This window comes from Caretta caretta, chromosome 20 (genome assembly GCF_965140235.1).
Source record: "Caretta caretta isolate rCarCar2 chromosome 20, rCarCar1.hap1, whole genome shotgun sequence".
NCBI lineage: Eukaryota > Metazoa > Chordata > Testudines > Cheloniidae > Caretta > Caretta caretta.
The window spans coordinates 23623144-23763811 of record NC_134225.1 but is presented as its reverse complement, the minus strand read 5'-3'; the positions used below and the strand labels follow the sequence as shown (position 1 = coordinate 23763811).

General features: G+C 59.8%; 1 protein-coding gene across 6 annotated transcripts; it reads right to left on the bottom strand.

Annotated features, from left to right (window-relative positions):
• Positions 1 to 33163: 33163 nt before the first annotated feature.
• Positions 33164 to 132414, bottom strand: OLFM2 (olfactomedin 2). Of its 6 annotated transcripts, none has more exons than XM_048831466.2 (6): positions 132258 to 132414; positions 82361 to 82510; positions 65499 to 65654; positions 42860 to 43079; positions 37479 to 37585; positions 33164 to 34062 (listed from the first exon to the last, which is right to left on the bottom strand). In XM_048831466.2, the coding sequence occupies exons 1-6, from the start codon at positions 132312 to 132314 to the stop codon at positions 33385 to 33387; spliced, it is 1368 nt and encodes a 455-aa protein (XP_048687423.1). In that variant the 5' UTR covers positions 132315 to 132414; the 3' UTR covers positions 33164 to 33384. The 6 variants fall into 6 exon arrangements, with proteins under 6 accessions (XP_048687423.1, XP_048687420.1, XP_074977841.1 ...); XM_048831463.2 differs by lacking the exon at positions 132258 to 132414 and adding an exon at positions 121680 to 121900; XM_075121740.1 differs by lacking the exons at positions 82361 to 82510; positions 132258 to 132414 and adding exons at positions 73017 to 73093; positions 78278 to 78389.
• Between the last annotated feature and the right edge of the window lie 8254 nt (positions 132415 to 140668).

Genomic DNA, 140668 nt, shown 5'->3' with positions numbered 1-140668 from the left:
CCACCGACCCCCTATGAAACACCCTGTGCATGGCCCGTGTAAGGCCCCGCCTGCTGCTGGGGTGAGAGGTGGCCATGAGGTCTCCCCGTCTGGCTCTGCCCTGTGTCCCGAGGCGAGAGCCGAGGCTGGCAGAGCTGCGGGGCTGGAGTTTTCACCGCAAGAGAAGGGGTGAAAAGGCTGCAGCTTGGGGAAGCGGCTCCTCTTGCAGGCAGCTCCCGGCAGAGGTGTAGGGCTGCGAGGGTGGGCGTGTTATGGCTTGTATGGCGGGGACCACAGGCTGTGGCCCAGGGTTCTGTCTCTGTCCCTCGCTCTCCATCGGGGCCTCTAGGTGTGTCTGTGATCCAGACATGAGCCCTCAGCCCTGGTATGGCTCATGCCTGGTGCAGATTCAGCTGCAGCTCTGCAGCTTTGCTCAGCCCCATCCTGCTAATGTGATATATTTAGATCCTGGTCCCGGCTCCCCAAACGTTCCCTGCATGAGGGGCCTCACACTCTCAGCATCCCCCTTCCTCTCACCGCCAGCTGCTGCGAATCACAGACTTCTTCGGCAGCCCATAACGCCGGCGCAGCCAGGAGAGACCCGGCAGCGGGGGTGGGTGGCGTGATCGCGGACGCTCTGCCGCAGATGGCTGGTTAAACACTGTCCATCAGCGCTAGGGAGGGGGAGACGTGCTCAGAGACAACAGCTCTGCTCCACGGAGCAGGCAGCAGAGATTACAGAGAGGGATGGGCTGGCTGCATTCAAAGCCACTTAAATGTGGGAAAACCCTCTGTGTCCCCGGCTTATGCACACGCTGCAGCAGCTCCTCAGCGTCACGCCTCTCCGAGGGGCGAGGGACCCTGCCCTGACCCACGCCAGGAGCCGAGCGTAGGAGCTGCGATGACATAGACTCGCTTGGGCAATAAGGGTCATTTGCAGCCCAGGTGTCCTGGGAAAGACACGTCCTTCCCCATGCTACCTCCTGGCAGTGGGTGCAGGCAGAGGATGCCAGGGCTAGGTACGTGCTGGCGAGGAGGCCCAGAGGTCAGTGTTCCTGTGTAACAAGGCCCACGGTGGGTATCGAACCCAGGACCACTGGCTCCTGTTTGCGCGAAGCACGCAGCTCAGCCACAGCAGCTGCGAGGGGGCAAGAGTAGGTCCCTGCGCCAGCCAGGGGGATGGGTGCACTGTGCCGTGGGGAAGGCAGGGCGTCAGGAGATGAGCGAGTCCACGGGGGCCCTGGTTTCCAAAGTGCTCAGCTCCCTGCATGCTCCTTCCAGGACACGCTTTGGAAATCCAGCCCTGCTGTGGGTGCTGAGACAGGCTGGGACTCCAGCCTGAGTGCGGGAGCCCACACCCAACGGGGCCTGTGACCAATTAACCCTGGGGGTTCCAGGCCAAACCAGCGAGCCGCCCACACCCCGACACTCGCAGGTGACAGAGCTGTGCCTGGCTGGGGGGGCTGCTGCCCCTTTGCTAGCACAGCCCCAGGGGTGGAAATCCAGGAACACACTTTGTCCCAGATGCAGTGAGATGAGGCGTGTGCAGTACGCGGCTTGCACTGGGCCTGGGCTGTGGGAAATCTCCTGGCTGATGCATCCTCTGCGTCTCTGTCCTTCACGCTGGCCTGGCGCTGCGCTCTATCCACCCCGCCTGCCCTGCACAACACAGACAAACCAACAGAGCTAACGAACCCCTCGCTCGCCCTCCCGCCTTCCCGGCGGAGCCTTTCCAAAGTCTCAGCCCAATCAATCCTCATGACATAAGCTCAGGATCTCAGCACGGCCCAGAACAAACGTGGCATTTGGCGCCGGCTTGCAGAGGGCTCCGTCCTTGGGCTGAAGGTCGGGAGTGACCCCGCAGTCAGAGGATGCCGGCCGCGGGAAGGGCAGAGCGGCACTTGCAGGCAGACTGGGGCTGGGTGCTAGGTCGATGGCCAGACAGCAGAGGCCTGAGCGAGGCTGGGGGTCACTTTGATCGGCAGGGTGTGTGGGCTGCTCTCCTGCAGTGCAGGGGCTAGCTGGAGCACACGGACCTTTTCTGTCCACTCAGCAGCTGCTGGAGGCCAAGCCAGAAGGGCCCATTAGCTCCAGCCTGACCTGCCTAACACAGGCCACGACGTGGCTCCCAGGGACTCCTGCCCTGTGTGAGAGACACGCTCACCCCCATCACCTGTGGCCAAGGACTTGACACTCGCCGCTGGGGCTGGCTTTTGCTGCCAGCTCAGTGTCACGGAGTTCCTGGGCGATGCTCTGGAACTGCTCCCCATGAAGTCAGTCAGGACTCTGGGGTAGTCGCCTTTCTGTGAGCAGCCTGTCTTCAGGACACACAGCTCACACAGCTTCCACCTTCCTGGGTCTGACCTCGGAGCATTCAGCATCCTCTGCCTCTCCGTGCGCTTCCCACAGCGAGTCCGCTCAGGCGGTGCTCCTGGGGAAGCCAGAGGGTCCTGCACCCCAACTTCGCAGTCAGACGTGACTCTCAGCCAGCCAGTAAAACAGAAGGTTTATTAGACGACAGGAACATGGTCTAAAACAGAGCTTGCAGGTGCAGAGAACGGGACCCCTCAGCTGGGTCCATTCTGGGGGGCAGTGAGCCAGACAACCACGTCTGCACTTCACTCCATGTCCCAGCCAGCCCCAAACTGAAAAACCCTCCAGCCCCTCCTCCTCTGGGCTTTGTTCCTTTCCCGGGCCAGTAGGTCACCTGATTCCTTTGTTCTCCAACCCTTCAGCTCTCACCTTGCAGGGGGGGAAGGGCCCAGGCCATCAGTTGCCAGGAAACAGGGTGTCGGCCATTCTCTGTGTCCAGACCCCTGCACACACCTGCCCTCTAGGGCACTGCAATGATCATACACCCTTACCCCACCACCTAGATACTTAAGAACTGCCTAGGGGAAACTGAGGCACCCCCACACTATTCAGAGGAAACATTAAGAACAGTCCCACTTCGTCACATCTCTCCCCCCTTCGAGATCGAACTGAGCGGGGTCACTTTAGCCGGTGACCTGGGGAAGTTCGAAGCCACCAACGTTCCCATGGATGCCCCAGCATCTCTCCCATTGCTTGGTAGGAGTTACACCAGGCCCTTCCAGTTTCACGCCCTCCCTTAGATCAGGGGTGGTCGATAGCACTCGCAGGCCGCATGTGGGAAGGTTTATGCAGCCCATGCCCTTTGGCCACCCCAAGAATGTCTCCCCATTGACCATCACCTTCTACTCCCACTGGAGGTCCGGGGGGCCTGGCCCCAGGAAACTCCACACAGACATATAGGTTGGGGTCAGGAGTGGGAGCCTGTCCACATCCCCAACCACCTGGCTGACGGAGTCTATGGCCTTGGGACTCAGCAAGGGAGCTAGACACCGGGGCTTTTCCGCAGGGTCCCCTTGGTTCAAATCGCCAGCCTGCTCAAAGGCAGTGAGGTGGGCATCCACACCCCCCCCCTCCTTAACCAGGGGCAGCAATTTAGTCTCGAGGTTCCCTGCGGAACTGGCCCCCCGGGATCTATCCCCACTCACCCCGGGGAGGTCCCCTAGGCCTCTCCGCTCCCCCACCGCCAGTTCATGCTGCTGCTGCTTCTGCAGCTCTTTCTCGGGCTCTCGCTGTCTCCCACGGTCCTCTTGCTCTCTCAGACTCAGCTGCAATCCCGTCCGTCTTGATCCCCCGATGGGGAACCCGATCATGAAGACCCTCGTCTGGTCGGGGACAGGAGTCTTGGCGATGCCTGGCTCCCGCTTCAGCTGCTCCCAGATCCTGCTATAGCCCCAGTTGGGGTCAGGAATCTGTTCCTTAGAGCGGTCATCCTCCTCCAGCTGCACGATTAACTCTGCTTTGGTGAACTTTCCAATGCTCAACCCTCTCTTTCTGCACAGGGTTACAATGTCCTTCTTAAGGAGACGGTGACAGGCCATCACTCCGCTCCTCCCAAGTTGTTGTGGACTCACAGGCCCGTGTGTTCTCAGCTCCCCACGGTTTCCAGGGAGAACCCCTAGTGTGCCAGCCCTTCTCAAGGTCACCACCTCTTTGCCAGGGTCGAGCTGCAGACTCCTCCGCCCCTGAGACTGCTCACTGCAGTCCCCAGGGGGACCCCATTACTGCACAGTACTTCTCGCTGGTCACACACTCCCAGGGGTTAACCGCCCCCCGAAACCGCTCCTCTCTGAGCCTTCAGCAGGCCTGGTCCTCGGCAATCCCCCTTCGTGTTACTGCTCCCCAGTCACTTACTGCAGGAAGCGCCATCCACGGGGTGCAGTAGATCCCACCACTGCCACCAGTTGTCACGGAGTTCCTGGGCGATGCTCTGGAACTGCTCCCCATGAAGTCAGTCAGGACTCTGGGGTAGTCGCCTTTCTGTGAGCAGCCTGTCTTCAGGACACACAGCTCACACAGCTTCCACCTTCCTGGGTCTGACCTCGGAGCATTCAGCATCCTCTGCCTCTCCGTGCGCTTCCCACAGCGAGTCCGCTCAGGCGGTGCTCCTGGGGAAGCCAGAGGGTCCTGCACCCCAACTTCGCAGTCAGACGTGACTCTCAGCCAGCCAGTAAAACAGAAGGTTTATTAGACGACAGGAACATGGTCTAAAACAGAGCTTGCAGGTGCAGAGAACGGGACCCCTCAGCTGGGTCCATTCTGGGGGGCAGTGAGCCAGACAACCACGTCTGCACTTCACTCCATGTCCCAGCCAGCCCCAAACTGAAAAACCCTCCAGCCCCTCCTCCTCTGGGCTTTGTTCCTTTCCCGGGCCAGTAGGTCACCTGATTCCTTTGTTCTCCAACCCTTCAGCTCTCACCTTGCAGGGGGGGAAGGGCCCAGGCCATCAGTTGCCAGGAAACAGGGTGTCGGCCATTCTCTGTGTCCAGACTCCTGCACACACATGCCCTCTAGGGCACTGCAATGATCATACACCCTTACCCCACCACCTAGATACTTAAGAACTGCCTAGGGGAAACTGAGGCACCCCCACACTATTCAGAGGAAACATTAAGAACAGTCCCACTTCGTCACACTCAGCACCCCCCACCCAGGGCTGTTCGGGAACTCAGGTGCGCATGTTCAAACCTGGCTCCCGGTGCGGGTGCTCAGCCCCTCTGGAGAGCTGGGCCCCGGGTGTTTCTGCGCCTTGGGCCAGTGCGGCCCGGTTTGCTGCAAGACACCATCTTTTGTGGCACTGCTAGCATGGGGCTGTTCTGGGAGCAGGGGGCTGGATTGGGGCACAGGACACCTGGGTTCTCTTCCCAGTGCTGACCTGGTGTGTGAGCTGGGCAGGTCCCTGTCCCTCTCTGTGCGTCTGCCCCCCCCCAGCGTCGGGGGTGCCGGGTGCCACGGGGGCCTCACCATGCTGCTGCGATGCCGAGACCAAACAAAAACTGAATTTGCATTTAAATCACCAAAGCCCAGCGAGATGCCTCAGCAGAGGGCTGAATCAGCACCGGCGGGCTGCCAGCGTCCTTAGGGCTTTTATCACCTGCAGACGCGACAGCGGGAGAGTTAGAGAAAGCCAGCTGAGGGCTGCCAGCCCCAGCAGCCGGGGCCCGGCCCAGCCCGGCGCCCACCAAAGGGGCTTTATGGCTGCTCCGGCAGAGGAGTAAGTCAGCTTGGAAGGACACGTTGGACTTTTAGGGCCTCTTCCCACAGGCAGGATGCCAGATATGACCCCGAGCCAGGAGTGCTTCTTCCGGGGCCCATCTGCCACATGCGATCTGCTCAGGGCTGGGGCTGGGGCTGGGGCTGAGGGAGCGCACCACCCCGCACCTGAGCCCAGCAGGCCGGACTGGAACAGGAGCCTTGCAGCTGCATGAGGTGCGGGGTAGCGGATACAAGGCGTCCTGGCAGCGTTGGCTATTTGGGTCCTTCTCTGGAGCATTCACCTGTCCCCCACGACCAGCCTTCGGTGGCCCCTGAGCCCCACTCCTTCAGCTGCCCCGGTGGCATCGCAAAGGCCCAGGCCATGGGCAGAGCCGCTGGCCCTCGCTCCACGGCGTGTTTATTCAGGGCCCCGCCGGCACACGTGCCGCTGATGCGCTGGGTTCACACCGGAAGCCGCTCCACAGGCCAGAGTTGATAGCGGCTGAAATATGGCCCCATTGCTCCAGCTGGTGAAATACCCGGCAGAACCCGGCTCTGGCGCTGCTCTCCCCTCGCCCGGCACAAGGCTCCTGCACCGCGGCTTGGCAGGACCAGTCCCTTTGGGTGGCTCCAATTCATTCCGCTGTGGGGCTGGGGCCGCAGGACGCCATCTCTGAGCGGGGGCGGCCTGAGAGCTCGCGGGTTGCACATGTCACTGCGCCCACTTGGGGGCTGGCACAGCTGCTTAAACTGGTGAGACTTGCAATACAGAGCAGGCCCTAGACGCCAACCAAGTGTTTCCCTTTGGGGTGCCCGGGGGCTCTGGCCACATCCCAGCCCCACTTGGAGAGACTCTGGGGAAAGCCGAATTCGGGACACAACCCTCCGGAGCGGCCAGCTTGGTGCTCATGTCTCCGGTTCCTGCCCTGCGGGTTTATCCCTGCGAGGCAGCCGTGGAAGCGCCTTGCTCCGCCTGAGCTGGGTCCCTGGGCGATTCACGTGTCCTGCTCAGAGACTGGCTCTCTTCGTTAGCTCCTATCACTCCAGGGCTATAAATAACTGTAATTGCTACAGACTGGAGCCCGCTTGGTCTCCAGCTCACGCCTCCTCTCCTGGGCTTTGGGGAGTCCTTCAGCGCCTTGGGCGTGGAGCCGAGTTGGCGGGGCAGGGCAGCGTGCCTGGAGATCTCCTGTAGGACTGGAGGCATGGTTTGCCGCGATGTTTCGATCCAGATCCAGCCTTTGGATCAAGGGCAGAGTCCCAGACTCGCTCCATGTCACTGGGTGTGACGGTGCCCTGAGCGGGCAGCAAACCTGTCACTTTAGCAATGACAGTGCTGTTGATTACAGTTGTTGTGTGTCTGGGCAGCACCCAACATGACGGGGCCCCCATCTCGGTCACTGTGCGTCTGGGCAGCACCCAACATGACGGGGCCCCCATCTCGGTCACTGTGCGTCTGGGCAGCATCCAACATGACGGGGCCCCCATCTCGGTCGCTGTGCGTCTAGGCAGCACCCAACATGATGGGGCCCCCATCTCGGTCACTGTGTGTCTGGGCAGCACCCAACATGACGGGGCCCCCATCTCGGTCACTGTGCGTCTGGGCAGGGCCCTGCGCAACGGGGCCCCCATTCCGGTCGCTGTGTGTCTGGGCAGTGCTGACAGATGGTCACCCGATCACCACCCAGCCCCTGCTTAGAGCTCACAGGCCGAACACTCAGAGGCGGATCAATGGGGGCGGGGAAGGCTGTTTTACTGATGATCTGGCGAGGAACAGGCTGATGGATGCGATCATTGCCCTGTCCACGTGTCATGGCTGGAGCCCAGAGCAGGCTCCTGGCTCTGCTAGGTGGGGATGCTGTGCCCCCACACCCAGGTGCTGGTCATCGGCCGCCACGGCACTGCCAGGAGCTGGGAACCTGCTGCTATCTGTACCACTGAGGCACCTAGAGACCAAGGGCCTGTCATGCCAGGCGCTGCCCAGACCCCGGCCGAGATCAGGGCCCAGTCGTGCCAGGCACTGCCCAGACTCTGATCGAGATCAGGGCTCTGTCGTGCCGGGCGCTGCCCAGACCCCGACCGAGATCAGGGCCCCCTCGTGCCGGGCACTGCTCAGAACCTGACTGAGATCAGGGCCTCATCGCACCGGGCACTGCTCAGACCCCAGCCGAGACCAGGGCCCCGTCGTGCCGGGAGCTGCCCAGTCCCCGACCGAGATCAGGGCCCCGTCGTGCCGGGCGCTGCCCAGTCCCCGACCGAGATCAGGGCTCTGTCGTGCCGGGCGCTGCCCAGTCCCCGACCGAGATCAGGGCCCCCTCGTGCCGGGCACTGCTCAGAACCTGACTGAGATCAGGGCCTCATCGCACCGGGCACTGCTCAGACCCCAGCCGAGATCAGGGCCCCGTCGTGCCGGGAGCTGCCCAGACCCCGACCGAGATCAGGGCTCTGTCGTGCCGGGCGCTGCCCAGACCCCGACCGAGATCAGGGCCCCCTCGTGCCGGGCACTGCTCAGAACCTGACTGAGATCAGGGCCTCATCGCACCGGGCACTGCTCAGACCCCAGCCGAGATCAGGGCCCCGTCGTGCCGGGAGCTGCCCAGACCCCGACCGAGATCAGGGCTCTGTCGTGCCGGGCGCTGCCCAGTCCCCGACCGAGATCAGGGCCCCGTCGTGCCGGGCGCTGCCCAGACCCCGACCGAGATCAGGGCCCCGTCGTGCCAGGCCCTGCACAGACCCCGACCCATAAAGGATGGAAATATACAAACTTCTCCTAGATGATGTTAGATTGCGATTCCTCCAGAGGGCAGCTCGCTTACTTACCAGATCAGCAGTCGGGGTCACCGATGTGGTCCGACGTTGGCTGCGTGCGTTCGTTCAGTGTGGTGTCCCAGCTCTGTGCAGGTCACGGAGACAGCAGGCCTCAATTAAACTGCCCAATAAATTCCCAGACTCTGTTTTCCGCAAAGATGCCAGGCCAGGTTTATTGTCGATGGAGCACGGTAATAGCCCCTGGCAGACTCTACGAGGAGACTAGGACACGTCTGCCTGTGACAATGGACCAGCTCAGTCAGTGGTGGGACTTTCCATCCCGCCTCGGGTGGCCAAAGAAAGCTGCGTATCTGATGTCACCATGAGTTGGGGCCCCGCTCACGGGCCTGTGGGGTACCTGGATTCAGGGGAGGGAGCCTTTTTAGGTACCTAGAGAGACAGAAGCAGAAACATCTCCCCTCCCCCCCGCCCCACACACTCACTGTCTGTAGTGCTGCACTTTCCCAGCTATCCTCTGTCAGGCCCCCATCCTTGCACTACCTGAGCCTCAGACTCTGCCGTGCATTCGTCCCCCGGGGGGCAGGGAAGCGTCCCCCGCATGTTACAGCTGGGCTCGGAGACTGGGCAGACGCAGTGACTCCCCCAAGGTCACACGAACAGTCAGCAGCAGCGTATTGAACCCAGGTGTCCTGGGCCCCAGGATTGATGTTGCTCCCCCTTCAGCAATGATTGGTTAATAAAACTGGTGGAGCCAGGCCACTCTAATCCGCGGGCTGCCTTCCCTGCCCCTTTTCCCACCCCCAAGGGCAGAGGGAGGGGGCCGGGGCAGTGTTTCCTCGGTACCCTGCCACACGCTGCCTGGAGCATGTTCTCCAAATCGATACCTGCGAAGAGCAGCTTTAGCCCTTCTCATGCCGCTGTTGCTATAGTGATGCGAAGATCCCTCCGTGCAGACGGGTCTCCAGCCGCAAGACGGAGAACAAACTTTATAGCAAACGTGGAGCCTGGGAGAGCCCCCCAGTCCCGCAGTGACTGAGCAGGGACATGACCCCTGGGCTCCCTCGGCTGGGGGTGCTCTGGGCTCTCCAGCACCAGCACCTTGCACCAGCACCTTGCAGCACTGAGCCAGCATCATGCTGGTGCCAAGGGCGGCACGACAGTCTGTCTGGGTCTCTTGCAAAGCCCCAGCCCCCTGCGCCCGGCCCACATTCGCAGCTGAGCTTGGGAGTGAAAAACAAACTGGGCAGGAAGTTTCTGCCCCTGGGGGCTGCAGAGGAAAGTGCGGGAACGTGGCCCCGGCAGGCTCAGGAACCGGACAGTGAGTGGAAGGAACCCGCCACTGCTGATCCGTTTTACGATTTCACGATGTGGGGGCCTGGCTCCTGCCTGTTGCATGCCTGGGGCTGGTGATGTGGGCTCCAGGCACAGGGCAATATAGAACCGGGCCCCGCCTGCAATCTTACCCCAGAGCTCCCAGTCCTTTATCTCCCCCCGGCCCCCCACCCTCCCTGCTAATCTGGGAACACCGGCCCCCGGCATGACCCCGCCACGCTGCGAGGAGCTCACCGGCTCTGCAGCGCTTGGTGATAGAGCGAGTGATGGCTGGGAAGCCGGCGGGGTCGTTCAGCGCCATGGCCAGCACCTGTGTGTAGCCAGCCAGCGCTTGCGTCTTTCGCCAGCAGCACCGAGCCGGCTTGGGAACCCCTGGACTCACGGAGCCCGATTCCCGCCCACCCAGTACCACCCACAGCCATTGCACTAGGACAGGGTGGTCTCGCAGTGCCACTGGTCGCCCCCTCTGGCTGGGTCCAGGGCAGCAGTCAGCCCGTTGCACGTCCAGGGCAGAGCCCAGCCCAGGCAGCCAACGCGGGGCCGGGGGCTTGGAGAACCAGCCCCCCACCAGAGCCGGCTGTAGCCACCAACCTTCTGCAGAGACGTGCCGCCCAGGAGCCCTGCCCCTTGGGCCCTTGGCAAAGTGTGAGCGTGTGCACACGTAACGGTGTGCACGCATGCTGGCAGCGTGGACGTGAGCGTGTGCACATTGTGTTAGTGACTGCACAGGGGTGTGCGAGGGCTGTGCATTGTGTCCGGGGGGGAGGGGCCCGGGCAGATGCGAGGCACGCTGGTGAGGGGTTTGTGGGCGTTATGCCTGCACCCGCCCTCATTCCCCCCGGGGAGGCTCCTGCGAGTTTAACGTGCTCGTTTGTCATGGGGAAACATAACCAGGCAGCCGCGCTGTGCCAGGCCCCCGGGAATTGCAGAGGGGGAGCAGCCGAAGGCAGGAGCCATTCAAAAGCCGAGCCTGATGGGGATACCGTCGGCCAGGCTCCCCGGAGACGCGGGGCTCCGGGGCAGCAGCAGCCAGGGGGGATTCACTCCCGCGCAAAGGCCCCAGTGCAGTCCCCAGGCAGCCCTGGCCCGTTTTGCACAGGGAAGGGAGCGGCAGGGCTGAGACGCCAGCAGCCGGGGCGTTGTGCATACCCAGTGCGTCCGGGCTTGGAGGTCGGGCTGTCGATCGATAGCGCTGCCAGCGTCCTCATTTGGAAAACAAGGGCCCTGCAGCAGGAGCCTGCGGGGGAATCGATTGGCGGGGGCTGCAGTGACAGGGTGGTCGGTCAGGGCAGCGTGGGAGTGTCACCCCCATTGACCGGCACCGGCTGGAAGGAGCCGCGGGGCCCAAGCCCCTGCAGCCGTCTGGCACCGCTCGGCTGCCTTGCTGCTCCAGAAGGCTGGGCTCTGAGCCCCCCGGGCGCCTGGGGCCGCGTGCCGGGCTGGGCTCTAGGACACACAGGCAGAGAAATGCAGCCGCACCTCCCCATGCTCAGACCCTGCCATGGGTCCCAACTCAGTTCCAAACGGCCACCCTGGGCAGCCTCAGCTGACCCTGCTGCATGGGCCCGCTCCAGCCCCTCCCACGCACACGCCCTGGCACCCAGGTCTGTAGCCAGCCCAAAGCGAGCATGAAGCGCGGCTCTGCTGGCTTTGGTGCAGCATCCCCAGCGGTGCTGGGAGAACCGGTGCCCTCGGCCCCTGGCCAATGCCGCTCGCCCTGCAATGCCACCACCGATAGGGCACAGCCTGCCCCTCCCCCTCCATCATCCCCCCCGCCTCTCTCCCGCGCCTTCGGGGTGGGGGGGATGCTGTAAACTAGCCCCTGGGCGCTCAGGCTGGGGGCATTGCTCCAAGCGCTCCTAGCAGAGCCGGCTGCACAGAGCTCAGCAGCTGGCAATTGGGAACCCCCATCTGTCTGGGCCCCGTCCATGGGGTGGGGGGAAGAGGTGTTAGAGCCCCTGGGGCCCAGATGGGATGCTCCACAGCACCCCAGCTAATGGCCAGTTTGCCTGGCCTAGCAGCTGCTTTGCCCCTTGGAAGAGAAGTTCATGAACTCAACTTACCTGCAAACGCTCCCTGGCTCATTCCCTCCCCAGCCCAGCCCCCCACTAATAATGCTGGGCACACACACATGCATGGGTGCATGCACTGTGCACACCCCCCCCACCTGTGCACACACAGGCCACAGCCCCCCCCACACACACACGGGGGGGGCACACACGGGGTGCACACACAGGACACACACTGTGCACACAGAGGGCATGCACACACATACACACACACACGACACACGCAGGACACACGGGGCATGCACACACACACAAACGACACACACTTCGCACACAACGACACACACGCACACACATTCCTGCATGGTGCTTTGCAATCACCATTTAATCTTTCCCAGCAGCCAAAAGATAACAAATTAAAGCTCGTTGCAGGGCGGTGGCTCCCTGGAACTCAAGAGCAGCAGCTGCTGCTTCAGCCCAGAGCCAGATTAATATTCATGCCCACAGCTTGTTTAGCTCCCGCAATTACCGAGCCAGGGAGTTTCTGCTGGGCCCTAATTGCTAAACAACTGTCTGGGGGCGTCTTGTTTACTGTGCGCTGCCCGGGAGCAGGAGCGGATTGCCGCGCCGCTGATTACATTTTGAATTTGCCCTTTTACCAGAATGCTGTCCCGGCTCGCAGGGAGCGAGGGGGAGCTGGGAACGGTGCTGTACAGCACAGAGCGGGGATTGCCCTGCATATGCCACAACCTGTCAATGCTCAAAGAGCCTTCCCTTGCAGGAACAGAAGTCATTATGGGAAAGCAGCCTTCGCGGCTACAGGGCACTTGCCCCGTTGTTCTGAACTCCCTGGTGAGTGTCCCATGCCCTGGTCTCTTGCCTACCCCCGGTGTTCCTCCCTCAGGTGCTCAGCCCACCCCCTAGGTCCTCTGTCCATAGAGAGCCACTTCCGCTTCCTTATGTCCTGGCTGGATAACCAGCCACCTGCCCCTCTCCCAGCAGGAGTGATGCCTGCTGACAGGCACTGAGGGGTCTTGGGGAAACGCAGCCAGTTTGGTACCGCACACAGCAGGGACACTGACAATTGCCCAGACCGTCTAGTACTGGCATGACTGTGATGCCCAGACACCCCGCTGTGCTGGGTACTGCCTCAAAGAGCTCCCAGCCACGCCAGACCCATTTCACACATGGAGACGGAGGCCCGGAGAGATCCAGGCTGGATTTTCAAAGGCACCTGGGCCATTCTCTGACCCTCAGTGACCTCTCCAAGGTCACCGCCGGGGTGTGTGGCACCATCAGGAATCAAACCCAGAAGACCCAAGAATCCGTCCAGTCTTATAGCCGCACGACTGTTCTTCCCCAAGGCCGTCAAGAAGCCAGCCCGGGCCATTTTCCCGCTGTAGATTTCTCTGCAGGAGGCTGAGTGGGGCTGGGCAGGTGTTTCATGGCCTTGCCCCATCCCGGTGAGATTCCAGGCAAGGCGGGCGATTCAACTGACCAAGATTTCATGGGATTCAGAGGGCAAAGCAGCAGCAGAAAGGCCAGTGACCGGCAGCGCCCCATGACTGCAGCCGTCCCTGGGGGCAGCGCGGCTACGCAGAGTTTGCTCCGGCCTTTCCCGACTGGGTGGGAAGTTTCACAGGCAAAAAGAGCAATAAAGAAGTGACAGACACACTGGCTGGCTCTGGGCAAAGTGCTCCCCGCCTCCGCCCGGCTGTGTTTAATAACGGTTTCCCCAAGACGTGAGGAGCTGGCTGGTGTTTCTCTCGCTCACTGTCTCCAGCAGCCCACGCATTCCTGGCAGCAAATTAAACTCCCTGCCTGCCCTGGGAGCCGCAGCCCCAGCGGGAATCGGAGCCTGCCCGCGGGGAGCCCAGCTTCCCTGCTAACAGGCGGGGGGTGCGCAGAGAGCCGCAGGGGCTGGGCTGAGCTGCAGAGCGGGAAAGGCATCGCTCCAGGGCAGAGTGAGTAGGGTGACCAGATGTCCCGATTTTATAGCGTCAGTCCTGATTTTGGGATCTTTTTCTTATATAGGCTCCTATTACCCCCCACCCCTGTCCCGATTTTTCACACTTGCTGTCTGGTGACCCTAAGGGCAAAGTCAGGAAGGGCCCCAGCTCTGCCGGGCCCAGCTCACTGCTGGGTCCTGTGCACAGGGGGCGACTTCCACCCTCTGGGACCAAGTGCCAGCAGCGGGGGACACGCAGCCGGTTTGCACTCTGCTCCCACTGCAGCTGCCAGGCAGGAGCCAGCCCCTGGAAATGGAGTCGATGGGACAGGCCCTGGGTGGCTGGGGAGGGAGGGGGGAAGCCAGGTGCCTGGGGGATTTTCTGGTCCCCGCGGGCTCCCGGTCCCCTGCCCGGAGAGGAAGGGTAACGCGGGGGACACACGCTGTGGTGGGACTGAGCTGAGAGTCTGGGATTCCCTTCCAGCAAGTGCACTTTAACCCTATCCTGTCCTGGCTGCATGACGCAGCATCACCGGTGCTCACGGCCCACGGGAACCTGCCTTTCCAGGCCTTCCCAAGTGCTCAGTGCCTGCCGGGGAGGGCGGTTGCTGGAGGGAGAAGCAGTTTTAAGAGCCCACACGGATTCTGCAGGGTGCTCCCTGCCCTGCAGCTGCGGTTCCGGCATACACCTTGGCCCAGCTCTCTGCACAGGGACCAAGGCCGCTGTCCTGCTGGAATTAGGCAGGCTTCATGGGCCAGATCCTGAGCTGCCGGACATCAGTGCTGCTGACTTCCAAGAAGGGCTGGACATTGGCTGGTGCACGCCCCCGTGCGTGGCACCTGGGCAGGAATTCTGTGCTGAAAGCCCCACTCCAGGCTGGTGCCTAGCAGCTGCCAACAGGGATACATGCAAAGTAATGCACTTTGGAAAACATCATCCCAACTGTACATGTAAAATGATGGGGTCTAAATTAGCTGTTACCACTCACGAGAAAGATCTCGGAGTCATTGTGGAGAGTTCTCTGAAAACATCCACTCAATGTGCAGCGGCCGTCAAAAAAGCGAACAGAATGTTGGGGATAATTAGCAAAGGGAGAGATAATAAGACAAAAAATATCATATTGCCTCTATATAAATCCATGGTACACTCACATCTTGAATATTGCGTGCAGATGTGGTTGCCCCATCTCACAAAATATATATTGGAATTGGAAAAGGTTCAGAAAAGGGCAACAAAAATTATTAGAGGTATGGAACAGCTGCCGAATGAGGAGAGATTAATAAGACTGGGACTTTTCACCTTGGAAAAGAGATGACCAAGCGGGGATATGATTGAGGTCTATAAAATCATGACTGGTGTGGAGAAAGTAAATAAGGAAGTGTTATTTACTCCTTCTCATAACACATGAACTAGGGGTCACCAAATGAAGTTAACAGGCAGGAGGTTTAAAACAAACAAAAGGAAGTATTTCTTCACACAACGCACAGTCAACCTGTGGAACTCCTTGCCAGAGGATGTTGCGAAGACCAAGACTATAAAAGGGCTCAAAAAGAACTCGATAAATTCATGGGGGATAGTGTTATACCAATAAATAAAAACCAGCAGGATCTTATTAAAGGGGAAAAGGCGAAATGCCACATTTATTGTGAATACAGAAAGAATCATAGTAAGCAGTTAGTTATAGCTATAACATTCCATTCAATCTCATATTTATTCACACATTCATTCACAGGTTCTGCAAGGTTGTTATCATCATTACCAGCCTTAGAGTTGCTCATGCCAAGCCACTGGCCAGGTGGCCTGGACATGAGGAGGGAGCAGGGCCTTGTCAGATGCTCATCTGATGCTCCTGGAAGTTGGTTTGCAGAATCAGACCCCAAAGTTCTCACTTTCTAGAGTCCATTTTTATAGGAATTTATTCCTATGCCAGTCTATGGGAATGGCTTCATCATGCTGTTGCTGAATCAGTCAGCAGATGGCACATTCCTGACGGCTCCGTGCTGCCAGGTGTTCTCTTGTTCTTTGGTTCTCCCATCCTTGAGGCTGTTGGGTGGATTCCAGTCTGCCCTTCGGGGGTCCTCTGGTTATTTCCACTTGACGCCTTCTTCAGCCAATGGACACTGGATTCTTAGGCTGGCACCTCCCTGATCACTCAGTTATTATCCACACCAACCATCCATCCACATACATCCTCTATCTCTATTTTAATCACAATTGTTAACAAAGTGAGATGAATACAACAAAAGGGCGGGGAGTCTCTGGGTGCTGTTTCTGCTGTTACAGAGTATTGCTTTGAGTCTCTCTCTGTGTGAGTAGTTGTTGTTACAAAGAATTGCTTTGAGAACAGACTCTGCCTTAGAATGTACTAACGCAATTAGCAGCTTGCAAGTTTCACACATAGAGGGAGAGAAACAGAACCAAAAGCCAAGAGACCTCTGAATTAGTAATACCCTGGAATTTAAACTATGGAGAATCAAACTCATTTGTGATTTTAATACAGAACTTCTTTAATATGATCCAACAATAGATCCATCAATGGCTATTAGCCAGGATGCGCAGGGATGGTGTCCCTAGCCTCTGTTTGCCAGAGGCTGGGAATGGGCAACAGGGGGTGGATCACTGGATGATTCCCTGTTCTGTGGCCCGCGTTGTGCAGGAGGTCAGACTAGATGATCATAATGGTCCCTTCTAATGTCTGTGAGTCTATGTTCATTCTCTCTGGGGCACCTGGATTGGCCACTGTCAGAGGACAGGACACAGGGTGAGATGGGCCTTTGGTCTGACCCAGTCTGGCTGTTCTTATGTTCTTATGGGAATTCTGCAGTGCTCTATGCTCCAGAACTGCCCCCATTCTGTGGGGTGGTCACGTCCCCCCCGCCCATGGCCTCCTCAGTGGGTCTGGAGGAGGTGGCAAACAAGCAGCGAGAAAGGAAGGTTTGAAAGGTCCTGCAGGATGGGCGTTGCCGCGAGGCCCAGCCAGACATTGGAGTTGCAGAGAGACTCATGGGAGAGAAGGCTGCTCCTCTGAGTGCCGAGCGATAGCAGTCAAGCGCCTTGCTACTTTACCTGTCGCAGGCGGAGAAGGAAATAACGAAGAGGCTGGTGGGGGCGCGAGTGCGCCCTAGGGAGGCGCAGACCCAGCAGCTGTCTGCCAGGTGACCGCCAGGTGCTGGACTGCAAGGCTGATTCAGGCTCAGGCCACCTCGTCTCCCCCTCTGGCGGCGTAGTGGGGCCAGAAGGGAGTTCTGCCCGTGCTGGCCACACCCTGGCTGGCACCGAAGTGGTGTGGCTGGCTCTGTGCCAGCCATGCCCAGGGTAGGGGGCATGAACGCACTGGCCTGTCGTGCTGGTCCCCAGCACTGGTCCCCTGGGGGGCGCACGGGGAGCAGCCACAACTTAGAGCAGCGAGAGGCAGCGGGCATAGGGGCGCCGGACCTAGGACTCCTGGGTTCTGTTCCTAGCTCCAAGCTGCTCCCCATCTCAGCGTCTCGGTTTCCCCTCCTGCCTTTTGCCTGTTGAGACCGTCAGTTCATTGGGCCAGGCATGTCTGCGTCTCATTCAGCACAGTGGGCCCCTGATCTCAGCGGGGTTCTGTGCCCTGACGCTCTCGTCCCCGAGCCTGCAGTGCAGGGAGACTGCCCCGGCACGGATGCTGCTGCGACATGTCATCGCCGCAGTTAGCACGGTTAGCCTGTGAAAGTGCAACGATCTACAGTCGCACTTGGAAGCAATTTACGCTCCTCTCCTGGCACATTAGGCTGGTGGGAAGCAGAGGGCTCGTTAAAAGGAAATTGATTAATCCTCTAGCCTGCAGTGTCTTTGCTCCAGAGAGCAGCCGAGCAGGTGACACCAAGCTCACAGGGGTCACGTCCACTTTATGTCTTATATTTCAGCAGCACCTACCTAGCACCCCCCATTCAAGACAAGGCTGAACCATGCGGGGAGCTTGCCCAGAGAGAGGATGGGACGGGCCCTGCCCAGAAGAGGCTGCAGTCTAAGCAGCCAGAGGAAGGATTAGCCCCGGAGAACTGAGCCCCAGAGAGTCACTCGAGAAGCCTAGAACTGAACCCAGCTCTCTGGAATCTCAGCCCAGTTCCTGAGCCGCCAGCAGGCCAGTCTTCCTCTCTTCACAGCCACAGCTCAGCCTCCCCTTCCGTGAGCTGTGCAGTGGGGCACACAGACCAGCGGGACACTGAAGCCCTTCCACCACCTTAAATGCAAACTTTGCAAACAGTCTCTCTCTGGCTGGTTTCAGAGGAGCAGCCGTGTTAGTCTGTATTCGCAAAAAGAACAGGAGGACTTGTGGCCCCTTAGAGACTAACTGGCTACAGTTATCTGCTGCCCCTGCAGCCCCAGCAGGCTGCTGCGTCTCACCCAGTCAGGGCTCAGCAGGGCTCAGTTGTTTCCTTCCTTGTGCATGAAGCTGGAAGATCAATAACCAGAGACGAAGCGAGGCCCTGGTGTAACGCTGGGCGATAATGATTAGTGGGACCACCTGGGGAGCCCGTGATGAAAACCCAGAGCGGCTGTGGAGGCGTGCCAGAGTCATGGGCTGAGCTGTGGCCGGGATCCAAACATCAGGAGAAACTCAGTGCCACAAGAGAAATTTCAGCAGTAGCAGGGGTCTGAAAGCAGCCACCTCACTGCCCAGGGAAAGGACAGTGCCCACCAAGAGCCAGCGAACCAAACTGTAAGCCCTGGAGACGATGGAAACCGCTGCAAGCCAAGGGATGCAGCCACCCCCCCCAGCCCCAGCACCAAGGCACTGGACAGGATCGGCTGTGAGGGGGCAGAAGTCTCTGGCCAGACTGGACGGACAGCAGGGGCAACAGCATTGAGCCGGTGGGCACCCACAGCCGGGGCTTTGCCACGGTGACAGGCCCTCCCTGGCATGAGATTAATGGCTTTCCACAGTCACAGCCCTGTTGGGCGGAGAGAACACCACCCCCGCCCCCCAGGCAGTACAACCAGAAGCTGGCTCCAGCAGCTGCCCCCCGAAACGAGAACCAGGCCAATTCTGGGTACAGCCTTGTGCCCCGAGCGCTATGGCTGGGACTCACCCTGGCATGAGGCCAAGTCACCCCCCTTGGGCGCTGATACTTCCTCCCTGGGCACCTCCAGCATGGCCTGGCCGTCTGCAATAAGTGGCTGGAAGGGACAGGAGTGGCCCCTGGGGGGTTCTCCCCCTCCCAGTCTGGAACTATGGGGAACATGACCAGGGTGCTTTGCTGTTCTCAGCCTGGAAGTTGGGGTGATTAATTCTGCCCCCCCCCGCCCTCCAGCCTGCACCTCGGCCCCGCACTAACCACGCTCGCTGCGCCCTGCCGCTATAAAAGGCTTCTGTGGAGGAAGGCAGGAGTCCCAGCCCGCTGGCCCCTCTCCTCCGTTCCTCTGCGCCCGGCATCGATGGCCAGTACCTCGCCTGCTCTAACAACGCAGGGTCACACCCTTTGCACATGCGCCCCTGACTGATTCCTGCCCTCCTGCCTGCACTTAATGGCACCTCCAGTACAATCCCCAGGGCTGCTCTCCTGGGCTTGCACGGGTGGGATTCCTAAGAGAGGCAGACACCCAGTTCAGGGACCACACTTGGTGTGTATGCGTGTGCATTTCTTGCTCACACGTCTTGAGGTTAGCCGCACCCTCTTTCTTGCACACGCATGCACACTTCCCTCTGCATTTCTCCCCACTGCCCCTCCCCGCGCCAGCCCTCGCGGCTCACGCTACGGTGGAATTAGCAGCCGGGTGGAGCCACGCTCCCGATCGAAATGCCTCCTCCAGTTTGGGAGTGAGTCCCAATGCCCAGCTGGGCTCTGTGTGCAGACGGCCACTGGGGCAAGCCCAAATCTCGGTCCCTACAACCATCAGGCTGTTGGAAAATGGCATCCTAGTGCCAAGGCATGTGCCCACCACCAGAGTTGCCACCCTGGGCAAAGGAGACAGAGGGGGTTTCACCCATTCCCCCAGTGGCCCCCTGGCTGGGAGGAGCAACAACAAACACCAAGTACCTGGTTTCCATCAGCAGCACCCCCACGATACAAATTGTTCCTGCCTCCCTGCACTCAGCCCTGCCGAGGCCAGACCCGCCCCCTGCTTCAGCAAGTGCTGCTGGCCTCACACATTGCACTGTGACTGAAGCCAGGGCTGGGAGCGGGACAAGGAGCGCTTGGCAGGACTCGCTCACAGATTGCGCGGCCACAAGGGACCACTGTGATCAGCTGGTCGGTTCTCCTGCATCGCACCGGCCAAAGACCTGCCCAGAATCGTTCCCCCCCAGCCCTGGGTAAGTTGTTCCAATGGTTAATTTCTCTCACCATTAAAAATGAACACCCGATTTCCCGTCAGAATTCGTCTGGCTTCCACTTCCAGCCGTTGGCTCATGTTAGCCCTTCCCTGGCTAGACTGACCCATTGACATAGTTAGCTATTTATAGAATGGCATCAAGTCACCCCCGAACCTTCTCACTGGATGAAGCATCTTGAGACTGTCACTACTAATAATTTAATCCTTCTCGTGGCTCTTCAGCCTCTCAGCCTCTGTCACCCCAGAAGTGGACACGCTATTCCAGCAGGGATCGCACAGCGCTGCAGCCCCGTCTGCCCTTGCTTGCCTGGCTTTCTGCCAACCCCGGCCTCTGGGCTCCACCTCCAATCAGTGCTTTCTTCATCAGCCCTAGGGCTCCCCCCAGGTGCAGCCTAGCAGGTTACTTTGCCCCTTCTGAGCCACCGTAAATTACCCCTTTGGGGGTGGGGTGAGCATGCCGTCACACAGCCAGAAGTGGGAGTGGATGACAGGGGAGGATCGCTTGATAATTGCCCTGGTCTGTTCGTTCCCTCTGTGGCACTGGGCATTGGCCGCTGTCAGCCACAGGAGACTGGGCTAGATGGACCCTTGGTCTGACCCAGTCTGGCCCTTTAATAGAACTGGCCCAGGCTGGAACCGCACGTGAGGATTCCCTGTGCGATGCTACACTCCATAATGTTTTACGGAAATATGCTTATGAGTGTGAATATGAGGTGACTGGAATATGCTTCCTGCAAAAGGTCTCCTGTAAGGCACCATTACAAAGCGTGTGATCTACCGAGTGTGGTCACCCCAGTTGTCTGCGTGTGTCATTTCTGTGTCTGGCGTCAGGAGAATAAGAGATGAACGTGTATCACTGATGCAAATATATTAAGTGGAGGCCATTAAGGGCGCTTCAGAAACCGTGACCTGTGAGTGGCTGTTTACTTCCAAACCTGCCTGGGTACACGCAGGCCAGCCCAGGAAGAACGGAAGCTGGGGTCTCACAGTGACATGCGACCATGTCACCTGAACTGGAATCCATCTTAAACCTGGTGCTTTTCCATTGAGAAGGAGGGGTGGGAACCCAGAGAGAGACAAAGGGTTCCCGCCTTTTGCGAAAGATATAAAAGGGGGTGGAACAGAACAAAGGGAGGTCCCAGTCATGAGAAAGCCCCAAGTTACCACCTGAGATGTCTGCTGGAACTAACAAGGACTGTACCGGGGAAAGGATTGGGCCCAGACTAGGAAGGAGTCTAGTCTGTGAAAGAAGCTTATTGGAACATCTCTGAGGGTGAGATATTATCTGTAATCAGTTTCTTAATGTATCAGGCTTAGACTTGCGTTTTTTGTTTTATTTCGCTTGGTAACTTACTTTGTTCTGTCTGTTATTACTTGGAACCACTTAAATCCTACCTTTTACACTTAATAAAATCACTTTTGTTTATTAATAAACCCAGAGTAAGTGATTAATACCTGGCGGAGCAAGCAGCTGTGCATCTCTCTCTATCAGTGTTATAGAGAATGGACAATTTATGAGTTTACCCTGTATAAGCTTTATACAGAGTAAAACGGATTGACCTGGGGGTTGAATCCCACTGGGAGCTGGGTGTCTGGGTGCTGAAGACAGGTGACCTGCTGAGCAGGTTTTGGTTAAAGTCTGCAGCTTTGGGGGCGTGGACCAGAGCTGGGTGTGGGTTGTGGCAGGCTGGCTGTCTGGCTCAACAAGGCAGGGTTCTGGAGTCCCAAGCTGGCAGGGAAAATGGGCTCAGAGGTAAATTCAGCACGTCAGGTGACAGTCCAAAGGGGGTCTCTGTGACCAAACCCGTCACACCCTGTGGCCAGTTACTTTAGGCCACCGGTCAGTTAGCTGAGCCGGCTTTTAACCATTCAACATCTGCCATGTGTCTGGCGGGTTTTTTTAATCAAAATATTGTGCGTCCTGAGACAAATGCCCTATGGAAACCTAAGTGTATTGTGTCAACGCTGTTACCTTTAACAAACAAACTTGAGATCTCATCCAAGGAAGCCAGCCAGTCAGCCTGACAGGCACGATTGTCCACAGACCCACAACGATCCGCTTAATTCTATTCACCTCCTTTACTTCTCCAGGAAGGCTGAGCAAAAGGCCCAGCTCCTGGCAACTCCTCCTCTGCTTTGGCCAGTACGGGTACTGCCCACTCCAGAGCCAGAGGATGAAGAACAAACAAAGCCAAGCCTCTCTATGGCTGCTAAAAAATCCCCAGCTTGACCAGACTCGAAATACAGACGCTGAAATTTCCCTGCCTTCTAATGGGGCTGTGAGCGGAGGCATTTCCTGCCCGGGGATGCTAGGCTGGCCACAGGGCGGAGCGCTGCGCTCCCTGCTCTGGCACATCCCAGCCTCTGTGAGAACTGCCGGGAGTCCCCCAGGTGCTGAGAGACAAGGGCAGCCGTAGCCCTGATGGACGGTCCCCGGTCAGGCTGGAGCAAGCCAGACTGGAGGAAGAGGAAGCTGTCCTCTTGCTGCCGAGTAGGGAAAGCCCTGGCCCCAGTGTAGCGCTTTGGTTTGAGGGAGGAGAAGGGTGTGCTGGACTGCTTCCTTCAACACCCGCCTAGACCGTGTTCCTGCTCCTGGGCCTTGCCTGCATCCGCACCCTTTCACCCGCCACTGCAGAATTCTCTCCAGGGAACCCCCCGGGGCCCGAGCCCCAGGGCAGCTGGGCGGGTCATTCCCAGACACACCTGCACTAGCCCTGCTGATACGGGCACCGAAAATTACAGCACGGCTGCAGCAGCTCAGACCCCTGCGTGCAAACCCAGCTATCTTTAGGTGCTAGCGGAGGTCTTTGCAGGCTGGAATTGTGCCTCCCAGCTGCGGGGCAGACACGTCCTCAGAGACATGAATTTAGCTTCGCTTGTGGAAGGAGCATGGTCCCCATTTTGGGGACCAGGCCCAGAGAAAGAGTCTCCCGCTGCGGCAGAGCCAGGAATTGAACCGAAATCTCCGGAGTGCCAGCCCACAGCTTTGCACACAGCATCCGCGAGCTCACGCGTGCTTTAACCTATGGCTTTTGGTGCGTGTTACAAATGCTTGTTAGCAGAGCCACCAACGCCCAGGAAAGGAGTCCCTAGTTCTCATGGGTGGAAACTGAGCGGCAGATGGGTAGGTGACGTAGCCAAGGTCACAGAGAGAGTCAGTGGCAGAGATAAAAATCTCTCTGGCTGCAGCTCAAGTAGCTGGATTTCTGTCCCTGGACACGGCCCTGCAGCACGTGGACAGCTGGGCATTGCTCAGGCATCCCAAGGATTCCTTCCTCTGTCCCAGCTTGCCGATTCCTTGTCAATTGGATTAAATTTTGCATTTAAAGGAGGCTGCGGCAAATACAAGCCAGCACAGCACAGAGGCAGGAAGAGCCGATCTCTCACCAGGGTGGAAACATGCATCTGAGCAGAGTGCCCAGGTCTCCAGTCTCCAAAACCCTCTCAGTTGCTTCTCCAGCACATAAGCACATAATGGGATTAGCAGGGGATTAGCCGCTTGCTCCCCACTCAAATGGGGATAAACAGGCCATGGACCAGCCAGCCTCTCCTTGCTTCAATCCAAATGCAGTAAACTTTGCTCCGGTCTCCTGTGGCCAGGCAGCAGGATAAGGGAGGGGTCCAGAACTGAGCCCACAAGCAGCTGGCGGTACCAGGAGCCCGCGGCATTCTAGGAAAGCCAGGGAAAAGCGTTCCCAATAAATACAAGGGCCGGATGCAGGCCACTGCCCTGCACCTCATTGTGCCACCATTTTCACCAGTGCAAAGTGCGTGCCAAGCACACCCAGCGCAGAACAGCAGGGCCTGACGTGCCCCTGGCCCCGCGGCAAACGGGGGCACACGTTGCAGGGAAGTGACAAATTAGGCTCTAAAAGGGGGGGGGGCAGCCCTGGAGCATTGACTGTAGGGACCCCCCAGCCCTGGGGCCGGGAGGCACGAGAAGAGGCCAGGAGGTGAACTGGGGGTGCTCTCCTCGGCCCACCAAAGGATAAGTTCCGCCTGCCCGGCTGTGGTGCTGCTCACCGTCGACTGTGCAGACATTTCAGTGCTGTTCTGCAGTGTCAGTGGGGCCATCGGGCTTTGATCCAGAGCCTGTCACAGGCAGACCTGTGCCTCGCAGGCTCCTGCAGGCTCTGAAAGGAGCCTTCCAGCCCCTTTCGGTCGCAAAGCTGCCGCCCAAAGCAACAGGCTGCATGGCTGCTCAGAGATAAGCCAGGTGGACTGAGGGGTTTTCCCTCCTTGCAAACAAAGGGGTTAGGAGATCGGTGGCAACCACTGCGTGGTGGCGAGAGAAAGCCGGAGGAATGGTGAGCAGGCATCTGGAGGAGCCGATCCAGGGAGAGGGGGACTTGGGGTTGGTTCTGCTGCAGGACGTCTCCCCGCTGATGACGTAGGAGGCAGGTGAAACTGGGCTGAGATTCCAGGCCCCGGAAGCAGGTTTCCCTCAGCTTGGAGGAATCTCTCCAGCCTCACAGCCCTGAGCACACTCCACCTGGCGGAAATCAGTCACAGGCCTCATTCCTCCCACCTCTGCAGCGGTGCTGGGGGGCAGCCGCACCCCCTGGCTTGCAGCGGTTCCCATCACCTCCAAGGGTTACAGTTTGGTTCAGTGGCTCTCGGCACCCTCCCTGCACAAACTGTTCCACGTCCCTGCCTCTCGGGGTATCAGTGCGCTGCAAGCAGCCAGTGCAGGCTCCGCAGCTGGGAAGGGAACCCGACCTCCCCCACCTCTCACCCCATGCCTGGCACCCACCCCAGCGCCCCGCAGTCTGGGCCAGGCCGGCTATTCCCCGGCTGCTCCTCCACTGCTAATTGTTCTGTAAATAATTAAACTTTTATCGTGAATTATTCACAGCCTCCTGAATATCAGTGCCCCTCTCTGTGGGAAGAATCCATCATCTCTGCCAAGCCGGCCGCTGCTGCTGACTCCCTGTGCTGGTTGAGGGGGCTCCGTTCCCCTCCCCACGGACCCCCCCAGTTGGCACTAGCGAAAGGTTCTGGATTCTCAGCCCTAGAGGCTGGATCCTGCTGGTCACATCGACTGGGCAAGCTCCCCCTGGCTCCCCCTGCAACAAGAGCCCCACAACCGGGGGCAGCCACCCTGGCCTATTCACCCTTTGCCTTTGCTGCAAAGGCCAAGTGCATCTGGGTGCTGGGGCCCACCCAGCCCCATTCACGTGGGGGCCATCTCTGTGACTGGCCTTCGCAGTGCCAGAGAGGTGAAGGGCGACCCCTGCTGTCAGTGACCCCCAGAACCGCCTGCCCACCTGTGCGGCTGCCGCACAAGCCAGTCACTGTCTGAAGGTGCCCCGAATCTCCCTTTAAGCAATTCTGAGGCCAGAGGGACAGCTGTGACCTGCGGCCTGACGTGGCCCCTCCAAGTCCCCAGACTAAACCCAGCTGGTGCCAGAGCAGATCTGGCAGGAGTCCAGCGTCCACTCCCCGGCTCCAGCTCCGACGGGAGCCTTGAACGAACTCTAACCCACCCCCTCGGCCCAGTGCGACACCCCTCAGTGTGTGGCTGCTGTGTTGTCCTCGATAACCGGCCTGGCGCTGGATGCCGTGCAAGAGCTGGTGTTGGAAGAATTACCTTCTGCAGACCCCCCCCTCCGGCCCACGTGAGCTGCCACTTGGCCCCAGCCTGTTCCTGGCACAGTGCTGCTGGGCCAGCGCTTTCGTTGGGGCCCCGGCCAGCCGCCCAGAATGGCAGCGACCCCATTTGGTGACAAGCAGCTGCAGTCGTTGCCGTATCAAAACCAGCTGAACCCAAAGCTGAATCTTGCACGAAATAGCAACAAAAGCCACCAACGGATTTGAAAGGACCCATTTACGTTTTGTTCAGCCCAACAGGAACCCCGGAGCCGAGACCCGCCAGAGCTTTGATCATGGGAGACTGAACCCCCAGAGATGACGGCAGCTGGTTATTCCCTCAGCCGCTGGGCAGCGGTCGCAGGCACCTGAGGAGGACGGTACTTAGTGCGTGTCTGCTCCAGCGGGAAGGGAACTGGGCTGGAAGCCAGGACACCTGGGTTCCAGTCCCAGGGCTGCTGCATGTGCCTCTGGCCTCTGTCCCGTCGAGTTAGGGCGTACGATCTCTGAGGCAGGGGCTGTCTCTTGCCAGGTGTGCGTGCAGCACCTGGCGTAATGGGGGGCTGATTTTGGTTGTACTGCCATAGTGTGAATGACAACAATTTGCATGGTCAAAGCACTGTGTGGGCATTAGTTAGCTGATCTCCACCAGCCCACTCCTGTGAGATGTCACTATCGCAGTTGCTCCTAAAGGATACTGGGGACCCACTGCACCGTCCCGTGGGGCAGGGACTGTTTGTTCATTCTCTGCACGTACAGCACCTGGCAGAGTGGAGCCCGAGTCTTTGATTAGGGCCCCTAGGTGCTATTGCACTGTTAATATCCCCACAGTACAGACTAGGAAACTGAGTCACGGAACAGAGGCAGGTTAGGAACTCAAAGCCACCTGCCTCCTGACCCTGTGCCCATTCCTCCACAGCATGCTGCCTGAGACAGGGCAGCCTCCCGGGGAGAAACAGCTGCCTCTTTGGACGGGGTGTGGAGAGAGTTTCTGCCTCCCATGTCAGATCTCTCCCACTGCAGACTTTTCTCTCGCTGTGTGAGCAGGAAACAATCCTCAGGGCGGACTTCCTACCAAGAACCCCACTGCGATATCCCCCCGAGAGCTGAGTATCGCAGCCACTGGAAACTCGACCCCGTGGTGCCCTAAAGCCAGTGGGCATCAGGTCTCTCGGAGCAGAGCCGCTCTCAGCTCAGTCACGGCTGGCGAGTTCCAGCCTCCTCAGAAAACCCTTCTGCCAAGGGGCCTGGCAGCCATGAGGGGCCCTTTAACAAGGCTGGCTGGAGCCGCTAGCCAGAGTCTCCCTGGTGTTCCTGCTCTGAGAATGAAATAAACACAACCAAGCGCTCTGGTCGCCTGCCCCATTCTGCCCAGAGAACAGAGGGGAAAGGAAACACCAGAGGAGAATGTGGGAAACTCGGAATGATTATGCCCTTGGGCTAAGGAAACCCAGGCTGATTTGTCAGGAGTCCCTTGAACTCTCAGCCCACCTCCTCCACCTGGTACCTGGCTTGCAGAAGCAGTTGATCAGAGCTTTCTGGCTCCTCCTGCCCGGTCTCGCCCTGCGGTGTGGCTGCAGGCTCAGCTCACCCCCACTTCCGTCATCGCTGCCATGTCACCTCCTCGAGGAGTTGGCTTGGCAGGTCCGCCCAGGGCCTCTCAGCCACGCAGCTCAGCTCAGCATGGCTCCTGCCACCTGCAAGATCTCTGCATTGCACCCATCACCACAGCACCCACACACCTTGCAACATTCGTTCAACGTCACTGCTCTGCGTGAGCCAGGCCCAGGCTGCTATCCCTGCCATATAAGCAGGAACTAAGCTACAGAGGGGTTGAACTCAGAGCTTTAAGCAAGATCATGCAAAGTCTACAACACAGAGAAGGGGACACCAATTTCTAAGTCCTAAACTAGTATCTCTACCCACTCCACCAGCCTCCCTCTGACCCCAGCTAACTCATTCAGACAAGTCAACTCAATAAGCCCCTTGTCACCAGGAATGAGCACTCACATCATAGCCCTTTTCTCTTTTACTGCTAGCCACACACCATGGCTCAGCTGTGCGTGACTGGAGTTACGGTTAGGGCGACCCCTCACTCAGGGCATATTTCATACTGGTCTTTGGCCCTTTTGCTGCACAATCAGGAGAACTGAATTCCATTACCTCACCACTCCAAACTTAAATGAATTTTTACCAAAATGACCAAAAATTTCACAGTGGAATGGTGCGTAACAAAAATGCAAATGAAGCCCGGGCCCACACCGCTTTTTCCCTTGGACGCCAGCAAGGGGGTGGGATAGAGACAGCTGAGGCCCAGATCCTCCCATTGGTTTTCCTGAGAGCTGAGCAACCTCAGAGCCCTCAGAGCCCCAGCTATGGGGCTTGCATTTGTCTTTGGCTAATGGCCATGCTCCCACGCCAGGGGTGCGCATGGGTCAGGACAGTCTCACTGTGCGTCCCTGATATAAGAGGGGGGTGTTGCCTCCGCACAGAGAGATTCTCTGGTACCAGCGGAAATCCACTAGCAACATCAGGGCTGGCAGCCCGAGCAAATGTCTCCTTCACGGTTCAACACCAAGGAGAGAGGCCCACGCACGGCGAGGGGGCGGGGGAGGACAGGGTCGCTGAGGCGTAGCAGCAGCAAGGTCTGGCTGGGCATTTATCACCAGGTAATAACACTGTCTCCGGCCCATGCAGTCCAGTCAGCCCTCACTCCTCACCCCACAACAGGACGACTGGCTGGGAAGCAGCGGCGGTCTCAGACTTGACTCCTGGGAAAGTGTGTAAATGTGCATGTGTGCACTGAGCATAGGTGGGCACGTGCATGCATGAGTGTGTGCACGTGTGTGTGAATGCGAGTGTGTCTGCATGTGCACGCAGACGCGTGTGTGTGAGAGGGCGAGAGCCTGCGTGCATTTGCAGGTGTGACAGCATGTGTGCACACAGACAGCCACGGGTGTGTCTATGGGAACAGGTGTGGATGTGGATGTGTGACGGTGAGTGTCTGTTGTCGTGAGGATCCCCCTTGACTGTCACTCGGCTGGGGAGGCAGCAAGTCAGAAATGAGCCACCCGCCCACAGAGATGGGCCCTGAAATCCCCCTTATTCATTGGCTGTCCCTGAGTCCCTGACAGCCTGGGTAACTGTTTCCTGCAGACCTCACCCTTCACCAAAATCAATTAAAAAGAAAAAATAATCCTGCTCCAACAGTGCCCAGTACCCCACAGCGTCCTCCTTAACAGAGCTGGACTCAATTTTACTACCAGGGAGCCTTGAGGCCCCAGCTGAGACGAGAGCCCCGTCGCGCCAGGCGCTGCCCAGACGCACAGCAACCGAGATGGGGGCCCCGTCACGCCAGGCCCTGCCCAGACACACAGCGACCGAGATGGGGGCCACGTCACGCCGGGCCCCGCCCAGACACACAGCGACCGAGATGGGGGCCCCGTCGCGCCAGGCCCTGCCCAGACACACAGCGACCGAGATGGGGGCCCCATCGCACCGGGCCCTGCCCAGACACACAGCGACCAAGATGGGGGGCCCGTCGCGCCAGGCCCTGCCCAGACACACAGCGACCGAGATGGGGGCCCCATCGCACCGGGCCCTGCCCAGACACACAGCGACCGAGATGGGGGGCCCGTCGCGCCAGGCCCTGCCCAGACACACAGCGACCGAGATGGGGGGCCCGTCGCGCCAGGCCCTGCCCAGACGCACAGCGACCGAGATGGGGGCCCCATCGCGCAGGGCCCTGCCCAGACACACAGCGACCGAGATGGGAGCCCCGTCGCGCCAGGCCCTGCCCAGACGCACAGCGACCGAGATGGGGGCCCCATCACACCGGGTCCTGCCCAGACACACAGCGACCGAGATGGGGGCCCCGTCGCGCCGGGCCCTGCCCAGACACACAGCGACCGGGATGGGGGCCCCATTGCGCCGGGCCCTGCCCAGACACACAGCGACCGGGATGGGGGCCCCGTCGCGCCAGGCCCTGCCCAGACGCACAGCGACCGAGATGGGGGCCACGTCGCGCCAGGCGCTGCCCAGATGCACAGCGACCGGGATGGGGGCCCCATCGCGCCGGGCCCTGCCCAGACACACAGCGACCGGGATGGGGGCCCCGTCGCGCCAGGCCCTGCCCAGACGCACAGCGACCGAGATGGGGGCCACGTCGCGCCAGGCGCTGCCCAGATGCACAGCGACCGAGATGGGGGTCCCCTCGCGCAGGGCCCTGCCCAGACACACAGCGACCGGGATGGGGGCCCCGTCGCGCAGGGCCCTGCCCAGACGCACAGCGACCGGGATGGGGGCCCCGTCGCGCCAGGCCCTGCCCAGACGCACAGCGACCGAGATGGGGGCCACGTCGCGCCAGGCGCTGCCCAGATGCACAGCGACCGAGATGGGGGTCCCCTCGCGCAGAGCCCTGCCCAGACACACAGCGACCGGGATGGGGGTCCCCTCACACAGGGCCCTGCCCAGACAGACAGCGACCGAGATGGGGGCCCCATCGCGCCGGGCCCTGCCCAGACACACAGCGACCGGGATGGGGGCCCCATCGCGCCGGGCCCTGCCCAGACGCACAGCGACCGAGATGGGGGCCCCATCGCGCAGGGCCCTGCCCAGACACACAGCGACCGAGATGGGGGCCCCGTCGCGCCGGGTGCTGCCCAGATGCACAGCGACCGAGATGGGGGTCCCCTCGCGCAGGGCCCTGCCCAGACACACAGCGACCGGGATGGGGGTCCCCTCGCACAGGGCCCTGCCCAGACGCACAGCGACCGAGATGGGGGCCCCGTCGCGCAGGGCCCTGCCCAGACACACAGCGACCGAGATGGGGGCCCCCTCGCGCCAGGCCCTGCCCAGACGCACAGCGACCGAGATGGGGGCCCCCTCGCGCAGGGCCCTGCCCAGACATACAGGAACCGGGATCAGGGCTCTGTCGCACCGGGAGCTGCCCAGGACCCCGACCTCCTACACACAGCACCAGAGCATTTCTCTGCGCACTTCTCCCAGCAGCCCTGCCTTCCCCTGGTCACTGGGGAAATTTCCTGTTTCACGGGGTACAAGACCAGCCGCTGAGCTGGTCTGAGCTCCTGCACAGGGCAGGCCAGAGTCGGGCACCCAGTCCCCATGCATAGCGCCCTGTGTTTGGCTGCACAGCGGCAGGGTTAACACGTTTCGGTTAGCTGGTGCGGAGCAGCCCCTGGCTCCCCCCGAGGCGGAACGTGGAACAACTGGCCCGCTTGGCTGACACTTCGGCGAGCCCCTGCTTTTTGCCTTGGCATGCCTTGTTTGTCAGCGCAGCCTTTTGCCAGCAGGGCATGTGCGCCGAGCACCGGGAAGGGGTGCGGGGCTCATCCCTGAGTCAGCATCTGCACCGAGCCGGGACCGTGTCAGCAGGCGACATCTGACCCCCTGGGCCCAGGCTGAGCCCACAGGGGCTTTTGCAGGGGCTGGGCCGTTCTCAGCCAGTGCCAGGGGCAGTGCCCAGGCTAACAAGGGAGGTGAGACGAGGCTGATACAGAGCTTAGCCCTGGAGCCTCTGGAACGCTGCAGGCACTGGGATGCCGGGAGAACCAGCCCCGTCCCCGAGCGCAGATGTGACCCAAATCCCCTTGACAACAGGGTGCTTACAGACTCCAGGGCAGGCAGGGCAACCCAAGCGAGCAGCTTGAGCCTGTGCCCTGCCAGCAGCCTCAGCGACTCCTTGTGTGGGACCCAGGAGGCTCCACCCTCCTGCAGGGAGGCTTTGGCTGAGGCCCATAGCGAGAGGCTGGGTCCTAGAACAGCACGCAGCCTCACGCCTGACAAGACGTGGTGCAGGTGAGGTGCCGGGCCGGGCAGTCCTGTAATGCCAGGCCTCAGCTGAGAGTGCCATGGCCCCAGCTCCATGGCTCAGCAGGGGAGGGCGCAGGGCTGCAGCCATTCCCCCATTGCACTCCAGCAGCCCAGCTCCCTTCTGCCAGCTGCCCAGGGCTCGTGCAGACGCCAGTGTGACGAAGTGGGACTGTTCTTAATGTTTCCTCTGAATAGTGTGGGGGTGCCTCAGTTTCCCCTAGGCAGTTCTTAAGTATCTAGGGGGGTGGGGTAAGGGTGTATGATCCTTGCAGAGCCCTAGAGGGCAGGTGTGTGCAGGGGTCTGGACACAGAGAATGGCCGACACCCTCTTTCCTGGCCACTGATGGCCTGGGCCCTTCCCCCCTGCGAGGTGAGAGCTAAAGGATTGGAGAACAAAGGAATCAGGTGACCTCCTGGCTCGGGGAAAGGGACAAAGCCCAGAGGAGCGGGGGCTGGAGGGAGTTTCAGTTTGGGGCTGGCTGGGACATGGAGTGAAGGGCAGACGGGGTTGTCTGGCTCACTGCCCCCCAAAATGGACCCAGCTGAGGGGTCCTGTTCTCTGCACCTACAAGCTCTGTGTTAGACCATGTCCTTGTTGTCTAATAAACCTTCTGTTTTACTGGCTGGCTGAGAGTCACGTCTGACTGCGGAGTTGCGGGGCAGGACCCTCTGGCCCCCCCAGAACCCCGCCCGGGCGGACTCGCTGGGGGAAGCGCAGGGGGGGCAGAGGAGGCTGAATGCTCCGAGGTCAGACCCAGGAAGGTGGAAGCCGGGTGAGCTGTGTCCCCTGCAGACAGGCTGCTCCCAGAGAGGAGACTTCCCCAGAGTCCTGCCTGGCTTCGTGGGGAGCAGGTCCAGAGCATCGCCCGGGGACTCCGTGACAGCCGGTGCCCGCTCAGAGGGCGCAAGAGGCAATGAAAGCAGCCTGGCAGCAGCTCACACCTGCTGGGCGTGGGGGTAAATGTCTGCACCAGCATCTGGCACAGCGTGGGAGGGCAGCCGGGAGGGCAGGGCATTGGCCAGCACCTGCTGGAACTGGGCCAGGTGTACTCTCACGTGGGGCAGGACGAGAGAATCCACCTGCAGGCAGACACGTTACATGCATGGGGGGCAGCCGGAGACCCAGACATCTCGTATGCCCTGGGTGTGTTATGAGCTGTACAGGGTTACCACCGAGGAGCCCCAGTCCTGGAGCAGGACCCCACTGGGCTAGACGCAGTACGGCATCTATCAGGCGTATTACTGAAGTGCCTGGAAGCCCCAGGCATGGGCCAGACCCCATTGTGCTGGTTCCTCTGCACCGAACGACCACAAAAGAAGAGACATGTTACAATCTCTACCACAGCAAGGGCTCTGGGTGACACTGGACTAAGTCAATACCAACAAGGCGCTCGTTCTGTTCGCGCACGTCTAGGGTTTCACACTGACCAGCAGTGTACCCGTATTGCATTTTAAAACCCGTCCTTTCGAACACTTGCCAGTATTTTACTTGCACGTATCGTTTTGAACATTTGTCATTTTAGCTGTATACATTTGATCTCTGTCATTTTGAACATTCACCATTATTCTAGCTGGGTGCTTCGGAGCTCAGCTGTGATGACGGCTGTTATTTCAACATTTAACTCTGGCTCTCGAATCTTTACATTTCTCACCCCTCTGCTTCTACGCGCTGGATGTATAATGCACTTTTTGATGTTTGCCATTGTTCTGTGTGCGACTCTCACCTATTTCTGTATTTACAGGGGTGAATTCCCCACAGGAATTAGAAACCCGTGTCCCCTGCACAGGGGCAGAGAGACATGGCCAAAATCGGAAAGAAAAGGCACAAGCTCCATCAAATGTCAAAGAGATCATTTTTATTTGCCACCCAAAAGAAAAGAAAAGAAAAGAATTGACCTTGCCTCCAACGAAAGCAGACGAGATCCATGCGTCATGTGAACCACAGGAAGAAAGAGAAAAACAGCAAAGAAGAACCTCTTGGCTTTGCTTCACGAAAAGAACGGTCGATCCCGAGGTGTAAAAAACGAAAGAGCGAAGAACCGAGTCCGGCAGCGGTTTCACAACTCGCCCGAAGTCTTTATGACGTGGAAGAGCGTGACGTTGTACACGACCTGGTGGCCATTGTTCCATGTGTACAGCACCCTCTCCCGCGGGTTGTAGTCCAGCATGGAGATGTGGGAGTACTGGTTGTGGAACGGGATGTCCGTGTACTCGTAGCTAGAGGTGTTTGTGTAGTAGGCAAAATAGACCTTGGCCCCGGCCAGGTGGGAGTTTGTGACGTAGAGGGTGCCGCAGATCATGAAGGACTCGCCGGCGCTGCGCTTGGGGTAGCCGGTGTCCCAGCTGCGCAGGATCTCCAGCGTCTGCGGGTCCACCTTGCTCACCACGATGTTGCCGGCGTTCTGGTTGGTGGTGTAGACCGCCCACAGCCCGTTCTCGTCCACCATGAAGTCGATGTCGGAGAAGCCCCCCCAGGAGTAGGGGAAGGTGTTATTGTAGCCGGCGCCGTTGAGGCTGCGTTGCACCAGGACGCTGCGCGAGCGGAAGTGGTACTTCACCACGATGTTGCTCTGGTACTTGTTGTAGTAGAGGGAGCCGTTGAAGACCACGTGGCCCGTCCCGGCCCAGGGGTGCGGCAGCAGGTGCTGCACGAAGTTCTGGCCCGTGATGAAGTCGTTCAGGGTGCGGAACTCCAGCACGCGGCGCCCCTTGTAGTAACCGTCCATGTACCAGACCTGGGCGGGAGGGAACAGCCGCGCGGTTAGACGGGGCGGCGGATCCTGGGGAAATTCACCCCTGTTTGGGGCCCAGGCCCCTCCAGCCCCCAACCCCTGAGCAGGGCCCAGCACGAAAGCAAGTGCCCCCCCCTCCCAGCAGGGTACTGACTGGCGACACGAGGCGGCCAGGGCAGGAGAGAACAGAGCCCCGTGCGCTCATGCCCCCAGTCTTAGCACAGTTCTACATTGTGGCTGGAAATGCCACTTACCCCCCGCTGGCCCAGCCAGCCCGGCTCCCCCAGGGCCAGCGCTGGGCTGAGCCCTATTCTTAGGGCAGAGGAGTCCAGGCACAGAGGATGCCCATCCCCACTGGATGCTGGGGATAGGCACGGGGGCTTGGGGGCTGGTTTGGTCCTTTGGGACGCCCCCAGGCTGCTGCCCATCTGGTTTGAAAACACAAACCCCACCATCAAAAAGGCCGATTTCTGAATCAATGGCTCCTTCCTCGTCGCATGTTAGAAATCCAATTTATCCCAGTGGCCATCCATCAGCCCCCGCCGCTCACCCGAGCCATACACAAAATGTGCCATTTGCAGTGACACGCAGCTCTCCCATCCATCCTGAGCCCTTGTTAATGAGCCAGGCTGCTCAGAGCCGCCAGCACTGGCCAAGCTCCCACGCAGCGCCAGAGCTATGGAGGGCCTGAGCTCTGGCCTCATGGAAGCCTCTCTTCCTTCCTTAATTCAAACCATCAGCAGCATCGGTTACATCTCCACTTGTTACAGCCACGCCCGGTGTGCCTTCGCGCTGCTTTGTGTGGGTGCTGTCTGCGACTCACCCACTGCGCAATTCTTGGGGTCACCCCGTCGTAACGCCAGCACTGGGCTCTGACGTGCCGGGCGCTGCCGACACAGGGCAACAAAGGAACGATGCTTGTCCTGAGGCCCAGAGAAAAGTGACTTGCCCAAGTGCTGGGAACAGAATCCAAGAGTTTCTTGCTCTAAACCCGCTCCCCAAGTCAGGGCCGGAGCCCAGGAGTCCTGGCTTCCTTCCCCCCCTCCCTCGATACAGGAATAGAACCCAGGAGTCCTGGCTCCCCGTTTCACTTCCTGAAGCAGTAGGTTCAGTCCCTCTCTTTGACAGCTTATGGCCTTTGGAGCTGGTGGGGGTCACCGAGGACTCCTCCAAGCCCGGAGGCTCTGGGCTCCAAGGCTCACTGATTAACACTAAAAATGTGATGAGCAGGGGCGGGGAGCAGCGCCCACGCGTGGGCAGCAATGTAACACTGCACCAGCTCGGCAAGAATCCGCCACTGACTTGAGTCCGGAGGGCCTGGTCTAGTGCAGTCCCGCAGCTGCCTGGACACAGCCTCTGCTCTGCTCTGCTCTGGGGCACAGGGTGGGGCTGTGCGTAGCAGGGGGCGGGCGTGCAGGGCTGGCCTTCTGCCCCAGCTGGCACAATCCCTACACAAACAGCCCGGGCTGAGAGTGTCTCGCCTGGAGGGGCCAGGGCAGTGAAGCACCGTCGCATGGAACGGAGGGCAAACACCCTCTGCAAAACGCCAGCTCCCCAGGACATGGGGCCGGGTGCACCACCTCCGGCACAGAGGACTCTGGGACACGCACAGAACCTTGCGCCCCTCTTGGGTAACTTCCCCCCGCATCCTGCATCCGTGGCAGGTTCCATCACAAGCGGATGCGTGACACAAAGCACAGCCCCATAGAACCCCGCCCCCCGCAGCCGGCTCTAGGTCAGCCGGCTCCAGCTTGGCTCTGGCTGCGTTCACAAGGCCCTGGCTACGGGCCTGCACGGCCAGCAGGGGCTTCCCCAGCTTCATACAACCAAGGTCCAGTTTGTGTATTGACGGACACACAGAGAAATAAGGCCCCAATTCCCCCTGCACACGGCCACGCGTGCGCCTGCACGGAAGTAACCCACAGCATGAGCTGCAGCCATTGGCATTAGTCTGGCTCCACTTTCCAAGTCGACAAGGCCTAGGATATCTTTAGGCTTCAAGACACCATCTCCGTGGTGCGTGCAGCATGCTTCCCTGCCCCCATCCCCTTCCTAGTCCGCTTTATCCCAACTCCCAAGACCTGCTCCCGGTTGTTCCCAGCCCCGAAGCCAGGGCAAGGTGAAGCCAGGGGAGTCATGCCAGGTTATGCCAGCTGAGGGTCTAACCCCCTTTGTACCAACGTGTGGCCAGAGGTTACTCCAGGCACCAGGCTCACTCTCCGGCTACGCACGTGTGACATGCTGCTAGGGGGCACCCGACACTGGTTACAGGATGTGCAACAGAAAGACAATTAATGAGAGAGCTGTGGAATTAGAAACAGGATCCTCTGCTTCTGCTCCAAATTGTTAATATCCTCCAGCGTGCGGCCCTAGCACGCCTGGCAGAAAAGCTGGAGTGCATGGTTGCAGAAACGGGCTGCTGTCTCTCACGGGGACCGGGACTTCTCTGCAATAGTAATTGCCTCTCCCGAGCTCTGCTGGGCTCGCTGTGCCGAGAAGCTGAGCTCTGCGGAATGAAGACGCTGCACCTTTGCGGGTGTTTCACTGCGTTTTCTTAGCTCTCCCCACCCCCCATTACTCTGCTACATCACACATGGTTTTGCTCTTTCTGCAGAGCGAGCGCATGACGCCGTTTTAAGAGCTAAAGCGGCATCGTGAGAGAAATGCCTGATTTCAGAGCTGTCTGAGCATCACTCCCACCCCGCCGGGCTCCGTCTCCTCTGCCCACGGTTACAGGCGTTTTGTAAGGGGTGCGTGTTTCCCGATGCCTGGATTAAATGCTGGACTGGCCCTGGGCACGTAAATACACAGAGGGGGGCTGGAATTTTCACAAGGGCTCCTTGTCCAGGATTGGGGCCAACAATCCTTTAGGCCAGGGTTTTCAAACTGGGGGTTGTGACCCCTCAGGGGGTCACGAGCTGTCAGCCTCCACCTCCAGCATTTATAATAGAGTTAAATTAAAAAAAAGGTGCTTTTAATTCATAAGCGGGGTCGCACACACAGGCTGGCTGTGTGAAAGGGTTCACCGTACAGGAGTTTGAGAACCGCTGCTTTAGGCACCTGAGTAAGTGGCCAGATTGTCGGAAGCACCCAGCACAGCAGAGCCACGCTGGATGCTGAGCTCCGGGGAAAACCCTGCCTTGAGTGACACATCCGGAGCTGCTGGGAGTGGAGAGATCCGGTCCCGACTGCGGGTGCTGCGGCCTTCTTGGGGGCTGGAGATCAGACCCCTTCCTCCACTTGTGCACCCAAAACAACCCTGGAAGCCTTGGCCTGCAGCCATCTGAGGCTTTGCAGAGTGATGCAAGCTAGGTGGCTGGATTGCAAGAGGAGAGGAGCCATGGGAAGGCGAGGCAGCCCCCGGACTCCTCCCGCCCCAGCCCAGCACTCACACGCCAGCACAAGCCCTCGGCACTCACCCTGCTGTCAGCGCTGGGAGCCATGGTGTCGGTCATCCACGAGCCGAACCGGGATCCCGACGCCCGGATGGTGATGGGGTTACTGACACCCGTCAGCTTCCCACAGCCTGCGGCAGGGCAGAGAGAATGGTTACAGGAGAGAAACCTGCCCAACCGCTGCAATGCAGGGACGGAGGAAAGGGGGGCAGGGATCAGTGGGGGGCAGAGCAGGGTGCATGGGAGGGGGCTCGGACTGCAGTGACAGAGACCCCTCCACACTCGGCAGCCTCCTGTCCGGGCTGTGCAGTGCTTTGAGAACGTCCCCTACCGACAGCCAGCCGGTAGGTGCCTCCCTGAGCCAGGCAGATGCTGCTCCTGTCCCTGTCTTCATCCCTCACCAGACACCGGCAGCAAAGAACTGCGTGTGTCTCTAGCACTGAATCCCTTTAAACCCCGATTTCTGCTAAAGCAGTGTGACTTTGGGGGGAAAGGCACCCCCGCATCTCCACGAGGACCCCCAATCCCAGGCCAGAGCTAGACAGGAACGGGCTCGAGTCAGCCCCCCGCTTCAGCGGGTGTAAATTACTGCAGCCCCGGTGCCTTCGAGGGGGCAGTGTCGATTCTGGCCAGCGAAGTCTGACGTCTTTACAAGGCTCCTCGCCCTCCCACAGTTGATCTGGACCCCTGGGATTCACATCCAAGCAAAGCAGTGACCTTCTGGGGGGTTGTAGCCCCAAGCCTGATCTCAGTTAATCCAGTGTAGATCTGGAGTAACTGGGTTCACACGGGCGTAATTCCAGTCCGGGTCCCTCTCCATCGTCACTGACCCGGCTGAGAGCTGGGTCCCAGATTTTGTTCTGCCTGGCGAAATCAAACCCTAAAAGCGCAGCTCAGAAGGGAGCAGGCCCAGGAGCCTCAACAGGCAATGCACGAAGCCTCCAAAAAACACCAGCAAGCTTGGGCTGAAAATCCGACATGCAAATATCACTTTGCTTCGCGAGAATTCATCCACCCCTGGAGCCTTGTGCCCGACTTCCACTGCCTTGGGCACAGCTCCTCACCGCCTGCCCCGGTGAGGGAGTGGCAGGGTCTGAGCCGAGAGGACAGGGTGCAATGGTCAGGGCATGCCCCCAGGCCTTGGGGGCCCTGGCTTTAAGCCCCTGCTCTGCCACAGGCTCCCTGTGTGACCTGGGGCAAGTCAGTTAGCCCCTCTGTGCCTCAGTCCCTGTCTGTGCAATGGAGACACCAGCTCTGCCCTGCCTCACAAGGGAGCAGAACCGCCCCCAAGCCCCCATCTATCACCCGCTCATATTGCCAGGGGTCAGCGCAGCCCACAACCAGGCCGCCTTGTATACAACAGCCTTCATTTGACACTCCCCCCCACCCACTGTCCCTGTGCAACGCCGGTAGCCAGCGAGCCCGAGCAGGGCTGGGGGAAAGCGGCTGAGTCCTGCCTACCCTGGTTATTACACTATTACGCAGAGACTGGAGCCCCGCTGTGCCGGGCGCTGCCCAGACCCCGACCGAGATCAGGGCCCCGTCGCGCCGGGCGCTGCCCAGACCCCAGCTGAGATCAGGGCCCCGTCGCGCCGGGCGCTGCCCAGACCCCAACCGAGATCAGGGCCCCGTCGCGCCGGGCGCTGCCCAGACCCCGACCGAGATCAGGGCCCCGTCGCGCCGGGCGCTGCCCAGACCCCGACCGAGATCAGGGCCCCGTCGCGCCGGGCGCTGCCCAGACCCCGACCGAGATCAGGGCCCCGTCACGCCGGGCGCTGCCCAGACCCCAGCTGAGATCAGGGCCCCGTCACATCAGGTGCTGCCCAGACCCCAGCTGAGATCAGGACCCCGTCGCGCCAGGCGCTGCCCAGACCCCAGCTGAGATCAGGGCCCCGTCACATCAGGTGCTGCCCAGACCCCAGCTGAGATCAGGGCCCCGTCGCGCCAGGCGCTGCCCAGACCCCAGCTGAGATCAGGGCCCCGTCACATCAGGTGCTGCCCAGACCCCAGCTGAGATCAGGGCCCCGTCGCGCCAGGCGCTGCCCAGACCCCAGCTGAGATCAGGGCCCTGTCACATCAGGTGCTGCCCAGACCCCGACCGAGATCAGGGTCCCGTCATGCCAGGCGCTGCCCAGACTCCGACTGAGATCAGGGCCCCGTCGCGCCGGGCACTGCCCAGACCCCAGCTGAGATCAGGGCCCCGTCGCGCCGGGTGCTGCCCAGACCCCGGCCGAGACCAGGGCCCCGTCGCGCCGGGCGCTGCCCAGACCCCGACCGAGATCAGGGCCCCATTATGCCGGGCGCTGCCCAGACCCCAGCTGAGATCAGGGCCCCAACTGTGCCAAGTGCTGCATGGGCCCAGCCACGACTGGGTCCCCCATTGCACGAGGTGCTGCATGGATGGAGAGCGAGGGACAGCCCCAGCCCCACAGGGCTCACAGCCTAAGCAGGCATCAGGTGGGAGGGGAAAGAGGCCCAGAGAGTGAAGTGTCAGGCCTAGAACCCAGCTCTCCCACTTTCCAGCCCAGCACCACGCTGGCTCATCACACACACAGGTTAACTGGGGGACGCGCAGCCTGGGAGACGCCAGGGGACTGGGGGAGTTTTAAGGAAAACGGCCTGATTCCCTCTGGCTCTGCACGGGGGCAGCGCTTCCTGCCAGCACAGAGTGGGCACAGAACAATCCCGTTCCACTCCTGCTCTGCACGGGTGCGGGGGAATCGGGCCCCAGGGTCTAAGCATTGGCACTCGAAAGGGATCAGCAGAGCGGCAAACCAGCCACGTGGACGCCGGGTTGCACTGGGACAGCTCCCAGCGCCTGCTGCCTGCATACAGACAAGGGGTTGGCACCGGACAGCAAGCACAGCAGCGGCCCGGAGAGGTGGCGGAGTCCTACCCGCAAACTGCCTCTGTCTCGAGAACCAGGCCTCAGGGCGGCATCCCAAGGCCAGCCCAGCCCAACCGAAGCACCTGCAGCCCTTGGCTACTGATGTATTTGGATTTCTAGCTTGTAGCAGCAAAGCCCGTGGGCTGGGGTCCAGGACAACGAGACACGGGTGAAAAGCAGCCGTTCCCAGCCCGCATCGGAGGGCAAGCAGGGACCCAAGCTGAGAGGGGAAAGCCAGGCAGCCCGGCAGAGCTGGGGAGTCATATGCTCATCAGAGCTCCATGCAAGGGCTGCCCCTGCTTCATGGGGAACATGGCGCCCCCTTCTCCCCCCCCACTCCTCCTGGCTCTCATCCCAGGCTGGTCTTGCCCAGGGAAAGCACTCAGGGGACAGGAGACCTGGGTTTCTTGTCTGCTGGGTGACCTGGGGCCCATCACTTCCACTCTCTGTGCCTGCCCCCTGCCACGCCCATTGAATGCTCAGACGGGAAGGGATGGTCTCGCGCTGCGCCTAGCATGGTGGACCGCTGAAGGCTGCTGTAATGGTGATGCAAATAAACGCTGTAGGAATAAACGCTGGGCTGCTCTCAGCATGGGCCAACCCCGTACAATAGAGTCGTCTTCCAGGGCAAGGCTCAGCTGGATCTTCTGGTCTCCCTATTTCATAGCAAAGGGACGCTCAGTGAAACAAGGAAGTGGCAAGTTCAACGGTAGTGAGAAGGAAACACATTTTCTGTTGGCCAGTGGAACTCTCTGCCACAAGGTGTCACTGACACAGAGCTCAGCAGCGTTCACAAAAGGGTTGGACATTCATACGATACAGAGACTATCCACTAAACAAGCAGGTGTTCTGGAAGGCTAGAAATCTTCCTGCTTCAGGGTATAACTACTGGGGGTCAGGAGGGGTTTTCCCTGAGGGCAGATTATCCCATCGCTGCCTCCTGCAGAGCTCCATACAACTTCTGACACTGATGGAGACGGGACTGTGACGAAGTGGGAATGTTCATAATGTTTTCTCTGACTACTTTGTGGGTGCCTCAGTTTCCCCTAGGCATTTCTTAAGTATCCAGGTGGTGGGATAAGGGGGTGTGATTGTCCCAGAGCCCTAGAGGGCCAGTGTGATGCTGTCTGCAAAGAGAATGGCCGACACCCTGTCTCCTGATGGCCTGGGCCCCCCCTGCCAAGGTGCCAGCTGAAGGGGCTGGAGAACAAAGGGATCAGGTGGCCTCCTGGGCCGGGAAAGAGACAAAGGCCAGAGGAGCGGGGGCTGGAGAGTTTCAGTTTGGAGCTGGCTGGGGAAATGGAGGGAGGCCCAGTTGGGGCTCTGGCCTCCTGGCCCCCAAGAGGGACCCAGCTGAGGGGTCCTGTTCTCTGCACCTACAAGCTCTGTGTTAGACCATGTCCCTGTCGTCTAATAAACCTTCTGTTTTCCTGGCTGGCTGAGAGTCACGTCTGACTGCGGAGTCGGGGGGCAGGACCCTCTGGCTTCCCCAGGACCCCACCTGGGCGGACTGGCTGTGGGAAGCGCACGGAGGGGCAGAGGAGGCTGAAGGCTCCGAGGTCAGACCCAGGAAGGTGGAAGCCGGGTGAGCTGTGTGTCCTGCAGACAGGCTGCTCCCAGAGAGGAGACTCCCCAGAGTCCTGCCTGGCTTCGTAGGGAGCAGTTCCAGAGCATCGCCCGGGGACCCCGTGACAGGGACACTGGGCTGGTGCTTCCTGCTCCTCGCTCTGCATGTGCCCGCTGCGGAGTCTAACCCGGCTGTCTGGCATCAGTCCCTCGGCTGGGGCTGAGCCTGGGAGCATGTGGGAATGAATCAGCCACAATGGAGATGGCATGAGGGTGACACCGTCCCAGGTGCTTTGCAATGGGAGCTGGTACTCCCGGCGCCCTTTGCTGTGGGAGCCCAGGGGAATTCCCGTCACCCTCCTGGTCTGGCCCAGGCGTCCAAAAGTGAGAGAGGACCGGGAGCGTCCCCAGACTCAGCCCACTGGCGTTGAGCTCCTGGAACCAGACTCAGAAACCTGCATCACCTTCCCCAGCAGCAGGCGACACCTCTGCCTACTGTAACACCTCAGCCCCTGCTTCCCTCCCACAGCTGGGATAGAACCCAGGAGTCCTGGCTCCACCCCCTGCTCTAACCTCCCAGAGCTAGGCAGAGAACCCAGGAGTCCTGGCTCCCAGCCTCCCTGTGCTAACCCACCAGACACTGCTTCCCTCCCAGAGCCAGGGATGGAACCCAGGAGTCCGGGCTCCCAGCTGTGCTAACCCCTAGACCCCATTCCCCTCTGTGCAGAAACAACACAGGGAGTGAGATTAGCGAGACCCTGGCAGGGAACCCTGTGCTCACTCAGCAAGCGGAAACCACACCCAATGGACGTGAAAGAGGCACTTTCATGCCACCCCCCCGAGCTCTCCCTCTTGGCCCTTTGCGAAGCAGAGAGGGGAGCCCCTGGGTGCTGTCCCAGGCATGCGAGAGGGAGAGGAAGGAAAGGGGAGGGAAAGGCGGCTGGTTCCATACCCAGTTTCTGCATACAGGCATGTAACCGGGCCTCCAGGACCAGCACCCTCCGCTGCAGCTCCTCATAGTCATACGCGCCCATCTCCTCCTGGATTGCCAGCAAGCTCCCTGAGACGTTCCTCACCTCGTCCTTCAGCTGCACGATCATTTTCGTGTCCGCTTTGTATTGATCCAGGACGGGGATCAGAGGCAGCAGCTCCGTCATTTTGTCCTTCAGCTCCTGTCAACATGGCCAGAGGAATCGGTGAAGGGAAAAATGCAACTTCCTGACAGCAGCCAGGTACCTCTCCCTGTGCCCCCTTTGGACAGGCAAGCATCAGTCATCCCCCGCTCCCCCCCAGACACTCCCCCTACCTACCTACCGCCCGCCCGGGTGCCTCTGCTTCCCGGCCAACGCCAGCACCAAGGGCTTCCAACATCCCATACTAGCCTTCATGCTTTAGCTTCCAGACTAGACTTAAATTATGTGTATGTCACTAGTGCCTGGTCACCCCACATCCCAGCTCCACGGTGCCGGGCGCTGCCCAGACACACAGCGACCGAGATGGGGGCCCCATCGCGCCGGGTCCTGTCCAGACACACAGCGACCGAGATGGGGGCCCCATCACACCGGGTCCTGTCCAGACGCACAGCGACCGAGATGGGGGCCCCATCGCGCCGGGTCCTGTCCAGACACACAGCGACCGAGATGGGGGCCCCATCACACCGGGTCCTGTCCAGACACACAGCGACCGAGATGGGGGCCCCATCACACCGGGTCCTGTCCAGACACACAGCGACCGAGATGGGGGCCCCATCACACCGGGTCCTGCCCAGACACACAGTGACCGGGATGGGGGCCCCGTCGCGCCGGGCCCTGCCCAGACACACAGCAACCGAGATGGGGGCCCCATCACGCCGGGTCCTGTACAGACGCACAGCGACCGAGATGGGGGCCCCATCGCGCCGGGTCCTGTCCAGACACACAGCGACCGAGATGGGGGCCCCATCACACCGGGTCCTGTCCAGACACACAGCGACCGAGATGGGGGCCCCATCACACCGGGTCCTGTCCAGACACACAGCGACCGAGATGGGGGCCCCATCACACCGGGTCCTGCCCAGACACACAGTGACCGGGATGGGGGCCCCGTCGCGCCGGGCCCTGCCCAGACACACAGCAACCGAGATGGGGGCCCCATCACGCCGGGTCCTGTCCAGACGCACAGCGACCGAGATGGGGGCCCCATCGCGCCGGGTCCTGTCCAGACACACAGCGACCGAGATGGGGGCCCCATCACACCGGGTCCTGTCCAGACACACAGCGACCGAGATGGGGGCCCCATCACACCGGGTCCTGTCCAGACACACAGCGACCGAGATGGGGGCCCCATCACACCGGGTCCTGCCCAGACACACAGTGACCGGGATGGGGGCCCCGTCGCGCCGGGCCCTGCCCAGACACACAGCAACCGAGATGGGGGCCCCATCACGCCGGGTCCTGTCCAGACGCACAGCGACCGAGATGGGGGCCCCATCGCGCCGGGTCCTGTCCAGACACACAGCGACCGAGATGGGGGCCCCATCACACCGGGTCCTGTCCAGACACACAGCGACCGAGATGGGGGCCCCATCACACCGGGTCCTGTCCAGACACACAGCGACCGAGATGGGGGCCCCATCACACCGGGTCCTGCCCAGACACACAGTGACCGGGATGGGGGCCCCGTCGCGCCGGGCCCTGCCCAGACACACAGCAACCGAGATGGGGGCCCCATCACGCCGGGTCCTGTCCAGACGCACAGCGACCGAGATGGGGGCCCCATCGCGCCGGGTCCTGTCCAGACGCACAGCGACCGAGATGGGGGCCCCATCATGCCGGGTCCTGTCCAGACGCACAGCGACCGAGATGGGGGCCCCATCGCGCTGGGTCCTGTCCAGACGCACAGCGACCGAGATGGGGGCCCCATCACACCGGGTCCTGTCCAGACGCACAGCGACCGAGATGGGGGCCACGTCGCGCCGAGCGGATGGGATCAGGACAAGGCTGGATGCCCCCTGCTAGGCCATGGCGCATCTTAAGACTCCTCAGGGCTGAAGTGGGATTTAAGTGGTGCTCAGACCTCCCATGGGGCCTCTGCCCAGGGCCAACGTCCGGCTCAGCACAGAGGGAGGGTTCCCACGGCCTCAAGTCCCCCCAACCCCTCCCCTCTCTGGCCGACTCCCTCTTTGAACCCCCCAGCCTCCCTGGGTGGCTGCCCTTCACTCCTGGCTCACAGGAAGGCAACTCCTGTAACACAGAACCCCTGCAGCTCTCCCACGCTCCGGGAGACGACGGCAGTCCCTCTCTCATCTCCCCCTAATGAAGATCAAGAGGCTTGTGCGCTGTTTACCTCAGACACGATAATGATGACAGAACTCTGGCACCATCGTTAAGGGCTCATTAATATGCCAGAGGCAGGTTCCGGCCCCTGGGTTAGAAATTAATAATAATTACAAAACTTAGCACTTTGCATCTTCCAAGGAGTCGGTGAATATGAGCTAATTAATATTTTGCGATCTGTGTTGTTGTCTCTGTGTTACAGGGGAGAAGGGGCTCACCCAAGGTCACAAAGGGAGTCAGAGTCAGCGTCGGGACCCACTCAGCCTGGATGGCTCTTTCGGAAAAATCCACGCGAGCTCCATCACAAGATATGGGCTGGGTACATAAATCACAGAGTGAAATTCTGCATCCTGCATTCCACAGGAGCTCTGACTAGGTGATCTGAATGGTCCTTTCTGGTCCCAAAAAGCGATGAAACTCAGCACCTCCCAGAGCACATGGCTGGTGAACAGCAAAGCACCGGCAGCGTTGGCCAAGGTTTGGAAGACAGCTTACAACGAGACACAAGCTGCTCACTTTGGGTGGTTTCTCAAAGAGAGATGGTGAAGAGCTGACTTGTCCCCATCTGGAGAAGATTCCCTGTAGCACAGGGCTCTGGAACCCAGCAGACAAAGACAGACCGGGATCCTGGAGCTGGACGCTGAGGCCCGACACAGCGGGGAGGAATTAACCCGGCAGAGTTTTACTAACGGGTGTGGTAAATCCATGGACGCTTTTCTTGGCTCACTTGCACCTGTATTTCCAGTGACACCGCTCTCAGGGGACATCTGCCTGGCAGCTAGAGGGGAGCAATGGCCGGCTCGGGGAGACCCCCGGACACTAGTTTTGATCGAGCTAGAGCCCTAAAAACAGCAGGGCTGGCTGCCCGAGCGCGACCGCACCCGCGACCCTCACTGCGTTCGCCGGGGGGAGCCCCGGCTGCCGCCTGCACCACTGTCACGGCACGGCGGCTTTCGTGCACGCCAAGCTGAGCGGGCGCGGGAAACGCTGCATCTCCAGCGGCAGAACCGGCTGCGGCGTCGCACGGGCCAGGCTTTCACCTCAGACTGGGGGGGCCGAGCAGGTTGCTGCCCTTCCCCGTTTACACCAGTGCAAAGCAGATCAGAGCAGCAATGATCTGCACTCACTTGGCGCTCGTATAAGGTGCCAGGCACCGGAGAATCTGGCCTTTGGTGGCTGGCTACAGGATCTGTGCTAGCCCCTGGGAGGGGAGCTCTGGCCTGCGCTATGCAGCCAGCCAAGGTGCTCCCATGGGCCCGTCTGCACTCGGGGGCCGGTCCTCCCCTCCCGACGACCCCAGGAGGATGGTGGTGTTCCCAGGGGTGAGCAGAGGGAGGGGAATCGGGCCCCAGGGCCACGGGCTTGCTAGTCCCCACTGCTTCTCTGAGTCCAGATGCTGCTGCGTGTGCTGCTTTGTGCTCTCCCCCACTGCCCACGCCGGCGGCGAGACACGGTGCAGGTCCTGCCTGCTGTTGGCCTCCATTATTCCCCTGGCATTTCCTCTGCCCTCCCCAGCTCCCTGCACCTTGCAGACCTGCACTGAGTTCTGGGCAAGGTTGGCTGCACAGAGAGACGCACGCCAGGCCCTGGAAAGCCGGCACAGTAATTGCTGCTGCGTTTTTTATGACCGCTGCTGGAGTGCCGAGTGTGAAAGAGAAGGCCCTGGAATGAGCTGAGCTGCCAAGATCCAGCCTCAGGGACAGGCGGGGGGCGGGCAGTGCCAGCAGGGCGGGGATGGGGGCGTCCAGTGAGGCGGGGGCAACGCAATAGCACTGGGTGCGTGCATGCGGCTCTGACCTGGATGCCTGACTTAAATCACAGAAAAATACCCTTCGACTTGGGGAGCCCAAAGCCAGTGACCAAAATCACCGTCCAGATTGACGGGACCGAATCCACCCTGGAGCTAAATCCAGGCAGCTGCAGCTGAGCGGTGCTTAGCGCTGGAGATGGGAATGAGTCAGACTCACGGCCGAAAGTCCCTCTGCGAGTCAAAAAGCCCCGGCTGGGCTGTGCAGGCAGCCGGCAGCCCTGAGAATTAACGGCCACCCCGGGGGAGTAACATTCCCAGCAAGAGCTGGGGTGGGGGGGAGAGAGCGAGTGAGGGACCCCATCCTGCGGATTAACCCCTTGGCACTCCACCCCCACGCGGCCAAACCCGGAGACCTTGCATCCGAGCACAGACACAACCCCCGCTGAAACCAATGGGAACTGCGCGTCCGGACCCCCAGGTGGCTTTGACAATCCCGGCCCATGGGGACAGGCGCTTCCAGAACATGCTGAGCTCTCAAGGGGACAGCCCGAGCCCTGGGCTCTGTGGTGCTGCACGGACATCCCAGGCGAGATCAGGGCCCCACCGTGCCAGGCGCTGCGCCGATGGAGAATGAGAGACAGTCCCTATGCCAAAGAGCGCTCAGTCTAAACAGACAAAGGGTGGGAGGGGAAACTGAGGCATGGAGGGAGGCAGTGACTTGTCCAAGATCACCAGCAGAGCCAGGAATAGAACCCAGAAGTCCTGAGTCCCTTTGCAGGGCCCCACCCAAGGGAACACGCGCCTCCTGCAATGCCAGGAGACTGTGGACAGCAGCAGAGATGGTTTAACCGCTGCAGAGCCGGGCAGCCGCCGGGACCTCCGGGGCTGGAGAAAGGCTTTGGGGCACGTACTGATGCTTCAGGAAGCAGTCGAGCAAAGCTCCCGCCAGGCACGAAGCCGGGGGGAAGGGGGGGAGCTTGTCATTGAGCTCCCCACTGACAGTCCAGAAGCTGCGATTCCAGGCCATCGCCCAAGGTTCGTGTCACTCGCCCTGGGCTGCTCCACAGAGGCCCCCTTGTGCCCGAGTGCTGTGGACAGAAGCACAGACACCCCCGTCCATCCATGCCAGCCTCATGTGCCATCTCCGGGCTTGCCAGGGCACGGGTCTGGCCTCGACTCAGTGCCACAGGGTCGGCGACAGTTGCTGCATCAGCTGCCTCCCCCTCACCTCACACGCCTGCCTCTGCCCAGTGAGTTACCGCGGCCGGACGCTCGTCTCGTCGGGGATGCCGTGGGCTCCCCAGGAACAACGCCCTGCTCGTGCCACACACCGGAAGCACTGTGTGTGACTTGCCCTCTGTCTCGGGGCCTGGAGACTCGCGCCCCTGGAGCGCTGCTCTTAGAAACCGGGGTGATAAACCTGCCAGCCAAGAGCACAACCCAGATGCAGGGGTGAGGGGAAAAACGAACAAGTGACTCCCCGGCGGGAACCAGCTGCTCTGCTCGGGGCAGTTCTCCAGCCTGGGCACAGCACCTGCGTACGTCTACACTGCAATTACAAACCCACGGCTGGCTGGAGCCAGCTGACTCAGGCTCCCGGGGCTGTTTGATGGCGGTGTGGCTGTCTGGGCTCTGGGACCCTTCTCGCACTCCTGGACCCTGCAAGGTCAAGTGTTCCCCGTCAACACCTCGACTCACACGCACAAACCGATTCGCTTGGTATAGCCTCCTCTGGTTTTATTGCATATGTGAGGGGTGGGGGCTCGGCAGGGATCTCGGCCTGCGAAGCAGGGTCACCTTGGGGGAACGTGGAGAATCACCGAGCAAGAGGAAACACTCTCGTTTGTTGATTGATTTCAGGTTCTTGGTGGAGCCGTGGGAGGTAGGAAGGACGTACTGGCGAAGAGCTGGCAATTCCACTGCCAAGAAGGAACCCTTGTGATTATAGAGCCTGCCCTGAACCACCCAGGCCAGAGAACTCACCCCGAGAGGCTGGCACCCAGCCCCAAACGTCCCTAGTAAGAGCAGTTGTTATTTACTCCTTCTCATAACACCCAATGAAACTAATAGACAGCAGGTTTAAAACAAACAAAAGGAAGTATTTCTTCACACAACGCACAGTCAACCTGTGGAACTCCTTGCCAGAGGATGTTGTGAAGGCCAAGACTATCACAGGGTTCAAAAAAGAACTAGATTAGTTCACGGGGGATAGGTCCATCAATGACTATTAGCCAGGATGGGCAGGGATGGTGTCCCTAGCCTGTTTGCCAGAAGCTGGGAATGGGCGACAGGGGATGGATCACTTGATGATTCCCTGTTCATTCCCTCTGGGGCACTGTCAGAAGACGGGATACTGGGCTATGCGGACCTTTGGTCTGACCCAGTCTGGCCGCTCTTACGTTTTGAGCTACAGCCTCGAGCACAGGCTTCCTCTTCCACGCCCGCCACCAGCTGCTCTGGTCAACGGCAAACGCTGCCCGCCTGTCCTAAGGCGCTGGGTTTGCGGAGGGCAGGTCTGCACTTCAAACGCTGCATCGCGCCGCGGCAGCATGTCGCAGAAGACGCGGGAGGTAGGAAGGACATATTGCCGCTGCCAGAGCACTGCGCACACCAGGGGCAGGTCGGGATAACGATGCCGCTCGTTTCTCATCCCCCTGAGCGGCCCAGTTGTACCGATGTACGTCCCAGCGCAGACCCGGCCTGAGAGTCACCTCCCCTGGGCTGAGGCAGGAGGGTTGCCTGAGCAGATCTCGGCCTTGGCTCCCCCTGGGCCACGCTGACCTGCGCCTGGCTGGAAATCGCTCTCCAAGTCGCCTTCACTCAAGGACTCCGTAAATCCACCTGCCTTTCAGCGAGCGTCTCCTCACCCTCAGCAGCCACACAAAGTCAGGAGACAGCGATTCCCCTTTTCTTTCCTGCATGTTACTGCGTTTTGGGGTCCCTAACAGTGAGTGAGCCAAGGCCCACGGCTCTCACCTCCCGCTGCTGCAAAGCAAGCTGGAGGGACCTCTCTCCTGGCAGCGCTCGGCTCCTAGACCTGCCAGGGCCTCTTCCCTTGATTTGTGCTTTGACAGCTGGCCCTGGACATGACCATCAGCCCAGGAGGGTGGAGAGGTTTAGCCAGCACCATGCCATGCTCCCTCTGGAGCTGGGCAGGAGGAATTGCTCAGAGGAATGGCCTGGGATCCCGTCGCCACCAGGGGCCAGCACCAGCTGCTCCAGAGACAGGTGCATGAAGCCCCACGGAGGCAGCACTGGGATTATCTGCCCCCTGGGGAAGTTCCCTCATGACCCCTGGCTGTTAGAGGTTGGAAGCAGGAGAGTTCAAGGCCATTCCCGAGTGCCTGTTTCCATCATTCCCGCCGGCCTATGAGATGTGCCCCCTTTGGGAATAGCCACAGGACTCTCCTTTTGGTTCCTCTGTCCCTGCAGCCAGAACAGACACGGCTGGCTTCAGGCTCTGGGCATCTGCCTACAGGGACGCACGCACTGACCCAACTCAGCCTCTTGCAGGGTACCAACCTGCCTGCCTCACCCTGCCCACTGCCCCTCACCCCCCCATCCCTCCACATCTCACCCTCTGCCAAGGCGAGGCCAAAATGAGAGACATGTAAGAATAGGTGTCTGCATATGGCACCTTGTTAGCACAGGGATGGGTGCATCCGTATCCAATGGGACAGACAGATAGCAGGGGTGCGTGGTGACAGACAGACAGCTAAAGAGGTGTGAATGGGGATGGACAGCCAGACGATAGCTGTTCCCAGCTGAGGTTCCTTTGCCAGTGAATTGACGGATCTGTACAACCCCATTCTCCTACGCTGGGCTCCCTCCTGCAAGCAGCTGGTGCTGGGCCCTGGGGGCTGTGTCCTGCCCGGTGGCCGTGGGTTTGTGCTGACCTCTGCCCTCCCTGCAGCCTGGCAGACCCGCTTCAGTGAAGCAGGAAGGGATCCCAGAGAGCAGGGAGACCTTTCCTAACCAAAGCTTGCAGGCTTTGCTGGGAGAATGGCTCCAGCTCCTCTCTCTCCCACGAACGCAGGCAGCCCATGTGAATCCCAGCCCCACCTTGCTCAGCACCATCTGCAGAACGGCTGGTCCCCCCCGCCCCAGCTCCTGGCAACGCCAGTGCCAATAACCACGAGGCAGTAGCAGGGGGCGGTCACGCTTGCAGGCCCGCGGCTGCTTGGTGGCAAGCAGCAGGCACCTGGGCCCCGGCGTCAGCTGGGAAGGGTTTCATCCATTCCACTGCGCCTGGCAACATGCAGCCTTCCTCAGGGCCTGACCCACCAGGACTGGGAGCAGTGGGCCCTGCGGGTAATTAGCAGCTCTTCACGTGCCCCGGGAGGTGGGCCAGAGTCCCTATCCCCACCCTACAGGGGGAAACTGAGGCACCGAGCAGTGATGTTACTTACCCACAGTCACAGGGGAAGAGAGTGGAAAAGAACCCAGGAGTCCTGACTGCAAGCGCCTTGCTCTTAACCACTACAACACGGCCCCCACCGGAGCAGAATTAGAGCCTAGCAGCCCCCCATTGCTGGTCCCTGCTCTAGCCACTAGACGCACGGGACCCATCCCCCTCACGGACCTCATACCTCCCACCCTTCACAGGCCGGGCGGGCGGCTGGGGGGTTACTGCGGCTGGTGCGGCTTGATGCAGATCTGGGAGGCCCAGACGACAGACAGATGGATAGATGGGCATGTTAGGGCTGGACAGACGACACTGGCCTGGGGAACGGGACTGGCCAGAGCACCCTGCAGGGAAGGCTATTTAGGGTTTTGGACTTTAGGACGAAACCCCAGCTGCAGAGGGGCCCAGCAGGCTCTGACCCTACTCAGCCCCAGGCTCATCCCTGGGTCTTGGGGCACCCCCCCAGCGCCCGTATCAGCACAGGGTGCACCTCACATGGGGTCAGTTGGGCTCGGGTGCCTGGGTCACTGTGAGTTACCTCCAGAGACCCCCATGCTCCCGTCCCAGCTGCAGTGGGGAGATTGCAGCTCTTGGCAGCTCTGCTGCCCGGTGGGTCTGGCTGGGTTACAGTTCCTCTCCCATCTGCTGCAGAAATCAACAGCCATCACTCCCAGCAAATGGTTTCTAATCACAGCGGCTTCGGAGCACCTGAAAAATGACTTGGGGGGAGGGGGGGAGGGAAGGTGATTGAATGGAGAAGAGGCTGGGGAGGCGGCCGGACTGCAGTCATTTATCAGCACAGATTCCTCCCCAGGGGCTGCAGGAAAACCATTTGTTTGTTTACTTATTTTTAATTGCAAATGCCAGGCCCTTCTCCTGGTGTCAGCCTGGCGCTGGCCCATGGCCCTGCCTCCCCCGCTGACTCCTGAGCGGAGCTGGTGGAGGCAGGACCAAAGGGCTCCTGGCAAGAGCTGAGCGGCAGGGGCTTGCCTGTAAAGGTGCAGCATTAACTCTGGCCCCAGAGGTACCAGTCTAGTGTCACCTCCTGCGGGCCAGAAAACACCCCCACGAGCCCGGCATCCTGCCCAGGGGCCTGCGGTCTGAGGAGACCACGTCATCCAGAGTCCCCTGCACCTGAGGGTCAGCTGTTCCATGGTCAGTCCCCTCACTGGTATCGGCGCGTGCCTTTGTTCTACACTGAATTCGTCTAGCGCCGCCTGCCAGCCGCTGCCTCTTGCTCTGCCTAGTCTGGGATCGGAAATCTCCTCCCCACGTAGGCAGCACCGTGATCAAGCCGCGCTGTAACCTTCTCTTCCGTAAGCCCAGCAGATTATCCTTTCGCTGTCGGGCAGGTTTCTCAGACCTCGAGTCCGTCTCCTGGCTCATGCTCAATTAAATTTGTTAGTCTCTAAGGTGCCACAAGTCCTCCTGTTCTTTCTGCGGATACAGACTCACGCGGCTGCTCCTCTGAAACCTGGCTCTCCTCTGAATGCTCTCCAACTTCGCAACTCCCTTTGCCCAAGCTATGAGGCCAGCAGTGGATGCTGCTTTTTTGCAGCTGGGATTTGCAGTGCTGGGGAAGGTTCATGGCAATGCAGAAGACGTTAGAGATGCAGAGGCCACAGACCATGGAGAATAAGCAGCCGGGAACAAGCCCGTATTGCCAGCAGAAATGGGACGAGGTAGCCCGGCAGGGTCTTTCCACCTGTAATGTCCATGATCCTCCACAGGCATCACTGCAGACTTCCCAAGGGAGGGGCTGTTTGTGTGGGGACCTCACCTTGCCGCCTCCCATGTGAAATCTGTTCCATGCAAGGGGCTGGCAAGACGGCACCTTTCACCAGACCCCACCATGCCAGGCTCCATGGCACCGCCTCCAGAACGAACAGCGATCCACACGAACCCAGCAGGGGCTTTGTCCCTCTTCAGCGGACACGGGAGGTTAACAGCTTACTATAGATACTAGCCGGAGGATCTGCTCCCTTGGCTTGTGTGGCAGCTCAACGACTGACATTTTCAGATGCAACTAGTAGTTTTGGGTGGCCCCATTTGGGGCACCTTAAAGGGTCCTGATCTCCAGGGACACGTACTTACCACACAGTCCCTTTAAGGCAGCTCACCGCTCGGGGTCCCGAACCGCGGCTTTCACAATCAGGCATTGCTTTTGAAAACATCGCACGCTGAAGGCCGCGGGTTCAGACGCTGCTAATGATGCCGGCTGAAGTTTGCCAGGCTGGGGGGTGAGAAGTTCTGAATGTACGTCTCAGCTGTCAGAGCATCTCTCGCTGAGCTGTAAAATGCTGCTGAACCCCAGGCGTCCCCTGCTTGCGGAATAGACGCCCGCCTCTGCGGCAGAGAGGAATCGCGGGCTCCTGAAGAGTCTGTCTGTACCTGCTACGCTTTGATTCCACCGAGCAGGACTGTTCAAAGCACCATCGGGGGAGAAAACAGGATGACATATTTATGTGTGCGGCTCGCGAACAGGCAGGTGGCAGCTCTGGGCAAGGATGCCACAAGCTCTCTCATTAGGGAGGAAGAGATGAGAAAACAACTTTCCAGCCAGCATCTCCCTCTCGGCAGCTCCTGCCCGTTCTGTGGGAGACACCTCCTCCACTGAGCAAGTCCGACAGCACTACGCTTTCCTGGCAGGGGCACAAAGGACACAGGGACGGCCAGACCGGAGCAGCTCCGGGTGCCATCTACCCTGGTATCCCATCATCTACAGTGACCAGCACGAGCTGCTTCACAGCTAGGCGTGACCCCTCTTGCAGTCGGCAGAGATGGGGGGCAGCAGGCAGGGGTGGGCCTAGGGCAGGCCAGCCGCAGAGGGTGCAGGGAGCTTGTCTTTGGGGCGTGGGTGATGGGAACGGGCCCACGGCCAGGGAAGCCACATTACAGGTCGACTGAGATCCCTGGGCCTCCCAACTCAAGGGCACGTGAAGACGCTTCACTCTGCAGCATTCACTGCCTGTTGCTTCTGCTCGTGTGGGGTGAAATTGACCCCCAGGCAGTGGGCCAGCCAAAGGCCTAAACCCAGCAGGACTTAAGTGATGCCTGGGTCTGGAGCTGGGCCCTGCCCCGGGGTGAGGAGCTGTGGGGGGAACAAGGCCTCATGCCAGGGCCTGCCCGGGGTTTGTGGGGGGTGCATGCTGGTACTTCTGGAACGGCATGGGCCAGCCCCGGTGCACGTGCAGTCCTGCAAAACAGCATCCCCCAGAACCCGTCAGGGACAAACTCCTCCAGAAACAGGCCTGGCCGGTTTAAACCTGGGTAATTGGCCTGCCTATGGGGGCACTGGACCATCACCGCTGTACCAGCAAGGACTCCAGATGGACACGTCTGAGATCCTGCTTCGTCTTCCCCTCCCTCGGGTGGCCCTTTCCAACCCGCCAGCCCAACACATCCCTCCGTGATGGAGCAGCCGCCCTGCGTTCGGAGAACAACAAAACCCATATTTCCCCATCTGTACTGGCCTAGTGCTGCTCCCCCTCCTGGGTCCGGTTTGTCAAAAGCAGGCAGGTGCCCATTGCTCCCAGCCCAGAACCGACCACCACCACGGAGGGCTGGACAGCACGAGATGCTCACCGATGTCCAGTCTCTGAAGAGAGACCACGATAGGCAGGGCGTACGTTTGCTTTCAGTCCTCACTCAGTTCAATTTCAACCGGCCTTCTGTTTGGGTTTCATTCCTTGCCCCAGCACATTTGCCATGGCGCTGAGCAGGCTGAGGTCTCTGTGCCAGCCCCGAACCCTGGACAGCGACAGGGTCGTGTTAACACCTTCCTCTCTTTGGGCCTTTATTCCACTCAGTTTAATACAACAGGCTCAGGCCCGGGGCTGGCCCATCCCCTGGGGTGAAGGGTGGGAGGCCAGGCCTGGTGCTGGGCCCTGCCCGGGGGTGAGGAGCGGGGGGGTGGCCCTGGGCCTGGTGCTGGCCCATCCCCTGGGGTGAATTTCACTCACCAGGTGCAAGGCCCCACCCTACCTCTTGTCCTCCTTCAAGTCATGTTTTGGTGCCTGCAGCCACCCCTCAGGAGCTCCCCCGCAAGCCAGGGTCTCCTGGAAGCCGCTGACCAAGACCAGTCCTCAGCCTTCAGCTCCCATCAACTGAGGTTTTCTCTCCGGTTCTCGCCAGGGCCATGATTCCCAGCCGGTGTCCTTGGGCCACAACTCCTGCCTCTTGACAGGATCGTATTCCAGTCCCAGGGGCCTGGCACCTGCCGCTGTGATTAAACCCACGAAGACATTTGCTACAGCTCAGATGTCTGATCAACGCCTCGTCTCTGCGACTGTCAGCTCCGGGTCCCTGCTCCGCCTCTGCTTCCTTTGGCCAGGTTTCAGCATTTGGCACGGGCCGCTCCCGAGACACAAACACACTTTGGCTGTCAGGGCTCAGGCTGACAGCTTCAGAAAGAACCCCATTTCCTCGAGGGAAGGTCCCTGTGTGTAGGGATCAGCCTGGTGCTTACTCGGTGTTCGGTCACAGAGTCCACCCATTATGGCACATGGGAGCTGGTTGTCACTTGCTGGGTAGCAATTGCACATTTGCCGGGACAGAGCCCTATTTCATTGACTCATGCACTTATTTAGGGACACCTCAATGTGGCTAAGGCTCTGGACTGGGAATAGAGACCCGGGCCCAGTCATTCCACTCCCTGCACCTTCTCGGTTCGGTGTGATTTTCCCACCGACATCTCTCTGCTGGGAGAAGCTCCAGTGCAGAAACAATTCTGCCACCACGAACGCACATAACCCAGCACAGACCAGAAAAAGGGACACTAGCATAAGTGCTTTTAGCCCGGACAGAACTGTCTACGTTGTCACGGAGTGGGGGGGAGTCCGGGGCCTGCACCCCTCTTCCTGGGATTCACTGAGACTCTCAGCCAGCCAGTAACAACAGAAGGTTTATTGGACCACAGGAACACAGTCCACAACAGAGCTTGTGGGTACAACCGGGACCCCTCAGTCACGTCCTTCTGAGGGCAGGGAGCTTAGACCCCAGCCCTGGGGTTCCCTGCGTTCCACCACCCAGCACCCAACAGAAACTAAACCCCCCCAGCAGGCCCCCTCCTGCAGCCTCTGTCCACATTCCCGGGCAGAGGTGTCACCTCCTGTGACGAAGTGGGACTGTTCTTAATGTTTCCTCTGAATAGTGTGGGTGTGCCTCAGTTTCCCCTAGGCAGTTCTTAAGTATCTAGGGGGTGGGTGTCACGGAGTCCCTGGGCGATGCTCTGGAACTGCTCCCCATGAAGCCAGTCAGGACTCTGGGGCAGTCGCCTTTCTGTGAGCAGCCTGTCTTCAGGACACACAGCTCACACAGCTTCCACCTTCCTGGGTCTGACCTCGGAGCATTCAGCATCCTCTGCCCCTCCGTGCGCTTCCCACAGCGAGTCCGCTCAGGCGGGGCTCCTGGGGAAGCCAGAGGGTCCTGCACCCCAACTTCGCAGTCAGACGTGACTCTCAGCCAGCCAGTAAAACAGAAGGTTTATTAGACGACAGGAACATGGTCTAACACAGAGCTTGCAGGTGCAGAGAACGGGACCCCTCAGCTGGGTCCATTTTGGGGGGTAGTGAGCCAGACAACCACGTCTGCACTTCACTCCATGTCCCAGCCAGCCCCAAACTGAAACTCCCTCCAGCCCCCCCCTCTCTGGGCTTTGTTCCTTTGCTGGGCCAGGTGGTCACCTGATTCCTTTGTTCTCCAACCCTTCAGCTCTCACCTTGCAGGGGGGGAAGGGCCCAGGCCATCAGTTGCCAGGAAACAGGGTGTCGGCCATTCTCTGTGTCCAGACTCCTGCACACACATGCCCTCTAGGGCTCTGCAATGATCATACACCCTTACTCCACCCCCTAGATACTTAAGAACTGCCTGGGGGAAACTGAGGCACCCCCACACTATTCAGAGGAAACATTAAGAACAGTCCCACTTCGTCACATCTCTCCCCCCTTCGAGATCGAACTGAGCGGGGTCACTTTAGCCGGTGACCTGGGGAAGTTCGAAGCCACCAACATTCCCATGGATGCCCCAGCATCTCTCCCATTCCTTGGTAGGAGTTACACCAGGCCCTTCCAGTTTCACGCCCTCCCTTAGGTCAGGGGTGGTCGATAGCACTCGCAGGCCGCATGTGGGAAGGTTTATGCAGCCCATGCCCTTTGGCCACCCCAAGAATGTCTCCCCATTGACCATCACCTTCTGCTCCCACTGGAGGTCCGGGGGGCCTGGCCCCAGGAAACTCCACACAGACATATAGGTTGGGGTCAGGAGTGGGAGCCTGTCCACATCCCCAACCATCTGGCTGACGGAGTCTAAGGCCTTGGGACCCAGCAAGGGAGCTAGACACCGGGGCTTTTCCGCAGGGTCCCCTTGGTTCAAATCGCCAGCCTGCTCAAAGGCAGTGAGGTGGGCATCCAAACCCCCCCCCTTAACCAGGGGCAGCAATTTAGTCTCGAGGTTCCCTGCGGAACTGGCCCCCCGGGGTCTATCCCCACTCACCCCTGAGGGGTCCCCTAGGCCTCTCCGCTCCCCCACCGCCAGTTCATGCTGCTGCTGCTTCTGCAGCTCTTTCTCGGGCTCTCGCTGTCTCTCACAGTCCTCTTGCTCTCTCGGACTCAGCTCCAATCCCGTCCGTCTCGATCCCCCGATGGGGAACCCGATCGTGAAGACCCTCGTCTGGTCGGGGACAGGAGTCTTGGCGATGCCTGGCTCCCGCTTCAGCTGCTCCCAGATCCTGCTATAGCCCCAGTTGGGGTCAGGAATCTGTTCCTTAGAGCGGTCATCCTCCTCCAGCTGCACGATTAACTCTGCTTTGGTGCACTTTCCAACGCTCAACCCTCTCTTTTTGCACAGGGTTACAATGTCCTTCTTAAGGAGACGGTGACAGGCCATCACTCCGCTCCTCCCAAGTTGTTGTGGACTCACAGGCCCGTGTGTTCTCAGCTCCCCACGGTTTCCAGGGAGAACCCCTAGTGTGCCAGCCCTTCTCGAGGTCACCACCTCTTTGCCAGGGTCGAGCTGCAGACTCCTCCGCCCCTTGGACTGCTTGCTGCAATCCCCAGGGGAACCCTGCTACTGCACAGTCCTTCTCGCTGGTCACACACTCCCAGGGGTTAACCGCCCCCCGAAACCGCTCCTCTCTGAGCCTTCAGCAGGCCTAGTCCTCGGCAATCCCCCTTCGTGTTACTGCTCCCCAGTCACTTACTGCAGGAAGCGCCATCCACGGGGTGCAGTACATCCCACCGCTGCCACCAGTTGTCACGGAGTCCCTGGGCGATGCTCTGGAACTGCTCCCCATGAAGCCAGTCAGGACTCTGGGGCAGTCGCCTTTCTGTGAGCAGCCTGTCTTCAGGACACACAGCTCACACAGCTTCCACCTTCCTGGGTCTGACCTCGGAGCATTCAGCATCCTCTGCCCCTCCGTGCGCTTCCCACAGCGAGTCCGCTCAGGCGGGGCTCCTGGGGAAGCCAGAGGGTCCTGCACCCCAACTTCGCAGTCAGACGTGACTCTCAGCCAGCCAGTAAAACAGAAGGTTTATTAGACGACAGGAACATGGTCTAACACAGAGCTTGCAGGTGCAGAGAACGGGACCCCTCAGCTGGGTCCATTTTGGGGGGTAGTGAGCCAGACAACCACGTCTGCACTTCACTCCATGTCCCAGCCAGCCCCAAACTGAAACTCCCTCCAGCCCCTCCTCCTCTGGGCTTTGTTCCTTTCCCGGGCCAGGTGGTCACCTGATTCCTTTGTTCTCCAACCCTTCAGCTCTCACCTTGCAGGGGGGGAAGGGCCCAGGCCATCAGTTGCCAGGAAACAGGGTGTCGGCCATTCTCTGTGTCCAGACTCCTGCACACACATGCCCTCTAGGGCTCTGCAATGATCATACACCCTTACTCCACCCCCTAGATACTTAAGAACTGCCTGGGGGAAACTGAGGCACCCCCACACTATTCAGAGGAAACATTAAGAACAGTCCCACTTCGTCACAGTGGGGTAAGGGTGTATGATCATTGCAGAGCCCTAGAGGGCAGGTGTGTGCAGGGGTCTGGACACAGAGAATGGCCAACACCCTGTTTCCTGGCAACTGATGGCCTGGGCCCTTCCCCCCTGCAAGGTGAGAGCTAAAGGGTTGGAGAACAAAGGAATCAGGTGACCACCTGGCCCGGGAAAGGAACAAAGCCCAGAGGAGGAGGGGCTGGAGGGGGTTTTCAGTTTGGGGCTGGCTGGGACATGGAGTGAAGTGCAGACGTGGTTGTCTGGCTCACTGCCCCCCAAAATGGACCCAGCTGAGGGGTCCCGTTCTCTGCACCTGCAAGCTCTATTTTAGACCATGTTCCTGTCATCTAATAAACCTTCTGTTTTACTGGCTGGGTGAGAGTCACGTCTGACTGCGAAGTTGGGGTGCAGGACCCTCTGGCTTCCCCAGGAGCCCCGCCTGAGCGGACTCGCTGGGGGAAGCGCACGGAGGGGCAGAGGATGCTGAATGCTCCGAGGTCAGACCCAGGAAGGTGGAAGCTGTGTGAGCTGTGTGTCCTGAAGACAGGCTGCTCACAGAAAGGCGACTGCCCCAGAGTCCTGACTGGCTTCATGGGGAGCAGTTCCAGAGCATCGCCCAGGGACTCCGTGACAACTGGTGGCAGCGGTGGGATGTACTGCACCCCGTGGATGGCGCTTCCTGCAGTAAGTGACTGGGGAGCAGTAACACGAAGGGGGATTGACGGGGACCAGGCGTGCTGAAGGCTCAGAGAGGAGCGGTTTCGGGGGGCGGTTAACCCCTGGGAGTGTGTGACCAGCGAGAAGGACTGTGCAGTAATGGGGTCCCCCTGGGGACTGCAGTGAGCAGTCTTAGGGGCGGAGGAGTCTGCAGCTCGACCCTGGCAAAGAGGTGGTGACCTCGAGAAGGGCTGGCACACTAGGGGTTCTCCCTGGAAACCGTGGGGAGCTGAGAACACACGGGCCTGTGAGTCCACAACAACTTGGGAGGAGCGGAGTGATGGCCTGTCACCGTCTCCTTAAGAAGGACATTGTAACCCTGTGCAGAAAGAGAGGGTTGAGCGTTGGAAAGTTCACCAAAGCAGAGTTAATCGTGCAGCTGGAGGAGGATGACCGCTCTAAGGAACAGATTCCTGACCCCAACTGGGGCTATAGCAGGATCTGGGAGCAGCTGGAGCGGGAGCCAGGCATCGCCAAGACTCCTGTCCCCGACCAGACGGGGGTCTTCACGATCGGGTTCCCCATCGGGGGATCGAGACGGACGGGATTGGAGCTGAGTCTGAGAGAGCAAGAGGACCGTGGGAGACAGCGAGAGCCCGAGAAAGAGCTGCAGAAGCAGCAGCAGCATGAACTGGCGGTGGTGGGGCGGAGAGGCCTAGGGGACCTCCCAGGGGTGAGTGGGGATAGATCCCGGGGGGCCAGTTCCGCAGGGAACCTCGAGACTAAATTGCTGCCCCTGGTTAAGGAGGGGGGGGGTGTGGATGCCCACCTCACTGCCTTTGAGCAGGCTGGCGATTTGAACCAGGGGGACCCTGTGACGAAGTGGGACTGTTCTTAATGTTTCCTCTGAATAGTGTGGGGGTGCCTCAGTTTCCCCTATGCAGTTCTTAAGTATCTAGGGGGTGGAGTAAGGGTGTATGATCATTGCAGAGCCCTCGAGGGCAGGTGTGTGCAGGAGTCTGGACACAGAGAATGGCCGACACTCTGTTTCCTAGCAACTAATGGCCTGGGCCCTTCCCCCCCTGCAAGGTGAGAGCTGAAGGGTTGGAGAACAAAGGAATCAGGTGACCACCTGGCCCGGGAAAGGAACAAAGCCCAGAGGAGGAGGGGCTGGAGGGAGTTTCAGTTGGGGGCTGGCTGGGACATGGAGTGAAGGGCAGACGGGGTTGTCTGGCTCACTGCCCCCCAAAATGGACCCAGCTGAGGGGTCCCGTTCTCTGCACCTACAAGCTCTGTTTTAGACCATGTTCCTGTCGTCTAATAAACCTTCTGTTTTACTGGCTGGGTGAGAGTCACGTCTGACTGCGAAGTGGGGGTGCAGGACCCTCTGGCTTCCCCAGGAGCCCCGCCTGAGCGGACTCGCTGGGGGAAAGCGCACGGAGGGGCAGAGGATGCTGAATGCTCCGAGGTCAGACCCAGGAAGGTGGAAGCTGGGTGAGCTGTGTGTCCTGAAGACAGGCTGCTCACAGAAAGGCGACTACCCCAGAGTCCTGACTGACTTCATGGGGAGCAGTTCCAGAGCATCGCCCAGGGACTCCGTGACAACTGGTGGCAGCGGTGGGATGTACTGCACCCCGTGGATGGTGCTTCCTGCAGTAAGTGACTGGGGAGCAGTAACACGAAGGGGGATTGCCGAGGACCAGGCCTGCTGAAGGCTCAGAGAGGAGCGGTTTCGGGGGGCGGTTAACCCCTGGGAGTGTGTGACCAGCGAGAAGGACTGTGCAGTAACAGGGTTCCCCTGGGGATTGCAGCGAGCAGTCCAAGGGGCGGAGGAGTCTGCAGCTCGACCCTGGCAAAGAGGTGGTGACCTCGAGAAGGGCTGGCACACTAGAGGTTCTCCCTGGAAACCGTGGGGAGCTGAGAGCACACAGGCCTGTGAGTCCACAACCACTTGGGAGGAGCGGAGTGAGGGCCTGTCACTGTCTCCTTAAGAAGGACATTGTAACCCTGTGCAAAAAGAGAGGGTTGAGCGTTGGAAAGTTCACCAAAGCAGAGTTAATCGTGCAGCTGGAGGAGGATGACCGCTCTAAGGAACAGATTCCTGACCCCAACTGGGGCTATAGCAGGATCTGGGAGCAGCTGGAGCGGGAGCCAGGCATCGCCAAGACTCCTGTCCCCGACCAGACGAGGGTCTTCACGATCGGGTTCCCCATCGGGGGATCGAGACGGACGGGATTGGAGCTGAGTCTGAGAGAGCAAGAGGACCGTGGGAGACAGCGAGAGCCCGAGAAAGAGCTGCAGAAGCAGCAGCAGGATGAACTGGTGGTGGGGGAGCGGAGAGGCCTAGGGGACCTCCCCGGGGTGAGTGGGGATAGATCCCGGGGGGCCAGTTCCGCAGGGAACCTCGAGACTAAATTGCTGCCCCTGGTTAAGGAGGGGGGGGGTGTGGATGCCCACCTCACTGCCTTTGAGCAGGCTGGCGATTTGAACCAAGGGGACCCTGCGGAAAATCCCCGGTGTCTAGCTCCCTTGCTGGGTCCCAAGGCCATAGACTCCGTCAGCCAGATGGTTGGGGATGTGGACAGGCTCCCACTCCTGACCCCAACCTATATGTCTGTGTGGAGTTTCCTGGGGCCAGGCCCCCCGGACCTCCAGTGGGAGCAGAAGGTGATGGTCAATGGGGAGACATTCTTGGGGTGGCCAAAGGGCATGGGCTGCATAAACCTTCCCACATGCGGCCCTGACCTAAGGGAGGGCGTGAAACTGGAAGGGCCTGGTGTAACTCCTACCAAGGAATGGGAGAGATGCTGGGGCATCCATGGGAACGTTGGTGGCTTCGAACTTCCCCAGGTCACCGGCTAAAGTGACCCCGCTCAGTTCGATCTCGAAGGGGGGAGAGATGTGACGAAGTGGGACTGTTCTTAATGTTTCCTCTGAATAGTGTGGGGGTGCCTCAGTTTCCCCTATGCAGTTCTTAAGTATCTAGGGGGTGGAGTAAGGGTGTATGATCATTGCAGAGCCCTCGAGGGCAGGTGTGTGCAGGAGTCTGGACACAGAGAATGGCCGACACCCTGTTTCCTAGCAACTAATGGCCTGGGCCCTTCCCCCCCTGCAAGGTGAGAGCTGAAGGGTTGGAGAACAAAGGAATCAGGTGACCACCTGGCCCGGGAAAGGAACAAAGCCCAGAGGAGGAGGGGCTGGAGGGAGTTTCAGTTGGGGGCTGGCTGGGACATGGAGTGACGGGCAGACGGGGTTGTCTGGCTCACTGCCCCCCAAAATGGACCCAGCTGAGGGGTCCCGTTCTCTGCACCTACAAGCTCTGTTTTAGACCATGTTCCTGTCGTCTAATAAACCTTCTGTTTTACTGGCTGGGTGAGAGTCACGTCTGACTGCGAAGTGGGGGTGCAGGACCCTCTGGCTTCCCCAGGAGCCCCGCCTGAGCGGACTCGCTGGGGGAAAGCGCACGGAGGGGCAGAGGATGCTGAATGCTCCGAGGTCAGACCCAGGAAGGTGGAAGCTGGGTGAGCTGTGTGTCCTGAAGACAGGCTGCTCACAGAAAGGCGACTACCCCAGAGTCCTGACTGACTTCATGGGGAGCAGTTCCAGAGCATCGCCCAGGGACTCCGTGACAGACCCTGCGGAAAAGCCCCGGTGTCTAGCTCCCTTGCTGGGTCCCAAGGCCATAGACTCCGCCAGCCAGATGGTTGGGGATGTGGACAGGCTCCCACTCCTGACCCCAAACTATATGTCTGTGTGGAGTTTCCTGGGGCCAGGCCCCTCGGACCTCCAGTGGGATCAGAAGGTGATGGTCAATGGGGAGACATTCTTGGGGTGGCCAAAGGGCATGGGCTGCATAAACCTTCCCACATGCGGCCTGCGAGTGCTATCGACCACCCCTGACCTAAGGGAGGGTGTGAAAATGGAAGGGCCTGGTGTAACTCCTACCAAGGAATGGGAGAGATGCTGGGGCATCCATGGGAACGTTGGTGGCTTCGAACTTCCCCAGGTCACCGGCTAAAGTGACCCCGCTCAGTTCGATCTCGAAGGGGGGAGAGATGTGACGAAGTGGGACTGTTCTTAATGTTTCCTCTGAATAGTGTGGGTGTGCCTCAGTTTCCCCTAGGCAGTTCTTAAGTATCTAGGGGGTGGGGTAAGGGTGTATGATCATTGCAGAGCCCTAGAGGGCAGGTGTGTGCAGGGGTCTGGACACAGAGAATGGCCGACACCCTGTTTCCTGGCAACTGATGGCCTGGGCCCTTCCCCCCTGCAAGGTGAGAGCTAAAGGGTTGGAGAACAAAGGAATCAGGTGACCACCTGGCCCGGGAAAGGAACAAAGCCCAGAGGAGGAGGGGCTGGAGGGGGTTTTCAGTTTGGGGCTGGCTGGGACATGGAGTGAAGTGCAGACGTGGTTGTCTGGCTCACTGCCCCCCAAAATGGACCCAGCTGAGGGGTCCCGTTCTCTGCACCTGCAAGCTCTATTTTAGACCATGTTCCTGTCATCTAATAAACCTTCTGTTTTACTGGCTGGGTGAGAGTCACGTCTGACTGCGAAGTTGGGGTGCAGGACCCTCTGGCTTCCCCAGGAGCCCCGCCTGAGCGGACTCGCTGGGGGAAGCGCACGGAGGGGCAGAGGATGCTGAATGCTCCGAGGTCAGACCCAGGAAGGTGGAAGCTGTGTGAGCTGTGTGTCCTGAAGACAGGCTGCTCACAGAAAGGCGACTGCCCCAGAGTCCTGACTGGCTTCATGGGGAGCAGTTCCAGAGCATCGCCCAGGGACTCCGTGACACCTCCCCCTCCCCCTCCCGGCTCAGGTGACAGGCTCTCAGGTCTCCCCTCCCCAGGTCAACACTCCCCCCTCCCTGCTGCCTCACATCGTCACAGATGTGCCGGGGCGTTTGAAGATGCTCCCTTTGGCCAAAGGCCGGGGTCTCCCACTGACGCAGGCACGGAGGCTGACAGGAGAATTCGGTCTACACCAGGGGCCAGGTCGGTTTAACCACGTTGCTCGTGGGAGATGAGGGCGGTGGCGGATTTTTCACGCCCCTGAGCGACGCAGTTATCCGGCCCACATTCCTAGCGCCGACCAGGCCAAGGGCAGGTTTGTGGCTGGCATGTTACAGCAGCAGGACATGGGCCTTGGCCTCGTCCATTTAGGCTGTGAGCTCGTTGGGCAGGACGGTCTGTGCAGCCCCCGGCGCCATGCGGTGCTGGTCACAGTTGGTGCCTCTGGGCACTCCTAGCAGACGCAGAATGGGATTTGCAAAGCCACCTCGACGCCCAAATCCCGCCAAGGCCTGGGCATCACTTATGCCTCTCTGCCTCTTGCCCCATAGCCTCAGCTGGACCCACGTAACAGCAGCACCATCCCTATGCTCCAGGCACTCCTGGCATCACTCAGAACCACAGCGCTGACTGCACCCAAGGGCAGCAGTACCAGACAGCTAGACCACTGGCAAACGGGAGTCTGCGAAGGGTTACCTGGAAGCTTTTAGTGTTCAGGCTTTTCTGGCTTTCGGTGGCCACCTTCAGCCTGGAATCCAGCCCCTTCATGAGGGACTCCGTGTGGCGCACGTACTGCAGGTCGCGGTAGGTTCTCAGGTCCAGCACCTCCATGGACTGGGAGACGTTCTGCACCTGGAAAAGCAAAACAGAGCGGTGAGAGCAGGTGCGCTCTTGGGGGTACGGCCCCTCCTTCCTAGAGCAGCCCTGGGGACTGGTACAGGCGAGAGCACGCGGTGTGGTCGTGGGACACGTGCTCTCTCTCTAGGTACATTCGTCACCTCTATCGCTGTTCCCGGGGGATTTCCCTCCTACAGGAACTCAAGTTCTGCTGAAGTTCAGCAATATTTCTACTTCCCAAAGCCCAGAGCTCAGGATCCGCAGGATTGTCCAGCTCCTTCCCCATCACGCAAAACAACCCAGATCCATGCAATATAGATCCCGAAATCAGAGCTCAGCACGGATGAGAGCGGAGGAAGAGTTGGCCACCGGAGTTGTTCTGAGTGTTATTAATAAGGACCTGGGAACAGAACGAAGCTCTGATTTAATACCAGCGCTCCAGGGAGACGCCTCATTAGCAGCGCACTCCTCTGACTTCCCTGGGAAGGCTGCAGGTGACTTTCCCATTTAGATTCTGCAAAGAGTTGGCCAGAATTGATTTGATACGCCCTGCTCCCTTCCCTGATCTCTGTTTAATTAATGAGGCCCTCTCCCAGCTCTGCACCTCCTGCCCATAATGAAAAGATGATTGTGCTAAATGAATTACAGGCATGCAAGCAGAAAGCATTTTTGCTCTGCACCAGAGAGATGGGGAAGCGAGCAGGCAGCTGGCCTGGCAGCATCAGCAGCCATTAGTCACTCATTTGAGCATAGTCACTGCATCCAGCTCCCCTCCTCCTTTTGATCACACTCAGTGTGGGAACAGATTCTCACTTACAACCAGGCCTGTTTGTGCTGCCAACACCATGTAAAGGGGTTACCAGGTGAGTGACAATGAGGCCCATTATATGCCGAGCCACAGGGCACCAGGAGCGGTGTGCGTGGGGGTTTGTTTCAATCCATTCATATCCACGAGTGGATGGCAACTGGGTTACAGCCAGAAGCTTTGGGATTGTTTTTTTTTTCAAATAAATGTTTAGATTCTGGGCACCACACTGGAACCTGCTGGCGAGCCTTGCGCCTGGGGAGGGAGCGCGAATTAGCGGGGAGGGCGCTGGATTGAGACTCAGCAGATCTGCCTTCTATTCCCAGCCTCTCTGGGCCCGTTTCTCTTTTGTCCGTCTTATCTAGCCACCCTGCGTGTTTGCTACGGCAAGGAACCGTCTCTCCCTACCAGGGCTGGGCACGTTGCTGCCTGGAACAGCCATGGAACGGACCCACGAAAAAACCTTTCACTTTGGGTCAAACGGAATCAGAATTTTTGGTGACTTTGGGTCTGTTCCAGAACGAGAATTTCAACCTGCGTCGCCCACCTCCCAGGTGAGCGCCCTAACCCCTGGAAACCGTGAGCCTAGTGGGTTAGGGTGCGAGCCCCCGCCCCCATCTCCTCCTCCTGCAGCCCTTTCACGAGTGGCCGAAACTATTCATGTCAGAGTCAAGTCGACCACAACTGCATTTTTCGCTGAATAAAATATTTTCTGACAAATTTCACCCAGGGCTACTCCGGCGCGTGAGCAGGCCCCAGCGCATGGGGCCAGTGTAGCTACTGGCCAGCGGACTGCAGGGGAGCGCTCCCGCCCTGGGACAGCCGGCACCACACCGCCCTGCTGGCTCCTACCGCACACGTCACACAGCACAGGTGTCTCCAGGCGGCAGGGGGAGCGGGCGGGCTGGGGAGGGGAAACGAGGCAGCACAGGGTACGTCACCGGTTCCCAGTTCATCAGCCCGCACTGCCCAGTCTCGATGCCAGCTCTTTAATTCCCAGTGTGGCAGTGACATCTCCGGGATGCCTCTGCCCCAGTGCCCCGCTCCCACCCTGCACCCCGTGGGAGGAGAAAGGGACCGCGGCAATGCTCTCCACTACCGCCTGGGCTGGAGAACGAGCAATCCCCACTGCCCAGCGTTACGGCCATGTAAACCCTGCGATAAGTGGCTCCAAACCCCAGGCACGGCACGGCCAGGCTTCCTCAGCACCTGGGTAGACACTGACATACGCCCAGCAACGGTGACACTGAAACTGCCGGGCCCACCGTTCCGGCAGAGGGAAGTTTGCCGTAATCGCACAGCAGCAGAACACAGGTGCTGGCCACGGATCTCCAGCTCTGTGTCCTGTGGGGAAGGGTCACGCTACAGCCTGATTTCCCTAACCTCTGCCTGCCCGGGGCTCTCTCTTTTCCTGCTTTCCTCCGCCAGCATCCGCTCCCCCGTCACACGCTGCAGCGCAGTGTCCGTAGCCCGGGGTGCGCGCGAGACGTGTGTGAAGATCTTTGCAAATGCAATTTGCTTGCTCACTTGGCTGCGCGCGGTGTCTCGGCCTGGCTGGTGAGTCACCCCTTGCACCGGTTCTGGATAGACAAACTGCCTGCTGAACGAGAGGTAGCTCTGAGGGGACTGCTCACCGCAGAGAGCAGCACCGAGGTCACTAGCAAAGCCCATCCAGCCGCGGGTATTTAACAAACACCCAGCTTACCTCCCAGAGGCCAGGACAGAGCAGCTATAGGAGGCTAAATAAATACAGCACTGACTGATTGCACACTACGGTCGCACCGACAGGCTCCCGGGAGACCAGGGGCCGGTTGTGCCGGGCGCTGCGCAGACACGGAGATGGACAGAAAGCCCACCCCAGCCGGAGGGACTGAATTCTCCTGCAGGTCTGTCTAAGGCACCACGCCGCGCCAGGCAGAGAAGCTCTCCAGCTCAGGCAAAACAGGATGATCACAATCCCGGCCTTGGAATCTCTGCAGCCCAGCTGTCCCGATTCCTGGTCTCGCGCCTAGGGTGCATAGTTAGGCCACTTACATAAACGCTGCCGAGAAGACTCCTCTTCCTGCAGCTTTCATGTATAAACTCCCATCTTTTGTTCAGGGCTGCCGCTGTTCTTTGGCTCTTAAACCACCCGAGTGCACATTTCTTGTGGGCTTCGGTTCTTTCATTTCATCGGCCGCCGCCACTAAAATTAGTTTATTTCAGCGCCTTAACGAGACGAGAACGCAGCCACGTTCCCTCAGTGGTTATTTATTTATTGACAGGGGCCCTTTTGGTGTTTACAGCTGCGGCTGCAGCCTCGGAAGGCTTCAGAGCCGTTTTGCAGCAAGTTATAATAAAAGTTTAATCATTTTTTTGTGTGTGAATGTATAAAAAGCCGAGAGGAAATGAAAGGAAAGCCGCCTCCTCGTGGACTCTGCCCACTGCAGATGGGGGAATTGAGACCAGTTAGAAAACTTAACAGCTTTTATTAACATTTACCGCGGTAAAGCGACCCAGGGGGCGATTCCTACGTGGGGAGAGAGGGCAGGTCTCTCTCTGCAGCACCTCGCAGAGATGCAACGTCATCTCCAGAGGCTGCATCCCCCTGTGGAGCACTGCCAGGCACCCCGGGATGCCAACCTTTGGGCAAAGCCCCCCGACCTCCCAAGCTAAGCCGGAGGGGAGACCTCCAAAGGCAGCGAAAGTCTCGGTGGCACATTAGCGCCGTGGGCAGGTCTGCACTGCGATCAGAGGCCTGAACGCAGCCCAGGGAGCCACAGCACAGTTAGCTCGGAGCCAGCCAGCTCCGGGAACAGCAGCGGGGCGGGGTGACTGCTCCAGGGCGGGGCAGGGTCCCAGGCGGGGCTGTGTGCTCGTGCGGCATGCTCGTGCGGCATGCTCGTGCGGCTGTTGTTTTCCATGCTAGCTAGGCCCAGGTCGCAGCTCACATGGCAGCGGAGACAAGCCCTGTGTCTCTGCTGGAAGTCCAGGGGGAGCAGGTCATTGGAGCCAGGTCCTGGGGGGCACCCCAACCCCTCCACCCCCCTTCCCCTAGAAACGTCAGCTCTGCGTGCACCCTGGTGCCCCCTTCCCGGCTCGCCTCTGCTGGAATGCTGCAGAGAGCTGCCATCAGCGAGCGCTGGGCTGTGGTCACAGCTCCAGACTGGGACTCCTGCACATCCTGCTAGCTTTGGGACCTTGTCCCTCCCACCCTGGGCAGGTCTCGTCTTTGGGACTGTAGTTCAGTACGTGTTTGTACAGCTCCTAGCGCAGCAGGGCACCATCGTGGCTAGCCTCTGGCACGACTGCAATGTGGACATTAAACAACCACCATCAACACCCTCGCACTGGTGTGACCGCTGCCTCGCCAGGGACCGGACTGGGGGCTAAGCACTTGAGCTGCTTCAGCTGTAACCGCCTCTCACACTCTGAAGAACAGGCACTCGGGGGACCCGTAACACCCGCTCCCCAGCAGCTCACACTCACACCTTTGCTTCTGCCGCAGCCTTCCTCTTGCAACCAAAACCCACTCACGCCGATGCAGCCCCAGGCAGGGCAGAGAACAGTGTTCATAATTCATCGGGGGCCCCCCACCCCCAAGTTGGGTCTGACCTGCTGCTTCAGCACGCTGCTAGGGGGCCTTTCAGGCCCGCTGTCAAACTGAGCCCCTGCCGCCCACTTTCCACAAGCGCTCACGGGGTTAACCCTAATGTCTTCTCTTCTTAATCCTTAGCCAGCCAGGGGCAAGAGTTACACCTTGCCAGGAACAGGTTACAGGGCCCTGGGTGCGTCCCGGCTGGTGGGATCCTACTTCCCCCGTAGCGCATTCCGAATGCCGGAGTCCCCTCTGCGCCCTGCCCCGATGCCCGGCTGTTAAACTGACACTGCTGCTCACCCTAGAAGTAGCTGCATGTTAGCGGTGGGGGAAGTGCCCCTCGTGTGTGTCTGGGAGGCTCCACCTGACTGGGCTGGGTGCTGCGCACGTTGCCCAGAGTTTACAATCTAAGCAGACAAAGGCAAGATACTGGGTGGCCCCATGCTTACACCGGGGGGAGCTGAGACCCACCGTCACATACACAGTCAGCGCAAAGCTGGGAGCTGAGACCAGATCTCATGCATCCCCGCCCACTGCTTCAATCCGCCAGGCCAGCCGGCCCTCAGCCGAGGGCCCTGCCTGGAAAGAGCCCACAGGGCGAGCGGCGCTGTAAACGTCCACGAGTGTCTTACATCGGAGGCTGCACCAGCAGCAGGATCTCTCGTCCGTCTCCCCTCCCCGCACGTGGAACACGGGTCCTTCCTTTCGCAGCTCTCCCATCTCCTGCCATCCCAGTGAGAGGAACAGACGGCTGGCAAAACGGGCAGCGTGGCTGCAAAGAGACTTCCCCTTCCAAGATGCTGTTCCCCAGCCCCCTCCGCTCGCTGGGCATGTTGCATCACGCAGCCAGGGCTTTGCACGCACGCAAATGGGCGGTTCGGGCGACAGCCTCTGATCGATAGCGGTGCTTAGCCGGGATGTTACTGACGGAGCTGAGCAGAGGCCAGCTCTCTCGCTCGCTCGCTGCTTCCAAGCTATTTTAATTCCCGCCAAGGTCAGGAGCTGACTTCCCTTCACCACCACCTGAGCCCTCCTGCCACTCAGGGAAGATTTATGGGTCTTTATTATTTATTTTTGGCTGGGAGCATTTATCTGGGTCTGTGCAGACGTGGGAGCTCATCTCCCTGCCAGATCTCCTGCCGTCAGTGTCTGCAGCCCCTTACGTGAGCAACAGGCACCCAAGGAGCAGAGCTGACTAAGGAAAACCACCTCCCTACGTTTCACTCTGACTTGCCGTCCAAAGCCCGGAACGCGAGGCCCAGGCTCCCAGTGGGCGAGGGCAGAACAGATCCAGGCACCTCGGTCACTCGATCTTCTCTCCATGCCGCGTGGAGTCGGGCTGGATGGCTCGGCAGGGGATCCGCACTGCCCAGGGCTGTCCTGAGCTGGGTGAAATGAGGGCATTGGGAGGTTGTCACAGGGTCCCCGGGCGATGCTCTGGAACTGCTCCCCGTGAAGCCAGTCAGGACTCTGGGGAAGTCTCCTCTCTGGGAGCAGACTGTCTTCAGGACACAAAGCTCACACAGCTTCCACCTTCCTGGGTCTGACCTCAGAGCATTCAGCCTCCTCTGCCCCACAGCGAGTCCACTCAGGCAGGCCTCCTGGGGAAGCCAGAGGGTCCTGCCCCCCAACTCCGCAGTCAGACTGGACTCTCAGCCAGTCAGTAAAACAGAGGTTTATTAGACGACAGGAACATGGTATAACACAGAGCTTGTAGGTGAAGAGAACAGGACCCCTCAGCTGGGTCCATTTTGGGGGGCAGTGAGCCAGACAACCACGTCTGCCCTTCACTCCATGTCCCAGCCAGCCCCCAAACTGAAACTCCCTCCAGCCCCTCCTCCCCTGGGCTTTGTTCCTTTCCCCGGGCCAGGAGATCACCTGATTCCTTTGTTCTCCAACACTTTAGCTCTCACCTTGCAGGGGGGGACGGGCCCAGGCCATCAGTGGCCAGGAAAGAGGGTGTCGGCCATTCTCTGTGTCCAGACCCCTGCACACACCTGCCCTCTAGGGCTCTGCAATGATCATACACCCTTACCCCACCACCTAGATACTTAAGAACTGCATAGGGGAAACTGAGGCACCCCCACAATATTCAGAGGAAACATTAAGAACAGTCCCACTTCGTCACAGGGGTAAGGAACAGTTTGCTCCACACAGTGGTGAGATCTAGCGGCCTGGGACTCCAGACCCCTGGATTCTTTCCCAGCTCTGTGACCGTAGGCCAGCGCTCCTCCTCTTTGGAGCGGAGCCTGTCTCTTCTCGGAGTCTGGGCAGCTGTGGCCACTGGGTTTGTTGTAATGCAGATGTGCTAAGATCTCCGAGCACATGGCGATGTGGGACAAGGTTTTCACACGTGGCAGCGTGACGATGAACACATTAAAGTAAGCGTGCCCCAGTTTCCAGGGGAGCGGCGTGCTCACACCTCCAGCGAGGGCAGTGGCAGCTCAGAGAACTGGGACACGCGTCCAGCCAGGCACCTGCGTTTGGAAAAGGTTGACCCTGTCCCTCAGGTAGAATCTGCTTTCCATGGAGCAAATATAGCTTGACACACGAAAGCCAGTCGAGATCACAGCCTGCACTGCAATCAGCAACAAATGCCCAACGCTCAGCCCTCCACCAGAGCCACAAAGGATTTAAACCCGCTTAAAAATACCCACACCCAGGCCCCTGCCAGTCACCCATCGTGGGAGAAGCACGCATGACCCTGCACAGGGCCCAATTATGGAGTCATCCCAGGTCCCACCCATCCCGCAGGGGAAAGAAAACTGCCCTGTAGCTCACGAAAGCTTACGCTCAAATAAATTGGTTAGTCTCTAAGGTGCCACAAGTACTCCTTTTCTTTTTGCGAATACAGACTAACACGGCTGTTACTCTGAAACCTGCCCTGTTCTCCTCACTCCAAACCAAACCCACTGACTCCATCCAGACAGGGCTTGTTCCCCTGCTCAGCGCCTGGGACGCACCCCCCGGTGGGGCTGCAGGCACCACTTCTGACCTTGGGCAAGGTCATCTGGAGAAACGTCACTCCACTGGTCCGGAGGAGCTCCGAGGCTGCGAGACCAAGGGGGCCCTGCATCTCTGAGTGCGGCACTCCCTCCACCTTGCCCATGGCGCACAAAATGATAGCAGTGTCTCCATGGTGGGGAGCAGCCATTCCAGAAACCATGAAGGATCCCTCCCCGCAACCCACCCAACCCTGGCAGCAGGGATCAGAGCCACCCGCTCCCGAGACATTCAGCACATGACTCTCCAGGCTAGAGGGCTCCCCGGTGCTCACGCCGAGGGATCAGGTTAACGGGACGTTCTACCCAGCGCTACCCAACGTCTCATCTGCAGCCGCACACGGCAAGATGCGACACACTTGCAAGGCATCTCTGCAGCAGGTGCAGCCCCCCCATCCGCATTGCTATACGCCTTACATGGGCGTCTGAGAGTCCCCAGGGGAGCTCCGAGCCCTCGCCAGAGGGAGAGCCAGCCCTGCCCTGAAGAGGTGATGGTCTAAGGGTGCGAGGGACAGAGAGGTGCAAAGCGGAGAAGTGACTTCCCTCGGGTCACCCAGCAGGTCAATGGAGAGCCCAGCTCTGCTGTGCCCACCGGACTGCCCTGCCCGCAAGCGTCGCACCCAAGAGAATGACAGGGTGCATGGCGGGGCGTCACACCTCCCTCTGGGCAAGCACCAGGCGTCATGGGCAAGAGCAGGACCCAGGGTAGCTGGCATACGTGTGAAAGCCTTGTCCCGCATCACCGGGTTCTCGGAGATCTTCGCACATCTGCCTTACAACGCGCCCAGCGGCCTGGCCCCGCTGCGGCCCTAGATAAGACTCCCTCTGTGGCAGTGCCTTCCACCGCCTGCGAAGCCCGGGGCTTCAGGCTGAAGCTCCTTGGGGCAGGGGCTCTCTTGCCATGTAGCTGCTCAGCGCTGGGTGCCAGGGGCCCAGGACGCTGCCAGGGCGCGGATGCTCAGGGCTCAGCACCGGGCTGGGCTGCAGGGGCAGCCGCTCGGAGGCAGAGGGTGGCCCCTTATTAAACCACGTGTCCCGCCAGCCTCGGCCCTTCTCCGTCCCCCCTCCCCCCTTTGCCCCCTGCCCCACGGCACCGACAGGGAGGGCTCTGCGCCTCTTCCGCAGGCTCTGGGCTCCTGCTTCCGTCCATGGAGGCTAAGCAGGAACACGTCCTGCGCGGGGGGGACCGGAGTGCGGCACGCGGACGCTCTCTGAGTGACAGGTGACCTTTGCCGACTCCCCTGGTGGTGCAGGCCGGGGGCTGAGCATTGCTCCTTAGCTAGGGGTCTGGGGGAAGGCAAGCGGCGTTCCACCTTCCCTGTAGACACTGGGGCTGCCGGAGCCGCTGCTTCCCAGAGAGATTCAGCTCGCCCCCTCGGCCGCCCGCTGCCCTGGGTCCCAGCAGCCAGCCGCGTCTCTGGTAACAAGCAGGGACAGAAGCAGATGCTCATCGCCGTAGACCGGGTGGGTGGGCGGGCGATCCCCCACGGCAGGAGGCTCTTAACCCTTCAGCCATAGGGGGCTTCGCTCCCCCACCCCGACGCATCCCTCAATGAACGTCTCCAACATTCCCGGGCTCCTGCAGCTGCTGCCTCCAAGAGGCAGCGGGAAATGAAATGTCAAGCGCGTCTAAGCGCCAGGCCCCTATGGCTGCAGAGGTAACGGCTGTCCAGCTAGGGGGCCCAAAGGATGTTTATAAAGCCAGGAGCAAAACTCCCCCCAGCCTGTTTTACCCTCTTTTACCAGTGTTTCTGCGTGCCTCGCCATCTCCAGTGGATTCATCCTCACAACCCCCCAGGAGGCAGGGCAGAGCTGTTGACCACACTGTGCAGATAGGGAAACTGAGGCACAGGGAGATGTTGGGTTTGTCTACACTACACTCAGAGGAGTGACTGCATCCCATGCTACCTTTCACCAGGCCACCCCGGGAATAGGCAACAGGGGATGGATCACTTGGTGATTCCCTGTTCTCGTCACTCCCTCTGGGGCACCTGGCATTGGCCACTGTCGGTAGACAGGACACTGGGCTAGGTGGACTTTTGGTCTGACCCGGTCTGGCCGTTCTCATGTTCTTATGTAAAAAGAGCAGGGAAGATATTCCACATAACACCGACTAACCCTGCCTCGCGGGGTCCTGTGCCCCCTCCCCAGTCTGTCCGCACCCATCACGCCGACCAACCCGGCCTCACGGGGTTCTTGTGCCCTCCCCATCTGTCCACACCCATCATGCCGACCAACCTGGCCTCCCGGGGTCCTTGTGACCCCCATCTGTCCGCACCCATCACGCCGACCAACCCGGCCTCACGGGGTCCTTGTGGCCCCCGTCTGTCCGCACCCATCACGCCGACCAACCCGGCCTCGCGGGGTCCTTGTGCCCCCTCCCCAGTCTGTCCGCACCCATCACGCCGACCAACCCGGCCTCACGGGGTCCTTGTGCCCCCTCCCCAGTCTGTCTGCACCCATCACGCCGACCAACCCGGCCTCGCGGGGTCCTTGTGACCCCCGTCTGTCCGCACCCATCATGCCGACCAACCTGGCCTCGCGGGGTCCTTGTGGCCCCCGTCTGTCTGCACCCACCCTTTTTCTCTAGAGCTGGCAGCTCTTTGGGGCAGGCCTGTGTCTTTGTTCTGTGCCTGAGCCGCGCCCAGCACAGTGGGGTTGTGGTCTGAGCCCGGGGCTCCCAGACGCTACTGTAGCACACCTAATAAATAATGTTCGGGGCCAAGTCCAGGGGGCCCTGGGCCATGACTAGAGCTCCTAGGCACTAGGGTAACCTTCCCCAATGGCCCCCTGCCCCCCCACGCGGGGGTGCAGTACGGGGGCCGTGAGATACACTTACTACATAATTATAAAGATGCAGGGACATTGGCTTCATCATGGGTGGCACAAGCCAGCCCAAGAGAGCCAGCGCCCAGCGTAAGCAGCGTAAACAATTGCTTAGGGCCCCGAGGAGCTCAAGGAGCCCCCTGCTAATTGTTAGTGGGTGTTTTGGGGGGGGGAGGCGAATACATTCCTGCTTCGGGCCCCAGGGGCCGAGCCCCGGCTCTGCAGCCCAGAACACTGGGCACGTTCTCGCGGTGCCGCGTCTTCGCCGCTAGCTGCAGCTGGGCTCCTTGGAGTAAAGCCGGCAGGGATGGGCCAAGCCGCGCTGCAGCCCACCTCTAACAGCAGTTGAGATGCCTCTGAGGGACTCAGCCAGAGCAGCCGTGACCTGGGGCTCCCGAACCTCGGCACTGGCCTTTGACGCCGCGCTCTGTGCTTGTCTGCCGGGAGGGAGGGGACACCTCTGCCCGGGAACGTGAACAGAGGCTGCAGGAGGGAGCCTGCTGGGGGGGGTTAGTTTCAGTTTGGGGCTGGGTGGAGGAACACAGGGAACCCCAGGGCTGGGGTCTAAGCTCCCTGCTCTCCCAGAAGGACGTGACTGAGGGGTCCTGGGGGTACCCACAAGCTCTGTTTTGGACTGTGTTCCTGTTGTCCAATAAACCTTCTGTTTTACTGGCTGGCTGAGAGTCTCAGTGAATCCCAGGAAGAGGGGTGCAGGGCCTGGACTCCCCCACACTCTGTGACATCAGAGCTGCTGAGCACCCACAAATCTTAAGGGACGGGAGCTGCGTGTGCTCAGAAATCAGCTGCTGTTACCGAGGGGGCAGAATGTGGACTTAGAGCCTGAGGCTCCAGCGGGGCTCCTGGAATCGGTTTTGGAGACCGGGCCCCAGGCTGGGAAAGCTTGATCCAGGCTCTCTTTTCCCCGAGTAGCCACAGAGGCAGGGTGTCTTCATTCCGTCACCACGCGCTGGGAGGCGGTGGGGTGCAGCGGGTAGGGGTGTGAACCTGGATTCTACACCCAGCTCTGACGCCCACCCACTGGGCGAGCTTGGGTAAGACACCTCCCCTCCGTGTGCCCGCCTCCCTTCCCACCTTTTGTCTGCCCCGTGAGCATCTCGGGCGAGATCTGGAGCATCTGCCAGCATCTCGCACAATGAGGCCTCTGGAAATCGCCTGCTCTTTTATTGCACATGGTCAGTTGTGATTTGACTCTAATCTTCCCCTTCGCTGGAGGTGCGTCCGTGTCGCTGCCTGAGATTCCCGGTCTTGAAGGCAGATGATAGAAATCAGTGGCTGCCTTGTTCAACCCCTTCCCTGCGAGGCCCGACCCGGCCGCCAGGAGGGAGCGCGTTGCCTGACGGGACTGCGGCCTGAGAACCGCTTCGGGTTAGCTGTCCGTCAGGTTGATCCATTATAACACCATGGCGGGCTCACTGCGCGCAGGGCTGATGAACAGTGTGTTACTGCTTCGCCCGCCAACCTTGTCACTCCCATGCTCCCAGACACACAATGGCCCGCGCTGGTGGTCGTAACAACTCACTGCAGTCACGTTACATCTCTGATAGCAGCTCTCCATCATTCGAATGGCTCTGGGGAACCAGGACATTCCCATCTCCACATCTCAGACAGAATGTAAAGGCATTAAAGATGCTCATGCCGGCAAATAGCCACTTTCCCCACAGATGGGGGGGCAGGGGGGCAGAGATAGAGAGAGCACTGCTGTCATTTTTAGCATTGAGGAGTGCTCAGCTACAGTGAGGAAGGGTTTCAGAGGAACAGCCGTGTTAGTCTGTATTCGCAAAAAGAAAAGGAGTACTTGTGGCACCTTAGAGACTAACCAATTTATTTGAGCATGAGCTTTCGTGAGCCACAGCTGTGGCTCACGAAAGCTCATGCTCAAATAAATTGGTTAGTCTCTAAGGTGCCACAAGTACTCCTTTTCTTTTTAGTGAGGAAGGGGCCACCCAAAGACAATCGCCAGCTAGCCAGAGGGCCTGAGGCCAGGTGGACAGATCAGAGAGAGGGGTGCGTATAGGCAGGTAGAGAGGGAACTGGAGAACTGGTCTGAATTCAACAAGGTGAAATTCAATAAAGAGAAGTGCAAAGTACCGCACCTGGGAAGGAAGAATCAGATGCACGATTACAGCGTGGGGACGCCTGCCCAGTACTGCTGCAAGAGCTGGGGCTTCTCGTGGATCCCACACCGAAGGAGTCAACAACGTGATACAGTTGCAAAAAAGGCAAATGTCGTTCTGGGCCGTATGAACAGACGTGTCGTCTACAACGCATGGGAAGTCACTGTCCTGCCCTCAGCTGGAGCCCTGCGCCCCTGTCTGGGCCGCAGGCTGCAGGAAAGCTGTGAACAAACTGCAGAGCATCTAGCAGCAAAGATGGTCCAAGATTTAGAAAACCTGACCCATGAGACAAGGTGTCACGGAGTCCCTGGGCGATGCTCTGGAACTGCTCCCCATGAAGCCAGTCAGGACTCTGGGGCAGTCGCCTTTCTGTGAGCAGCCTGTCTCCAGGACACGCAGCTCACACAGCTTCCACTTTCCTGGGTCTGACCTCGGAGCATTCAGCATCCTCTGCCCCTCCGTGCGCTTCCCACAGCGAGTCCGCTCAGGCGGGGCTCCTGGGGAAGCCAGAGGGTCCTGCACCCCAACTTCGCAGTCAGACGTGACTCTCAGCCAGCCAGTAAAACAGAAGGTTTATTAGACGACAGGAACATGGTCTAAAACAGAGCTTGCAGGTGCAGAGAACGGGACCCCTCAGCTGGGTCCATTTTGGGGGGTAGTGAGCCAGACAACCACGTCTGCACTTCACTCCATCTCCCAGCCAGCCCCAAACTGAAAAACCCCCCTCCAGCCCCTCCTCCTCTGGGCTTTGTTCCTTTCCCGGGCCAGGTGGTCACCTGATTCCCTTGTTCTCCAACCCTTCAGCTCTCACCTTGCAGGGGGGGAAAGGCCCAGGCCATCAGTTGCCAGGAAACAGGGTGTCGGCCATTCTCTGTGTCCAGACTCCTGCACACACATGCCCTCTAGGGCTCTGCAATGATCATACACCCTTACTCCACCCCCTAGATACTTAAGAACTGCCTGGGGGAAACTGAGGCACCCCCACACTATTCAGAGGAAACATTAAGAACAGTCCCACTTCGTCACATCTCTCCCCCCTTCGAGATCGAACTGAGCGGGGTCACTTTAGCCGGTGACCTGGGGAAGTTCGAAGCCACCAACATTCCCATGGATGCCCCAGCATCTCTCCCATTCCTTGGTAGGAGTTACACCAGGCCCTTCCAGTTTCACGCCCTCCCTTAGGTCAGGGGTGGTCGATAGCACTCGCAGGCCGCATGTGGGAAGGTTTATGCAGCCCATGCCCTTTGGCCACCCCAAGAATGTCTCCCCATTGACCATCACCTTCTGCTCCCACTGGAGGTCCGGGGGCCTGGCCCCAGGAAACTCCACACAGACATATAGGTTGGGGTCAGGAGTGGGAGCCTGTCCACATCCCCAACCACCCGGCTGACGGAGTCTATGGCCTTGGGACCCAGCAAGGGAGCTAGACACCGGGGCTTTTCCGCAGGGTCCCCTTGGTTCAAATCGTCAGCCTGCTCAAAGGCAGTGAGGTGGGCATCCACACACCCCCCCCTCCTTAACCAGGGGCAGCAATTTAGTCTCGAGGTTCCCTGCGGAACTGGCCCCCTGGGGTCTATCCCCACTCACCCCGGGGAGGTCCCCTAGGCCTCTCCGCTCCCCCACCGCCAGCTCATGCTGCTGCTGCTTCTGCAGCTTTTTCTCGGGCTCTCGCTGTCTCTCACAGTCCTCTTGCTCTCTCAGACTCAGCTCCAATCCCGTCCGTCTCGATCCCCCGATGGGGAACCCGATCGTGAAGACCCTCGTCTGGTCGGGGACAGGAGTCTTGGCGATGCCTGGCTCCCGCTTCAGCTGCTCCCAGATCCTACTATAGCCCCAGTTGGGGTCAGGAATCTGTTCCTTAGAGCGGTCATCCTCCTCCAGCTGCACAATTAACTCTGCTTTGGTGAACTTTCCAATGCTCAACCCTCTCTTTTTGCACAGGGTTACAATGTCCTTCTTAAGGAGACGGTGACAGGCCATCACTCCGCTCCTCCCAAGTTGTTGTGGACTCACAGGCCCGTGTGTTCTCAGCTCCCCACGGTTTCCAGGGAGAACCCCTAGTGTGCCAGCCCTTCTCGAGGTCACCACCTCTTTGCCAGGGTCGAGCTGCAGACTCCTCCGCCCCTTGGACTGCTCGCTGCAATCCCCAGGGGAACCCTGCTACTGCACAGTCCTTCTCGCTGGTCACACACTCCCAGGGGTTAACCGCCCCCCGAAACCGCTCCTCTCTGAGCCTTCAGCAGGCCTAGTCCTCGGCAATCCCCCTTCGTGTTACTGCTCCCCAGTCACTTACTGCAGGAAGCACCATCCACGGGGTGCAGTACATCCCACCGCTGCCACCAGTTGTCACGGAGTCCCTGGGCGATGCTCTGGAACTGCTCCCCATGAAGCCAGTCAGGACTCTGGGGCAGTCGCCTTTCTGTGAGCAGCCTGTCTCCAGGACACGCAGCTCACACAGCTTCCACCTTCCTGGGTCTGACCTCGGAGCATTCAGCATCCTCTGCCCCTCCGTGCGCTTCCCACAGCGAGTCCGCTCAGGCGGGGCTCCTGGGGAAGCCAGAGGGTCCTGCACCCCAACTTCGCAGTCAGACGTGACTCTCAGCCAGCCAGTAAAACAGAAGGTTTATTAGACGACAGGAACATGGTCTAAAACAGAGCTTGCAGGTGCAGAGAACGGGACCCCTCAGCTGGGTCCATTTTGGGGGGTAGTGAGCCAGACAACCACGTCTGCACTTCACTCCATCTCCCAGCCAGCCCCAAACTGAAAAACCCCCCTCCAGCCCCTCCTCCTCTGGGCTTTGTTCCTTTCCCGGGCCAGGTGGTCACCTGATTCCTTTGTTCTCCAACCCTTCAGCTCTCACCTTGCAGGGGGGGAAAGGCCCAGGCCATCAGTTGCCAGGAAACAGGGTGTCGGCCATTCTCTGTGTCCAGACTCCTGCACACACATGCCCTCTAGGGCTCTGCAATGATCATACACCCTTACTCCACCCCCTAGATACTTAAGAACTGCCTGGGGGAAACTGAGGCACCCCCACACTATTCAGAGGAAACATTAAGAACAGTCCCACTTCGTCACACAAGGTACAAAACCCCGGGCACATTTAGTCTTGAGACAAGAAGGTTCAGCAGGGATCTGACAGGTCTTCAAACCTGTGACGGGCTTTTATAGAGAGGACAGTGATCAATATTTCTCCATGGCCACTGGAGGTAGGACAAGAATCTGCAGCCAGGAAGATGTAGGCTCGATATTCGGAAAACCTGCCGAACTCCCCAGGGTGTGAAGCTCTGCGAGAGGTTCCCAAGAGGGCTGGGGAATCCCTGTCACTGGAGGGTTTTAATTACAGGTGGACAAACCGGTGTCAGGGCAGCTCTGGGTTTTCTTGGTCCTGCCTCAATGCCGGGGATTGGATGTGACTTCTCGAGGTCCCTCCCAGCCCCACATTTCCAGGATTCGGTGGGAGCTCGCTCATCCTGTGAGCAGGGGCTGTCTCTCGCTCTGGGTCTGCCCAACGCCCAGCACCACAGGGCCCTGATTGCTGACTGTCCCCACCACCCGCGACTGCAACAGCAGTCACAAGGGTGAATATCTGGCCCCTGGGGCTAAGTGGGGCATGGGCCTTTACCTGCACTCTGCGGGGGGCTGCTTCTCACCCCCACCAGACCTGGCTCTAGTGGGGAGGAGGCCGCTCCCCACTGTTTCACCACATCACGCTGACAGAGGGGCTTACGCCCACCCCAAGCGCCACCCACCCCTCTGCTCCCCGCCAGCTGCTCCCCTGCACTGGTGCTGACATCAGTAGCTCCAGGCACAGCCATAAATCCGGGGACTCGCCCCCCCCGATCGGACTAATAAATACCTTATTTGCAGGTTCAGAGTCAATAACAAGTTGGCTTCCTTGGCAGGAAGCGACGGGATTAATTGCATTCAAATCAGCTAGGATGGATTTGCTGCTCACCCTCCATTAGGAGCAACACAGACCCCATTTGAATGTCATTAGCGGAGGGAAGGGAACTCCTGCCTGGCTTCCCCCACCACCCTCTCCGTCCGTGGCTGCACTGGGCTTTCAGCTCAAAGCAGCCTGCTGCCAACATCTGCACGGGGCTGGAGAAAAACCATGGCAATTAGGTGTTGGGGAAGTGGGTGCCAAGGACTTCTAGGGACATGAGCATTTCCCAGGACAGAGAAAGACCAAGCCGCTGCTCCACACCCATTCCTATTGGTGCAGAGGGGAGGAGGCGTGCCGCAGCACACGGCTGCAAGGAGCAGCTGGGACAGGCTCAACACCACCCTGAAGGCCGGGGAACTCGGACAGCCAGTCCGTCCAGAGGCAGTGTAACCCCAGGTCTGCGTGCAGGAGCAAAGCCGAGTCTCTTACCTTTTCCATCAGCTGCCGAAGCTGCCGGCTGCGCAGGTCTCGGGAGCAGGTGCCCTGCACTGGGATGACCGCTGTGCAGAGGCATTTGCCATCGGGGGCTTGAGCGGAGGTGTAAACTTGCCAACCATCATCGGGGCTTTGGAAGAGAGTCTGCAACAGAGAGGGAGGAGACTCATCGGCCTGACTTATCCCATGGCTGCTACTTGGCTTCAGAGCCTTTGGGGAGGGACCCTGTCAAAGGCTCTCTTGAAGTCCAAGGATACTCTGTGCATTGGATCCCCCTGGGCCACCCCTTTGGCGACCCCCTCAGAGAATTCGAATAGATCGGTGAGGCGCGATTTCCCTTTTACAAAAGCCGGGGCGACTCTTCCCCACCACCCTGTTGCTACCTACCCTGCTGATCACCCTGACCTTCACTACAGTGTCAATTGATTGGCCTGCTACTGAAGTCATGCTCCCCGGCCTGGGATTGCCAGGATCCCCTCTGGAGCCTGTGTAAAAACCAGTGTTACCTTAGCTCGTCTCCCGTCATCGGAAGCAGAGGCTGTTTAAGCGAGAGGTTATACGTTACTGTCAGTACTTCTGCAGTCTCAGATCTGAGTTCACAGAATCAGAAAACATCAGGGTTGGAAGGGACCTCAGGAGGTATCTAGTCAGAACTCTGGCTTAAATACCATCTGTTCCTCATGACTTCCTACTTCAGGTTGTTCTAAAATCTCCTTTACTGACACCTTAGTCTGGGACAGTTCCTCAGATCTGTGACCTAAACAGAATGGCTCAGATGTGAGAGTCTCCCTCCCATCAATCTTCTGCAGTGAATCCTGATGCAAAGAATTCATGTAGCTTCTCTGCAACAGCCCTGGTCTTCCTTGAGGGCTCCTTTAGCACCTCGATTGTCCAGGGGCCTCACTGATTGTTTGGCAGCTTCCTGCTGCTGATGCACTTAACAAGCTGCCCTTCAAATTCTTTTTTGGCCTGTCTTGATTATACTTTTACACTTGACTTGCCTGAGTTCATGGTCCTTTCTATTTTCAATTTGACTTACAGTTTTTACAGGATGCCTTTTTGCCTCTAACTGCCTCTCCTACTGTGTTGTTCAGCCATGGTGGCATTTTTTGGTCTTTTTAATTTGGAATATGCATTTAGTTTGAGCCTCTATTATGGTGTTTTTAAGATGTTTCCATTCAGCTTTCAAGAATTTCACTCTTGGGACTGTTCCTTTTAATTTCCCTTTAACTAGCTTCTTCATTTTTGTGTAGTTCCCCTTTTTGAAGTTAAACGCTACTGTGGTGGGCTTCCTTGGTATTTCCCCGAGTACAAGGGATGTTACATTTAATTACACCATGGTTGCTACGACTGAGCCGTTCAGCTACGTTTACCTCTTGGATCAGATCCTGTGCGCCACTTAGGACTAAATCAAGAATTGCCCCTCCTCTGGTGGGTTCCAGGACGAGTTGCTCCAAGAAACAGCCATTAATGGGGTCTAGAAATTTTACCTCTGTATCCCATCCTGAGGGGACGTTCCCAGTCCATATGGGGATAGCTGAAATCCCTCATTATTACTGAGTTTTCTATTTCTGTAGCCTCTCTACTCTCCCTGGGCATTTCACAATCACCGTGGCCATGCTGGTCAGGGGGTCGGTAGTACATTCCTACTGCTAGACTCTTACTTTTCAAGCAGGCAATTTTCTATGGTACCGTTAGATTCATTTAAGATTTTTGCTACATTTCACTCTATGCTTTCGCTTGCACCCAGTGCCCCATCCCCACCAGCACAACCTCCTCCGTCGTTCCTGCACGTTTGGTACCCTGGCACTCCCGTGCCCCACTGATTATCACTGTCCCACCAAGTGTCGGTGACGCCTGTTATATCAGGATCCTCAATTAGTAGCAGGCACTTGGGGTCACCCAGCTTGGGGACTCCTAGCACTTGTACACAAGCGTCTATAAAATGTGTCAATATTCTGGCATCTGCCTTCACGGGATGTAACGGCCTGGGACTGGTTTTCGTTCAACTGTTTCTCTTCAGTTCCTACCAGTCCTCTATCAACTTCTATCCTCTCCTCGTTACTAGGAAATAGAGAATCCCCTTCAATAAATCCTCCCCTCTGGGATGGCTCTGTCTGTGCGCCCCTGTGCCTGTCGGCTTTCCCCTAGCCCTTCGGTCAAAAACTCCTCTTGGGCCTTTTTAATTTTCCAGGCCATCCAGCTGGTTCTGGTTTGGTTTAGGTGGAGCCCATTGTGCCTTTGGAGGCTCCTCCTTTGCCAAAAGAGTCCCCAGTTCCGAATAAACCTAAACCCCTTCTCCCTACACCATCGCCTCACCCGCACATTAAGACCCTGCAGCTCCGCCTGTCTGCCCGGCCCTGCGCATGGAACTGGAAACATCACCAGATACTTGCTATCCGCAAGTCCCTAATCCTAGGGGTGACGTATGGGCAAAGCTCTCATGGAGTCTGTCCCACAACTGCAGGCTTTTGGCTAGAGCTGGCATCCAACACCTTGGATCCCGGCACTCCATGGACACCTTGTGGTCTTTGACGTCACGCTAAGACACATCACTGATCCAAAGTGGCGCTGAGGGTTGACGCAGGGACTGGCAGCAGGGAGGAGGAAGAAGGGGAGGGTAGAGTTATGCTAAGAGAAGGTGTGGGCAACAGAGGTGTGGTTGGCAACCTAATGCATCATAAATCCCCTGGCCGCAACGCAGACTTCCTAGTCACTCCATCTCTCTGTGCCTCTGCGGATACCAGCCCTGCCCTGCCCCAGGGATGTCAGGGTAAATACGGTAGAGGTGGTGAGGCTCAGACAGCAGAGAAGGGGGGGCAGAGATAGAGTTAGGGGCTCAGCTTCTGACAGAATTCTCGGGTGAGCTGGATTCTTCACTGGGAACCTTTTAAATCCCTCCCACCTCCGCCAATGTATTGTTTTACTCTGTGTGTCAGACCCACACGCCTCCATCCTCCCTTTCCGGGCAAGGAGCAAGGTGCAAATTAACACCGGTTGCTCCTGCAGGGCCAAGCGCACGGAGAGCCCGGCCCAGACACAGTGCAAGTGCAAAGAGATCTGTGATGTGTGTACCCGCCCACTCTCGGTGCTGTACAATAAACAGGAACGTCACGCAGGAGCGAACGGTGGGATAACATCCATGGAGCGGGCTACAAATATCGTACAGGGACCACGCGAGGCCGGGGCCCCCGCGATGATGGGCTCACACAGAGCGAGAGGAGAAGCCAGACTAGCCAAGGGAAGGATCAGTTCCCCATTTTACAGAAGGGGCTCAAAGAGATGCAAAAAGTCCCAGCCACGAATCAAACCCAGGTTGCCTGCATCCTGATCCAGCTCCTTCTCCTCACAGCAGCCAGGAAGCCAGTGGGAGCCTTTGCCCGGACTCCTGCGAGGTTTGGCCCAGGGCTGAAGGACAGGAACAGGGAGCGACGGCCCTATGGCACTGACCCTGCGGGCTTTATCGTAGTTCCCACCAGGCCCTTTGGCTCTCCAAACACCGGTGCTGCACTATGCTCTGTTACTCAATCTTTGGGGGGGGCCAGTCTTGGGCTGGGTGAAGGACGGGCGTTATTTGCCACCCAAAGTTCTAAACAAAGAATAAATTCATTTGCTTTAAAGTTTTTCATGGAACATTTCAATTTTTCAAAGAAATGCTGGTTTAGCATCGAGGGCTGAACAGTTGTTTTGGTTTGGTTTTTTGCATCTCCAGGGGGGGACAAAAGGGAAAGAAAGAAAGGGGAGAAAAACAAAAAAACAAAATGAAAAATGAAACTTTTCCAGTTTTCAAAAACTAACTATTTGATTTGAAACAAGAGAAAAGGAAAGTTTTCACTTTGCTTTTACCTAGTATTGAAAAAAAGCAAAGAGCATCATATTTTGGTCAGAATTTATACTTTGTCCTAAAAGCCTTTTTCTGCCCCAAAACCATCCCAAGAGATTGGGGCAAATGCTATGCAGCATCACAGGACCAGCACCCCCCTTCCAGAGCTTCCAGCAGCCTAGAACTGGGGAGACCTGGGCTATACCCTACTCCACCACCAACCCCGCGTGGCTTTGGGAAAGCCACTTGCCTTTCTCTGGGTCTCAGCTCCTGCCTGTGAGAGATATCACACATCTCTCGTACTGCCTTCGCTGACAGTGCAGAGAAACACATTACACGGTTGTGAGGTGCTCAGATCCGGCAGTCACGGGGCCTGATAAGTACCCACAACACCGAGGCTGCAAACACCATGGTTTAGCTCATTGGCAGGACCATACCCACGCAATGCCCCCTCTGTGTTTTAAACATTCCCACCTCTATTCCTGTGCTTGGGACCCGGTTTCCATTCAGCTTGGATGGATTATCACTTTCCTGTTCCCAAGACCTGTTCCCACTCAGCTGGGGCGGATTATCACTTTCCCATCCCCGGGACCGGTTCCCACTCGGCCGGGACACCAGGGCGGATTATCGCTTTCCCCTCCCCAAGACTGGTTCCCATTCGGCCGGGACTCCGGGGCAGATTATCGCTTTCCCGTCCCCAGGACCGGCTCCCATTCGGTCGGGACACTGGGGCGGATTATCGCTTTCCCGTCCCCAAGACTGGTTCCCATTCGGCCGGGACTCCGGGGCAGATTATCGCTTTCCCGTCCCCAGGACCGGCTCCCATTCGGTCGGGACGCCGGGGCGGATTATCGCTTTCCCGTCCCTGGGACTAGCTCCCATTCGGCCGGGACGGATTATCGCTTTCCCGTCCCTAGGACCAGGCTCCCATTCGGTCAGGACGCCGGGGCGGATTATCACTTTCCCGTCCCTGGGACCAGTTCCCATTCGGCCAGGACGCCGGGGTGGATTATCACTTTCCCATCCCTGGGACCAGTTCCCATTCGGCCGGGACGCCGGGGCAGATTATCGCTTTCCCGTCCCCGGGACCGGCTCCCATTTGGCCAGGACGGATTATCGCTTTCCTGTCCCTAGGACCAGGCTCCCATTCGGTCAGGACGCCAGGGCGGATTATCGCTTTCCCGTCCCTGGGACTGGCTCCCATTCGGCCGGGACGGATTATCGCTTTCCCGTCCCTGGGACTGGTTCCCATTCGGTCAGGACGCCGGGGCAGATTATCGCTTTCCCATCCCCAGGACCGGCTCCCATTCAGCCGGGACTCCGGAGCGGATTATCGCTTTCCCGTCCCCGGGACCGGCTCCCATTTGGCCAGGACGGATTATCACTTTCTAACAAATGCCGACAAGTGGGACACAAGCGGGGCTGGAGCTCTCCTTCCAGGCCAGCTCTGAGAGAGCTGCTAACTGGGGCCTGACCTACTTTGTACGTCCCAGCCCCCCGCCCCGCTAAGTGCCGCAGCTTCCGTCCCTCTGCTCCTTCGCCCCCAGCCCAGGCCTTTTGCAGGCCCCTGGAGGACGAGCTGGGGGTGGGGGACCGGCCAGCCCACCTCCCGGAGGACGCGCCCTTGTGAAGAAGCACGGCCTGTATTCCACAGCAAACGTCTGGGGGGAACCCCCAAGCCAGGGCGCGGGGGACGGAGAGGTGCTGAATGGGCAACAGAGCTGCACTGAACGGGAGAGGACAGAATAGGTCACGCCCCAACTCCTTGCGCGAGGGCAGCGCGTCCCGGAGCAGCAGCAGCAGCTAAAAACAGGGGCGGCTCTGTGAACAGCGGGATCCCAGTTATGGATCAGCAAAGCCCCCGACCGCTGCCGCGTGCACAGGGCTGGCCCCTGCGGCTCTCTCGGTCCGGCCACCCCCCCAGGCGGACGCCCCTCAGCTGCGCGTCCCGGCGTGCTGCGGCTCGTTACCGAGGCAGCAGGAAGGGCGGATACCCGTGTTTCAAGCCCAGCATGCCCAGCTCGGAGCAGGGCTGCCGACACCAAGCGCTCAAAAGCTGTGAGCCAGCTCCCCCCCAATCATGAGATTGGCTCAAAAGCCAAGAGATTTTATAAACACCACTGGGGTTCGGCACACTCGCTACCTCGTTTCAAGCCTCTACGGCCACGTTTCCGGGCCACGTTTCCGGGCGCTCCTCCCCAGATTCGCCCGCGCCCGGGCCACGTTTCCGGACGTTCCTCCCCAGATTCGCCCGCGCCCGGGCCACGTTTCTGGGCGTTCCTCCCCAGATTCGCCCGCGCCACGTTTCTGGGCGTTCCTCCCCAGATTCGCCCGCGCCCGGGCCACGTTTCCGGGTGCTCCTCCCCAGATTCGCCCGCGCCCAGGCCACATTTCCGGGTGTTCCTCCCCAGATTCGCCCGCGCCCAGGCCACATTTCCGGACGTTCCTCCCCAGATTCGCCCGCGCCCGGGCCACGTTTCTGGGCGTTCCTCCCCAGATTCGCCCGTGCCCAGGCCACATTTCCGGACGTTCCTCCCCAGATTCGCCCGCGCCCGGGCCACGTTTCCGGGCGTTCCTCCCCAGATTCGCCCGTGCCTGGGCCACGTTTCCCGGCGTTCCTCCCCAGATTCGCCCGGGCCACGTTTCCGGGCATTCCTCCCCAGATTCGCCTGGGCCACATTTCTGGGCGTTCCTCCCCAGATTCGCCCAATTTTTTTTGCCAAATCAAGGAGCAGGGGCTGGGAGGGGAATATAACGGATGGTTTTTAATATGAAACGTGGATCTGTCCTTCATCCCGATGACTCCGCATTAACGGCTGGCCAAAGCCCCCCACAAGCTGAACAACGACTTTCCCTACGATGCTTCTGCTGCTGCTCTGCTGCCAGCCGGCTCCGAGAAGGCAGCCGAAAGTTGTCCTGTACTCCAGGAAGTCCTGGAGAATTCACGGCTTGGAATTCCTCATGGAAGAGCAGTTAGGTGAAGCTGCTCGACCCCACCTGCCTTTGCATAAAGTCACTGGGGCAGACAGAAAACAGCCTTATGCCTGGAATCTCTCAAGCCTGGCCGTGAGCTCCCTTTCTCCTTGCCGGGGCTGGGCAGACAGCTGCCGTTGTGAAGTAAAGGAACGCTGCCCTTTGCCAGTACGGGACAGACGCAGGTACGGCGTCCGTGCAGTGCTAAGAAGAGTCGCGCTCCCGCGGTGCCTGCGGCTTTTGGGTGGGTAGCTCCGGCAGCACCTACAGTCACAGACACGCAGGGCTGCAAAGGCCCTCAAGGGGCCATGCACCCCCCACACGCTGCGGCAGGTTCCGGGAGCAGGTGGCCCCGGTTCAGCAGCGCAGCACAAGGGGTGAAGATCACCCTCCTTCGATGCACGCTCCTGCCCACGACGCCGGACGGGAGCTACAGGAGAAGCCTGGGAACTCTGTGCTGCATGGCTTGCTGACTGTTTGGGTCGCACCTTCCAGAGCAGAGGGTGTGTGCGGTTTTCTTCCCTTTGCTCAATTGTGGGGACTCCCCCCCGCACGACCTGGGGCTAGTCGCTGCAGCTCTCGGTTCTCCACCTGTACGGCACGGATGATCATTCTGCCTTGTCCACGTAGGTCGCAAACTCCCTCGGGGCCAGGGCTCTTTTGGAGTTCGTGCAGAGCCTGGCACCAGGGGACTCCAGTGGGACCACAGGGCTGCTGCTAACACCACCTCAGGGATGTGTTTCTCGGCCAGTTTCCAGACTGGTGTAACTGCACTGACTCGAAGGGAATCTGGCCCTGTGTTTCCCTGGTGGCGACCGTCTGCACCTGGTAGAGGAACGAGACAATTTCCCCACAGCCCCGAACCGTCCGTGTCTCATGCTGACACATGAACGACATGCGGTGCCTTCGGGGGAGAGGCACTGAGCGAGCCCTCTATCAAACTGCAAAACTCAGACCCTTTTATCTAACAGTCACGGGATTGACGTTTCGGTAATTCCCTGTGCTGAGGTGACTCTCCCCGCAGGGGAGAAAAGCTACACGAACAAATTGCTAATTTATTTCCTCTAATTTCAGGTCCCTTTGGACATACTTGACGAGTCCGCCATGACTGAAGTGACAAAGAGCCCTGCTCATCACAGACCGGCGGAGAGGTGAACAGACGCCACCCCGGAGCCTGGGCAAACTCTTCCCTGCCTGCATGGAGGCCACAAGCAGTGAGAAAGGACTGACGAGGGAATGGCAATTAGGACGGAGCCTTTTAGGAGGAGGCAGGGGACCAATCAGCTGTTTCAGCCTCTGCTCCTCGAGGGTGAGTTCAGGGCCTGGCGCCCCAAGGTCCCTCACCCCTGGGAAGGGCCCAGCACGGGCTGCAGCAGGGCTGAAGTGGGGCCTAGCCCCTGCCCATGGGTGAAGGGCTGGGTGGGCTGAGGCTTTGTGCTGGACCCTGCCCCGGGTGTGAATTTCTGCCCTATGGGGCCCATCCTATTGCATTATATTGGCTGGGGGTGCTGCCCACAGGCCGCAGCGGGGTGACCAGACCCCTGCTGCCACGCACTCGCTGGGAGACACCCACAACAGAGAGCCAGGTGGTGTGAACAGGATCATGAAAACGCAGCTCCCTCCCCCCACACACACTCCGATTTCCCTCATTCACCCCCCACCTCCACACTCCCTGTCCCCCAACCTCCCCCGATTGCTAGGCACAGACACACCAGACTCTCCTGCAGCAGTGAGCGATCGGGTCCCCCATCACGTTGGTCAGGACAACGCTTCTGCCCCACCCAGCACTGCTGCAGGCCTTGTGCCCGGGCCCTCGGGGGCTGTCTGCACGCCCGGCGCGCCTGTCCTTCATGCTCTCGCCCGTCCGTCACGCTCTCGCCCGTCAAGGTGGAGTCCTCCCCAGGTCACACATATGGCCTGGCTCAGCTGCCCTGCCTAGTCACAGCGTGTCCCAGCAGTCCGCCCTGGGGGTCAGGCAGGCGTCTGGGACCAGGGAGACGGTTCAGTTCCTGGCTCTGCTGCTGATTCCCTGTGTGACCTCGAGCAAATCATTTAATAGCTCTGTGCCTCAGTCCCCTCGTCGGAAAAAGGGGTAAGAATCCTTCCCGTGCAGTGAAATCAAGGCGAAAGCACCTGGCACAGGGGCCAGAGGGTGGCTCTGTGGGAGTGCGAGCTACAGCCTCAGACCAGCCCCATGTCCCCTGCTCAGAACGACATCGGAGGCTCTCACTAGGCAGAATTTTCCAAAGCACCTTTGGCACCTAAATCCCATTCAATCAGGCTCCTTAATACCTTAGGCACATGCAAAAATATTCCCCGTTCCCCAGGGAGAGACCAGAACCTCCCCATGCTGAGTGGAGGACTGGGCAGCCCGCAGGAAGGGCCTCCGACACCGGTCCCTGCTCAGCGGGCACCAACAGAGACGAGGAGTTTCGTAGGAAGGAGAATATCCAGAGTTACCCCAGTGAGCGTTAAAACGACAGGACACACAGGAGTCCTGGCTGGGCTGCTGCTCTGGGGTGCAGGCTGACCCCTAACCACTAGACTGGGGGGGAACTTCCACCAGGCCCAGGTTACCCCAGGCACTTTCCTCGGCAGCCGGAGAGCACAGACTAGGCTGGATGGCCCCTGCTCTGAGCCGATCTGGCAAATCTCTGCTCCCGTCTCGAGGCTCCCATGAGGCTGCCTCTCCCCCGCCCCGATCTCCCTGTTCAGGGTTCCCGGCCAATCCCAGCGTCTTTTCTTTGCTGATGGCTGCAACTGAGCTGCTGACCAGGCCCCGCTGGGCTGGCAGGGGCTACTCCCTGTGGCAGCGTGCATGCCAGGAGATGCCCCTTCCTTCCCCGCCTGCCTGATTCATTCAGGCCATAAGCCGGCATTTCTGCGCTGGGTCGTTTAACATTTCCTGGGCAATTCATCATGATTACTTATGAAAATCAACAGCAAACTCGTCTCTCTTGGCTGCCACTGCACTGGGCCGGGCAGAGACAAATGACCTGGTGCCTGTAATGAGCCGGGGACGATACTTTGCTCAGCGCACAGTGGTTTTAACATCGTGTTTCACATGGGAAGGGACTGATTGGACACGGCGCAGGATAAAACTGCTCTCAAATCTCCAGCCCAGTGGGTAGAAATTAGCAGGCAGTGGGGTAACACGCTCCCTGATGATATTGAACCCCGGAGTTATCGCAGGGGGAGCAAATGCCCGAAGACAGGAGCAGAGCGACTGCCCACGTTCCTCCAGCCCAGGCCTGCCTCTGTCGGCAGCACATGGGAAACGACGCCTCTGAGACCTCGTCCAGGCTGGGAACGAGCCCCGCTTTCCCCACTCGATGTCGGGCATCAGTGGAGTTCAGCCCCGGGCTAAGTCTGACCGATGTAAATCACCGCTTTCCTGGCCCCTGGCAGCGTCACTGCTGGGCTGATGTCAGGGCAAACCTCCCATGAGAGCTGCCAGGAGGCTGGACGGTTAAAGCACTAGGCTGGGGCACAGGAGATCCGGGTTCAAGTGGGGCAGAGCCCTCTCTGCTTCGTCTGTGAGCTTGTGGGGGCAGGGGTTGTCTGTCCCCCTGTCCGTGCAGCGCCCGGCCCGACGGGGCCCCAGTCTCAGCTGGGGTTTCGAGGTGCGACCATCAGGGAAGGGGCTTTGAACTCTAACCCTGCCTGTCCCCTTCTCCAGCCAGGGGCTGCTGCAGAAACAAGCGAAGGAGATTAAGTCTCTCCGGGGGTCTCTTCGCTTCAAGCTGCCGTCTGAATGGTCACAAGGTGGGGCTGCGGTTTCAGCGTGGGGTGGATTTCACAATGAACCTTTGGGGGAAAAGTGAGATTTCAAACCCAGAGCGCTTCTGTTCTCCACCCCACCAAACCTTCTCCTATCTATAGCCCCTTCCCCTGGGGCGTCACCTCACATCTGGCTGCACCATCAGCACCTGCAAACAGATGGGTCCAGAGTCAGGCACCGCATTGTGCAACTCTGCCTGGGACCAGCGTTTGCTCCCAGAGGAGGGGGTCACAGCTGTGCGGGCAAGGCCCAGTCCACACAAACACAGCACCAACCCCCTGTGCGGACGCACCTACTTCAACTCAAAGAAGCTACTTGTCCTGTGATTGTCGAGCACCCGGCACTGCTGGGCTGAAGCCTCTGGCTGCTGCCACGGTAGAGAAATAATGAAAAGCTACGCCTGCAATTGAAGGACCGTTACGCAGGGCTGAGCAGGAACAGCAACCAAGGGCAAGCGGCTTCCTGCAGCAGCCTCCCACCAAGTTACTCCTCCTCCCTGTCCTCTCTCCACCCAGTTGTGATGAGTTGTGTCGGGCAGGGAAAGGCAGGGAGGGACTGGGTTGCTGGTGCTGGGGTGTGTTTGTGCACACTCATGGTGTGTGCGTACAGCAATCCATGCAGAAATAACCCTGCCCAAGTCCTCCCCGCAATCTCTGCGCAGCGCTGTCAAGCCGGGGAGACATGTCTCCGGGTAATGGCTGTTTAGGAAGGAGGCAGATCTCCTGAACAGCGATGTTCACTTACTGCTATGACAGGTGAATTAATATGATGCATGATTATCAGATGTACTTGTCAGGAAAGACTTAATGCCGACAGCGCTCTGCCTGTCATCGCCCGGGGGCTGGAGATCAGTGCTGTGCCCTTTCTCGCGGGTGTGGACGCACGACACAATTCCTCTGACTGAGAAGCCGCCGTGTCTTACGGAAGGTACTAACCAACACGGCAAACGGGGAAACGTCGCCCACGCCCACCCAGCCTCGCTGCCCCGTGTGCGGGCCGATGCGCAGGGGGGCGCTGGCAGGCTGGTGATGCACTTGGAGAGGAAAGTGCCACCAAGTTTTCCCGAGCCCCACGTGCGCACATTTGCACGCGCCCTAGGGACACAAGATGGGTCCTGAACTGGCTGCAAAGAGTTCGCCACACAGCAAACTGGGCACCATGCGGATCGACACCAAGATCCGCCTCCCAGAGCTGGGAGCAGAACCCAGGAGTCCTGCTCCAGGCGTTACAACACATGGGCCCCCAGTGTGGTACAACAGACAAATTAGGAATCAGCAGTTGGGGCCTGTCAGAAATATAAAGGGAAGGGTAAACCCCTTTAAAATCCCTCCTGGCCAGAGGAAGAATCCTCTCACCTGTAAAGGGTTAAGAAGCTAAAGGTAACCTCGCTGGCACCTGACCAAAATGACCAATGAAGAGACAAGATACTTTCAAAAGCTGGGAGGAGGGAGAGAAACAAAGGGTCTGTGTCTGTCTGTATGCTGCTTTTGCCAGGGACAGAACAGGAATGGAGTCTTAGAACTTTAGTAAGTAATCTAGCTAGGTATGTGTTAGATTCTGATTTCTTTAAATGGCTGAGAAAAGAACTGTGCTGAATAGAATGACTATTCCTGTCTGTGTGTCTTTTTTTGTAACTTAAGGTTTTGCCTAGAGGGATTCTCTATGTTTTGAATCTAATTACCCTGTAAGGTATCTACCATCCTGATTTTACAGAGGTGATTCCTTTACTTCTATTAAAAGTCTTCTTGTAAGAAAACTGAATTTTTTTTATTGTTCTAAAATCCAAGGTTTTGGGTCTGTGGTCACCTATGCAAATTGGTGAGGATTTTTACCAAACCTTCCCCAGGAAGTGGGGTGCAATGGTTGGGAGGATTTTGGGGAGAAAGATGTGTCCAAGCTACGTTTCCCAGTAAATCCAGTTAAAGTTTGGTGGTGGCAGTGGATCCAGGGGCAAAGGATAACATTAATTTGTACCTAGGGGAAGTTTTAACCTAAGCTGGTGAAAGTAAACTTAGGAGTTTTTCATGCAGGTCCCCACATCTGTACCCTAGAGTTCAGAGTGGGGAAGGAACCTTGACAGGGCCCCAAAAGTCCCTTGATCCAGACTCGCTTGGACAGGGGTTCCCCCATGCCTGTCTCATCCTGGTATCAGCCACCCCAGAGCCCGAGTAGCCAGAGGGCTGCAGTGCTTTCCGGTCCTCAGGCCAAAGCCTGTGAGCTTCCTGTGCCCTGAGCTCCAACCAGGGCCAGCTCACCCAGCCACCCCTCCAGAACAGAACACAACCGCCTTGCACTTGGGGCAGGTGTAAAAGGCTTTAAGCCTGCCCTTGGTGCTTCATGTCTGGGACCAGCAATATAAAGCGGAGCAGCCTCAGGGCTGCTGTAACTCCAGCTCTGCTCCCACTGGAGGCGCGGGGGAGCTGAGAAGACCTGCAGACTCTGAATCTGGGCCCAGCATTTTAAGAAGGAGCTGAAGTGCCCCAGACTGCCATGCTTTGCTGAATCAGCTGCCCCCCTGTGCTGTGGGGTGGGGCCTTTCAGACAGCTCCAGGGGGGAGGGTTCCCAGGGGGTCGTGTCCACTCCCCAGAGTGGGGCCTTTAGCGTCACTGACAGTTGGTCCTGGTGATTCCCTTTTAACCCCCGTCAGGGGGTTCCCAGCACACGAAGCTCTGAAACCAGCTGGAGACGCTAGACCAGGGCCACGGGGAGCGGCTCGTCGCCCTACGCCCAGGCCCAGCCTCTGCACAGCGCTAGAAATTCCTCCACAGCGCGGACTGGGCCCCAGCACACAGGTCCTCCAGCCCGTCGGGCCTCTCTGGTCCCGGGGTCAGCTCCCCTCTGACCGCCTGCGCCCGAGCCCAGCTGCACCGTGCCCCCAGGAGCTGCCGGTGCGGTTAGGATCTAGCAGGCGGTGCGCGAGGTTACCTACGGCTCATCTCGCTCGCTGCTCTCCGGACGAGGCGGGGAAGGCGACCGCGGCTGCAGCAAGAGCTCAGTGCCCCGGGGGCAAGAGCCCCCGGCACAACGCCGCGCCACCCCCCAGCACAACGCCACCCCCCTGCCCCCGCCAGCCTCCCGCCAGCAGCCTCGCGCCCTCCAAGGGCCCGGTCCTGTCGGACGTCTCCTCCACTCCTCACGTGCTCAGGGTGCGTCTGAGCAGCAAACCAACCCCTGAGGTGCCGAGTCTCAGAGCCCAGAGTGACTGGCTGGGCCGCAGGGCTAACGGTAGCCACGGGGCCATTCCCGCTTGGGCAGGGCTCTGAATCTCAGACGCCGGGCTCCAGCCCAAGCAGCGCTGTCCACATGGCTTTCAGCCCTGCAAGCCCGAGTCAATCGACCCAGGCTCTGAGACTCCCTGCCCCAGCTTCCCTTTGCAGCATAGACAGGCCCTGATGTGACGTTATTGACATAATCTGGGACCATATTGATCATTGTTGCAACCAAGGTCCTGTAGTGGCACCAAATCCTGTATAAAGGGGGTCAAATCAGGTGCCTAAGACAAGGTTAAGGTTTGCTGGTTATGATTATGCTGTCTGTGTGTGTGTGTGTATCATTTTTGTAGTTAAAGTTATGAATAGTGGCTCTATAGTGTCTGTATTTCAAACTTATGCTCTGCTTCTGGGGGACACCCCAGACAAGTTGGTGTCAGCTCTGCCTAGCCTGCTGGGTGGCCCACTAAGGACCATCAGCTACACAACTGACCCACTGAGAGAAGGCAGACACACCTGGGGACTCAGCCAGGCATCCAGGGACCTGCCTATGGACAGAGCTCTGGGGTGTTTCCAGGCCATGGGATGGGCAGCTTGTCTTTGGGACAAAGAAAGCAGAGACCACATGGCAAGAGACTATAAAAACCTGCTGCAGCTCCTCCATCTGGTCTTCAATCCTGCTTCCTGCCTCTGGAGGGACTTTGCTACACTGAAGCTTTGAACCAAGGACTGAAAGACCCATCCCAGCTGTGGGTGTTTTCCAGAGACTTGATTTGAACCTGCAATGTATTCTATCGCTGCTACAAGCCTGAACCAAGAACTTGGCCGTTACTGTATGTCACTGATTCCATTTAACCAATTCTAGCTCTCGTCTCTATCTTTTTCCGATTATGAGTAAACCTTTAGATTCTAAAGGGTTGGCAACAGCGTGATTTGTGGGTAAGATCTGATGTGCATATTGACCTGGGTCTGGGGCTTGGCCCTTTGGGATCGAGGGAACCTTTTTTCTTTTACTGGGGTATTGGTTTTCATAACCATTCGTCCCCATAACGAATGGCACTGGTGGAGATACTGGGAAACTGGAGTGTCTAAGGGAATTGCTTATGTGACTTTGGCTTTACCCCACTGGCTAACCACAAGTCCTCTCTGTCTGGCTGGTTTGGTTTGCCTTAGAGGTGGAAAAACCCCAGCCTTGGGCTGTAACCGCCCTGCTTTAAGCAATTTGTCCTGAATTGGCACTCTCAGTTGGGTCCTGCCAGAACCAGCATCGTTACAGTGTCCTGCCGACTACACCACTGTAACGATGCTGGTTCTGGTGGGACCCAACTATCATAATAGGAAAAAGATACAGATGAGAGCTAGAATCGCTTAAATGGAATCAATGACATCCAGTCATGGAGAAGTTCGGTTCAGGCTTGCAGCAGTGATGGAATAAACGGCAGGTTCAAATCAAGTCTCTGGAGAACATCCCCAGCTGGGATGGGTCTTTCAGTCCTTGGTTCAAAGCTTCAGTGTAGCAAAGTCCCTCCAGAGGTAAGAAGGAGGACTGAAGACAAGATGGAGGAGCTGCAGCAGGTTTTTATAGTCTCTTGCCATGTGGTCTCTGCTTTCTTTGTCCCAAAGACAAGCTGCCCATCCCATGGCCTGGAAACACCTCAGAGTTCTGTCCAGAGGCAGGTCCCTGCACGCCTTGCTGAGTCCCCAGGCGTGTTCTCTCCCTTCAGTTGTGTAGCTGATGGTCCTTAATGGGCCACCCAGCAGGCTAGGCAGAGCTGACACCAACTTGTCTGGGGTGTCACCCAGAAGCAGAGCATAAATTTGAAAAGGATACACACATATAGACAGCATAATCATAACCAGCAACCCATAACCTTGTCTTAGACACCTTATTTGGCCCCCTTTATACATGATTTGGTGCCACTAGAGGACCTTAGTTGCAACAATGATGGGTACGGTCCCAGATTATGTCAATAACATCACACCTGAGTGATGCTCACCACTACTGCAGCCAGAGGGGCCATGGTGCCAGGCCCTGCCCAGACACAACCCCCCACCCAGAAGAAATTACAAACCAATTAGACAAAGGGCACAAGGTGAAACTGAGGCACAGGGAGGGGAAGGGACATACTCCAAGTTGCCCAGCAGGTCAGTGGCAAGGCCAGGAATAGAACCCAGGTGTCCTAGCTCAGTCCTCCATACCCCCTGCCCTGGAGCAGGCTACATAACTTGCCCAAGGTCACCCAGGGCAGAGCAAAGAACCAATCTCAGGCCCACGCTCCTAACCCCTGCCCCATCCTGCTGCTCAGCTGGCTCACGTCCAATTCCTGGCTCTGCCAGTGATGCCCTGAGCGGCCTTAGGCAAGTCCCTGCGTCTCTCTGTAGCTCAGCTCCCCCCATGCACAATGCATGTAACAATCCTGCCTTTGTAGACTGGGAGCTCTTCAGGCTAGGGACAGTCTCCTGCTCTGCCTGCAGCGCTCAGCCTGCTGGGGCCCCCGCTCTGGGCGCTGCTGGACACTCAGCACCTCTCTCCTCGTTATCGCCAGCCGCCCCGTTGGGGTGAAAGCTGCAGTCGTTACCCTCAGCAGCCAGAGGCCCCAGCAGCTCATGGCCTGCGTTGGGCAGGAAGACCTGGGCAGCAAGAGGACGAGAGGCATGGAGGCTGGGTGCAGCAGACCCCGAGCCAAAGCAGAACGCCAGCCCCACTCGGCCGCACAGCTGCTCTCGGGGGTAGACAGCCTGCGGCAGCTCCCACCATCACCAGCGACTTGTAGTGTGTGCGGTGCCCCGATAGCTGGAGCCGGGGGGGGAGGCCCAGCCTCGCCTCCGCCAGATGCGGAGTCCTCCCCAGCCACGGGCTCCCCCCCCGCCTGTCATTCCTCTCCCGCATCTCACCTGGCAGAGAGCAGTTTAACCTTGTTCTCGGCAAACAGGGCAGTTTTCCACGGCAACGTTCTTCCCGCCTACCAACGGGCTGGGAATTATTCCGGTGCCTTGGCTGCGGTAGCCGCAGGCAGGGGCGCTGGGTGACCTCAAGCAGAGGAGGAAGCAGTCCCTCTGCCCTCGCCAGACGTACGGACACCGAACGGCCCCGTGCCCCTCCTGGCCCCGCGCCCCACGGCTGCAGAGGCAGCTGGGAAGCGACAACCAACCGCTGTGCGGGAACTCGTTTCTGGCTGGGACACCTGCCAATAGCCCGGGCGAGTCCCTGCCACGGGCTGGGGTGGGCAGCTGCCACCGGCTGCCAGGCCACGGTGCTGCCCAAGCCCAAGGCGTTGGCTGGCTGCAGGAACCCTGGGAACTCCACAGGCTGCACCAGGCAGGACGCCAGGCCAGTGTGAGTCTCGCACAATCGGTGAGCTTCCCCCACCAGATTCCGCTCCCGCATCAGGGGTTCGCCAGCCACCAGCAACCGACTCCCAGCCCTCTGGGGAATGGTCCTGCACAGCCCACTTGGCCCCCAGGAGGCAGGACAGCTGGGCAGGGGAGGCTCTGGGCCGGGACCCAGGATGCCTGGGTTCTATGCCAGGCTCCCCACGTGACCTTGGGTGAGTTCCTGAGGGCCAGGGTCTCGAGAACTCAGCTCCCAAGCAGAGGTCGGGGTTCCCTCTCGGGAGCTTCGGGAAGCCTGGCCCTTTTACTGACTGGGAGCTGAGTTTGCGGGGCGGGCGCTGAGCCCCTGGTAACCCGGCCTGGGGGCTCTGGGGATGCTGCGGGAGGAAGCTCATCCAGGGGCACTGGGGCGACCAGAGCCAGCGCAGCACAGACATAGACCGAGCTTTGTAATACAAACCCCCGGCCAGAGCCAGCCGCAGAGGGCTCTTCGGGCCCAACCCGCTGGTTCCGCCCGCTTTCGCAGGGGAACGGAGCGTGCGGGACGTAGTATTTATCCCCCCTAAACCCCCACCCCTTCTACCCGCGCTCTGCTCTGCCGCAGCACAAGGGCCCTGCAACAGCGGCTCGTCACATTACCGGGACAGGGGGTATCGATTAGCAGCCGCCAATGGACGGGAAATCAATCCGGGAGGGAGCGGCACGCAGGCCCTTTCTCAGCCAGGCTGTTGGCAGCCAGGCCAGAGAGATGAACCCACCACTGCATTCATCAGTGTGGGAGAGCCAGGAACGTTCACCCCCGCGCATAGTGGCAGGGCTGGAAGGAGCCAGGCGGCTGCTGTGCGATTGCTCATACGGATTTTCCCTGCAGGCGAGCTGCAGCCAGGGCCCCTCTATCGGCTAATTGCCTCCAGAGCGGCATCAGAGCACAGGCACGAGAGACCCCATGCCTGGAGTCCCACCATCACGGCACGGTTGCTGCTTTCCTCCGAAAACGTCACTCCCATGCGCTTGAGATCGTGAGACTGAAAAACATGAACTGAGCGTCACTAATGCACTGACCCTGCCTGGGTCTGCAGAGAGCCTGAACCCATTGCTCGGGGGGGGGGGGGGGGTTTGCCCCAGATGTAACTGACATAGCGACACGGCCTGGGTCTGCAGAGAGCCTGAGCCCATCGCTCTGAGAGGGGGGGCTGCCCCAGATGTAACTGACATAGCGACAGGGCCTGGGTCTGCAGCGAGCCTGAGCCCATCGCTCGGGGGGGGGGGGGGGGGCTGCCCCAGATGTAACTGACATAGCGACACGGCCTGGGTCTGCAGAGAGCCTGAGCCCATCGCTCTGAGGTGGGGGGGCTGCCCCAGATGTAACTGACATAGCGACAGGGCCTGGGTCTGCAGCGAGCCTGAGCCCATCGCTCTGGGGGGGGGGGGGCTGCCCCAGATGTAACTGACATAGCGACAGGGCCTGGGTCTGCAGAGAGCCTGAGCCCATTGCTCTGAGAGGGGGGAGCTGCCCCAGATGTAACTGACATAGCGACAGGGCCTGGGTCTACAGAGAGCCTGAGCCCATTGCTCTGAGGGCGAGGGGGGCTGCCCCAGATGTAACTGACGTAGTGACGCGGCCTGGGTCTGCAGAGAGCCTGAGCCCATCGCTCTGAGGGGGGGGGCTGCCCCAGATGTAACTGACATAGCGACAGGGCCTGGGTCTGCAGCGAGCCTGAGCCCATTGCTCTGAGAGGGGGCCTGCCCCAGATGTAACTGACATAGCGACATGGCCTGGGTCTGCAGAGAGCCTGAGCCCATCGCTCTGAGAGGAGGAGCTGCCCCCAGTGTGACCTCAACGTAGCAATTATTCTAGCCCTGGTCCGATCCAGTCCAGCGGGTCCTACCCCCTGTGTCTGTATTATGTGCTCCCAACACAGCCCTGCTTAGCCGTGCTGTGCATACAGCAATAAAATAATCCACATCCCAGCTGACAAGTCCCAGGGCACCACATCCCGGCAGGCCATTTCCTGTCACATCCCTTCACACCAAGCGCCAGGCTGGGGTGTGACAGGAGCCTGTAACGTGATGCGACAACGTGGCAAAGAGATGTGCAGAGACAAGGGCTTGCTAAGAAATCCAGCTGCTAGGCAAGAGATGTCTTGGGGAGTCTGCTGCCTGCCAAGCATCTTTGTGACAACTCACCATGACGGGGGGCCAGGGGGGGGCAGCTGCAGAGAATTAAGGACTCTCGGTGCTCCACAATCCGGGGCATCAGCTGGGACAGGGGGAAAAATTTTCCTGTGGGAAACTTCAGGGGGGAAAATGGTTTTCCCCCCTAAAATTTCCAGCATTTTCCCCCTTTTTTGGATGAAAACCCCCAAACTGAAAACTTAGATTAGGAAACCAGAAAAATTCATTGGGGGGTTAGAGGGGGGCTGTTTTGTTTTCCCCTCCTTCCTCCTCCCCCATTTCTTTCTAATTTTTGGAAACAAAAAGATTCAGTTCAAACAGAATGGAACTTCTCTGATCATTTTCTTTCCTTTCAGCCATGAACCAAAATATCCAGAAAGACGCAAACCTTGCCACAGAAATGCTCCTTTCTTCCAGAAAGCCATTTCATGCTCTAACCCGGGCTCAGACGAGCAGCAGCTCTGGCAACAAGGAGATATTTGCTTTGGGGCTCCTGTTCTGCTGTTGGGGGGGGGGAATCGTTGTAAGGGACCCATGTCCAGACCGTTTACCGAGGGGTAAGAAATGCCAAGAGCTGGCGGAAGCACATTGCAGACGGGGCAGCCTGTGTCCGGAGAGGGTTCCCTAGGAACACGGGACTGGAAGGGGCCCTCTCGGGTCACTGAGCCCTGCACCCGCAGGCAGCCCCGTTGCAGCCGCCTGGTCAGAACCTCAGCAAGCCCCATCCTCCTGGAGTCACGGATTGCCACGGGCACCCTCCAGCCCGACCCCCTGGGTAGCACAGGCCAGAGAATCTCAGCCAGCACCCCTGCACCAAGCCCAGTACCAGGGAAATAGCATCATTCGTATTAATTAGCTGTACAGTGGAAGCACCCGGGAGCCCCAGCCATGGCCCTGGCCCCCCATTGTGCCAGGCGCTGTACATTATGTATTAGGTGTATTACAGTAGCACCCAGTAGCCCGATTTAGACCAGGCCCCCCATTGTGCAGGGTGCTGTACGTTAGTTATTAGGTGTATTAAGGTAGTGCCCAGGAGCCCCAGCCATGGCCCAGGCCCCCCCATTATGCCAGGTGTGATGATGTGACGCAGCAGGGAGGGGCGAGTGTTGACCTGGGAATGTGTCCTGGGGATGGGAGACCTGAGAGCCTGTCACCTGAGCCAGGAGGGGGCGGGGGAGGTGACACCTCTGCCCAGGAATGTGAAGACAGGCTGCAGGAGGGAGCCTGCTGGGTGGGGTTTTAGTTTCAGTTTGGGGCTGGGTGGAGGAACGCAGGGAACCCCAGGGCTGGGGTCTAAGCTCCCTGCTCTCCCAGAAGGACTTGATTGAGGGGTCCTGGTTGTACCCACAAGCTCCGTTTTGGACTGTGTTCCTGTTGTCCAATAAACCTTCTGTTTTACTGGCTGGCTGAGCGTCTCAGTGAATCCCAGGAAGAGGGGTGCAGGGCCTGGACTCCCCCACACTCCGGGCCACCAGGTGCTGTAAATTATGTATTAGGTATATTACAGTAGCACCCAGTAGCCCGTTATAGACCAGGCCCCCCATTGTGCAGGGTGCTGTACGTTAGTTATTAGGTGTATTATGGTAGTGCCCAGGTGTACCAGCCATGGCCAAGGCCCCATCGTGCTGGGAGCTGCCCAGAAAATTACCGGCACCCCCTGGCCCCATTGCACTCGGCAATCAGAGGTTTATGGTCATCCCCAGCATGCGGCTGCATCCCTGACCTGGCTAGCAGACACTAATGGACCTATCCATCATGAACTTATCTCCTCCTCTTTCAAATCCAGTTATACTTTTGGCCTTCAGAGCATCCCCTGGCAAGGAGTTCCACAGGTCTTGTGTTGTGTGAAGAAATACTTCCTTTTGTTTGTATTAAAACTTCCTGCCTGTCCATTTCCTTGAGTGACCCCAGTTCTTGTATTTTTGTTTCCAGTGCCATGACGCCCTTTCTGAGATGAGGTGGAGGGGTGGGGGATCAGAACTGGGCATAGTATGCAGGGCAAACCAGGGATTTATACAGTGGCATGATGATATTTTCTCTCTTGTCTAAGAGTTCCTACTGAGTGTTTCTGACCACTGCTAGGCACTGCCCGGCCACTCCCCCAGAACAATCCCCGTTGAGTCCAAGACCTTTCATGTGGGTGCTACCAGCTAATTTAGAATTCAGCCCTGTCCTCTTCAGAGCTACCCTTTCCATAACAGTCAACTCTGACCAGCCCCTGCCTCCTCGAGACTAGACAGGCCCAGTTCTCAGGCTTTCCTCACAGGTCATGTTTTCTAAATCGCTGCTCCCTGGAGCCTTCCAAAGGCTGACACCGAATGCCCCTTACTCCAGTGGGTCAGAGAATCAGCCTCTTCCAGGGGCCAGGACCCACCATTCACAGCGCCGGTCCTAGAGAGGCACAAACTAAGATCGGGGCCCTGTCATGCCGGGCACTGCACAGACACTGGAGGGTCTCAATGCGTGGATGGGACGACGGTGTAGGCAGGAGGGGTTCCAATTTATTAGGAACTAGGGAAACTTTTGGGAAAGGAGGTGCCTATACAGGAGGGATGGGCTCCACCTAAACCAGATTGGAACCAGATTGCTGGCACTTAACATTAAAAAGGTTGTAGAGCAGTTTTTAAACTAAGGGCTGGGTGAAAGCAGAGAGGTGCGGAGGAGCACATGGTTCAGACAGAGACATCCCTTAGGGGGAGGATCTATTAATGGAGATTCTCTATGTCCTAGTAAGGGGGAGAGGATGGAAGATGATAAAATACAGGTAGGATTTTAATGATGAGAAACAGTCAAATGAAAAAGAGTCTCATTCAATCACATCATGCAATGGCAGACAGCTAAAAAGTGACAAGTTCTTAATGTGCTTATATCCCAATGCTAGAAGTCTAAATAACAAGATAGGTGAACTCAAGTGCCTCATATTAAATGAGGATATTGATCTAATAGGCATCACAGAAACTTGGTGGAATGAGGATAATCAATGGGACACAGTGATACCGGGGTACAAATTATATGGGAAGGACAGAACAGGTCGTGCTGGTGGGGGAGTGGCACTATGTGTGAAAGAAAGCGTAGAATCAAATGAAGTAAAAATCTTAAATGAACCAAACTGTACCATGTGTCATGGGGTAGCCATGTCAGTCTGTATCCACAAAAATAACGAGGACTACGGTAGCACCTTAAAGACTAACAGATTTATTTGGGCATAAGCTTTCGTGGGCTAGAACCCACTTCATCGGATGCATGGAGTGAAAATTACAGATGCAGGCATTATTATACTGATACGTGAAGAGAAGGGAGTTACCCCAAGAGGAGAACCAGTGTTGACTGAACCATAGAGTCTCTCGGGATAGCAATTCCGTGGTCGAGTAATAAGACTATAGCAGTAGGGATCTATTACCGACCACCTGACCAGGATGGTGACAGTGACTGTGAAACGCTCAGGGAGATTAGAGAGGCTATTAAAATAAAAAACTTAATAAATAATGGGGGATTTCAACTATCCCCAGATTGGTTGGGTCCATGTCACCTCAGGTCGGGATGCAGAGAGAAAGTTTCTTGACACCTTAAATGGCTGCTTCTTGGAGCAGCTGGTCCTGGAACCCACCAGAGGAGAGGGAATTCCTGATTTAGTCCTAAGTGGAGCACAGGATCTGGCCCAAGAGGTGAATATACCTGGACCGCTTGGTAATAGTGACCATAATCTAATTAAATTTAACATCCCTGTGGCGGGGAAAACACCCCAGCAGCCCAACTCAGTAGCATTTAATTTCAGACAGGGGAACTCCACAGAAATGAGGAAGTTAGCGAAACAGAAATTAAAAGGGGCAGCACCAGAAGTGAAATCCCTGCCAGCTGCATGGAAACTTTTCAAAGACACCATAATAGAGGTTCAACTTAAACGTATACCCCAAATTAACAAACATAGTAAGAGAACCAAAAAAGTGCCACAGTGGCTAAACAACAAAGTAAAAGAATCAGCGAGAGGCAAAAAGGCATCCTTTAAAAAGTGGAAGTTAAATCCTAGTGAGGAAAATAGAAAGGAGCATAAACTCTGGCAAGCGAAGTGTAAAAACACAATTAGGAAGGCCAAAAAAGAATTTGAAGAACAGCTAGCCAAAGACAAAGTAATAGCAAAAAAAAATTTAAGTAGATCAGAAGCAGGAAGCCTGCTAACAACCAGTGGGTCCACTGGATGATCGAGATGCTAAAGGAGCACTCAAGGACAATAAGGTCCTTGCAAAGAAACTAAATGAATTCTTTGCATCGGTCTTCACGGCCGAGGATGTGAGGGAGATTCCTAAACCTGAGCCATTCTTTTTAGGTGACAAATCTGAGGAACTGTTCCAGATTGAGGCGTCATTAGGAGGTGGTTTTGGAACAAACTGATAAATTAAACAGTAACAAGTCACCAGGACCAGATGGGATTCACTCAAGAGTTCTGAGGGAATTCAAATGTGAAATTGCAGAACTACTAACTGTGATCTGTAACCGATCATTTAAATCAGCTTTTGTACCAAATGGCTGGAGGGGAGCTAATGTGATGACAATTTTTAAAAAGGGCTCCAGAGGAGACCCTGGCAATTACAGGGTGGTAAGCCTGACTTCAGTACCGGGCAAACTGATTAAAATGATAATAAAGAACAATATTGTCAGACACAGAGATGAACATAATTTGTTGGGGAAGAGTCAACATGGTTTTTGTGAAGGGAAATCACGCCTCACCAATCTACTAGAATTCTTTGAGGGGGTCAACAAACATGTGGACAAGGGGGATCCAGTGGATATAGTGTACTTAGATTTTCAGAAAGCCTTTGACAAGGTCCCACAACAAAGGCTTTTAAGCAAATTAAGTTGTCATGGGATAAGAGGGAAGGTTCTCTCATGGATTGGTAACTGGCTAAAAGACAGGAAACAAAGGGTAGGAATCAATGGTCAGTTTTCAGAATGGAGAGAGGTAAATAGTGGTGTCCCCCAGGGGTCAGTTCTGGGACCAGTACTATTCAGCATATTCATAAATGATCTGGAAAAAGAGGTAAACAGTGAGTAAAAATTTGCAGAGGATACAAAATTGCTCAAGAGAGTTAAGTCCCAGGCAGACAGCAAAGAGCTACAAAAGGATCTCACAAAACTGGGTGACTGGGCAACAAAATGGCAGATGACATTCAATGTTGATAAATGCCAAGTAATGCACGTTGGAAAACATAATCCCAACTGTACATATAAAATGATGGGGTCTAAATTCGCTGTTAATACTCGAGAAAGAGATCTTGGAGGCCTTGTGGAGAGTTCTCTGAAAACATCCACTCAATGTGCAGCGGCCGTCAAAAAAGCGAACAGAATGTGGGGAATCATTAAGAAAGGGATAAATCATAAGACAGAAAATGTCACATTGCCTCTATATAAATCCATGGTACACTCACATCTTGAATACTGTGTGCAGATGTGGTTGCCCCATCTCCAAAAAGAGAGATTGGAATTGGAAAAGGTTCAGAAAAGGGCAACAAAAATGATGAGGGGGATGGAACGGCTTCCGTATGAGGAGAGATTAATAAAACTGGGACTTTTCAGTTTGCAAAAGAGACGACTAAGGGAGGGGATACGATATGAGGTCTATAAAACCATGACTGGTGTGGAGAAAGTGAATCAGGAAGTGTTATTTACTCCTCCTCCTAACACATGAGCTAAGGATCACCAAATGAAATTCATAAGCAGCAGGTTTAAAACAAATAAAAGGAAGTATTTTTTCACACAACGCACAGTCAACCTGTGGAACTCCTTGCCAGAGGATGTTGTGAAGACCAAGACTATAACAGGGTTCAAAAAAGAACTAGATAAGTTCCTGGAGGACAGGTCCAAGAATGGCTAGTAGCCAGGATGGGCAGGGAAGGTGTCCCTAGCCTCTGTTTGCCAGAAGCTGGGAATGGGCAACAGGGGATGGATCACTCGATAATTGCCCTGTTCTGTTCATTCCCTCTGGGGCACCTGCCATTGGCCAATGTCAGAAGACAGGATATTGGGCTAGATAGACCTTTGCTCTGACCCAGTCTGGCCGTTCTTATGGCACAGGGAGAGCCAGAGCCTGCCCCAAAGGGTTGAGAGAGGTCGCCTAGGGGCACCCAGGAGCAGACCGGTCTCCTGATTCCCAGCCCAGTGCCCTGCACTCAACCACATCATCTCTCGTGAAACAGCTGCTCTATCCTAGTCCAGCACGGGCTGCATGTCAGTCATGGGCGACACACTTCACCAATCTCGTTTGGGGTGAAGGATGCTATATAAAAAGATGGGGCCAGACCCCCCACTGCCCTCCCCCTTTGTTTGCACTAGTGCAGAGGGGGCATAATCCTTCCACTCGTGTGAACAACTGCACAAGGCAACTGAGACTCTGCCCCCAGAGCTAAGGGCCGAACACTGCTGAGGAGCACGCGGGCAAGATGGCCCGTTCCAGCCACATCAGCAGCGTTACTTCATCCTGAGCAATGATTTTGCGAGGAACACCACTGAGTGCCCAGCGATTAGCCAACTACCGTAAACCAACAACTGCTTCCCCGGGAGTGACACTAATGACCGGGCCACACAAGCACTGACCGTGTAATACCGGGGCGGTTCCGCTTGACGTGAGCCAGCCCTGGGCCAGATCCGCAGGCAAAGCTGCCCCGGACGAGCCGGCTGCATTCAGGCCCGAAACGCGACTCTGGGCACGTGGGAGCTGGGGGTTGGGCATTCCCAGGGGCGCACACGGGACATGTTTCGCCTTCTATGATGAGATTACTGGTTCTGTGGATGAAGGGAAAGCAGTGGATGTATTGTTTCTTGACTTTAGCAAAGCTTTTGACACGGTCTCCCACAGTATTCTTGTCAGCAAGTTAAGGAAGTATGGGCTGGATGAATGCACTACAAGGTGGGTAGAAAGCTGGCTAGATTGTCGGGCTCAACGGGTAGTTATCAATGGCTCCATGTCTAGTTGGCAGCCGGTATCAAGTGGAGTGCCCCAAGGGTCGGTCCTGGGGCCGGTTTTGTTCAATATCTTCATAAATGATCTGGAGGATGGTGTGGATTGCACTCTCAGCAAATTTGCGGATGATACTAAACTGGGAGGAGTGGTAGATACGCTGGAGGGCAGGGATAGGATACAGAAGGACCTAGACAAATTGGAGGATTGGGCCAAAAGAAATCTGATGAGGTTCAATAAGGATAAGTGCAGGGTCCTGCACTTAGGACGGAAGAACCCAATGCACAGCTACAGACTAGGGACCGAATGGCTAGGCAGCAGTTCTGCGGAAAAGGACCTAGGGGTGACAGTGGACGAGAAGCTGGATATGAGTCAGCAGTGTGCCCTTGTTGCCAAGAAGGCCAATGGCATTTTGGGATGTATAAGTAGGGGCATAGCGAGCAGATCGAGGGACGTGATCGTTCCCCTCTATTCGACATTGGTGAGGCCTCATCTGGAGTACTGTGTCCAGTTTTGGGCCCCACACTTCAAGAAGGATGTGGATAAATTGGAGAGAGTCCAGTGAAGGGCAACAAAAATGATTAGAGGTCTGGAACACATGAGTTATGAGGAGAGGCTGAGGGAGCTGGGATTGTTTAGCCTGCAGAAGAGAAGAATGAGGGGGGATTTGATAGCTGCTTTCAACTACCTGAAAGGGGGTTCCAAAGAGGATGGCTCTAGACTGTTCTCAATGGTAGCAGATGACAGAACGAGGAGTAATGGTCTCAAGTTGCAGTGGGGGAGGTTTAGATTGGATATTAGGAAAAACTTTTTCACTAGGAGGGTGGTGAAACACTGGAATGCGTTACCTAGGGAGGTGGTAGAATCTCCTTCCTTAGAGGTTTTTAAGGTCAGGCTTGACAAAGCCCTGGCTGGGATGATTTAACTGGGAATTGGTCCTGCTTCGAGCAGGGGGTTGGACTAGATGACCTTCTGGGGTCCCTTCCAACCCTTATATTCTATGATTCTATGAGCCAGCAGCGTGGAAGCGACTGGGGCGAGCAGTGGCCAACGCCAGGTGCCCCAGAGGGATTGAACAGAACAGGGAATCACCAAGTGATCCGTCCCCTGTCGCCCACTCCCAGCCTCTGGCAAACAGAGGGTCGGGACACCATCCCTGCCCATCCTGGCTAAAAGCCATTGATGGACCTATTCTCCATGAACTTATCTAATTCTTTTTTGAACTCTCTTATAGTCTTGGCCTTCACAACATCCTCTGGCAAGGAGTTCCACAGATTGACTGTGCATTGTGTGAAGAAATACTTCCGATGAAGTGAGCTGTAGCTCATGAAAGCTCAAATAAATTGGCTAGTCTCTAAGGTGCCACAAGTCCTCCTTTTCTTTTTGCGAATACAGACTAACACGGCTGCTACTCTGAAACCTTCCTTTTGTCTGTTTTAAACCTGCTGCCTATTAACTTCATTTGGTGACCCCTAGTGATTGTGTTATGAGAAGGAGTAAATAACGCTTCCCTATTTACTTTCTCCACACCAGTCATGAGTTTATAGGCCCCATTACAGCAACGAAATACACCGAGCAAGATCTGATTGAACACAAAGCCAACGACACCTCAACCATGAGTTAGAAAATGGGAGAGGCAGGATGGTCGGCTGGCCTGGGACTCAGGCCTCCTGAGTTCTACTCCAGGCTCTGGCAGTGCCCTGCTCTGTGCCTCAGTTTCCCCTTCCATCCTCTCTCTTTGGACTCTGAGCTCTCTGGGGCACGGTCCATCTCTTGCTGTCTCTGCAGCACCTGGCATAACAGCCCCCCCCATCTCATTCAGGGTCTCTAGGGGTCACTGGAATATCTACAATCTCATCTCCTGTGTCGAGGACCCTGCCAACTCCAAAGAGGGGCTCATGCAAAGGAGCTCAGTAATTACAAGGTTAAGAGGCACGGCCCAGGTTCCCACCCGGCACCCAGCCCAGCCAGCCAAGGGGTCCCGCTTGAGGGGGCAGGCAGCAGCCCCGCCCCGCACTCTCCCCCAAGCTGGTGGCTTCCCAATACTTTCCCATTTGGGCAGCACGCAGCCTTCCCTGCGATCCGGAGGTATTTCCATGCAGAAGGAGGGCGGCCTGCAGGCTTTTAATAGCATTCGCACACAGCAGCTCTCCGGGAAAGGCAGGAGCTGGCATGGGGTCACCTGCGTCAGCTCTTAATGTGGAAGGAAAATCTCTGCCAGGAGCAGTTATTGGCTGGCTGGAGCCAGATGCTGGGAGGATGTTTGGCAGCAGGAGCAGCCTGGGGCACGGAGGCAGGCACCGGGCTGGAGGACGGGCACAGAGCCGGAGCTCCCATAGCCAGGAGAACTGAGAGGCTATCAGGGGTACGACTGTGCTGGCCCCGTGTGCCCGGTCAGAGGGAGAGCCGGCGGGCCGTGTTCCCCCTGGCGTCTGACCAGAGAGCCGAGCACGAGAGGAGGAATCCAAAGGCAAACCCAGCTGCAGCCGCATTGGCTCCTGGAAGTTGGAATTACACAACGCAGACAGCTTTGAAGACAAGTCTGATCATCTGGAGAAGAACCATCCAACAAGCCCAACGCTTGGCCATGGAGGAGACCTATTTCCCCAGCGTAGCTCTCTACCTGGGGCGGTGCAAGCAGGGGATCCGGAGATCAGGACTCCTGGGTTCTTCCATGCTCTGCCAACAACTCCCTGTGCTCACAGGCAAGTCACTTAACCTCTCCATGGGGACAATGGGCTGATCCAGCTTTGAGGGCTCTGGATGAAGGCTGCCAAAGCTACCAGGGGCACCCAAAACTCCTCCTCAGGCCTACTTGGAAACTCCAGCCCTAGCCGCCGGCTGTGTGGGGGTCTCAGGCCATTTCTGCTGTAATGGGACAGCCAGCAACTCAGAGCTCAACAGAGCTGCTAGCCAGGGATCCAGGCCGGCCTGCATTACCTCAGTGGACCCACAATAACAGTGGGTTGTGGCTACATGGTCTAGACAAGGACTGAGACCCAGGACACCTGGGTCAATTCCTGGTCTGCCACAGGCTTATTTACATTGCAACAGCATCTAGACAACCGAGATGGGGGCCCCGTCGCGCCGGGCCCCGCCCAGACGCACAGCGACCGAGATGGGGGCCCCTTCACACAGGGCCCTGCCCAGAAACACAGCGACCGAGATGGGGGGCCCGTCGCGCCAGGCCCTGCCCAGACGCACAGCGACCGAGATCGGGGCCCTGCCCCGCCGGGCCCTGCCCAGACGCACAGCGACCAAGATGGGGGCCCCGGGGCGCCGGGCCCTGCCCAGACGTACAGCGACCGAGATGGGGGGCCCGTCATGCCGGGCCCTGCCCAGACATACAACAACCATGAAGTCTCTCTCTCTGTTTTGTCACAGTGGGGCGCTGATCCCCACTTATGGCTGCTGCAGGAACGCAGGTAAGGGAAGCACCAGTGAGTGTTTGCGTGAGAGCCGAGTTTACTGGGCCCGTCCTGCAGCATACTGGCTTCTGGCCCAGAGACGCACCCCAGGCTGTCCTGCGCCGGGCTCCCGCGGGCCCCGAGCAGGGAGATAAGAGGAGCTGTCCAGAGCACAGTGGTCCTGAAACGCTGAGTTAGCACCAACAGCCAGAGCCACCCACGCCTGCCAATGCCAGGGCAGATGGGACCAGGCTCCCGGCTGAGCCCAAGCCAACAAGGGGGTGTGGGGAGGTGGGGGAATCTAGCTCTGCCCCTGCAGGGCACCCCATTGGGAAACATGCCAACTCCACTGGCATCACCCCATCAAACAGCTTCGAGCCGCTGGCCAAGTCAAACCACAGGTGCCCTGGCTGGGGGGGAGGGGGTGGTTTCCCGAATGTCGGCGGACGCAGGTCCCCCCAACAGGGCGCTGCAGGCAGCCCCAAGGGGGGTCCAGACCCAGAGCCCAGCGAGGCATTTCTGGCTGAGCTCGCGGCAGGCCAGCAGGCATGGGAACAACCCGGGAACACACCCAAGGGCTCGTGTGCACGCCCCGGTCTGTGTGCACCGCGTGTGCACACACGTGCGTGTCCATGACCCACTCCTGCTGCCCCGTCTCCCCCTCACACCACAGCAATCGCCATGGAAACCTGCCACAGGCAGAGGGCAGCAGAGGGGCTGCCCTACACCCAACAGCTGTGGGGGGCCACCACAGCGAGCTCTGAGTGCCCCACGGGGAGGGACTGTGAGCAAAACGCCTGATCCGGAGGCTCCCCGTTACAGTGAGAGATTTTACGATGGATGGACGGGGTGGACAGACAGCAAGCAGAGCCCCGCTTGCCCCCCAGCTCTGCTGGCAGGGAACGGCAGCAAAGCCGGGCACAGGGGGTCAGAGCACACAGCATGGTGCCCCCCAGACCCGGCGGCTGCCGCCCTGCTCTGCATGGCCACGGCTGGTGCCCAGTCGCTGTCTGGGCGAGGAGCAGGGCTCAGGACACTGCCTCCCAGGGCCCCGCGCTCCAGCCCCGGCCGACGGGTGCATTAACTCAAACTCACTCACGGCAGGCAGCTGCCAGCACCGGGGAAGGAACCCAGGCGTCCTGCAGGCAGGCAAGTGGATCATTATTCCCTGCGCAGCCCCAGCGCGAAGGCAGCCCGCGCTGCAGGGTGCTGCCAACCACCAAGCCGGCGAACCAAACCGCGCCCACGGAGCCGGGGCTTCAAACCAGCCTGGGCTAAACATGCCGACCCCCACCCCGAGCGCTTCCCCTCAGTGCCGATGCCCCAGGAAGCCGCCTGCAATGTGTGACCCCCCCGCCCCAGCAGAGCCAAGGGAGTGGTGCCCATTCACACCGGCGCAGCCCCCAGCCCCCGCCGGACCAGGCAGCTTACACAGGAGACACAAATCAGCAATTTAGGGCTTGGGTGAGGGCTGGGGGGGGAAGCATGGGGCGGCCATTACAATCACTTTCCCCCCTGCCAGCCCCAGGGTGCTTTGCTCTCCAGGCTGTGCTCTGGGGCAGGGAAAATTCCCCCCACAGTCACTGCCCCACCCTTCCACAGGGCCAGCACCCACACAGCCCAGCTCCTTGGGGGGGGGGGGGGTAGCAACCTCTACCACACCCTCCACACTCGTTAGGGCCGTAGCTGGGGTTAACAAGGATCTGAGCAAGCTGGGCCAGCTTCACAGCAGCCACTTCCCCTGAGCTGCTCCCGATCCACACAGAATCGGGGCCATTCCCTCCTCTCCAGCAGCGGCGGCAGGTCCCCTTGCAAATGCCACACGGGACCCGCAGTGGGCCCAGAGTCCACCCCCCACCTCCCTCATCCCCAGCCCCTCCAACTCCCTGCAGTCCCCTCACCCCCAGCTCCTCCAATCCCCCCTCCAGCTCCCCAAACCCCCTGCAGTACCCTCCTGTCACGGAGTCCCTGGGCGATGCTCTGGAACTGCTCCCCATGAAGCCAGTCAGGACTCTGGGGCAGTCGCCTTTCTGTGAGCAGCCTGTCTTCAGGACACACAGCTCACACAGCTTCCACCTTCCTGGGTCTGACCTCGGAGCATTCAGCATCCTCTGCCCCTCCGTGCGCTTCCCACAGCGAGTCCACTCAGGCGGGGCTCCTGGGGAAGCCAGAGGGTCCTGCACCCCAACTTCGCAGTCAGACGTGACTCTCAGCCAGCCAGTAAAACAGAAGGTTTATTAGACGACAGGAACATGGTCTAACACAGAGCTTGCAGGTGCAGAGAACGGGACCCCTCAGCTGGGTCCATTTTGGGGGGTAGTGAGCCAGACAACCACGTCTGCACTTCACTCCATGTCCCAGCCAGCCCCAAACTGAAACTCCCTCCAGCCCCTCCTCCTCTGGGCTTTGTTCCTTTCCCGGGCCAGGTGGTCACCTGATTCCTTTGTTCTCCAACCCTTCAGCTCTCACCTTGCAGGGGGGGAAGGGCCCAGGCCATCAGTTGCCAGGAAACAGGGTGTCGGCCATTCTCTGTGTCCAGACTCCTGCACACACATGCCCTCTAGGGCTCTGCAATGATCATACACCCTTACTCCACCCCCTAGATACTTAAGAACTGCCTGGGGGAAACTGAGGCACCCCCACACTATTCAGAGGAAACATTAAGAACAGTCCCACTTCGTCACATCTCTCCCCCCTTCGAGATCGAACTGAGCGGGGTCACTTTAGCCGGTGACCTGGGGAAGTTCGAAGCCACCAACGTTCCCATGGATGCCCCAGCATCTCTCCCATTCCTTGGTAGGAGTTACACCAGGCCCTTCCAGTTTCACGCCCTCCCTTAGGTCAGGGGTGGTCGATAGCACTCGCAGGCCGCATGTGGGAAGGTTTATGCAGCCCATGCCCTTTGGCCACCCCAAGAATGTCTCCCCATTGACCATCACCTTCTGCTCCCACTGGAGGTCCGGGGGGCCTGGCCCCAGGAAACTCCACACAGACATATAGGTTGGGGTCAGGAGTGGGAGCCTGTCCACATCCCCAACCATCTGGCTGACGGAGTCTAAGGCCTTGGGACCCAGCAAGGGAGCTAGACACCGGGGCTTTTCCGCAGGGTCCCCTTGGTTCAAATCGCCAGCCTGCTCAAAGGCAGTGAGGTGGGCATCCAAACCCCCCCCCCTTAACCAGGGGCAGCAATTTAGTCTCGAGGTTCCCTGCGGAACTGGCCCCCCGGGGTCTATCCCCACTCACCCCTGAGGGGTCCCCTAGGCCTCTCTGCTCCCCCACCGCCAGTTCATGCTGCTGCTGCTTCTGCAGCTCTTTCTCGGGCTCTCGCTGTCTCCCAGGGTCCTCTTGCTCTCTCAGATTCAGCTCCAATCCCGTCCATCTCGATCCCCCGATGGGGAACCCGATCGTGAAGACCCTCATCTGGTCGGGGACAGGAGTCTTGGCGATGCCTGGCTCCCGCTTCAGCTGCTCCCAGATCCTGCTATAGCCCCAGTTGGGGTCAGGAATCTGTTCCTTAGAGCGGTCATCCTCCTCCAGCTGCACGATTAACTCTGCTTTGGTGAACTTTCCAATGCTCAACCCTCTCTTTTTGCACAGGGTTACAATGTCCTTCTTAAGGAGACGGTGACAGGCCATCACTCCGCTCCTCCCAAGTTGTTGTGGACTCACAGGCCCGTGTGTTCTCAGCTCCCCACGGTTTCCAGGGAGAACCCCTAGTGTGCCAGCCCTTCTCGAGGTCACCACCTCTTTGCCAGGGTCGAGCTGCAGACTCCTCCGCCCCTTGGACTGCTTGCTGCAATCCCCAGGGGAACCCTGCTACTGCACAGTCCTTCTCGCTGGTCACACACTCCCAGGGGTTAACCGCCCCCCGAAACCGCTCCTCTCTGAGCCTTCAGCAGGCCTAGTCCTCGGCAATCCCCCTTCGTGTTACTGCTCCCCAGTCACTTACTGCAGGAAGCGCCATCCACGGGGTGCAGTACATCCCACCGCTGCCACCAGTTGTCACGGAGTCCCTGGGCGATGCTCTGGAACTGCTCCCCATGAAGCCAGTCAGGACTCTGGGGCAGTCGCCTTTCTGTGAGCAGCCTGTCTTCAGGACACACAGCTCACACAGCTTCCACCTTCCTGGGTCTGACCTCGGAGCATTCAGCATCCTCTGCCCCTCCGTGCGCTTCCCACAGCGAGTCCACTCAGGCGGGGCTCCTGGGGAAGCCAGAGGGTCCTGCACCCCAACTTCGCAGTCAGACGTGACTCTCAGCCAGCCAGTAAAACAGAAGGTTTATTAGACGACAGGAACATGGTCTAACACAGAGCTTGCAGGTGCAGAGAACGGGACCCCTCAGCTGGGTCCATTTTGGGGGGTAGTGAGCCAGACAACCACGTCTGCACTTCACTCCATGTCCCAGCCAGCCCCAAACTGAAACTCCCTCCAGCCCCTCCTCCTCTGGGCTTTGTTCCTTTCCCGGGCCAGGTGGTCACCTGATTCCTTTGTTCTCCAACCCTTCAGCTCTCACCTTGCAGGGGGGGAAGGGCCCAGGCCATCAGTTGCCAGGAAACAGGGTGTCGGCCATTCTCTGTGTCCAGACTCCTGCACACACATGCCCTCTAGGGCTCTGCAATGATCATACACCCTTACTCCACCCCCTAGATACTTAAGAACTGCCTGGGGGAAACTGAGGCACCCCCACACTATTCAGAGGAAACATTAAGAACAGTCCCACTTCGTCACACCTCCCCAGCTCCTGCAACCCCGGATCTCCCAGCCCCCTGCAGCCCCCTTATCCCCAGCTCCCCATCCCTGACTCCCCCAGCCCCCTGCAGTTCCCCCCACCTCCCCCAGGCCCCTGCAGGCCCCCCCCAGATCTCCCAGCCCCCTGCAGGCCCCTTATCCCCAGCTCCCCATCCCTGACTCCCCCAGCCCCCTGCAGTTCCCCCCACCTCCCCCAGGCCCCTGCAGCCCCCCCCCAGATCTCCCAGCCCCCTGCAGGCCCCCCCCTCCCCAGCTCCTGCAACCCCGGATCTCCCAGCCCCCTGCAGCCCCCTGCAGTTCCCCCCACCTCCCACAGTCCCCTGCAGGCCCCCCCACCCAGCTCCTCCAACCCCAGATCTCCCAGTCCCCTGCAGTACCCTCCCCAGCTCCTGCAACCCCGGATTTCCCAGCCCCCTGCAGCCCCCTCATCCCCACCTCCCCATCCCTGACTCCCCCAGCCCCCTGCAGTTCCCCCCACCTCCCCAGCCCCCTGCAGTTGTGTCCCACGCAGTTCCTCAGGGCAGAAAAGGTGGGGGAGTAGCACTGTATGTAAGGGAGCAGTATGACTGCTCAGAGCTCCGGTACGAAACTGCAGAAAAAACTGAATGTCTCTGGATTAAGTTTAGAAGTGTGAGCAACAAGAGTGATGTCGTGGTGGGAGTCTGCTATAGACCACCGGCCCAGGGGGATGAGGTGGATGAGGCTTTCTTCCGGCAACTCGCAGAAGCTACTAAATCGCACGCCCTGGTTCTCATGGGCGACTTTAATTTTCCTGATATCTGCTGGGAGAGCAATACAGCGGTGCATAGACAATCCAGGAAGTTTTTGGAAAATGTAGGGGACAATTTCCTGGTGCAAGTGCTGGAGGAGCCAACTAGGGGGGGCGCTTTTCTTGACCTGCTGCTCACAAACCGGGAAGAATTAGAAGGGGAAGCAAAAGTGGATGGGAATCTGGGAGGCAGTAACCATGAGTTGGTTGAGTTCAGGATCCTGACACAGGGAAGAAAGGTAAGCAGCAGGATACGGACCCTGGACTTCAGGAAAGCAGACTTCAACTCCCTCAGGGAACAGATGGGTAGGATCCCCTGGGGGACTATCATGAAGGGGAAAGGAGTCCAGGAGAGCTGGCTGTATTTCAAGGAATCCCTGTTGAGGTTACAGGAACAAACCATCCTGATGAGTCGAAAGAATAGTAAATATGGCAGGCGACCAGCTTGGCTTAACGGTGAAATCCTAGCGGATCTTAAACATAAAAAAGAAGCTCACAAGAAGTGGAAGGTTGGACATATGACCAGGGAAGAGTATAAAAATATTGCTCGGGCATGTAGGAATGAAATCAGGAGGGCCAAATCGCACCTGGAGCTGCAGCTAGCAAGAGATGTCAAGAGTAACAAGAAGGGTTTCTTCAGGTATGTTGGCAACAAGAAGAAAGCCAAGGAAAGTGTGGGCCCCTTACTGAATGAGGGAGGCAACCTAGTGACAGAGGATGTGGAAAAAGCTAATGTGCTCAATGCTTTTTTTGCCTCTGTTTTCACTAACAAGGTCAGCTCCCAGACTGCTGCGCTGGGCATCACAACATGGGGAGTAGATGGCCAGCCCTCTGTGGAGAAAGAGGTGGTTAGGGACTATTTAGAAAAGCTGGACGTGCACAAGTCCATGGGGCCGGACGAGTTGCATCCGAGAGTGCTAAAGGAATTGGCGGCTGTGATTGCAGAGCCATTGGCCATTATCTTTGAAAACTCATGGCGAACGGGGGAAGTCCCAGATGACTGGAAAAAGGCTAATGTAGTGCCAATCTTTAAAAAAGGGAAGAAGGAGGATCCTGGGAACTACAGGCCAGTCAGCCTCACTTCAGTCCCCGGAAAAATCATGGAGCAGGTCCTCAAGGAATCAATCCTGAAGCACTTACATGAGAGGAAAGTGATCAGGAACAGGCAGCATGGATTCACCAAGGGAAGGTCATGCCTGACTAATCTAATCACCTTCTATGATGAGATTACTGGTTCTGTGGATGAAGGGAAAGCAGTGGATGTATTGTTTCTTGACTTTAGCAAAGCTTTTGACATGGGTCTCCCACAGTATTCTTGTCAGCAAGTTAAAGAAGTATGGGCTGGATGAATTCACTATAAGGTGGGTAGAAAGTTGGCTAGATTGTCGGGCTCAACGGGTAGTGATCAATGGCTCCATGTCTAGTTGGCAGCCGGTATCAAGTGGAGTGCCCCAGGGGTCGGTCCTGGGGCCGGTTTTGTTCAATATCGTCATAAATGATCTGGAGGATGGTGTGGATTGCACTCTCAGCAAATTTGCGGATGACACTAAACTGGGAGGAGTGGTAGATACGCTGGAGGGGAGGGATAGGATACAGAAGGACCTAGACAAATTGGAGGATTGGGCCAAAAGAAATCTGATGAGGTTCAATAAGGATAAGTGCAGGGTCCTGCACTTAGGACGGAAGAACCCAATGCACAGCTACAGACCAGGGACCGAATGGCTAGGCAGCAGTTCTGCGGAAAAGGACCTAGGGGTGACAGTGGACGAGAAGCTGGATATGAGTCAGCAGTGTGCCCTTGTTGCCAAGAAGGCCAATGGCATTTTGGGATGTATAAGTAGGGGCATAGCGAGCAGATCGAGGGACGTGATCGTCCCCCTCTATTCGACATTGGTGAGGCCTCATCTGGAGTACTGTGTCCAGTTTTGGGCCCCACACTACAAGAAGGATGTGGATAAATTGGAGAGAGTCCAGTGAAGGGCAACAAAAATGATTAGGGGTCTGGAACACATGACTTATGAGGAGAGGCTGAGGGAACTGGGATTGTTTAGTCTGTGGAAGAGAAGAATGAGGGGGGATTTGATAGCTGCTTTCAACTACCTGAGAGGTGGTTCCAGAGAGGATGGTTCTAGACTATTCTCAGTGGTAGAAGAGGACAGCACAAGGAGTAATGGTCTCACGTTGCAGTGGGGGAGGTTTAGGTTGGATATTAGGAAAAACTTTTTCACTAGGAGGGTGGTGAAACACTGGAATGCGTTACCTAGGGAGGTGGTAGAATCTCCTTCCTTAGAAGTTTTTAAGGTCAGGCTTAACAAAGCCCTGGCTGGGATGATTTAATTGGGGATTGGTCCTGCTTTGAGCAGGGGGTTGGACTAGATGACCTCCTGAGGTCCCTTCCAACCCTGATATTCGATGATTCCTCCAACCCCAGATCTCCCAGTCCCCTGCAGGCCCCCCCCTCAGATCTCCCAGTCCCCTGCAGCCCTCTCAGCCCCAGCTCCTCCAACCCCAGATCTCCCAACCCCCTGCAGTCTCCCCCAGCTCCTCCAGCCCGGGATCCACCAAGCCCCTTGCAGCCCCCTCATCCCCAGCTCCCTCATCCATGGCTCCCCCAGCCCCCTGCAGTCCCCCCCGCAGCTCATCCAGTCGAGGATCCCCCAGCCCCCTGCAGTCCCCTGCCCCCCCCTCCACCAGCTCGTCCAGTCCGGGATCCCTCAGCCCCCTGCAGTCCCCTGCCCCCCCCCAAGCTCGTCCAGACCGGGATCCCCCAGCCCCCTGCAGTCCCCTGCCCCCAGTGCGTTGAGTTGGTTTGAAGCAGACAGGTTTCGGACGCCGTATCTGAGCAGTCACGGGATGACCTGACACCCGGCTCGGGGAAGGACACACGAGCCAAGACGGCTCCAGTCCACGAGTGAACAATTCACCCCAACAAGGCCCCAAGGCGCACAGGAGAGAGGCAGGGGGCGCACCCCATCGCAAAGCCTGGATCACGTCCCCAGCCCATGGCTGCCCCAAGGGGCCCGGCTGCTGGCTCTCTGGCTGGCACAGCCGGGTCCCCCTGGGCCGGAGCCCATAATTCAAGCCAGAGAAAACGCAAAGTCTCTGGCGCATCCAGTGGGTGCAGAATCGACTCGGGCAGGCGCGAGGTTGCCAGTGCGAGGGGCTGGGGGGCACGGACGGCTGTCCTCTTTTCGGGGGAGGATTTTTCAAGCAATTAAGGAGCCCCAAGCGGGCCCCGCCCAGCACTGCCCCACTCCAAGCCAGCTGCCAAGAGCCGCGAGCGGCCAGCCGAGCCTGGGGGAGCTCCGGGCGCCTCAGGAGACGGAGCTGCTCAGCCCGGTGGGAGTCATTTAACGAATTGGGGGGGGGGGGGCTACAGTTCGTTCAGTGCCTGCAGCACCTGCCTCCCAGAGGGGCCGGCTGGCAGGGTCACTAACACTGCCCCATCGGCCCCCCTGCAGCAGCCGGGGGGCCACCAGCCCCTCGCCTGGTCTCCCGCAGGGGCCAGGGCCGGCTGCCTTGCGGGGGGGAGCCACAGCAGGGACACGTCTCTCCACCGTGCCATGGGTGCAGGAGGGTCTGAAAATCCCGCTCCACCCCACAAAGGGAACCGGAGCCAAAGGGGTCTGGAAATGCAGGAGCGTGACCGCCGGGGCCCCAGCCGGGCTCAGCACCGCACTCAGACAGATGGGAGCGAACGCTGCAGCCAGTAAACCTGTAACAACCAGCCCCTGCCACCCACAACGACGGGGACCCGCAGCACAGAGCAGTCGCTTGTCTGTTGTCCCCCCAGGGGTCCCGCCCTGCTCAGCCCCAGTGCACTGCTCTCTGGGGGGGGGCTCTCCAGGCAAAGCGGGGGGGGGGGGAGACGAACATGGAGATCAACGGCAGGGGGGCAGGGAGCAGAGAGGCCGGGGCATCCCCCGCCAGGCTGGAGCTGGGGCAAAACGCAGACGGCCCCAATAGGGTCCCTGCACAGGCAGCCGGACACAGACAGACCCGGACTCCCCCGAGTCAGCCACCCGGCAGCGTGCGGGGCACCCGGACGGAGGGACAGACAGACAGACACCCCATCCTCCCCCCCACACACACACCCACACCCCCAGCTGCTCACGTGGGCACCTGGCCATAGGGACTCACAATTTTCTCTGAGGTGCCAGCCCGGGAGATCGTGGTGCCGTTGAGCCCCACCAGGGAGGGCAGCGTCTGCGACATCCAGTTGGTGACCATGGCCATGGTGCTGAGCACAGCTCCGATCTTCAGCAGCGGCACGGTCATGTCGGCCCCTGCCTCATCCCCCCTCGGTGGGGCGGCAGCCTGCTTCCCGACCCTCGGCCCCCGGCCTGGGGAGCCCCCGCGAGCCCCCACTCACCAGCTGGCCCCCCAGCCTCCTCCGGGACTGAGAGCGAGCCGGAGAGAGCCGCGCGGCTCCGCTCCCGTCCTTATAAAGCGCCCGGCTGGAGCGAACCCCCGCTCCGCTCCCCATCTCTTCCAGCCGAGTGACGTCAGCTGGGGCTGGCCACGGGCCGGCTGGGCGGGGGGGCCTGAGCAGACATGGCATCGGGAAGCCCCGGCCATCTGGCCCGGTCTCAGCGGAGCCCCCGGGGGGGAGGGGGGCTCCTCTCTGAGCCTCTAGCACCAGCCGGGAGCTTAGGGGGTTGTCGAGGAAACGGGGAGGAATCCGGGGAGGGAGGTTACGACAGCTCAGCCCTGTCCGGGGGGGGAGGACACATCAGAGCGGTGAGATGCGGGGGGCTGGTCACTGGGAGAGCGTCGCACGGGGGGCCCGTCAGTCACCTTGCCAATCGTCAGCAGGCTGCAGGGAGAGGCCCCAGCCCCGCATGGGGTCTCCGGGGGGGCAAGGCCCCGGCCCCGCGTGGGGTCTCCGGGGGGGAGGGGGGGAAGGGGTAGCAAGAGGCCGGCAGGATGGGAATGGCCCGGCCTGGGTTGCCCCCAGAGCAGGAGGGAGGGCGAATGGCAGGCGAGGCCGGGACTCCTGGCCTTTGCAGCCCCCACAGTCCTGCCGCCCCCTCCCTGGAGGGAACCCGAGCCTGCCCTTGCTGCTGACTCCCCACCCCCCATGCAGGGGAGAGGCAGCGGCTTCAGAAAGTGCCCAGACGCCATGGTGGCGAGCACCGTATAAGCCCCAGACAGAGGAGAACAGCACAGGCCACTGGGCCAGGGGAAGCAGGGGCTGCTGCCAGAGTCCTGCCGAGCCCTCCAGAAAGAGGGGGGAGGTTTGCTTCATTTGTAAACTCCCCCCTCCTCAGCTCTGCTGGTGCCCTTCACTCCTGAACCCGCAGCCCCTGCTAGGCCAGCCCTGGGTTCCCCCCATACAGTTCTGCCTGACCCTGCCCAGACAGTGGCCCCGGGGCCCGCACGTGCCCCATCCCTGTCATTAGCGGGACTGGCCCCTTTGCCCCTGGGCTGCGGCTGCTGTGACTGCAAGAGCCGGTTCAGAGGCTACACGATCGTCCCCCCCACCCCTCGTTCCCCGGCACCTGCCTCAGCCCAGCACCCCCCCCCCCGCCCCCCAGCGGATTATTCCCAAGCCCGGCGTCTCCACCTGCTGGCCACACCGACGTCTCGCTACCTCGCCTTCCTACAGGATCGGCCACAATTAGACACACTCCTGCCAGGGGCCCAGCAGTGATCGGGGCCAGAGAGCAGCTCCCTCTTCCTGCTGGGACAGAACCCACGAGTCCTGGATCCCAGCCCCCTGCTCCAAACACTGGACCCCGCTCCCCTCCCAGAGCTACAGCTAGAACCCAGGAGTCCGGGACCCTGCATCCACCGAACTCAGTACACAGGAAGGAGTTTCAGAGTAGCGGCCGTGTTAGTCTGTATTCGCAAAAAGAATGCATCCGATGCAGTGAGCTGTAGCTCATGAAAGCTCATGCTCAAATAAATTGGTTAGTCTCTAAAGTGCCACAAGTACTCCTTTTCTTTTTACAGGAAGGAGTGTTTCCTTTGTTCACATTAACGTAATTTCTGTGATGGGAGCACTTGGAGGCCCCGTTGCGCCGGGCCCTGCCCAGACGCACGGCGACCGAGATGGGGGGCCCCGGCGCGCCGGGCCCTGCCCGGACGCACGGCGACCGAGATGGGGGGCCCCGGCGCGCCGGGCCCTGCCCGGACGCACGGCGACCGAGATGGGGGGCCCCGGCGCGCCGGGCCCTGCCCGGACGCACGGCGACCGAGATCGGGGGCCCCGGCGCGCCGGGCCCTGCCCGGACGCACGGCGACCGAGATCGGGGGCCCCGGCGCGCCGGGCCCTGCCCGGACGCACGGCGACCGAGATCGGGGGCCCCGGCGCGCCGGGCCCTGCCCGGACGCACGGCGACCGAGATCGGGGGCCCCGGCGCGCCGGGCCCTGCCCGGACGCACGGCGACCGAGATCGGGGGCCCCGGCGCGCCGGGCCCTGCCCGGACGCACGGCGACCGAGATCGGGGGCCCCGGCGCGCCGGGCCCTGCCCGGACGCACGGCGACCGAGATCGGGGGCCCCGGCGCGCCGGGCCCTGCCCGGACGCACGGCGACCGAGATCGGGGGCCCCGGCGCGCCGGGCCCTGCCCGGACGCACGGCGACCGAGATCGGGGGCCCCGGCGCGCCGGGCCCTGCCCGGACGCACGGCGACCGAGATCGGGGGCCCCGGCGCGCCGGGCCCTGCCCAGACGCACGGCGACCGAGATCGGGGGCCCCGGCGCGCCGGGCCCTGCCCAGACGCACGGTGACCGAGATCGGGGGCCCCGGCGCGCCGGGCCCTGCCCAGACGCACGGTGACCGAGAGTCCCTGCCCTGAAGAGGTGTCGGTTGTGAGACTTAGGGCGCTGGTTCAGCACGATGTAACGCTCGGTGCCTCCGTCCTGAGTCAAGAATCCGCATTCCCAGTGCCCGGAGCGCCGCTGTGGCCCTTCCTCGGGCAGAGGGGCTGGGGTGGGCTCCGGCGCCGTTCCCCGTCCCCAGGGGCTGCGTCTCTGCCCTCCGAGGTGGGGCCCCTTGGGGCTGAGGGCGCTTTGGACATGGTGCGAATGCCCTGGCCAGGTAGGCACCTCCGCCCAGCCTAGCGCCGGGAACCCGGACCAGACGGTCCTGCAGTGCCACCTTGTGGGGACTTGCCGTCACTGCGTGCGCACGCCCACGCCCACGCCGCCCACGCCCACGCCCAGCATCCCGGCTCCGACAGCACCACTGCAGTGGAGAAAGGCGCCCAGAGCCCTGCAGCCGGCAGCGATGGGATTCCCGGCCCCGGGGAAGCCCCCGCTGACCCCTGGGAATTGGACGTCTCCGGCCCAGCCAGGCCTCTTGGGCCCGTTCTGCCCCTCGCTGCTCTAAATAGGGATGTTCTCGTTAGCCACAGAAACGGCCGGGCCCTTTTCTCGACCCTGCCCAGCTCTCGGCTGCATGGAGACTGTCGGTTCTTCGGGGCAGGGCCCGTCTTCATTCAGTACCTGTGCCGTGCCCTCACCCTGGGGCCCTGGGCCCTGGCTGGGGCTCCTGGGCGCTGCCATAACTCCCGAAAACAGCACTCCTCAGCCTGGGTGAGCCCTTGGGGCAGAGTCTTCCACCGGCCCAGCGCACGGCGGTGAGGCCACGCAGCTTCCTCTGCCGCCTTCCAGCCTCACTGAGCCTCGCCCAGGCCACGCGGACAGGAGTGAGACAGTCACCCCCCCAACCCCCCCAGCATTTATTCATCACGCGAATCCCTGCACCAGGCACCAGGACCAGCTGCTTGGGCTCCGGCTCCCCACATTGGTGGGGGGAGTGGAGATGGCCCCAGGCCAGGCTGGCTGCAGGGATGGGGGCTCTTCCGAGTGCTGGGGGGGTGCAGCATGGAGACGGGATGAACCCGGGGGGGGGTGGCAGACTCCAGTGGGCAGAAAAACAGAGCACAGGGGAGCAGGAGGGGAAAGGTGGGTGCAGCTCTCCCCCCTCAATCAGCCCCCCCAGCTGGGCAGAGCTTGCAATGGGATGAGACGCAGGGTAAGGGGGGATCGGCGTCCCTGGGCTCTGCAGCCGCTTCCAGGCAGGCGGTGCCCAGATGCTGCAGGCGGCTCCCCCCAAGCCCCCTGGAACCAGCACCCTGAGGGTCGAGGCCCTGCCCCACGTGGCGAACACCAGAGACCCCAGGTCTGTCCCATCTTCCCTGCCCCGTGCCAGGCTGCACGCCAAGGACGCTGCCCTGTGCGTGGTGGGCTGCAGCGCCCGGCGCCCCAGCGCTGCCCTGCCCTGACTGAGACGGGGCGGCCTGGTGCCTGGCGCAGGCAGGGAGCCAGCGAGCGTCGGGGGACGGCCGCAGCCCGCGCCTCACACGCGTCCCCTCGGGCGCCAGGCAGGGGCTCAGCAGCCACTGAGTGCGGGCAGCACCGGGAGACCGTGCCGCTCAGCCCTGCCCCTGCCCCGCCCTCAGCCCCGACCCCGCCCCTCTGCCGGCTCCCTCCCAGCCCCTGCCTCGGCCCCGCCCCCTGCCGGCTCCCTCCCAACCCATGCCCTGCCCCTCTGCCAGCTCCATCCCAGCCTCTGCCCCTGCCCTGACCACGGTCCCGCCCCTGACTCCGCCCCTCTGCCGGCTCCCTCCCAGCCCCAGCCCCAGCCACTGCCCCTGCCCTGATCCCGGCCTCAGCCCCACCCCTGACTCTGCCCCTCTGCCGGCTCCCTCCCAACCCCTGCCCTGGTCCCGCCCTTGGCCCTGCCCCAGCCCCACCCCTCTGCCAGCTCCCTCTCAGCCCCTGCCCCAGCCTCGCCCTCGGCCCCACCCTTCTGCCAGCTCCCTCCCAGCCCCTGCCCCAGCCTCGACCTCGGCCCCACCTCTCTGCCAGCTCCATCCCAGCCCTAGCCCTGGCCCTGACCCTCTGCCAGCTCCCTCCCAGCCCCTGCCCCAGCCTCACCCTCGGCCCCGCCCCTCTGCCGGCTCCCTCCCAGCCCTGGCCCTGACCCTACCCCGCTGCTGGCTCCCACCCAGCCCCTGCCCCGGACCCTTCAAGCTGCTGCTGTTCTGTGCCCCGTGTCGAGCCCAAGAAGGGACCATCCCTGCCCCAAGTGCCCAGCCCTGGCCCACTCTCTGCAGGACTCTGGCCAGCTGGGGAAGAGAGACCCCCTAGGAGGGAAGCCCCTTGTGCCACCTGGGGCACCCAGCTCCCGACGGGCATCCCAGCAGCACCCACAAAGCCCGGCCTCGCTGAGATACGCACACCGAGCCCCACTCTCCAGGTCGCCAGCACCTCTGGGAGCACGAGGGCCAGGCCTGCCGGCGGGGAGATGGCACTGCCCGGGGGGCCAAGGGAGCGGGAGCTGGAGACACTGAGGTACCCGCCCCACAGAGGGGGCACAGACACCCAGACGGGAAGTGTGTTTTGTTACGCTACAGGCCAGAGACAAGTGACGCCCTCCGGGCCCAGCGCTGAGTTCTGGCCCCCGCCCACCCACCCCTCGCTCATTCTCTTCTCATTTGCCCAACCATAGTGCAGTCACTGGGAAACTGCATGTAAATTGCTCGTTAATTCAGGCTCGTTATGTGGCATTTAGCGCCGTGCTGGGGAATGAAACGCGGTCATAAGGAGAGAACGTGCAGGGAGGCTGCGCAGCTCCCAGGGGAGGGAAGAGTCAGACACATGCATATCCCCAAACGTGTCCGTGGGCACCAGAGCCAGAGCCAGAGTGGGGCAAAGGCGCCCTCAGGAGACAGAGGTAGACCCTGGTGGCCCAGCAGCTCCTCTCGCTAGAAGGCGGGGTAACAAGGGCACACTGCTGCGGGGTTCACAAAGAGCTGGTGGAACTCTCTGCCACAAGATCTCTCCGAGGCCGAGAGCCCCACAGGGTTCAGGAAAGGGCCAGACGTCACTACAAGTAACAAAAAATACCCAGAATTAGCTCATGCATCCTCCTGCTTGAGGGCATGAGCCCCAGCCTCTCCCGGGGGCAGGTCACCCCATCACTGCCTCCTGGTGCTGCTCCTCTCAGAGATGGATACCAGACTAGAGGGGCCCTGGGCTGCCCCATGACACACACACACACCCCCTGCCCTCGAAATTCCTGAAGTCTGTCCCTGTCTCCCAAGAGCTCTGCAGCAATCCGCAGGCGCAAGGCCGTGGGAGTGGGGCACTGGGGTATTATGCACTGTGATAGCACCTACAGACCCTGACTGGGGCCCCCCGTGGCACCAGGCGTCGCACAGACCCAGGCCAGGACCAGGGCCCCCTGTGGCACCAGGTGACGCACAGACCCGGACCAGGGTCCCCCAGTGGTGCTAGGCACTGAATAAACCCCTGGACCAAGCAGAAAATTTCCATACTACGTCTATGAACCATGTGCGCCTCAGTTTCCCCTATATTTTCAATGGCTCCCCGTGGGGGGGGGGCGGGGGCTGTTTGTGCTCAGGTCGCCCGGCTGCGGAGCCTGAAGGGATTACCGAAACAGACGGGCTGAGACAAACCCACATCACTGGAGAAACGGAGCAGCCAACGGCCACGAACACTCGGAGACCCAGGGGGAGACTGAGCAACGTCCCTGGTGAGAACAAAGGAGGGGGGGGGCGAGGTGGGGGGGTTGGGGCTCCCCCCGGGAACTGGCCAGCGAGGTCAGATGGAGACAGACGGATGGAGTTGGAACATGGGGTGGCTGCAGCATGGACAGGTCTGCCCTACGGACACCACGCTGTGTCCGGGTGACTAACTGGGCGAGCATCCCTGCACGAGCTGCACCCTCGCTTTGCACACCTGGCCCACCCGGCCCTCGTGCACCAATCCCAACCACCGCACCCTCGCTTTGCACACCAGGCCCACCCGGCCCTCGTGCACCAATCCCAATCACGGCACCCTTGCTTTGCACACCAGGCCCATCCAGCAGCGAGTGACAGGCTCACTTTGCACAGGGGTGCGAGCAACAGCAGAACTAGGTGAAATCAGAGCAGGGCACTAACTCCCCTCCCCGCACCTGAGGGCAGAGAGGGGGGCAGGGTGGGCTGAGCAGGGGCTGTCTAGCCAACCAGAGCCCCAGGCGCATCATGCATATTCAGCCGGCAGAGCTGGCCAGTGGTGAGCAAGCCTGCCCTGGTGCATATTCAGCAGGCCCAGCAGTCTAACCAGGAGCCTGGGAGCAGCTGCAGCCTCCACGCCCCGGGACAGGGCTTGCAGGTGTCAGCTCTGCCAGGCTGACTCAGCCACCGCCCGTGGGGTGGGGGCCAGGGCTGAGGCTGGGGGACCAGAGTCTGCAACGAGCAGCTCAGGGGACCCCACCCCCAGGGAATCCAGCCCTGCAGGCAGCTGAGCCTGAGCCCAAAAGGCCACCGCAGGCGCCCACCGCAGATCCTGGCTCTCCAACGGCTGCTCCCCGGCAGAGCCCTGCCAGCCCCAGGCCGGGGGCGTCCCCTCCTCCCCGACCACAGCCCCTCTCAAGGGGCTCCGGGCCTGGGCAGCACCCGGATTCCCCGTGGGGCTTACAGCCTGGCTTCCTGCGTGGACGTCTGCACCGGTGCAGCCTGGGCACCCAGTGCCAGCGACTCGGGGGGATTGGGGGTGGGGGGGAATTCCGGTGCAGCACCGCAGGCGGAGACCCAGGGGGAGGCATCGCTCGTGTTTACAGCCAGGATCCCCCTTCTCTGGCAGCTCCTCCGGCCCAGGGACCCCCAGGCACTGGGGCTGGGAGGGAGGGAGACCGGAGGAGTGGGGGGCACAGAGGCTCAGGGAGGGAAGAGCAGGGGAGGTTGGCTGTCAGCAGAGATGGGTGTCACGGAGTGTGGGGCAGTCAGGGCCCTGCACCCCCCACTTCCTGTAATTCCCCATGACTCTCAGCCAGCCAGTAACACAGAAGGTTTATTAGACGACAGGAACATGGTCTAACACAGAGCCTGTAGGTACAGAAACCAGGACCCCTCAGTCAGGTCCCTCTTTGGGGGTGGGGAGCCCAGACCCCGGCTCTGAGCCTCCCTCCATTTCCCCAGCCAGCTCCAAACTGAAACTCTCCCGCCCCTCCTCTGGCCTTTGTCTCTTTCCCGGGCCAGGAGGCCACCTAATCCCTTTGTTCTCCAGCCCCTTCAGCTGGCACCTTGGCAGGGGGGGCCCAGGCCATCAGGAGACAGGGTGTCGACCATTCTCTGTGCAGACAGCATCACACTGGCCCTCTCGGGCTCTGTAATAATCACACCCCCTGATCCCCCCACCTGGACCAGTGTCCCCAACCTTTCTGTGGGAATAGCACATTCCTATTTTCAGGAGACTGTGGCGGGCGCCAGACAGCCCGCTGCCGAGAAACTGCAATGCTTCTCGGCGGCATTTCGGACGGCGGTTCTCCGGCGGCCGCGCTCGGCGGTGGCTTTTCGACGGCACGGTGTCCTGCGGGCACACACGACTGCCCTGGCGGGCTCAAGCACCGCCTTGGGACCCCTGATCTAGAGACTTAAGTACTGCCTAGGGGAAACTGAGGCACACACCCAGCATTCAGAGAAAACATTAAGAACGTTCCCACTTTGTCACACCGGGCCTCTGGGGTCACGGCTCCCCCTGGGTGGACTCCGCCCTGCCCGACCTCCCCGGGGAACTGACAGATGCTGCCCCCGCTGGGCGGCCTGGTCACTGCAGACGCTCAGCTGGACTCACCCCAGGGCCAGAGCCCTGGAGGCCGCGTGCTCGCCTGCCTGGCCTCTGGGATCAGAGACGCAACAGCTGCTGCACCCAGGCCCCATTTCCTCCCTCGCCAGCCCCCACCGTGAGCCGGGCCCACCCGTCACCGACACAGCCTGGGAGCATCTCCCACCCAGGGTCATACGGGTGGGAGCCGGCCCCCAGGGGAACCCGTGGCACCCCCAGCCCTGACCCCTCCCCCTGCAGCGTGCAAGCACAGGGCCAGGCTGCAGAGACCCCCACACAGCTGGCTCAGCCCAGCTGGGGAGGGGCCGCTGCACCCACTGGGGGGCACATGGGAGCAGAAGCCTGTGGGCAGAGCAATGATGGCTGGGACAGGATGGGGGGATGGGACTAGAGGGGGGGGAAGGGAGATGGGGAAGGGGCTCCTGCACAGGGGTTAGCCCCCTGTTTCAGACATTGCAGCCGCACAGAGCATCCACCCCCAAAACTCCGGTTTCCCTCTCCCCAGAGAGTCCCTCCTCCCCTTACAGCTGGGGCACCAAGAGACTGGGCCTGGCACACCCCCTGGCTCCTGGGGACAGAGACACCCTCACCATCAGCCCAGTACTGAGGCCCTGCTCTCACCCTGGCGTGGCCATTCCCACACGGAGGGACCAGAGCCCCTTGCTCTCAGCCAGGATCCTGCAGCCTTGGGAAGCTGGAAAGAGGAACCGTGGGGCAGTGCCCAGGGTCCCGGGGGATGGGCACGGATTTCCCCCTTCAACAACGGAACAAGGTAGGAATTTTCTGTAATACTGTTACGAAGCGAATGCATGCCTCAGTTTCCCTCTGTACTGCTACCCAGCGGGTGCAGCAGGGTTAAAGCTGCTCTTGGGGCAGAGCAGGAGACGGGAGGGACCATGGGATCACACACACCCAGCCCGGCCCCTGCCCCCGAACTGAACAATTAACCCTACTAAGGGATTTCCAGAAGGCAGCACATGGGAACAGGGCCGGGACGATGGCCCGGGAGGTGTCAGGAGGCCGGGGATGAGGACGGGCCCGCAGAGGGGCTCAGCAGCTCTCACCGGGACTGACAGAGCCGGAGATCCAGCCCAGACGGACCCCACGGTGGCTTGGCCGGGCGGAGCCCTGGCTCAGCCGCACGGACCATGTGTCTGATCCTTCGCTGCTCTGCGCCAACCTGGGGCCTTCCCGGGCCGGGGGCTAATGAGCCCGTCGCTGCTTGGGGGCCGCGGCCGGGGGTCGCTGCCAGTCCTGGCTGAGCCGCGCTGGTCTCGGCAGAGGGGCCAGGTCTGTGCCCAGGCGTCTGGCTCAGCTGGACCCACCAGGCAGAGCTCATGGGGGGCAGCAGGAGGGCTGGGGCCCAGAGACTCAGCCTTGGAGGCCGTGGGGCCGCGTGGTCAGGCCTGCAGGAAGAGGGGGTCCCCTGGGGGCTCTGGCATGCCGAGGGGCTCCTGCCCGGGACGGCTGGAAGCCGGGGCTCAGCACAGAGCCTGTGCATCCTCGACCCTGGCGGCCTTTTGCCATCGGGTGGCACGGGTTACTGACTGTCCCGTGGGAACGGGAACTTCTGCCAGCCCCAGGGTGGGGCGGGAGGAGGCAGGGAACCGTGATGGGGCCTGGCCTGGGGGACAGCAGGTGCCATTTGGCCCGGGACGTGGCACAGGTGCCAGGGACAGGCCAGCAGGACAGTGACAGCCTGCCGAGCCCCCGCAAGCTGGAGGAACCCAGGAGTCCTGGCACCTTTCTGCAGCTCTGCCTGAAAACACGCCCCGTCCCCCTCAGTCCGCTCCGGGGGCCAGCAGCCCAGGGCACTCACCAGCCCGGCTGAGAACAGGCACCAGAGGGGCCCCAAGCGCCGGCGGGAGCCGAGCTCCCCTGGGAGCCACCCAGCGCCCTGGGTCCAAGCCCCCACCTCGGCCCGGCCCGGGGCTCCAGCCGCACACCTGGGCGGGGGCGAACGGGGGGGGGGGGGGGCTGAGAGCCACTGACCCGAACTGTCACCCTGGGGTGTGACGGGGCTGCGCCCCCGGCACCCCTCGGTCCAAGGGGAGCCCCCCGCAGGGAGCTGGGGGCCCAGCCCCCTGGAGCCACACCCCGCCCCCCCGCGGGCCGCTCGCCCCCCGCGCCTACCTGGGCTGCCCGGGACCCGGCCGCCAGCAGCAGGCAGAGGCTGGGGAGGAGGCGCATGGTGCAGACGCGGAGCCCGGCCCGGGCGGCTCCGGCTCCGGCTCCGGCTCCCCCGCTAGCGGCTCCGCATCGCGGCTCCCCGCGGCCCCGGCGGGGACCCTCCGCCCCGCGCGGCTCCACGCGGCTCCGCCTCGCGCGGGGCCCCGGCCGGGCTCGCTGCGCGCCCCTTGCGCCGCGCACCGCGGGGCTGCGCCGAGCAGGGAGCGTGCGCGCGGGGGGCGGGGCCGGCCCGGCCCATTGGCCCCGCGCCTGCCGCTGCCGGGGGGGGCCAGGCCCCGCCTCAAACACCTGCAGGGGGGCGCTGCCCGGCTAGTGCTTAGCGGGGCTGGGCGCCGGACTCCTGGGTTCTCTCCTGGGGAGGGGAGGGGCTGGGCGCCGGGCTCCTGGGTTCTCTCCTGGGGAGGGGAGGGGCTGGGCGCCGGGCTCCTGGGTTCTCTCCTGGGGAGGGGCTGGGCGCCGGACTCCTGGGTTCTCTCCTGGGGAGGGGAGGGGCTGGGCGCCGGGCTCCTGGGTTCTCTCCTGGGGAGGGGAGGGGCTGGGCGCCGGGCTCCTGGGTTCTCTCCTGGGGAGGGGCTGGGCGCCGGACTCCTGGGTTCTCTCCTGGGGAGGGGAGGGGCTGGGCGCCGGGCTCCTGGGTTCTCTCCTGGGGAGGGGAGGGGCTGGGCGCCGGGCTCCTGGGTTCTCTCCTGGGGAGGGGAGGGGCTGGGCGCCGGACTCCTGGGTTCTCTCCTGGGGAGGGGCTGGGCGCCGGACTCCTGGGTTCTCTCCTGGGGAGGGGAGGGGCTGGGCGCCGGGCTCCTGGGTTCTCTCCTGGGGAGGGGAGGGGCTGGGCGCCGGGCTCCTGGGTTCTCTCCTGGGGAGGGGCTGGGCGCCGGACTCCTGGGTTCTCTCCTGGGGAGGGGAGGGGCTGGGCGCCGGACTCCTGGGTTCTCTCCTGGGGAGGGGAGGGGCTGGGCGCCGGACTCCTGGGTTCTCTCCTGGGGAGGGGAGGGGCTGGGCGCCGGACTCCTGGGTTCTCTCCTGGGGAGGGGAGGGGCTGGGCGCCGGACTCCTGGGTTCTCTCCTGGGGAGGGGAGGGGCTGGGCGCCGGGCTCCTGGGTTCTCTCCTGGGGAGGGGAGGGGCTGGGCGCCGGGCTCCTGGGTTCTCTCCTGGGGAGGGGAGGGGCTGGGCGCCGGGCTCCTGGGTTCTCTCCTGGGGAGGGGAGGGGCTGGGCGCCGGGCTCCTGGGTTCTCTCCTGGGGAGGGGAGGGGCTGGGCGCCGGACTCCTGGGTTCTCTCCTGGGGAGGGGAGGGGCTGGGCGCCGGGCTCCTGGGTTCTCTCCTGGGGAGGGGAGGGAGGTCTAGTGATTAGAGGGGAGGCCGAGAGTTTCACGGGGGCGTTGAGACCCCTCTCCCTCCCTCCACTGTTGTTGTGGCCTGGGCTGGGGGGGCCCTGCTCCCTGTTCCTCTACCCAGCTCCTCGTGCCCATCATTGTGGCCTCTGGGTGCCCCCTGCTGGGGCTGCACAGCGGGACCTGGCCTAGAGTCCAGCCCCCCCCAGGACTGTGCCCTAACCAGGCCCGTCTCGCCTCCCAGGCGGCCGTGAGGGGTGAGCACACAGCCCCAGAGGGGTGAGCCAGGCAGATGACTCCGGGGGGAGCCGAGGGAGCTGGAGCCGGCAGGGAGGGTGCAGCTGGCCCAGGGGCGTGTGTGTGGGGGGGGAGATGCTGTGAGTGGCTCCACATGGCCCCCACCATCTCACGCAGAGCCAGGGCTGGGGCCTGGGCCAGCCAATGACAGGACGCGCCCTGCAGGGCTCTGAATCCGGGGGCCGGTGTGTTGCCGGTATCACAGGACCGGCACCTCTGTGTGACCACACAGCGCCCAGAGCCGCCGTCTGTGTGCCTGGGGTCGCTCGGGTTGGGGGGCAGGGGAAAGGCCTGGGGATGGGGGGGCTGCCGGGGGGCAGGTGGGAACTTGTCCTGGGGGCAGGTTATCCCATCGCTGCCTCCTGCAGGGCTCCATCCACCGTGCTCCGGAGCAGTGGGGGCTGGGGGCTGTTGGAGACGGGATGCTGGGGTAGATGGGCCCCTGGGCTGGGCAATTCCTGCGCTCCTCAGAGGAGTGGGAGCCTTGTGCCCCAGGATTCCCCGCGCTGCTCGGGGTGTTCTTCTCCGCTCTGAACAACCCCAGCCCGTAATTAAGCTGCATGGCGCAGGCTGCTATGAACTGCCGAGGAGCCTCATGGCACACGGGTGTCTCTGCAGAAGTGCCAGCAACTTCCCTGTCAATCAGCTGCCCCCACCCTGGGTTCCTCCCCCTGAATAAATTATCTCCTTGTTTTTAAGAGTTGCCTGGCAGCCCCTTGACAGCTCCCCCCGCACCTGCACCCGCACCCCCACCCACGCGGGCTGTGACAGCTCCTGGCAGGGCTGTAATTCCTTAATTATCCTCCTTCTCTGCAGCTCTGTCCCCAGGCTCCCTCCCCAGTCACTGGGGGCAGCAAAGAGCCATGGGGAGGTAACTGACTTCGGGCCGGTGCTCGGCCCTTCCAGCCACAACCCAGGCTGCTCCCTTCCCCAAAGCAAGGGACCCTGCCAAGGCCGGGGGTGGCGGCTGCTCCTCGTTCATTATTCCTGGGCACGGTGGGACCAGGGTCTAAGGGGCCGTGCATGGGGGCCGCTGCCCTCCATTGGCCTGGGGCGCAATGGAAGCCGGCCCGTCGTGCCGAGGGGTCTGTGTCCTCCCCTCTCTTGGTGCAAGGGTGAGACTCCCACCCCCGCTAACAGGGGAAAGGGAAGACCCCACTTTGCCAGTGCCTGGTGCGCTCGTTCACACTCGTGCAAAGCAGGTGTGAGACATGGAGACAGCAGCGTCTTACACCCCCCCCCCACGCTGGTGCACAAGGCTCTGGTGACGGGAAACAAGGTCCCTTCTTTTTAACCACCACGTCGTTTGGGGGGGTGTATTAGAGCCAGGTCAGCCCCCCCCCACTGTGTCCCTGTAGCCAGGGGTCCTGCCAGCTGAGCCCCAGTCCCTGTGGGATTCACAGCCCCACGAGTTCTGACACCCGATGTGGGGTCAAGGGTCACCCGGTGGCTTTTGGGATGCAGGGAGGGACGAAGGAACTTCCCCCACTAGCCTCTCTCGCCCCGAGCCCAACGAGCGAAGCCTGTTCAAAGCGCGGGTTTGTTCTGGCCCAGGAAGCGGAAATGGCTGGTTTCATGCCAGGCCCGGCTGCCCGGAGCCAGGGGAGCTGCTGGGGGGCTGATTCCCCCAACCCGGGCCTACGCCGCGGGGCTGCCAACCTCTCTGCACCGTCAGCATATCAGCAGCACGAGTCTTTGGGGCAGAGGCTCTGTTGTGTGGCATCTGCAGCGTCCGGCCCATGGGGCTCGGGGCAGCTCTCGCTCTGCTATGGCGCCGAGGGCGATTTTCACTCTCTTGCTCCCTTCTCCGTTCCCTTGAAAATCTCTCCCGCTAACAACCCCCAGAGCAAGCGACTTGCTGATCGCTCTAAGGACGCTCCTAGCATCCTCGCCAGATCTCTGCTGCTGACTGCTGGCCAGGCCGGCCCAGTGAGCAAGAGACCCAGGGGGCTGCACTCAGGCGTGGGGCGACTGCTGGCTGCTCCCAGCTGCAATGGGCAGGGCCTGGGAAAGTAGAGAACAGTGCCCAGGGCTGAGGCCTGGACTGAGCCACGCGTGGGGGCCTGGGCGACCTCTGAACTCTTCCTGCAGGAATAGTAGCCACGGGTCACACATGAGCATGTACACACGCATGGACGCACGCACGCGGGGACACACATGGACATGCAGAGATGCACACACACGGAGAGATGCACACACGCATGGACGCACATGCACGGACGCACGCACACGGACACACGGAGAGACGCACACACACATGGACGCACGGACGCATGCACACGGACACACACACGGACACACGGAGAGACGCATACACAGGGAGAGACGCACACACACATGGACGCACACGCATGGTGTCACGGAGTCCCTGGGCGATGCTCTGGAACTGCTCCCCATGAAGTCAGTCAGGACTCTGGGGTAGTCGCCTTTCTGTGAGCAGCCTGTCTTCAGGACACACAGCTCACACAGCTTCCACCTTCCTGGGTCTGACCTCGGAGCATTCAGCATCCTCTGCCCCTCCGTGCGCTTCCCACAGCGAGTCCGCTCAGGCGGGGCTCCTGGGGAAGCCAGAGGGTCCTGCACCCCAACTTCGCAGTCAGACGTGACTCTCAGCCAGCCAGTAAAACAGAAGGTTTATTAGACTACAGGAACATGGTCTAAAACAGAGCTTGCAGGTGCAGAGAACGGGACCCCTCAGCTGGGTCCATTCTGGGGGGCAGTGAGCCAGACAACCACGTCTGCACTTCACTCCATGTCCCAGCCAGCCCCAAACTGAAACCCCCTCCAGCCCCTCCTCCTCTGGGCTTTGTTCCTTTCCCGGGCCAGGAGGTCACCTGATTCCTTTGTTCTCCAACCCTTCAGCTCTCACCTTGCAGGGGGGGAAGGGCCCAGGCCATCAGTTGCCAGGAAACAGGGTGTCGGCCATTCTCTGTGTCCAGACTCCTGCACACACCTGCCCTCTAGGGCACTGCAATGATTATACACCCTTACCCCACCCCCTAGATACTTAAGAACTGCCTAGGGGAAACTGAGGCACCCCCACACTATTCAGAGGAAACATTAAGAACAGTCCCACTTCGTCACACATGGACACACAGATACACGCATGGACACATGCAGAGACGCACACACACGGAGAGATGCACACACACATGGACGCACATGCATGGACGCACGGACGCACGCACACGGACACACACACGGACACACGGAGAGACGCACACACACATGGACGCTCACGCATGGACACACGCATGGACACATGCAGAGACGCACACACATGGAGAGACGCACACACACACGGACACGCACACAGACACACGCATGGACGCGGGCACACACATGAAAGCACCATGGACACAGACGCACATGTGTGGGTACACCCCCGCCACACACACCACCGTTCTGTCTGGGGTCCTCGCTGGTTTCTCCTCTGCCATTCCCGGCTCTCCAGCTGTGGCCTGGCAGAGATTGTTGGTTTTCATGCGGATCCCCTGGCTGGGCACTCAGTTCTGAGTGGCCGGGGGGGGCGGGCAGGAGGCTACCTGGGAAAGGGGCTCCTGGCTGGGTCACCTGCCAGCCGGCGGCCCTGGGTGCAGAGAGTAGCTGAGCTGCCTGGCAGCCCCCGGCTCCATTTCCATTTCTTCATCCCTCGTTTACCAGACAGTTAATTATACAAGAGCCTGGTCATGGGCTGGGCTAGAAGCAGCCAAGCGCGTCAGCCCTGGCATGGAGCCGCCCGGCTGCAGGAACAGATTGAACCCTGGCACTCGGAGGGATTCCGCCCACCCCACGTGCACCCCCTGCTTCCCGCCACCTCTCCCCTTCCCTCGCAGTCCTGGCTTCCAGCACGGCTCTAGCCAGTGCAACACGCCCCTCCCAGAGACAGGGACAGAACCCAGGTGTCCTGGCTCCCCGCCCCCTGCTAACCACTAGACTAGACCCCCCTGCCCTCCCTGAGCCAGGGACAGAACCCAGGTGTCCTGGCTCCCAGCCCCCTGCTAACCACTAGACTAGACCCCCCTGCCCTCCCTGAGCCAGGGACAGAACCCAGGTGTCCTGGCTCCCAGCCTCCGCTCCTCCCCCCTCCCCCCCAGCAGTAGGGCCAGCAGATGGGCGTGGGTGGAACATTAAAAGGGACCAAAGACTTGTTTCCTCTGCCCCGACCCCCCCAGTTAAGAGGAGACTGGCAAGTGGCTCCCTGCCGGCAGCTGAGTTTGCAGCGGGGGGCGAGGGACTCAGACCCCCAACAAGAAGGAATGGCTCGCTGGGCTGCTTGGCCAAGGGATCGAGGGCTCAGCACAAGAGCCGGGGGGCTTTGCCGAGTTAGCCCTGACATGCACATGGAGCCGGCTGATGACAGACACTCCTGTTACCTTTTGGAAGAGGGGGTGGGGGGGGTGGGTGGGGGGTGTTTTCGGTCTCTCCACGTTAGCCGGGTAACTAACGCTCCTGGTTCGGCCAGCTGCAGCTGGGTCTCGCAGGATTGGCTGCAAGCGGTGGCTTTGCGTGAGGGCTCAGGTGTGATTGCCCTCGGGTCAGTGGCGGGACCTTTGGGACGGTCGCTGTGATCCCTGGTGGGAGGGACCGTCTGTTTGGGCAGCTCACCGGGGTGGCGAGACAGAGCCGGGCACCCACGGGGACTCCCCAGTGTGGCTGTTGCGATGCCCAAGGTGTTTACAGGTGAGGTTTGGTTGGGGAAATCTCAGCCTAGATCTCCAGCCAATTTGGAGTTTGTGGCCTGGTTCCTCCTGGCCTGCCCTGAGCCGGGCGCTTGCTCTTGGGCCACGGCACGACAGCCAGGCGCTGGCAGAGCCGTGGCAGGGCTCACATCGCACAGGTCAGCTGAGGGCATAGCCCAAAACCCCGGTGCTGGTAATGGTCAGCCCCGATCGTGCCCAGACCTGGCAAGTGGCCCGTCCGAGGAGGGTCCTGGCAGAGCCGGCCTGGAACGGCAGGTGTGAGAGAGGAACGTCTGCCAGAGGGAAACCCCAGCTTGGGAGGGGAGCTCGGCTCCGACCAGGCGCCGAGGGGAGGGACCCCAAGGACCCCCTGCCCCGGACACCACAGAGGAGACCACTGCAGCGGGCCTGGCCTGACCGCAGCACCCGGGAGCCCAGGTGAGCGGCTTGGCTGACGCTGGAACAGCGGATCTGGGGGACTGAGGTGGCCCAAGGTGCTGTCAGGCCCCGTGCCACGGGAGCCACCAAAGCCACGTGGAACAAACGGCAGCAGCCAAAGCCAATGAGGAAACTGAGCTGGGTCCTCAGGGTCTCTGAATTCCCAGGTGTGAGCAGGGGCTGGATGAATTCGCCCCTGAGCGCTAGCTGGGCGGGGGAGAGACTCCAGGAGCAACCTGTGTTCACATGAAGACACCTAGTCTGCCTAGATCTCCAGGACAGAGCGAGCTGGTGCTGGGCTACAAATCACCGCTGGGGAGTGCCATGCTGGGATGATGGTGACTAAAGGGGAGCAGAACCTGTCCCAAAGGAGGGGGTCACTCTCAGCTGAAAGGACCAGGGTGGCTGGCAGAGCGGGGCAGTGGCCGAGTGCCCAAGCCGCGGAGAGGGGCGAGTAAGGTGCCACCTGACCTCCACCCACAGTGGGAGGTGAACTCTGGGTCTGCACTGACCAAGGACAGGGCCTGTGAGTGGGGTGCAGAGAGGGGCGGGCATGCTAAAGGGACTTTTGGGTCGCTGGACATAAGACCCTGAGGGGAAAAGGACACTGGCCGACTTACTTGGGGGTGGGACTTTTGCTCATGGTTTATGTTTATGAACTGTGTTTCCCCAAATTAATGCCGAGTCACTTCCCTCCTTTTATTCAAAGTTTCTTTTCTACACTGGGACTCTGGCCTTGCGAGGGGGAAGTATTGCCTCTCAGAGGCGCCCGGGCTGGTGTGTAATTTCCCCAGGTTACGGGGCAGGGGCTCGAGCCGGGTCTGTGTTGTATCAATGGAAAGGAACCCCCAGATACGGAACCCGGCCCTGGCTGCGCCTGGCAGGGGTCAGACCGGCGTTCTCCTCGGGGCTCGGAGTCAGCAGGGAGCAGCCGCCTGCACTGGGCAGGGTCTCTGCCCCGCTGCCCTGCTAGACCCAGCTCCGTGGCCTGTCGTGCTGGGCTGCGCATGGCATCTGTATTCACCTTGCCCCACAGTCGCCAGCCTGCCATGGGGCAGATCTGCTGCCCGTGGGGCTGGGATGGAGGACTAAGGCCCTGGGCCCCAGGAGCCCCACGCCGCATCCCCCGGCTCCTAGCAGCAAATTCAAACCCGCCGGGGCTCACCGCAGGGGCAGCGGCCGGGACAGACCCGCAGCAGGTGAGAACAGCCCCAGGGCATGGCCCTTGCTGCTGAGCCGGAGAAATGTCCCCCTCGGAGCGTGACCCTCCTGCCAGGGGCTGGCAGCAGCACGAAGGGCCAGGGTCAGTTCCCCCCGTGCACGAGGCTGCCCCCCCACTGCCCCACAGACACGGGCCGTTACCCCTCTGCGCTGCCCCACAGACAGTGGGTGGAGATCTCCCTGCCCTGCGGAGCCTCTGTCCACACAGATCTCGGCCTGGGACGCTCCCCCACATCCACCAATGGGGAAATAGTGACCCCCCCCGGGTCCTCAGGCCTCAGTACGAGGCCCCCCCCAGCCCCTCCCCCCAGGCAGGGCTTCCCCACACCCAGTCATTCAGGAAACAGCAACTGATGGCAGCCCTGCCCCCCGTCAGGGAGCAACC

Excerpts from the sequence above, each read along its gene's own strand:
- OLFM2 (XM_048831463.2), bottom strand. The coding sequence starts at position 121,817 with ATGACCGTGCCGCTGCTGAAGATCGGAGCTGTGCTCAGCACCATGGCC. Across the intron at positions 65,655-82,360 it reads TTCGGCAGCTGATGGAAAAG|GTGCAGAACGTCTCCCAGTC; the intron begins GTAAGAGACTCG and ends TTGCTTTTCCAG. Across the intron at positions 34,063-37,478 it reads CTCCCAGCGCTGACAGCAGG|GTCTGGTACATGGACGGTTA; the intron begins GTGAGTGCCGAG and ends CCTCCCGCCCAG.